Here is a 139,988-nt window from a genome sequence, read left to right as displayed (position 1 = left end):
TGCAGGTGGGTCAGGGCAGCACGGTGCAGAAGGACACCTTCCCAGCCCAGGGCTACCCAGGCCCCCCTCCACAATCCTCATTTTGGGGTAAAAAAGGAGACGCAGATGCATCTTGCATCCTTGGCCTCCGCTCTCGGGTAAAAGATCTCACTCCTCCAGCACCCAAAAAAGGGGTTACAGGAAAACACATTATTTCTCCCACTATTTAAAAGCCACCTCGCTTTCCTTTAGAACCAATTTCAGGGCAGAGCCGGCCCGCACCCATCGCCATCACGCCGCGTCCCCAGCCGTGTCCCTGGCAGCCGCATCCCCGTCCCCACACTGTGCTGCGGCAGCTGCACGGCAGCTTTGAAGTTCGCAGTGCCGGCAGACGTGGTGGATCCCGGGGCGCTGTGCCCCGCCGTGCCCGCCTTCAGCCACCGCGTCCCTGTCAGTCTGTTTCCCTGCTTGGCCGGCTGCGGAAGGACGCAGGGGAGTGTTGTGAGTTGAGATCTTTCTCTCTCCCACCGCTGCACTGCGATGAGCAGAAATTATTTTAAATTATTCTTCTGTTTTAATTAAAAAATATATATCCTTTCCCTTGCTGCTACAAAAGCAAAAGCTTTTCTCACTGCTTCCCAACCCTGCGTGCATGCTGCCTGTATATTCTTAGTACATCATTCTTAGTAAATTTCCTCCAAGCTTACCGCATTCAACCTTTTTCCCCCAAAATTAAGAATTATCTGTTTTAAGCCATCACCCAAAATATTTATCGCTCAGAACAAAGGGATCGGGATCTTCTCTGCGGTTTGATTTCAGTTCTCCCTTTCAGGCTTTTATCTTTTCAATCCAAATTTCAGTGACAATAATCAGGTTTTGATTGACGTAAAAATTATTTATTGTCACGTTGTGGCTGTTTAATAAATTGTGCCTGATTTTTTTTTTGCCTTCTAAATGCTGTATCTTCGCTACCTTGTTGCTTGATCCACAGGAAGGAGTCAGTGCTGAAGGCATCAATACGCCGAGCCCAGACAGCTGCACAAACGCCTTTATACGCGATGGCCCCGACAGCAGAGACACACAGCTCCACCTTGCCACTAATTCATACACATTTTTAAATACCCCCGTTCTACCAAATTTAGCTTGATTTTATAATGGCAAAATATGCTTCTGCATGCAAAAGGGAGAAGGTTTTAATCTCCATTCAGACGCAGAACAATTCATTGGTCGGAAGCGTCTATTTTAAATCAGGGAAACAATTCAGAACCGCTTGTATACGATCCAGATCCAGATCTGGGAGTGAGTTCATCCCAAAAAGAAAGAAATAAATAAAATAAAACAAAGCCCCGAGACATTCATTTCGAGTGCTATTAAAATCTGGGTCGCGTAGCAAATTATTTTTTTTTATTATTAATTTCTATAAATTACTGAAAGTTAAAAGAAGCATCAGCTCATTTTACTGGGGGAAAAAAAAAATAGAAGGAAAAAAAGAGAGATTTTTTTTTAAGCATGGAGAATTGTACCCTTTTTAGAATAAACCAAAAGCAGCAGAGCCGCTCTCTGCACCTCTGCGGGAATATTTTCCCCAGCAGAAATACAGAACAGAGCTTTGGGGCGCACGGGCTCCTTTTGTCGGAGGGTCCCCATGGATTTGCCCCCATCTGAGATGGGGAGCCCCATCCCACCCTAGAGCACAGGGCATGCCAGGAGGTGCCCATAGCGGGGATTTGGGGCACGGCCGTTCCCAGGGATGTGGACCCGAGTGGGACAATGGAAACGGCGCTTCCCACCTCAGTCCCCTCCTCGAGCATCATCGCCGAGCATCGGGCGGCCGCAGCCGCGTTTGTTTACGGGCTGAATTTGTATTAAAACGGTTCATTATTTCCCTGACTGGCAGGTTTCCAGCGTCCGTGCTAGTTAATAATTGCAGCCAATTAAACGTTCGCAAAATATGCATTGCGGGTGGGGGGAGGTTGGGGGGGCACACGAGGAGAATTTCTTGCCAGCCCATGCCTGGTGCGGTGACACCACGGGGGTGGCATGGCTGCGGCACATGGCACGGGGATGGCGGCGGGGTGGGACGACGTTTGCAGCGGGTGCCTCACCCAAAGCCCCGCGCCTGCTGCCTGGGATCGGACGGGCATCGCCCTGCTGCGTGCACCCCGACCGCTGCTTTGTTCCCTTCCCCTTCATTCTCTTCCATCACTTTGACGCGTTCAGGCCCTGCCTGGCAGCGCGTCCCGTGCATCACCCGCTGAAAAAGCATTTCTCACTGGACCCGGATGCCAGATCCCATCCAACCTGGGCTGAAGCCACTCAGCTCGTTGCACATGTGACCTCGGGTGCCTTCAGCGAGCGGCGAGGCCGGGAGCCCCGTTTATCTGTAAGGCAACTTGAAAAGCAGCCAAAGGGAAGGAAGAAAGGAGCGTTCTGCCATCCACATTTGCACCGTTCTTTGAAGCTGCCGAAATGTGGGGTTTTTGGTGGGGGGGGGCTCCGAAATCACCCCGAGAGCATGGGGAGGGCGGCCGGGGGGGAACAGCGCCTTTCAGCAAGGCAAATAATCACAGCCTAGGTTAGGGCTTGTGTCGGGAGAATAATTGTGCTTCTAAAGGCCCTGATATGATGAGCAGCACCGCTTTGAAATAGAAATAAATACATAAATAAATCAGGGATCTTGGACTGATTAAGGCAATTGCTTCCCTTGCTTTTGCAACCCCTTTGGGTCCCGGTTCCCAGAGCCAATTACATATTTAAAAAGTTTCCCTCTGAAAAAAAAAAAAAAAAAAAAAGGGCTGCAACTCTAAAATAAAGTTTCTTTGTGGTTGCCTAATGAAGAGCGAGGGCTGGGGCGGTTTACAGATTGTTAATTGGGTTTAAATGGCTCCGGCTCAGAGCACCTTTAGGACCCCGTCACACTGTGCACATGGGCACCGTGCTCCTCCTGCAGGGCCGTGGCACAGGGACAGGGCCAGCACAGCCTGCTTCCAGCACATGGAAGTTCAGGACATGGATCTGCTCTGGTGTGCGTTCAAAGTGTTTTAGTTGGTCCAAAAATTCCATAAAGCGTTTTAAATGTTCCGTTCCTGTGTTTTCCCATTCCCTGTAATTCTGGTGTTTTTAACCCAGCCGTGCCTGCTGCAAATACCTGTGAGCAGGAGCATGGCACACAGCTACCTTACGCCGCCTTTCTAAGCTAAAAGTCCCCGGGTGCGTGACCATGCACTTCTACACGTGGTATACAAGCATCCCATAAGTATCTGTGGCACGTAAGTGTTCCCCCAGAGGAACGGATGGAACTGGGGCAGAGGAGCCGTGGAAGCACTGAGGATCCTCAGCCACCGCTTTTGCAGAAACATTCCTCATTTCTCCAGCTACTTTTTCTCCTTGTATCGCCAAGGGCTCCCTGATGGAGAGATTGGCTTTGCTGCTCTCTCCCCTTTCTGTCCCCTGCTATGGCACACTGCAAAAACAGTCCCAAAACAGCCAGGGGTTGAGTTGAGAAACAGGTTGAGCATGGGGACCTTTCCCTGGAAACATCACAGATCAAAATGGGATCTCAGCAGTAGGCTATGTGGAGAAACACAGCTTTTCTCTTTAGATCTGCCTCTTCCATTGTCTTCTCTCCATAAATGTGCATTATTATATCAGGTTGGGTTTGGGAGGTGAAGAAATGCCAATGGTTATTGATATTTTCCAGAGTTGCTTCCCAACCTGGGAGTATTCCTGGGCTCAGATGCACTGTGTGTGTCATCACCAATGAACAATTTGGAGCTTTAATTAAAAAATAACAAAAATAGCATAGTGTTTGTTCTACTATATAAGGTCTTATCCCTGGCTGCCTGTGCGTGGCTGCATGTGTGCATGTGTGGGCCTGGTGTGTGCACAGTGATGCAATGAGATGAACACCCAAATCTGGAGCCCCTGGGGAGAACAAGCTGCTCGCTTTGGGTAGTTTGGTTTTGTGTCATGGGTGCATGGTCTGAACCAGCGCATCCCAGTTCCTAAAACTGTGTACAGGCCAAGTGCAGCCGTGCTGTAAGTGCAGTGTGTGGCTGTATGTTAGGTGTGTGAGGATGATGGATAAATCTGGGGTCTCTCTGGTAGCACTTTGCTGGTGATTGCTGATGGCCTCTGCCCAGCTCTCCTGGTTTTATAAAAGGCTCTGGAATAATGCTGGGAATAGCAGTGTGTGGGAAGGAGGAGGAAGGTTCTAGCTGCATGGGGTCTTCCATCTCCAGCTCTGTTTCTATGGATATCTGAAGGGAGTTTATATTTATCCCTCCTGTTTGAGCCATTTGTGCAACTTTGGAGGAGGAGGAGGAGGAGGCGGAGGAGGCAGGGAGGAGGCAGCGACGGCCCCCCACTGCCAGGTGCGGACAGAGCATCACCCCAGGCACCACTCTCCCTCCCACTGCTGCCCTGCTAAGGGCCGAATTTGTAGAGAGAACGGCATCCCCCATCCATCACCTCATCCTCTGCTGTCAGGAGAGGAGCTGGCATGGACCTGCACTGGGGCACCAGGGCTGTGGGAGCCTCAGCCCGGCCCTTGCGCACCAGCTCCCGGAGCACCGCCGCCATGGCTCCATCATTAATTGATCAATCACGGGATGACAGTTAATTAAGTAGAAAATAAAGCTGCTCTGCCCAGCCTGGCATTAAGATTTCTGGATTACAAGTTGGGGGGGAGGGGAGGGGGCATGGAGAACAGAACACAGCTGGGAGAGCAGAGCCATGGCGGTGGCTGGGGGTGGCACTGCCGTCCCTGGCGCTATCCGTGCCCACGGTGCGAGGGAAGCTCTGCGAGGTGGTGGTGACGGCTGTCCCGTGGGTGAGGAAAGACAGACAGACAGAAAGCACGTGTCCCTGTCCCCATCGCTTCGTGTGCCAGGGATTGTCTCGATATGAAAAATTATGGTTTTTGTTAAAAACTATTACTAATGAGGCGTCTTTCCTGCCCTTAATTGTTGCCAAGGCGATGACCCCAGCCAGCCATCTTTAATTAACTTAGACTAGATCTCCTGAAATGAGTTCCTCGGGTAAATTGCTCACCACAGCTTTCAGGCACGGAGCCGTGCTTGCCGAACCCACCACGCCAGCACACCCAACGTCCCCGACAGCACGGGACAACGTCCCCTGCCCGCTCCCTACCACCCAGCCCCGTGTCAGGCAACCCAGAGCAACGGGAACTCTAAGCGATGGGGAAGGAGCGTCGGGTGCCATGGCAGGGAATGGGATGGAGGAGGTTTTCTCCATCAGATGGGAACTCGCACTGGTTCTTGCTCCTCCCGGTGTGCTGGCACCTCTCCCAGCGAGCGGGGAGAAAATCACATTTCCTGCCTGACAGATAACGCCGGTCAAGAGAATGCCAGGACAATTCCTGAAAATGCCATAATTGTTTTAATCTGATCGCGGATAAAAGATAATGATGCTAACAATATTTAAACGTAATTATAGTTTCCTGCGGCTGTTGGTCTCTCTGAATACTCTCCACTCAAGTGGCTTTGTTTACGAGCGGTTTCAATACCACTGGGCCTATTTGCTGTGGGTGCTATTTTCTCTTCTGACGCCTTTACACCTGCACCTCCATCCGGGGGGGGGAGGAGGGGGTGGATGCTGGCCAAGGGCTCTGTGCTCAGAGCTCAGCATCTCCCCCTGGACTGCGATGCTGCCTTGAAATCGGGGCTGTGAGCTCATGGCTTGTACCCTATTGGGACCCAGATCTGGGAGAGACATAGAGAGAGTAAATCCCCCCATAGGGCATCTCATACTGTGGTCCCCAAGATGCATTCTTGGATGCGATGTTGGGATGGGGGCAGTGGCAGCAAGGAAAGCACTGGTAATTCCAGTCGCTGCCCCAAATGTGTGGGGCGCAGCTCTCACACACCCCATTGATTCCCAAACCACTCAGCACCCATCGGGGGGGGGAAGTAGATGAAAATCCAAAGGAGCATCAACAGAGCACCCCCAAGACAGGTGTGAACAAAGAGATTTTCAAGAGCACTTTGCCAATGGCAAACAGAAGCTCCAGTGGTGGACAAGCAGGCAGGGCTGGGTGGAGGAAATCAGATGGATTCCCTGTGCTGGCAATCGTCAACAGGATCCTAGTGAAATACCCCACCAAGGAGCTTTCTGACGGGAGCTGGGTGCCCTCATGGGCTGGATAGTGGTCGGAAAGGTTGTAAAACTGCTCATGTCGAAATAAATAGCGACAAAAGATGAGATTTACACCAGAGTTTTAGGAGGGCTTAAATATGAAATGGGTATTTCAGGAGCTGAAGTTTGCCTCCCGCGTGAATCGGTCTTTGTAAATGGGAATGGAGGATCGCCAACTGCCGAAAAAGGGCTCTATGGGGGGTCCAGAAAATCACAACATCCCGAGTTTAATGGGGAAAACAGATAGAAATTGTAACAAAGAACGAGTAGAAACAGCAATAAACCTGATTGTTTGGTAAATAAGACCAGTCCTGTCGCTGCAAACTGAGGTTTGAAAAGCAGCTCAGGAATGAATAACCGGGTAAAAGTTAGGAGACAAAGTGGCGTAACAAAACCTGGGGCTCCTGTGGCGGAGCTCCGCAGTGCTTGGGGAGATTGGGAGGAGCTGGGAAAGGGACGAGCAGCCCAGTGACAGCGTCCAGCACTGGCACAACGTGGCACTGTGCAGAGGGGCGTAGGAAGGTCTTCCTGTGCCAGAAAAAGGATCTCCCTGTGCCAATGAACTCAGCCTTAAAATGAGAGGGGGATTCGATGTTGAGCACGGGCAGAAAAAAACAATCCTATTGCCTGCCCAGCAATGGAACAGCCACAACAGTGCCATAAACTGGGACTCCTCAGCCTGCAAAAAAAAGTGGCTGAAGAGGGTAAGAGAGTGGACGGTGCAAGCATGAATGGAGGGAGAAGGTGAATGGGCACTTGTTATTCACCGCTTGGCTCAGCGGCAGAGGGCATGGATGCACTGCTGCGTGCCCAGCACGGGGAGAAGCATTCAGCTGGGGATGTGAGGACAGAACGTTCAGGGAGGTTGGGAAAATATTTCAGAAATGAAGAGCAGAGAGATGTCCGGCTGCTGGAAGGGAGCTGGTTGGAGGTTCTGCTCTGTGATGGCAGCAGGAGGGGACATTGCTCTCTGCCACCATCCTGTGCCCTGGGACGCATCTGGGGAGAAAGTGGCTCATCCTTGAGCTGCCACGGGGATGGGGTCCTCTGCTCGACCCCAAACCCCGGCTGCACCTCGGGCTCTAATTCCTAAAGCACCAGGCGATACCGACTCTCCCCTCCCACAATACGCTTCCCTCTTTGCAGGGGAACACTCACACCTCTGTTACAAACCTGCGAATCGCAGCTCGTCCACCTCGCTCGCTCACTAAGGACCGACCCGCGTGTGTGGGCTTAGCGAGGGAAGCCTTGCCTTGCCCTGCCCGGCCCCGCAGCTCCCGGCCCCACCGATGGCCCCGCGGCCGCGGACACGCGTGGCAGGCACGGCGCGGCCCCGACGGGGCGTACTGACATCTGTAACCAACACGCCGGCTTCGGCAAAGGCAGGGCTGCCCGGCCAGGCGGAAAATTAACACTGACATTGAGTTTAATTAAACAAAACAACCGGGCTGCGAGTTGGAAGAGAATTGGCAGCAGCTGGAGGAGCCGGGATGGGCGCGGTTCAGGAGCGACCCCCGCCGTAACCACATCGGGACGGGCCCGGCCTCGGTCTGCCGGGACCACGCTGACGCTGCCGTTTAGGGACGGGTAAAAGGAGTTCTTTCCCTCGTTTTGCAAGTATTTCTCACAAAAACACACGAAGCGAGCTAAATAACGGCAGGCCGCGCGTGTCCGTGCCCCCGCATAGGGCTGTGCGGCGGGCCGGGATGCGGGGGGGAGACGAGGGGTGCTGCGGGGGGCAGATTTCGTTGAGGGGTTCGAAAAGACGCAGCGAACCTCAACGCCGGGAGATACCGACGGCCACGGGCAGCCCCGAAAGGGACACGAGAAAGGGCCGGGGCTGGGCAGAGAGAGCCCGGGAAGAGCCGCAGCCAGAGGGGAAGAGGCAGAGCATTTCCCGCAGAGCCTCACAGCCGCGCACAAGTGACACCAGTATCGCTACTGGTGCTTGCGTTTCTCCTGCCTCGGAGCCGGGGAAGCGGGCAGCGGGGAAAGACCAGCCCGGCTGCACCGCACGGGAAGCTCTCGGCTCCGAAACCCTGTGAAGGAAAGAGAAGCAGGGCTGGAAATAGCGCGCACCGCGGGCGCAAGGCGAGGTGGAGGCAGCCCCGCACAGCCGGGCAGCTGCAGCTCAGTTATCCCGTTTTTGGGGCCGGGAGGTTTCCCTTCTCCTTGCCGCTTCTGTCTCCACCGCCTCCAAGCCTCTCCTCTCTCAGGGGTTCCCTCCAGTCCCCCGATTTTGCTCAGCATCCTCCTCCTCTCCTCCTCCGTGCACAGTCCGTACCTCGGGGGCTCTTCATCTGGTCATTTTCTTTCCTTTTTTTTTTTTTTTTTTTCCCTTTTTTTTTTTTCTCCTTTTTTTGGGAGGTGTGGGGGGGGGCGTGAAATGTCGGCTTTGAAGGATATTTGTAATAACATAACCAGCAAAATGAATGTCATATTTTTGCTCCAATGAATTGGATTTCCTGAAATATTGTCTCCGTAATGATGCCTTTAGGCTCCTCTGGATTAGATAACTCTCCAACCACATCAAGAAGGCTAATTATCCCAAAGCCACTTTCCCCGCATTTTCACATCTATTTTATATACGTATGTATATGTGATATTTTTTTTCCCCCGAAACCTCCAGAGCTGCGTGGGGACACAAAGCAGGTGGGGAAGGAAGGGCTGCACCAGTCATTCCAGCGTCCTCCCCGTCAGGGCAGGCAGAGCCGTGCGCCCCGTCGGGGCAGATATTCCCTCCCTCCCCCCACCTATTCGATCTGGGCCGGGGTAAATCACTTTGGGACCGACCCCCCCCCGCGGCGGGGAGCCCCGTCGAACAATCGTGATGCCACAAAGCAGAGCCAATCGGGAGGGTCTGGGAGCACGTCGTCAGCCCGAGGTGACCAATAAGATCCGAGCAGCGCTGGTGCGATCCCCTCGACGGGGCGGCCGGGGATCTGCGGGATGGGGACGGGGCGGCAGCTCGGAGCCGGGGGGGCGTAGGGAGGGGGGGAGGGTGCCCGGTGCGTTTGGGCTGTGATGGCCGCGAGGTGCTGTGGGGACGGGGCTCTGTGACCGCACCGAGGGTTCCATGGGAGCCCCCGATGGGTGGACAATGGGACACGGGACAGCATGGGGCAGGACGCACCGGGCGCTGCTGCTTTCCCAGCTTCTCGCTTGGGACGGGAGTTTGTCCTTCGGGATTATTCATCTCCTGCAAGTTTTTTGTTAGGCGGTCCTGAAAGGCCTCAAAGGCTGGGAATACCATTCTAATTACAGGGAAGCACAGCTTATTTAGAAGATAAAAAGAGACTTGTAGTCTCATAACAGCTTCTTATATCCGTCAAATAAGGATCTCTAATGACGGGGTGAGAGCCGGTGAATGCCTAAAACAAACTAAAAAAAGGAACGAAAATAAAGCAGCCAGGGGCTTAAGATATATTAAATTACCCTGATTAGGAATTTAGGCCGTGGCTCGAGTCTGCTGGAGAGGCTGACGGGGAGGGGGGGGGGGAGGACGGAAAGTGCTGCTATTCATTTCTGGGGAGAGGGGTCAGTAGGTCGGAGGAGTTCACAGGGCCTGGCTCTATTCTTATGCTAACAGAGAATACAAGCGCTGGCCTGGAAAATAGAAATGAATTTGCAATAATCCGAGCCCCTCTGTTTGCAAGGCGAGCGGCTCTATAGCTAATTGCAGCCCGGCCTCCCCCGCCTCGCTGCGGACAGTTGTAACGATGCATGGGAGATTAGAGCCCGAGGGGGCTTTTTTTTTTTTTTTTTTTTTTAAGCTGTCTCTACCCCCCCCTCCCCTCCCGCTCCCCGACGGTGAAATATTCCGGGGCAGACACCGGTGTTTGGGCTGGCGCACACGCAGGGAGTGGGGCCAACCAACTTCTTGAACTTCCCCGGAGCCGGCGGGGCTGCGGTGATGCGCACGGAACGAACCGCGGGGCAGCGCCGTGTGGCAGGGGGGAGCTGGGGGGGCGGTCGGGCCGACTCTGCGCGGCCCCGGGGCGGGGGGCTGCGGGGAAGGTCCCAAAGAGCGGGGAACGCATTGAGTCGCCGGTGACAAGCAGTAAATCGGGGAAGAATAGCGCATGGAAACGCGCCGTCGGGGCAGCGCTACAGCTGCCGCCCCGTCTCCCCGCCGGTAGAGCCGGCGGCTCCCCCGGTGAACGCGGCGCAGAGGTGCCCGGCTCCGTCCCGACGGGTACCGCCCGCGTCCGCCCCGTCGGAGCTCCGGGCCCGGCCGAGCGGCCGCTTTCAGGACCCTGGACAGGAGGGGGCGGGCGGGGCCGTCCGTCGGGGCGCGGCTCCGCGGGGCTCCGTGGTTCCCGGGCGCGTCCCGCCGCTGCTCGCCGTGCTGCCGCGCTCCGCTCCTTTCCCCTTTCCCGACGGGATGCCCCCGCCGAGCTGCGGGACGCGCTGCGGGCGCCGGAGCCGAGCTCAGAGCAGGGTGAATTCGCCTGAGAGGGGGAAAGGTTTACAGGGGACGGAAAAGCAGCTGGGATCACCCCCGCCCTATCGGGTGCCGGGACGCGCGGCTGCCGGGGAGAGAAGAGCAACCCGGCCCTGCCCCGTGCCAATGCCCTGCCGGGCCCCGACGGCGGAACGGGACGGCAAAGCCTCGGGCTCGCCCTGCCCGGCCCCAGCCGCAGAGAACCGACACAGATACGGCCCCCGTTCGTTAACCGGCGCTGGCCCCAAAGGCGGAGCGGGGGATGCGCTGGGTGCGTTCCGTGCCCAGCACCGCTGTGTGCGCGCCCAGAAGCAGCGCCGGACCCGCACACTGCAAAACGGTTCCGTAGAGCCGGGTCACGTCCCGCACCCCCACCCACGGCACTAATAAACTTTGTTCTGCCCTCCCCCGAGCCCGGCTCTGTCCGTGCGGCGCCGCTCCCGTCTTTCTCTCGGAAAAATCGGGCACGGGGAGAAATCGTCAGCGTAAAAATAAACAAAACCGAAGGGACGGAGAAGGGGTGACCGGGGCGGAGCCGCCCCTCACGTCTCCGGGAATCTCCCTTTTCGACCCCGCGTTGGTTACCGAATTGTCTCGCTCGGAAGCGAAATTAAGAAAGATGAATCCCGTTAAGTGGTGTCCGCCGGACACGTCCAGCCCCGCTCGGCATTGTCCTCCCACAGAGCTTCTCCCGCAAGCTTCGCCTAATGCATAGCTAGCCAGAAATATATACACATATACTTGTCGCTTTAAAAGAGAAATTCTGGCTGTTATCTGGGGGTTATTCCACAGGGCTGCCTAAGCTTAAGAAAATTAGATTTCGTGTACATTAAAAAAATATTATAATAATAATAAACCCACAAACAAAACGGTGTTTCTAAGTTCGGATTGTATATCGAGTCGCTGAGAAAAGAGGCGGCATTATTTGTGACAATAATCTATTAACTCTATTTGGGAGGAATTTTCAGCAGGAAGAATTCGCTCCGGCGCTGCTCCTCGTTCTCCCGAGGAAACACGGGGGGAGACGGGAGATGGATACACGTGAGACGTTACAAATTGTTTTGAAAAACCAATTGCTCGGCGATTTCCTCTGCCGTGCGGGGACGGAGGAGCGGTGCGGTCGCTCCACGCGAAGCCGTTTCAGCCCGGAGCCGCAGCGGAACCGCGGGGTTCTTTCCCTCGGAACGGCCGCAGCCGCGTTGAGCCCACGGGGAGCGGCTGCGGTGGGACGTGCGAAGAGATTAAGGGAAAAGGGATCATCCCGATAGAAGTGAGCTCCGAATGGGGACGGTCCCGGGCTGCGAAGCGCTGCCCCGAGTCGGGCGAGGAACGGGTGCTTCTCGCTGCCCGCTGGGTTCCCCCATAGAGGCGCGGGATTTGGGGGAGAAGCGCGGAGGGCACCTTTGGCATCCACGTTTCTCGGGTTGGATTCGCCCCCCGATGCTTTTCCCTCGCCCCGCGGCCCTCTGCGGGCAGGAAGCTGCGAGCTGATCCCACTTCAACGAAAACCCGCGGGGTTGTGCGCAGGGCATCGCGCAGCCGCTCGCTCCCGCACCGCAGCCGGCCGAGAATGGGGTGCGGGGCCGGGGGGGCCCTCCGAGTGTATGGAGAGCGATACCCCCGCGGTGTGCGGGAACGGCCGCGTGTGCGGTGCTCTCGGTGCCCAAAGGGATGGATGCTCCGCAGGGGGGGCAACCGAGGGATGCACCGCAGTGTTTGTACCCCGAGGTGCGTGTACCCGGAGAGCTGCACCCCGATGTCCCCCAGCCCCGGGGGATCCCAGAACCTTCTGCCTGGCCCTGCACACAGCCCGGGCCGCGCTCTGTCCGCATCTCTGTGGGTTCTTATTTCCTTTCCCAGCTCGATTTGGGGCTGCAGTGGGGCGGCGGTCGAATCGAGCTCCCCAGCCCCTCTGTTCCCGTGTACGGAGGGGAAATTGGGAAATAGCCCCAGAAAGGCGCTGCCTCAGCTCTGCCACATCGCTCTGTTGCCTGTCTCTGTGCCACGCAGGGCCGCACCCGGCCGGGAAGGGGGCACAGAACGTGGGGTGCGGAGGGACCCGGGGAGGCCCAGCTGTACCCGCATCGGGAGATAAGGGGTGATCAGGGGACGAATCGGGGCCCGCAGGTGCCGCTGCCAGGAGCCTTCGGCAATGGCTGTTTGGGTGTTGCATTGCCACACGCTGCAGTGCGCACATACAGGCAGCCCCTCCCCCCCCAATCTGCCTGTATGCTAATGACATGCAAATCGCTTCATTTGCATGTTTATCTCTGTCAATGGGCGAGCGTGGCGGCCGAGGGAATACATTTCCCACCGTGGCACCGAGCTACCCCCAACCCCGAGCCCCACCGAGGGCAGAGCGCGGCGCCGGGTCCCCCCCCACCCCGACCCTGGCACGACGGCAGAGCAATGCCACAAAATGGCTGCCGGGAAGGGGGGCCGGGGGGCGCCCACCTCTGCCCCCCGACATCCCCCGGGCCCCCTCCCCTCAAACCTAGCGCCGGATTTTGTGCTGAAGCAGCCAATCAGGGGCGCGGCACCCTTCCCCCCTCCCGCCCTCCTTCATCCCTCCTTCCCCCTCCATCCCTCCATCCGTCCTTCCCCTCCTCCCCCCCGCCGGGGAAGGGCCGTTTCCATGCGCGGGGGATTTCTGATTTCCGACCGATCCTGTGGGGGTGGGGGAAGCCCCTTTCCATCTCCCCGAGGGGCGCCGACGCCGGCCCGGCCGCTGCTGCCCGGGCACTGCGGGACAGCTGCGGGTGCCCCGAGGGCGCGGGTGGGGCCCGGGAGGTGGTTTGTCCCCCCCGCTTCGTCTGCTGAGGATCGGAGAGGGAAAAATCGCCGTGTGTGTGGACACGGGGGTGGAAACCTATTCCTGTCCAGCAGCAGAGGGGGGAACGCACGGATGGGACGAAATTTGGAGTCACCTTTGCTCTTTCTTTATTTCTTCCTTTCTTTCTTTCTCTCTCTCTCTCTCTCTCTCTTTCTCTCTCTCTCTCTTTCTTTCTTCCTTCCTTTCATATTTTTAATAGCTACAGGAAAAAAAAAATACTAATAAAGCCTCGCCCCACCTTCCTTCAACCCCCCCCCCTCCCAAAGCAGGCGTGTCCACACCCCGATGTGCCACAATGCTGCGATTTTCAAACGTGCGCCCGTTCGGATTGCTGCGCTGTGATTTGGGAGGCGCCCAACGGGGAGCGATGAGGGTGGCTGCGCCCCGCGGCCCCCCAGAAACCCCCCAACCCCCCCCCCTCCCCGCAGCCCACCGGAGTACCGCGGCCGTGGGGAAAGGTGCGCGGGGTCCCCGCTGCCTGCACGGAAACGGGGCGATCCCGGGCGTCAGAGAGGATGGGAATGGGGCACCCCGTCACGGGGGGGGAGGGGGAGCAGCCCCTAGGAGGGGACCGCGTCGGTGAGAGCGCAGCACAGAGCCGTGAGCCGAGCGCTACATCCCTACAACACGGCACAGCGCTATTTACATGTTATGCTGTATTTTATGACACCGAATTGCTACGCGCCGTGATGCTGCGCTATGTGACATTCTACGAATCGCGCAGGGCCGCCCCGCCCCGAGGCTCCGCAGAAGGGCACCGCGGTGCTGTGCCTGAAGTGCGGCAGTGTCCGGGCACCCGGGGACCCCCCTCCCCATGTTCCCCACGCCATATCCCGCAGCCTTTCAACTCCCTTATTTTTTTCCTTCTCCCAAATCCTGTCCCCTTTCCCTAAGTAAGGTATTTTCGTTCTTTCCTTCTCTTTTCTCTGTTTTAATCGCGAGAGGAAAGGCTCATTTCATCTCCTTCATCCAATTTTGCCTTCAAAAAAATTAAATTCAGCCGACAACCAAATCCGGAGGAAGGCACAACCGTGGCCCCGTGGCCCCCGACGGCGCACCACACCATGTGCCGTACTCCCCACGGGCACCCTGACAGCACGGGACGGCCCTACGGGCTGTGCCACCCCGTCCCTCGGGCTGTAGGAACCCGGAGCCGGGGTTTGTCCCCACAGCCCCGCCGGGAGCTCGGTACCCTTCCTTCCCAACGGCAGCGGGCCCGGTGCCCCGACGGCTCCGGCTTACAGGTGCGAGGCCGCCGGGGGTGCCTTCTCGCCGGGGTCCCCCCTGAGCCCAGCGGCCCGCTCCGAGGTGGGTGTTCCCCTCCCGAGGGGGCGGAGAGAGGCCGAGCACGGGAAGTTTGGGGAAGTCTCCGTGGCCTCCCGACCTTCCCCGCCAGGCAGCGCCAAGCAGCCCCGGGCCTGGGTGGGGGCACAACCTCCGTGCGATGTTTTATTCTAGGGGTCGGGTGGGGGTGCAGAAAGATAGCCCATAAACGTGCCCGTGCCAGCGCCCCATCACACCGGTAGGGTGGGGGTCCCTTACCTGAGCGCTGTCCCGGGGCAGCACAGCCTGGGGGCGGTTCCGGGAGGGCCGTGCGGATCCGGTTCGCTCGCGTGCGTCTCAGAGCAGGAAGTTCGCTCCGGCCGCGGCTGTACCCGATGGGCCGGGGCCATTGCGTGGAGCCGGGGGGGGGCCGCACCCGGGGAGAGCTGCGTTTATACAGGGAAAGAGGGGGAATTGGAGTGCTTATACCAAGAACCGGGGTTGTTAAGTTTGCAGGCAGACAGCTAAACGGTGCCAAGTGCGGGAAGGGGGGGGGGGGGGGGGGGGGGTTGTAGGGGGAGGCTGGGGGGTGTGTAAGAAATAAAGAGCAATTGTCAGAGGCGAACAAAAGGCGGAGGATGGGAAGGAGCCGGGAATCCCGGGACAGAGCCCCTCGGCGTGGACTTGAACTTGGGCTTTGACACCGTCTGCGAAGCGGAGAGCGGCTCTGCCCCGGCCGGGCCCCGGCCGACAGCTTCGGGTGGGCATCGCCCCCTCCCAGACACCCCCCGGAGGGGTCCCCCTCGATTCAGGCTGAGCCGGGGGCACTCGGAGGGCTGAACGCTGCTCCCGGTGCGAGGGGGGCGGCGGGGGGATCCCGTCGGGGCGCCGCGCCCGGGGAGGGGCTGCCAGACGGCCGGGGGGGGGCCGCCCGGTTCTCACAGTCTGCTCCCGAGCCTGGATTCTCTGCACGTCCCGGCCGGTCCCCCCTTTGCCGCTATTCAGCACTTAATTGAACATTAATGGCAGCTGGGGATGAGGTCATTGGAGCCGGCTTTTCTCACACATTTTTCATGCAAATCCGCTAAACTCTAAACAAATTTGAATAAAACCCCCTTTGTGCGGGCCCTCCATGGTGTTTTTCCACGGGCCGCTCCGCCTGTCTCCACACACTTCATCCGGGCCGGGGGGAGCCGCGCCGCAACGGGGGAACCGGCGGGGAAAAGGGGGATGCGGGGGGGGGGGGGGGGGCGGGTGAGGCGACTGCCGGGAGGGGCTGAGCCGTGCCCGCATCCCCTGCAGGCAAAGACGCCAAAAGCAGCCCCATCCTGCAGGCACAGCCTGGGCAGTGGTGCACCGTGCCATCCCCTCCCTGTCCCTGTAGCACCGTTTTCTCCCCACGATATCCATTCGCGACCCTCCAGCACCGGTATCCCCACCGATATCCACCTGCAACGCCACTGCTCTCAGTGGTGCGAGCAGCACCACCCCCGCTCATCCCAGCACCCCAAATCCCCTCCAGCAGCATCAGCACCCGTTGCTACAGCAGGCAATCAGCCCCGCTGCTGCCCTGCAAGGTGCTTTTAGGATAACGGCACGCAGAGCCCCCGCTCCCCCCGCTCAGCACAGCCCCATTAGCATCCCCGCACGCCCGGCCCCCTGCCCAGCCTTGAACTTGGCCATGCCGGGCTGCGCTCCTTCTGCCTGCCTGGGCGCACACAATGCGGGCCTTGACCCATTGTTTGCTTTTTTCGGGTTTCAGCTGGGAAAGCAGCCACCTCGCGCGTTCTGCCGAGAGCACGCCGGGAGCCGGGCACAATGGGGAACCCCGCTCTGCAAGCAGAAGGAGCTCCAAATCATTCCGGAGACATATTCATTATGCCCTTTCACAGGGGCTGTTTGCACTGGGTTTAACGGCGACTTCCCAGACGGGGCTCAGACCAAATAGAGATGGAGAGATCGTTCGCTGGGGCGCGGCGCTCGGCTCTGGGCCGCTCCCGTGCTCCCCATGATGCGTCTGCAGGCAGCTCCGTGCCCATCGCCTCCTGTTTCAGTACTGCACCACATCACACAGCTCGCTTTTGCAGAAAGGAGTGTTTATTTGCAACAGTGCATGGGGTGGGGTCGATTTTAATAGGGGAGAATTACAGTGAATTTTTCTTACGGTGCAATGGAACGCTGCCTGGAGCAGGCATGGTCAGCCCACGGTCAGTCCATCACACACACACAGACAGCGTAGGCCAAGCTCTGCTCCATGAGCAGAACCCCTAAACACGGCATCCGTCCCGCTCAGACCTCTCTCCTGCTCCCACCAACATCCCTGCACCCAGCTGGGACAGCGCTCACACCTCTCTGCCCAGGGATATTTGGGTCCTGGAGGTGATTGTACAGCAGTTACGTGGGATTTTTGCCAGGCTTCTCGTCCTCTGGCTCCCTCCCCACAGGTGTGAAGCAATGCAGAACCCCTCCACGTCCAGCAGCCAATGCTGCCTCTTGCTGGGGCCATGGCAGGTTGGGTCCCTTCTGGAGAATCCCGGAGACATCAGGCAGAGCGCAGCCAGGAAGGAGCTGTCAGGCTGGGGACATCCCTTCTCCTCTCGCTGGGATCTGGGAAGGAAAGGAAAAGCACACAGGATGCTCTCTCTTCATCAGCACTCAGAATTACAGAAGCTGAGAACAGAACTGGGAGCACAGATGGACCGTGGCCCCGACCCCATCCCCATTTCCACCCCACCACCCACTGCCATCCCGCCCTGTGTCACCTCACCCCATCCTGACCCACGGAGCTGCGGCCCCACACTTCCCCTGCCCAACCGAGGGGCTGCCGCCTGTCCTTCCCCGTAGGCTTTGGGGCATGGGATTACTCTGCATGTCAGAGCCACTAAAGGAGCAGCCCTCTGATGTTTTAATCTTCACGTTAACTTTCCCTGCCCTCAGCGCCCTTGGCTGCCTGCAGAAAGTGATACCTATGAGGCACGGAGCTGCGGCCAAAGCTGTGACACTGAGCCAAAGCGCCCTCGTCCCCTGCACAGCTCTCCCTGCAGCTTTCACCCCGCGCCCTATAGCAGGCCCTTCCCTCTTTGCCCTGAGTTTTCCTCCATTTTCTCTGCGTTATCCACAAGCACGGGCTCCTAGCATGGAGCCCAGCCCCATCCTTCGCCATCCTCCCTTTGCTTTGCTTATGAACTGCTGTGCTGGGAAGAGCAAAGACAAACACACCTCTAATTCTTCCCCGCGCTTGGATCTAGGGCGCAAAAAGCACCGTCAGCCAGCTCATTTATTCTTTTTAGTGCACCAAATCGTAATTTTATAAAATATTGCAAATTTTATAAAATATTTGCGAGCCCATTTTAGGAGATAAATCTTCGGCGTGGCTCTAATGAGGCGCCCTGGGAGCAGCGCCGTGCGTTCCGCTGTAGGTCGCAGCGCTGCGCTGCCGGGCTGCGGCTGCATGAACCGCCGCCACTCTTTGAACTGTGCAAATACTCCTCACTCTGGGGTCCGGGCTGCCATTTCCATGAGTGGTTGTTTTTTTTTGGGGTTTTTTTTTTTCATCTTTCTTTTTCTCTTAAAAATAGTTATCTCCTGTAACCCTTTGACTGCAATATTCATAGAGCGCTTGGTGGGAATCCAAGGAAAATCCCTTTGCTCTTGCATAACTTCGAAGCGAGCCTATATGTTAGAGGGGCAGAAGAAAAATGGCTTTGGGATGACTCACTGAGGGCAGACCCCACACTGATGTGTGTGTGTGCACAGGAGCACAGAGCCAGGCTGGTAAGCAGACCGATGCTGTGTTGTCCTACATTGCACAAAGTCACCCCAAACATCCTCACCTGATGGGACACAAAGGATGGTGAGCACATCCCCAAGCTCAGGAAGGGAGGGGGGTGCTGAGCCATCATGCTCACCAGGGAAAATCCATGCTGGTGCCCTGGGCAGTGACACATGAGCTTGTCTTCATACTGAGAAACTCAACTATGACGCCAACGAAGAGGACGTTCACTGCAATGGGACACCATCCACTAGCCTGCAGGTCTGCACCTCTCAGCACTGGGTAACTGGGGCTGGAGGAGCCAGCTGTGCAGAACCCAGCACCAATAAAGAAACCCCCAGTAGTGAATCCCCAGCAGCAGCGCGCCCAGTGATGGCACCCCCAGGAACAGCACCCTCAATAGCAGAACCCCCAGTGCCAGCCCACCAACGCAGGCAGCTCTGCCTGACGGGACCACCGCCGTGTGCCAAAGCCCCGTTGTTGGGGCAGGCAGGAAGGAGGGGCTCTGCTCCTCCCCCAGCTCAGCCCCGCTCCGTCCATGCAGAGAAACTTTCTGGACAATTTAATCGTGCTGAGGTGTTACTTTGAAAACCCTTATTCACTACCAATTTTTTTTATCCCGTCCTTCCTTCTCCCCCCTTTTTCCTCCCTTCCATCCCTGATTGCATTTTTCAAGCCCCCCAAATCTTTTGTTTTGCACACACGCACACTTTCATGCCAATAGAGCCTTCATACCTCTTCCCTGGCTCAAAATCTTCAACTCCAAAGTGACCAAAGCCTTGCTCTTCCCTGCAGCTCCTCAGCATTACACCTCCGTTCTGCTCCAGAGGCCTGGGGAAGGAAAAATCATTTGAAACTAAGAATACAGACTGTTTACTTTAGGTAATTACAAGTGAGCTTTGGATTTCTTCAAGCAATGAAACGTTGCATGCAATGGGAGCAGTTCTATCCGGGCGTGGTGGTGACAGGTTGGTGGTTGGACTGGATGACCTTCATGGTCTTTCCAACCTCGACGATCTCCAACACCGCTCCCTCCATCCCACACCCGCCCCGTGCACCTGGTTGCATTTCCTATGGAGAAACTTCATGGCGCTTTGGGCTCGGTGAGAGGAGAATGCAGCTGACATTTTCTTATCTCAAGTTACAATTTCCTGTGAGCATCACAGTGATAAAACACGGGCGACGCGCAGCTCACTGGGAGCGAGTGCATCGCGCACGGCGCCGGGGGGCAGAGGATGCCCGCGGGATGCGGCTCTCGGTGCCGTCATTGTTGTCCCCCCGCCTGTCTGCAGGGAATTTTATGGGGAGGGCTTTTGGCGGGGCGAGGAGGAGGGGAGCTTTCCCCCAAAGCACCCAGGAATCTGTCAAAAGAGGGACAGAAAAGAGAAGAAGAAGAAGAAGGGAGACAGAGAGTGGGAACGTCAAGGACCCCTGACTAATGAATAGCAAGTTTGCCCTTGAACCTCCCTGGGCTTTGCCATTCCCAGGCTCCAAACAAGGGCTGATGCATGCTTGGGCCCAGCTGCAGGGGGACCGGGCTATGGTTCATCTCAGACACTTTGACAGCCCGGGCCTTTTCCCCGCATAGCTCAGACTCGCCTAACTACTCCCCTGGCAACAGCTCAGTGCAGGAACCTGCGCGGAGGCCCTGCCTGCTGCATACAGAAGCGCGAGGAGGAGGGGAGCGCTGGGAGAAATTAGCTGGAGACCAGTTTAACCCGTCAAATGCTGGGCTGGCACCCTCTGCCCAGCTGCACAGCGCCAGTGGGATCCCTGCGGGTGGCAGTGGGGTCTGTACACAGACACTGCCACAGGGCTGCTGGGGACGGGGGCGGTGGGAAAGCCCAGGCTGGGATGGAGAAGATGATGGTGAATGAATGGTGAATGAATGGTGAACGTTGCTTGGTCACGGGACTTGTGCCAGCTGTGCCACTTGTATCACCTGTGCCCCAGGTGGGGCAGCAACAGGAGCAGCGGTACAGCCCGAGCCCAAAGCAGCAGGCACAGAGCATCCCTCAACAGCTGAAAGCAAAGCCTGGGACACGCGGCAGAGGCACCAACTTTCCCCACCACTCTTTGCATTGCAGATGAAAGACGCGGGGAGCGCCAGCCGTAGGGGTCTGTGCTGAATGGATGGAGCAAACAGGCACTGCAGACGGCTGCAAACACCCGACGGCTCCAAAGCACGACCCAGGAACGTTCCCACATCCCGGCCCCTTATAAATCAAGGGGGAGAGGGGGAGGGCTCCTCGCCGGCCTCTGTTTTTACAGAGCATCTTTCATGTGCAGCCCCTGAGAGAGAGGGCTTTGCCGAGCTTGTTAAGGAAGGCTCCTGCACCAGGCAGAGAGGGGGACGCACCATATGGAGAGGAGAAAAAGAAAAGGGGACACTGAAAATGGAAAATTATGCAAATCAGAAGGAGAGAGGCTCCAGTGAAAGGGGGGAGGGAGGCGGAGGGGGATGGGAGGGAGCCCTGACTTGGGGACACCAACAGGAGGGATGGCAGTTTCCCACGATCGGTGTCCAGGCGTGGGACGGCCCTCCATGGCACCTGGGTGATGTCACGGTGTCTCACCAGGGCACGGCCAGGGCTGCCCACTGCAGGGCACCTCTCCAGCCCAGCCATGCTCACAGCACTGGGGATGCCCGGCGCTGGCCATGAGCAGCAGCAAACCGGGGTCTGCTGTGACCTACTTCATGGAGGTGTCCTCAGGACCTCTGTTACTATGGCAATGAGGTGGCAAGGAAAAAAAAAATCTCTCTTTTTTTTTCCAAATCTCTTGGTTTTTAGGTGTCACTAAAAGTGGACTCGTGCACCGATGCGCTGGGGGCTTCCTGGCAAATGGCCCTGAGCAACAGTAACAAAGCAAAACCTGGAATGGCCCCTACACTGTGACAAGGGACACTCAGGTGACATAGCTGCGTGTCACTCCTGTGCCAGCCCCTCCTCCAGCCCTGCAGCAGCTCTCCCACTCCTCATGGCACGACCACACTCCTCCACAGCTCCCCTTGCTCTCTACCAAATCCTGCCCTGGCTGCTGGGCTCAGCTCACCTTTGGAAACCGCCCTCTGCAGCCCCAGCTTGGTTCCCTCCATCCTGCTCCCACCTCCCAAATCTCTCAGCCGCTTCCACTGAGACCCACCTGCCCTTTTGCTCCACGCAGCATCACCCCACCTCACACCCCTCCTCCATCTACCCTCAACCCATAAGAAGCTCTTTATACAGGGCTGCTAGGGTCCTGGTGTGCCTGGGCTTGCTGTCTGCCCCTGGCCATCCCATCCCACTGTCAGGCCAAGACAGAAACCTGCTGTGGATGTGCAAATAGGAGGCAGCTCTTCTGGTAAAGAGCTGGCCCTGGTGGGTTGCAGAACTGAGACGTTCCTGAGTGCCAGGCTGGGGTGAGCTGGGGACATAGTTCTAGTTCTTTATGTCTTGCTTTGACACACCAGTACTTGTCAGTTCCTTCCCACCTTGGCAATTCTGAGCCTGTGCAGCCCAGAAAGCTGGCAGAAACATCCAGCAGATAAATCAACCCTTGCAATCAATTCAACCCTTTCTCTTAGAGATCCAATTCCATTTAAAAGGGATGCCTCCATTCTCCCCATGTACCCCCACAGATTCAGGCAGGTGAGGGGCACGGGGATGGTCTGCCACGCAGGCACACGCGTGACCATGCTGGTGCAGATGGGCACGGCTGGCCCAGCACACGTGTGTTCCTGCCCACACCCGCCAACACCTCCATGCTCCTGCCCACGTTCCCTCTGCTGCTCCCAGGCTGCCAGGAGTGGGGGGAGCTCTGCTTCTCCCCCACCCAGGGCACGTGTGGGATCTGTGCAACACAGGATTTGGACTGCTCAGCCCTGCAGCCAAGGGGAAAACATGCTGTGTCCAGTTTGGAGCTTCTCAAAGAGCTGTGCCCTGGAGGAAGGCTACATATGTTGGCCAGATCCTTGGTAAAGCCACGGAATAAGCTGTAGGCACTGAAGAGGATTCATGTAAGTGGCACGCAGAGAAAAATAACAAAAAAAATCAGGTTCACAGGGGTACAAGGAAAACAGAGCTCCCACCCACAGACCAGCTGTGTGGGGCTCCAGGGACAGCAGACCATGTAGGAGACAGTGCAGAGCTCACGCTCAAGATGTGTTTGTAACCACTTCCCTCCTGCAACTGCTGGAGGTACGTTGAGCTGCCAGCCCCACATCTCCACCCCTGTGTGCATCCTGCCCCACTTCTCAGCTGGGCTGACCGCCCACCATGGCCACACTATGCAAAGAGAAGATGTGCCTTCGTGGAAGAGAGGGGACACCTGATATCTTTCTGTATCATGAGACACAAACAAGGAACTGCTCCCCTCAAACCCAGCAGAAGGGGCTACAGATTCACACCAGCTCTAGCAATGAGTGGCTGCGAGCAGGAGGGATGTTCAGGTGTCCTTTGGATCAGGCTGGCCTGAAGCTGAACCCCTTCCAAGGAGGATACAGCAAGAACAGCAAGTGCTGCCCGAGCAATGGAGCGCTGCTGGCACTCAGTCCTCATTCAGCCTCGACCCAGATTCCAGCCCCTGGCTTAGATCCAGGTTTCTTTCTCCTTGACCCATCTCCATCAAAAGAGAAGCAGTGATGAGTCTCTGCTCTGAGTTTTTAATTCTACAAATAGAAGTAGAGCAGCGCCTGCTTCTTTCCACTAAACCTTATTCTGATGCTTGCCCTGCTGCAGAAACCCTTGGGGACTGCGCCCTTGGTATGGCAAGACACAGCATTATACCACACGATTGCCACATCCCCACATCCCACCAAGACACACCTCCAGCAAGCTTTGATGTGAATGGGGTCCTGGAGACAGCCAGGCACAACATCCCCAGCTGCCACAAGCATTTCATTTCCAAACAGGGCCCTGGAGACCTCTTGTGCAACAGGGATGGGGACTCAGAGCAAGAGACACAACATGCCCGCGCTGCATGGCACTGAAAGCAGCAGTGACTCCTGGCCGTCAAACTGCTCCCCAAAAGCGAGGCCAGTGGGACCCCACTGCCCTCCTGGAAGCAGAGCATCGCTGTAATTCCACCACCGATCGGGAAATGGTGAATTGGGATTTTTTTTTCCCCCCCCTCATTCCCCTCCCCCGGTTCCTTTTCCGCATCATAAGCAAAGTCCTAATAAAGCTCCCATCCCCACTGCCAGCCCCGCGCCATGCTCCCAGCAGCAAAGAGATGCAAAGCCACGCTTGGAATCTGATTCCCCGGCTTTAAACGCTGCTCTGCCAGCAAAGTGCGACTTGAAAGCTCCCCTGTCACAGTTACAAAGCTCCGAACAGCCCTTCTTCGGATAATCACGCTTATCTCCAGATTAAGAAAGAGAGACCTGCAGCTGAGGCTGGTCACATGGGCTGGGATGTGGGCAAATCTCTTTTAAACAATCCCCATATAGCTGTGACCTCCACCGCAGCCCAAACGCACGGCCCCTCACTCCCACTCGGAGCGTGAGGGAGGGGAACACGCCGGATGGAGAGAGCAGGGCACGGGAGGGGCCGGGGGAGGAGTGACAGCGCGATGGAGATGGGAGGAATGAGTGAAGGGTGGAGGTGGAGAGGAAGAGGTGGGCTGCGGCGAGGGGGAGGTGTGGAAGGACAGGTCTGTGCCACCCGTCCTGCTGGGATTAGTTGTCCCCACATTAACTCTTCCTGCTCTGTCCCTGCTGGCAGCTGAGCACGATTACGTGACTCCAGCCGTGCCAAGCAGCCTTGGCAGGACGAGCGCCTCACCTACTTTGCTGCCACAGATTCATTAAGAGGCTTTGCTTGTGTGGGAATAGTCATCCCAATAGGGGGAAAAAAAAAAAAAGCCCTTCTGCAGACTGGGCTGGCACAGAGCTCTGACAAAGAGGTTTCCATGGCCCCGTGCAGGGTTGGGAGCAGAATGAGGGAGCGGTGGGATGCATGGAGCGGTGGGAGATGGATGGGAAGGGTCTGCAGTGGGACTGTGGGCCATTTCCCAATTCTTCCCCACAATGAAAGGCAGGGTCAGCCACGGATAACGCATGCACCCCACAAGCCAACAACGGGTCCAAGCACTTGCATGGTGACCTCTTCCAATGGCACATTCCCCTTTGGTTTACAGGGTACATACTAGTGACTGACAACCCTGCCCATGGCAGGGGCTTGGAACTGGATGATCTTTAAAGTCTCCTCCAACGCAAGCCATTCTATGACTCCGTGATTCCACAACCCCACAGTTCTGTGATGTGGGGTTAACACAAAGGCTCCGCAGCAGAGGAGCCCAGCAGCTCTGAAGGGGGCACAGATGCAGAGGATGGAGCTGGCCCTCTCTGAGGACCCCCACCATGTGCTGGCACTGGGCTCTCCAGACACAGGCTGCAGCCTGTCAAGAGGACAGCAGAGCTGCCTCCCCCACCGCTCATTATTCACCCTGCGCAATTAGGCACTGCTGATAAGCCACACGAAATTGCCTTTGTTCTCTAACCTGCATTTTCGCGGGGGTCCTTTTTTCCTGCGCACTCCCCAGGAGTGCTTTGAGATGCCCACCGTGCCTATTGCTCCATCAGCATGGAGGACTTGATGATCCCTATGGGCCCCTTCCTACTTGGCCTATTCTATGATTCTTAGATTTGAGGTGCTCGCCCTATGCTCTGCTGTTCCAACCAAGCCATCTCACAACCAGAACCAGCCCCGCTGCTCTCCACACCCTCAGCACCCATGCAGGGAACCCAGCATAGAAGAGAAAGCAAAGCCACCAAACCCTGCATGCAGCAAAACTTCCCCAAATGACCTTCGCTTCCGAGCAGCCCTGTGGCAGTCGCTGCTCAGCCATGTAATTCCCTGCTCTTTCAGCACAGCAGCTGCTCAGCAGCAGAGGGGGGCATGGGGAGGGAAGGCCATTCTGGAGCTTCTTGCTCAATAAATGTACACTGGCTCTTGAGTCTTGCTGGTTTCAGTGGAAAGATGAAAAAAAATAATTAATTAGACATGAACTGGTGTTAACATCCCTACATCCTATGGATTCTTATGTGAATCTGAAGAATGCAGGTGGGGGGAATGGACAGATGGATGAATGGACGCACTCAAGGAATGACGCTACGTGCCGGTCCATATGCTGGGGAAGTGGAAAGACTTTTATCTTTGTAATTAATAACTCTGTTCTGAACAAATGTTGATAAATCCTTGGTAGCACTGCTCCCTTTGTCTCTCCAGCTCCTGTTCCCACTGCTCCATGCCCTGCACACCCCAGCTCCGCTCCTTCCCATGCTTTGTAGCTGGCAGTGGATCCGGCTGCCTCGCTGGAGAAGCAGGCTGAGGTTTTGTTGCTGGGGCTTTGTGTGAGTGATTGCATGTGTATGTGTACATACAAAGATGGATACAAACCCATTGGAAATAAACACCTTTTAAGGGACTCGAGAGAGAGACACAGGGCAGAGGAAAAGAAAGAGCCCACAGACCCTCAGCCAGACAATCAGTAAAGGCGAACAGAAAGACCCAGTGAACCAAAAAAAAGCTTCAGTTCTCTTTTAAACTCTCTGCAATTTGCAAAGAAGGCAGCCGACCCATGGCTGGGAAGCCCGGCCCCGCTGATGCACCGGGCTCTCAGCCCTTCTCCTCCAGCCCCGCACAGCTCAATTACCCCGGGCTGCTCTGAGCACACCCCCAGAGCCCCGCATCTCCCCTGCCGCCGAGACAGCTTTCGCCAATGGAAGGACAAATATATTCATTGGCACCTTATCAGACATGCATGCAAAACTAATTAACATGGGGAGACATGCAAGCTGCCACCCAGCCACAAATACACACCCACGAGCATGCACACACACACGCACACACACACAAGGCAACCCTTGTCTAGGGGGGACATTCAAAAGGCTTTGTCACTAATTTAGGCATCTGTCTCAGTCTGGTCCGGTCCTCCTGGCTGGGCTGGAGTTGTGGTTTTTTTCCCACTCTGTTTGACAATGCTGGGAACATGCCCGGAGACCCCTCATTCAAATCACCCCTTGACAATGGTCTCATTGTGTGAGCGTACAGAAAAGGGAAAGGATGGGGGAGAAGATGGGGAGGGGGGCAAGGAATTAAAATGTGAACCCAAGGAAGTGTTTACTAACACAAGCCCCGCAGCTGCCCCGGCTCTCCTCCACCCCCTTCTTCCGATGGCCCAGCCTGTCCCCATGGAGGCTGCAGAGCACGGAGACGAACCTCGGAGCGTTCGAGTTCCTGGAGCAGGTGTGAGTTTGGGAAGAGAAGAGCCTGCAGCACCTTAGAGAGGATTAGGGACTGAACGTGTCCTGTACAGGACGTCTTTGTGGGGGTGAATGGCGGCTGGTGGAGCGAGGGATTTGTCGGTGGGACCGCTCCCAGGCTTTTTGGAGAGGGACAAAAATGGTTTGAACTTGGATTAGACTGGCAGCAGGGTTTGGATGCTTTCTTCAGTGCTCTCAGCATGGAGAGAATGAGGGAGGGAGCAGAGAGGGTCGGGGCTGAGGGAACAGCCCTTCAGGACCTGACCATCTTCCTACGGCAAGTCAGAGAAAATTAAGATGCCCCCGATGTCCTGACCGCCCCCCAGCCGCCCTACTGCCCTCTGGGGAAGGAAGCAGCAGACAGGGCTTAGCCCCCAGCCCCACATGCTTGGCTGGGCTCGGCAGCAGCGTTCAGCTGGAAATGCCCACGAGTCGGCAGAGCAGCGTGAGCCGGGGAAGGGGGAGGAGATGATGACAACGTTTTCCATATATGCAAATGCGCCTGCACAAGGTACTCGGAGGGAGACAAAACAAAGAGACCTCCGAGACCCGCACAAAGGCGAACACCTCCGTACACCTATGATGCTCTCGTGTGGTGCTGCTCACAGGTCCCCCCCCATCCCAGCAGACAGCAGCCCAAAGAGAGCCTCACCGAGCAGCACGGCACAAGCTGCCAACACAAATGCCACAGCCCACGTCCGCCTCCAGAAACAGATGCACCTTAGGAGTAAGAAGCTATTCCTGTCCGTCAGCTTAGTCAGAAAGGAGACAAGCTGTGATGCAAACCCAACAGAGCCCTGCCTCGCTGCGGCAGAGGTCTGGGGGCTGGAGGAAGCCCAGCTCCCATCATGCGGCTCCTGCAGCCAAACCACCGCCTGGAGCTCCTTTGTTTGCTGCAGGAGATTTCTGGACATCGCTACCAACAAGCCATGGCAAAACTGCACACAGAAACCCAAGAGCCTGAGTGGCAGTGCAGCATCCTTCCCATGACCACTGTGACAAAATGAAAGTCGCTGTGCAAATATTTCTGCTAAAAAGGGGAAGCTACTGCCAAGTAAGCAAATCTGTGCTTTTTATCCAAACAAGTAGTCATGAACAGTTTTATTGCCACATCCCTCTGCTCCAATACACATGGATATGCACTTGACATGAACAGAATCGGGAACAGAGCTGTGGTTTTAATAGGGCAATGCAGACACCATATGAAATAAAACTCTACAGAGATTAGCTTGCCAGGACTCAAGGCTGAGAAAAGCTATTTGACGGCACAGAGAAACAAGGACACTTGCAATTCTGCTCTCATTTCTGTGCTGTAAATTTGGGCAGATTTTACTGAATGCAATTAAATCCTCACTTAGGCTTGAACCCATCGTGGCTGAGAGCAGTGCTTGGTACGAGACACCTCTGGGCCCTCCTCCCCACCTTGCTCTGAATGAGTTGGGAAGGAGTTCAGCACAAAATGGGTTGGTAGATCCTGGCCAACACGGCCATTCCAAAGACTGCTCCAGCTCTCTCCTGGCTGTTCCTTCCTTACCCACAGATTTGCCACTCAGCTCACAAAGCTTCGGCTGCAGGGCACCAGCCTCTTAAGCATGGCAATGCAGTGAGATGTGTGTATCTCCTCCCCTTTACCTCAAATGGGGGCTCAAGACCCCACGACCCTTCTACACACGGCTCTGAGGGCTGATCCTTCCTTTCAAAGACCCCCAGGCTCACAGAGTGGATCCCATGCAATAACCTTGCAAGAAGCTACGCAGGACCCTTCATTATTAACATTTAATTGAACATAGTCTACATTCTACCTTTTTCCTAACACAGTGCCTTTCAAAGTGCTGGTGGACCTCCTCCCCTGCCTGCACCACCCAGGTAGGGTCACCTCCACTGCAGGATGGGCTTGGCAGGCTCCAAGTGCTTCTGTGACCTTAAATCTATCCATCCCTGCCTTTAAATCTATCTACCCATGCTCCTTCTCTCAGACATGGAGACATGTAAATCTCAACATCTCATTAAATAGATCCGCCAATCGCTCTGAACGGATTGCCTCCCAACATAACTTTTCAGCTGGTCACTGTCCATGAGCAGATGGTTTTACATGACATTTATTCATGCAAATTGCAGAGGCTGTAGTCTGGTTCCCCACTTAGAGCGTAAAAAATTACAGTTTAGATGCATAAATGCTGGCACCATCAGAGAAGGAGAGATGAGACTGGAAATACATCCCTGGCTTTCAGCGTAGCACAACAAAATTTAGAATGAGTCCTCATCAGATGGGAGCTCAGCAGAAGCAACCCCCCACCCCCCAAAATAGCTGGGGAGACAGAGAAGGCCACGTGCAAAGCTGCACCAATACAGAGAGATGAACTTCTCCTGCTGCATGTGCAGGAACCTGCCACGGGGAGAGCGCACACGACATTTTACGTCACTCACAAAGCCTACTCCATCCAATAAAGTGTGGAAATAAAACAAAGCATGAAATCCAGGCATAAATTAGCATCCCTCCAGTCTAGCTTTATTTGTGCTGCTGCTGCGGATTAGCATCTAGCGAGCTGACAGGCTGATAGGCAGACAGAAATGGGGAGAAATGAAAAAATCAGTGGGTGTCTTTTTTTCCCTACAGTTCCCGGGACGTCTGCCATCAAAGTGCAGGCAGTGCTCATCCCTTCAGGACCAGAGTTTTCCTATCTTCCCCGGAGAGCAATAGGATCCGTAGGGAAGCAAATCCCCTGAAACATTTGAGCCTGCAAAGATGGCACCCGTCATCTGACTGCAAGCCCAGCACATCCACACCGGTATCCCTCCAGCAGCATTTGCAGAGCTGAGAGAGCTCCAGGACAGCACCTTGCTGCAGGCACGCAGTAAACACCCTGAGATTGGCTTCAGATCATGTTCACCAGCACTCAGGGCAGCTGCTGGAGGCCACGGCCAAGCCTGGTACCTGATCCCAGCTGACATGACCAGGATCTCACGCCAGCATCTCCTCTCTGTTCATGTCAGCAATGTGTCACCGCTGGCTCCGCAGGCAGGAGACCTGCCGAGAGCATCCACTGCGCTGTCACGCAGCCTCCCGCTCCCTGGGGCTGTATGGCAAAGCAAGCAGTGGTCAGCAGAGACGCCCCTTCTCCCTGGAGCTTGAGATCCCCTCTGCTACCAAACCTCTCTCCCTGGTACACCTCTGCGGAACCCACATCAGGCAGCAGATAGGAGCTTGGGAAGGATGGCACCACCATGCCCAAAGCAGGGGAACAACAGCAGTGAATGTGACTGCATTCAAAATGACCTGCAAAACCCATTTCCGCCCTTGCTGAGCTGTTCCCAACTTCATCAGGCTCTCAGATCACAGGAGATCTCAAGTCCCTGCCCATCGCTTACAGAACCAACGAGAGAGCTCAGTCTTTAGGCTAAGGAAAGCAAATTTTCAGCCATTTTCAAAAGCAGCCTAGAAAATGCAGAGTAATTCTGCATAGCCATGAAGCTGATTCCTCAGAGGTACAGTGTGCGGTTTGAACAGGCCAGTGTCCCTCTGCCTGCCAGTGTGACACTTACTGGGTCTGATCTGAGGATGCAGGTCTGAAAATTCACTGTTTATGATTCAGGATGAGCAGAGGTGCCAGCAACCCCAATAGCTGGGCTCTGCCTTTGCAGTGGGGCAGTATGGGAAGCCCGCATGCAGCATGCATCTGTAGCCAGCTCCCAATGGCCCATGATCAAATGGGGCAGGAGAATAAGCCCTTGCACAAATGAAGATAAGTAGCCCGAGCCTTTGTTCCCTAAGTCATGTTGCAGGCTGTCGGTTAGGGAGCGGAGTCACCACATACTTAAACTCCTGCAGCAACCACAGGCACTCATTTAACCTCTGGCATTTGGGATGGGAGGAGGCAGAAGTCTGAGAGCCCACCAAACAGAGCATAGAGAAACAGAGAGCTGCAGGTAACATCTTCCTTCTGCAGGGGAAGCCCTAATGGGCTCCCCAGCCAGCACTTACACACGTGAGCCATTTGCTTCCTCCCCAAGCTGCCAGCTGCATCACCCATGAGCCTGATCACAAGCAACACGATGGCTCCCAGCCTAGCACCCGCTCATTAGCACTCTGCATTTCCTCTCTGCTCCTCAGTTCCACCCCATCGGGAAAAGCTCAGCCTGGGGACAGTGCAGGACCAGAACTGCTGCAGATGAACAGTGAGGGCTGCTAGCTGAAAGCCAGACCTGAAAGAACCTCAGAAGCCACAGGACCAGCCCATACAAGTCCCAGCTTGCTCCTGCAGTTTTCCTTCACTTTGGTTAGCTCCAGTACATTTCCACATTAAAATAAATTTAAAACCACAGTGGTTACAGCACATTCAAACACGTGACCACCAGGGTGAGGGTGATGCCTGTCTGTATAATCAATGAATACACAGGTGTTATAATTATGAAATATACCAGAGAGTTTGGCTAAGCAGGTTACCATACCAAAAAGAGAATATATAGAGCACTTACCCTTATCCTAGGCTCACTGTAGAACTCCAAAAGGGGGATCTCAGGAGAGATCCTTCTGCAGTGGTAGTCAGCTCTTAAATGGGTCTAGAAATGGAGCCAGGCTCCACCCCTTCCAGCAGCACCCCTTCCAGGTGAATTCCTTCACCTGTGCTCCCAGGGCTGAGTCATTGCTCGCCTCAGGTGATCAATCAGAGGTTCAGGCTGTGATTCAGTAGTTCCCATACACTGTGCAACACATTGCAATGGGCTGGAGGAGCACGTTACCTTGCGAGGCTGCTCTGAGTGGAAACCCGGAAGGAATGAGCCTACAGCAACCCAGGGAGCTGCTGCACAGGGACAGCATCTCTTCTGGATCTTAAGCAGAGTCTTCCATGGTGCCGAGCATATTGAAGCCAAAGAAAGTTTTTATAATGGCAGTGTGCCTGTGCAGCCTTGTCTCTACCACCTGCACAGACATGTACACACATGAGCATCCCTTACAGAACAGGGCAGCTGAGACCAGCATTACCAATTACTACATTCCAGAGACTGAAACACATGCTACAGACCTTTGCTTCCAAGTTTCCCTGCAACCAGCGGCTTGGACCACTCCTAAGAGTCGTGGGTACATGCAGCAGGATCCAAGCCAGCCCCTTTCCAACCCGTTGTAAATCACAGTGCTTGGATTTGTCAGGCTCTCCTTCACACCCTGTTTGATATTATGAAGTATCCTACACTTCCATCCTCCAGCTTTGAATACCAGGAATATGACCGCCCAAAATTGCTAAGGCTGACTCTGAAAAAAAAAGAAAACCAACAACCAAGGATTTGGAGAATCTTTCTTCAGATTGGTAATTCCAGGCTCAAATATGTCTTTGTCTTGTTTCTACAGTTTTCCCTGTAATAATGGCGCCCATAAACCCATTTCTCATTAGCACCATTCGATTATTTTTAAGTGAGACTGAAGCTTCCAAGCAGCCCTTGATTCCAGGTGCCGTGGTTTTGCAACAAACACCCCACATCCCAAGCCTTGTGATAATGCCCCTGAGAGCCATTCTGGCCAAGCCTTGCCAGCTGCTGTTCTACCCAGAAGGCATCCACCCGAGAGGACAGGATGGCAGAAGAGGGGAGGAAGGATAGAAAACAGCGATTTCTGGGGCCCTGAAGAGAGTGTGGCTTGCTAGGTGTTCAGCCAAGCTCATCTAGAAGGCACACCCAGCCTGTGCAAACCTGCCCTGATGCCTTGCCCCTCGTGTGGCTTCCTGGACATCCTCCCCTACCCTCCCAAAGCACAAAGCCGCCGTGGCCACTCAGCAGCAGCTCGCACGCTCCTAACCCAGGTCTTTCTGCCAAGCCAGCCCCAGCGCAGGGCACGCAGGCAAAAGAGCTGCCTGAGGAATCCACGCCAAGCGGCGCTGAGCACGACCTTTCTTCTTTACAATGGCAACCTGAATCCTAAATACTGGATTTCTAGGCACGCATTAAAGCCATGAGACAATGGGGACCATGAGGCTGGGGCTGGCTGCAAGCCAGCTCCTGCTCTGCCAGCGTCCTACATTTCCCATTTCCTTCTTTTTCACCCTAGCAGATAAGCAAAGTCCCGCTAAGCATGCAGAAGCTCGCTCATGACCCAGGGACTCACCCCCACCGGACGATGGATGCCTGAGAAGATACAGAGAGGTCTTTCCCCCCTCTCTCTCATACAAGCATCGCTTCTCCTTTAATTGGTTTCATTCATGGCGGCCCTCCACTAAATGTAATTATGCCAGGCTCTCTCCATCTGTCTGTGTTCAGTGTTTTTATTTTCAATCTTTATTTCTGCATTAATTCCCACTCTGCAGCTCACATGCACAACAACGTCCAGGACCTCACGAGGACACGCTGGCACCAAATGAAGAGCCAGATTTGACCCCGAGTTTCTCCTGGCTGGACCCGCTGAACATTTTTTCATGGGGTAAGTCTCATACCTCAGCTGCTCTCCACAATACCCACACAAGCGGGTCCTTTTGCGAGCTCAACAGCTGTCTGGCAGCCCAAGAAAAAGGAGATATCTTGATTTTGTCTGCACCCCATTGATACAGAAGTATCTCTGTGCTGTCTTCCCAAGACTGGTGCATACAGCTAGCAAGGGGAGACGTCTGCTCAAGCAGGCACGAACCTATTTTTTATTCTTTTCTTTTTTCTTTTCTTTTTTTTTTTTTTTTGCATGAGGACAGCATTTAGTCCTACAAAAGTAAAAACGCTAATTTTCCTTCCTGTGAATGCAGACAGGGTGAGCACAGCTGAGCACGGGAATTAACAGATCTCAGCTTTGCAAGGGCAGCTTGTATCTGCAAAGAGCCGAACGCTCCAGAAGCATCTCCTCTCTGGGGTATGTCACCCAATGTCCCTACACCATCTCTAACTAGAGTGGGTAGATCTTGGGGTGATACAACTCTATGGGGCTTGTTGGCTTACAGAGAGCCCAAACCCAGTGACACACAGACCCTGGGCAACCAAGCACCATCTGGTGACCGCCGGCTCCCGACACAATAGCCCATGTTGGCATGTTTATGATAGAGACCAGAGGCGGATTCCCATTATCCCCATCGGATCCTGTGATGTGGTTTCAGGAGAAGGACCACGAGAAGCAGATGGGATAGCAGAAGAGAAAAGAACACGGCGAGACAGACAGACAGGAGAGATTTATATGAAGCTAAAGTGCATACCCATAAACATAGGATAAGCAAATAGCATGTAAGTATGAAATTAAATGTGGGGAATCCACGGTACCCAATGATCAGTCAAATATCTCCTTCACCTCTTTTTTTTTCAGTTTGTCATCAGCATTTTAAAATGAGTTATTTATGCCAATAAGTAACCCAGTAGCATACTGTAACCCCGCAAATATTGCCTGGGATCTGAGAGATTCATCCTGACAGACAATTCATTTTTACAGTTATTTTTGGACTCCCGGCTTTCGTGGAACACCGGCTCTGCGTGTTGGATTTTATGCCCCTGAAATGTATTTACAATGCATGGCATCTGTATTGTGCATCACACACTTAAATCATCGCTTTTCATTCGTCGCTTATAAAAAAAAATATTGCAATATCCTGAAGCCCCAAATACTCAAATTTCAAAATATTATTGGTATGTTTTTGGAGTAATGCTGTAAAATCACATTGTGTTTTTAGATAAAGGAGGGAAAAGCGATCACGAGGAACATGGATTCCCAAGATCTGGGAAGAGGAGGAGCCTGGATTTCACGCCAAGATAAATGCAAAATAAAAATAAAAGCTGGGGAGGAAAAAAAAAAATCAACCCACTAAGGTTTATTTTCTAAACAAAAACATTGAAACATTTTGTCATTTAAACAAAGGGAGGAAGGCGGGGGAGGCTCCGCATCCTTCGCTCGCGCTCTGCAATGGACAAATACTATCAGAAACAAAAAGCGTGGCATAGTTAGCAGGAGCAGAGCTTAGTGCTTTAGATTTAATGATATGTATTTAAGTTCCTTTTAGGGGAAGCCTTCTGCAATCGTTGGGGGGGGGGGGTGAAAATCATGGTTTTAAAGGCTTCTGTCATTGTTGCCTACAAGCCGAGCAGAAAGGCGCTTTCTTTGTCATCCAGGGGTTTGTGGAAACACCTTAACGTGTCCTTTTCATAGGTGAAGCAAGGCACACAAAGCAGCGGCGTGCCAACGTGTCCCCCCCGCCACCGGGAAAATAAATAAATGGAGGAACGCGGGGAAAACGGCCATCGTAATCCACCAACAAAACGACAGCAAGGATGGTCTATCTCGGTAAATATTGCACGTCTCCTGCCAAATCCCTCATGGGCTATTGTCCCGCCATCCCCACCCCCACGCCACCCTTTTTATATGTCATTAAGGATTTTTCGCATACAACCAAACGAGCGGAGGGGGAAGAATGCGTCCGCTCCTTCCCCACCAGTTGGATAAGCCATGACGAGGCGGCTGGGAGACGGAGCGCGGAAAACACAGGGCAAATTAGGAAGTATGTTAATTCAATTAATATCACAGAGGGGCTGGCGGGCGGGGGTGTGCATGTGTGTGTGTGTGCGTGTGCAGATTTTCCGCCCGAGGAAGGAGGTGGCAGAGAAAGAACTGGGGCATGCCAGCTCCCGTTATTGTTCTGCCTTCATTGGTAATTAGCAAGATAAGGAGGGGACGGCGTGAGGGAGGCAGCGTGGCGAAGACGAGGCAGCGCTGCACCCCACCTCATGCCCATGCGGCCATCTTACAAGCAGCGCTCGCCTCCCTCAAAATGGCCGCCAGGGCCCACGCTACCTCGGGGCCTGTCCCGGCGGGCTGCCCTCCAGCCGGCAGCTGGCACCTGGGACCTGGAAGCACGGGCGGCCACGCTGCCGCCCTGAAGACAAAGGGAGACAAGGAGGCGCCATCGCAGGCCCGAGCGTGCCCGCAGGCAGGGCGGGCGGCCATCTTAGTCAGGCCGTTCATCTGCAGCGCCAAGTGCGGAGCTGGCGGGGAGAATCACCATGGCACAGCCCTCCTGCACAAGGCAGCGCACACTGGTGCGTGTGCAGGTAGTGGCTGTGCTCTCGCCATGCCTGTCCCACCAGGCAGGTCCAACGTCTGGAGCCACTAGGGCAGCCAAGGCCTGCCCAGACATCAGAGAGTGAACCACAGTTGGAAGGGACCCTTCAAGGCCATCTGGTCCGACTCCCCCGCACTGAACAGGAACACCTACAGCTATCAGGTGCTCAGAGCCCCGTCCAGCCTGACTGCAGTGTCTGCAGGGATGGGGAACCCAGCACCTCTCTGGGCAACCTGTGCCAGTGCCTCACCGCCCCTATTGTAAAAAACCTCCTTTTTGTATCCATAAATCTTCTCTCTTTTAGTTTAAAACCGTTTCCCCCTGTCCTATCACGAGAGATCCTGCTAAAGAGTCTGCCTCCTTCTTTCTCACAGCCCCTTTAGAGGTACTGAAAGGATCTGCCTTTCTCCTCTCTGAAACAGAACAAACCCTGAACTGAAACTGCAGAGGCACGACTAAAGCACGCACAACCTTCCTAAATCTCAATTTAAGACAAACTTAAAACAAAATCAATTATGAAAGGAAAAGGTAAAGTCATACAGACAGCATAGACAAAGCTACACCTGGTGTTTCCCATTTAATGGGGACTTCACAACAGAAATATTGCTGTTGTTCAGTTGTCCAAGCGAGCAATATCAGACACCGAGTGAGGAACTCTCACCCACGGTCATGGGCTGTCCTCAGCATGGCTATAGCGATTACTGACATAAAAGCAGTGTTTGGGAACACTTCATGTGTCTTTAGCCAATACGGGGCTATCTGCATGGTAAAATAGGCACATGACACACACTGAAAATTTGGCATCTGCTCCTTGACTCTGCTGAGAACCAGTGCACGCGTTGCCCGGGCAAGAGGGTGATTACAGCCGCACTCAGGCAAGCTGTGTTGTACATCTCGGTTAGACAGCGAAACATAAGGGATGGCAGGCTGGCTGCTCCACTCTGGCGTTGTCTACACGGAAAGCCCCACCATTATCATGACAGCACTATAGGTCAACCGCTTCTGCTGCTCATTGCTCCTTTTGTATTCCAGGCCAAGACTGGCTTTCTCCAGTTGGGTTTAAACTGCTTCTAGCATGACGTAGCCATACACAGGACAGTCCTGCTTCTGCTAAAGGAAACATCCATGGAGGTTGTACGCATGCAGCTCCTTGCTTTAAAATCCACCCCCCAACCATGCATCTGTAGCTAGACCTGCCCTTCGGCTAACCTTTCTGTACTCCGTGCACTTCTGGGCCGTTCACAGTGCCCGTGAAACACTATTACACCCTGCTTCCCTTGGGTGCTAATCCTGCTTGTCAACCCAAAGGCAGAAACAGACGGTGGCTTGGCATTTTGATTACATTGTGATCTGTTTGAACCTTCCAGACTCTTTTGATGTCTGTGCAAATTTGAAAGGGGGAGTCGCAATCCTCTACAATGAAACTCCGCTATCGTATGGCAAAACTTCTCGGGACTCCTGTGTCCGTAGGCAGCCCTGGATTGGGAGTGAGGAGGGGAGTTACAGCTCCTCCAGGAAGAGCCTGAATTTCAGACTAACCAATTCTGGCCCTAAGCGGAGAACACTACGGGGACAGCGTGCTGCTCTTCAAACAAATGCATGCACAGGGGGGTGTGCGCATGCACAGAGACACCATATTTATACAAATAGATGCATTCATAGGAAAATGCAAATAGCATACTCTTCTGTCCCAGGCTCCCTTTGAGCTCCTGACATCCCAAGGTTTCAGAGGAGTACAGCCAAGCCTCAGATCAAACATTAGCCCTGCGGGGGTTCCCTCAGGGAAGCAGCCATGCATCGGGGTCTCTTCCCCGCTTCCGTGCGAGGTTTCCCGACCTGGCCTTCCTTGGGTGCTCTGTTCTGACACACGTACAACGCACGCGTGCGCATGCAGAGCCTTTCTAAAAGGAGCTCTGGGAATTGAGCTCCGCTTCCTCCTTCTTCCGAATCAATTGTCATAAAACAGCTTTTGTTTTATTTTTAACAAAGCGACAGAAATAACCTCTGCTCGCAGCCCTTCCCCCTCGCACAACCTTTGGCACAACAAGCTGCCCAGTGCCCCCAAGGAAGCAGGCACCAATGCTTTCTGGAGCATGGAAGCAGCTCCTCTGCCCTTTCTCTAGAGACCATTCCTTGGCAGGAGAGCGAGGCAGTTGAACGGGAAGGGGGCATTCCAAACGTCCCCAACCCAACTCTAGTTGTCCCCTTCATCCCTACCCACTGAGATGCCCACTTTTGACCTGCATTTTCCCTTGTGCTCTGCAAACCATGGTGTCTCTCAATCTTGGATGTCACTGAGAGGTGACTGTGCAGCAAGTGATAGGCTGGCATACAACCTGTGAGAGCTTTGCTGTCTATGGCACATCCCTTTCTTCAGGCTGACTAAGCCAAAGACCCGTCCCTCCTCCTGCGTGGCCTTGCTCACCCAGGCCCAGGACTCAGACATGCAGAGACACTTCTTGATGAAACCCATCAGTGGGTGAGTGGCAGCTGAGCAGGTACTGAGCAAGACGCGGGGCCAGACAGCAGCCAGGGGGGAAGGCAGCGGGTGGAGGGAACGTGCCTCAGGAGGAATACTCACAAAGGGCTGCTTTCATTAATAAAACATTCCCCCCTCGGTTGCCTTTTGATTTGGGTGTAAGAATTAACCCCATCTGCCCAACAGCACGCTACCTACCAAGTCATCTCTGCTGAGGAAGACCGTCTGACATGTGTCCGCTCAATTGCTACGCCTCCCCCTGCCCGTGCTCCTCAGCTCTCCAGACCCCCTCCAAACAGCTCATGAGCCTCACTGGGTCTGCCCTATTGAAGAGATCCTCTTCCCACAAGATAGATTAGACCCAGTGAAAATAGGCTTAGTGAAAATACCATTTCACTATTAATGTCCCCCCCCCCCCCCCGCCTTCACACTCTCACACACCCAGAAAGATTATAACAAATCCCAGTCACCTTTTGCCCCTGCTAACTACTGCTCCAGTCTTTGCTCTGCATGCCGTCTACTGCAAGCTGGAGAGTCAGGCACAGGGTAGTACTTACATATAGAGACACACATGTAGCTAGCCAGCATTGGACACACTCAGCCACAGTGCACAGCTCTCCCTGGCATCAGCTTGCTTTGCTGCAAAGCCCAACCTCTCCCTCTCCTCTGTAATTGCTGTGCCTGGTCCTTGGGCATCAGCAGAAAGTTGCAGCAAAACCTGCACTGGTTTAATCTCTCTGTTCCAAATTGGTGGGGGGTTGCTTTTACGTCACCAAGACATTTCTATTCTCTCTTCTTCTGTTTTAAATAAAGCCGAGATGAAGAGATGCCTTCGAACAGACAGCCCCTTCATTTTCCAGAGGTGTGTTTTAATGAGTGACTCGCCTTCCAAAAAGGGGCCGGCAGAGGGGAAGGGCAGCAGATCCTCCACACAAATTCAATAGCGGGTAGGTTGCCATGGGCTAAAGCATTTCTTTGCACACATGAAGGGAAGGGACTCCGGAGCACTAAGGGTTTTGCCTCCCATGAGTTATAGCTCTACCCTTCAAGAGCGGAATAAATGCTTTATCCCATTGCAGCCTGCGATGTATTCTACATAGATGGATTGATTTCCCCTATTGTTCTTAATAAATCCTGGCGCATGAAGAAGCTCACTGCACAGCCATTTTTCCTGCCTTGTTCTACCTTGCAGAAGTAATAAGGGTCAGATGTGACTGCGGTGGGAAGCAAAGGCCGTACACAAGGCGGTACTGTGCTGTATGCACTGGCTGTGCTTGGAGGGTGCAGGCAAGCAACACCCTTTTCTCTGCTTATTCTTCCTGCCTGCATCTAAACCGAGGAACAACAAACAAAAGCAAAATGCCAAACCACCTGCCCACCCCAATGACTCCCAGCTACACTTCTCATACCACCTCACAACTGCACCATTCAAATCTTCTGTTCTTTGCTGTAAGGCTTTCTTCCTCCCTACTGCTTTTCCTGCTCGCATAGGTTCGCACCCACCCGCTCTCCCAGCTCCAGGAGGGTGTTTGCTGGCCACAGCCTTGTTGGTGTGTAGCAAAGAGCAGGTAGGCTTTGCACAGTCCACCTTGGCTGCTGGCCTCCAGCCCCATACGGGCTCGCTGGGTTATCACCGCTGGCCTTCTCTAGCAGCAGTTAACAACTGGCCCTGGTTCAATAGCCTCGCTGGGAAATTTGGCTGTGGGAGGGAGCTGGTAAAAGAGCCGCTCTCCCATTGCACAGAGGGACTCAGTCCCGCCGTACGACTCCAGGGACTCACCTCTCCTGGCTCAGGTGGAGATGTCCCATCCCTTCCCAAGGCATCCCGCTCCGTGAACTCGCAGTCAGCTCTGATTAAGGAAAAGAGAATTTGTCTCAATTAGAAAGCGGCTCCTACGTGTATGGACGGGTGTCAAGTAATTACCAAACATCGCTCATGAATAAGGGCTGGAAAAGAGACCTTAAATTTGGGAACCTGCAGACTTGTGCACACAATTGCGAGTGAGTTACGGACCTTGGCGTGCTTCAGAGCATACCTTGTGCAGATGCTTTCGAGCCCATCCCCTCAGCTGAAATACACACAGCCACATAAAATACAGCCAGACACGACCATGTCCTCTAATAAGGAAATAAAGCCGAGCGGACCTGCGCTGCCAGAGCCCAGAGAGCAACACTGTCTCTTTAATTTTCTCTCTGGCTATCTCATCCTTTGCACAAACTCTTTCCTCCCCGTGGCTTCTTCCAGCCTGGTGGGCAAAGTGGGAAAACATCATTAGGGAGGAAAAATAATTTAGTTTGTTAATCAGTATCCAGTGGTGGGAAACAAGAAAGACAGAGAGCAGGGCTGGCGGTTAGGGCTTAGGAAGGGCCAGCACAAAGCCCACCATTCATGACATCTGGGGCTGGGATTCTCATTGAATTAAACAGACACAAAGAGCAGAGGCATTTCATGCTCTCTTCACAAGAATTATCATATCTCCCTGGCACTAGGAAACCTTCAGCATGGGAGAGGGGGAGAGAAAGAGAAAGGGAGAGAGAGGGGAAAGCGGGCAGGCTGGGTAGAAATATGGGGCAGGGTAGAGGAGGCTTTGTTCCAGGCTTGGATTTATGGATGGGATGCAGCGCGGTGCTTTGCTGGGAGAGACGGGGCCCTCGCGCACTGGGTCTAATAAGAATCAGCAAATGTGAAACAGGGGGCCCCTGTGTACCATGAAGCTGGGAAACCCGCGTTTGACAAGCCAACAGAATAACCACTCACATCTCAAGGCTGCGGGAGGATGCTGACGTTCGGAGGAGATGTGTCGTCTCGTGTGTGTGTCAGCAAGGAGAGGGAGAGGGGAGCGGCAAAGAGCATAAACAGGAGACCAGGCAGCATCGTTTGGTCATGAAAATTAATTAGCTAATATGCAAACCATAGCTGCCCTGTGAGCATTCCCCACAAAGCTACGGTGTGTGCTGAGCCTGTGACTGGGAATGAGAGGGACAGATTAGGCAGCTCTGTGGGATGTGCCTGGCAGCAGGAAAAGCACAGCCCATGTGAAAACAGCGAGGAGGGAATAGTCAGATCCTCGAGGAAGCCAGAGAGCCTAGGAGACAGGAGAGAGGTGTGGGAGAGAGTGGGCACCAAGCTGAGGCCAGACATCACACTGCTGCAGCAGCAGTGACTGGGGTGTAGATGGAAAAAAGAGCCCCTTCTGGGCCTGGTGGCAAGTGAGAGCACTTAGGGTTTTGCAGAACCTGTCATTTCCTACAGGTTCATGCAGCAGAGAGCCATCCTGATCTGTCTCTGGGCATCATCACTGGATCTGCTTTAACACTAATTGCTCTGTGACCAGGACCTGGGAGCTGCTGGGAGACTCCCACTAGCGTTACCTGTGGGAAGAGGGGACAGATCTCTGACCTCATGTCCCCAGGGTGCTGTGACCCCATGCACTGGTGCCACAAGCAGATATCACAGCCCGGTGATGAAGATGAGAAACTCACGACCAACTTTGTATGGCCCAGTCCCCAAGGTCTCAGACCCCACCACAATATCATGCTCATTCTTTTGGAGAAAGGAGGTACGTTCAGCAATTACCAAGGGAAGAAAAAAAAAAAAAAGCTGCAAAAAGATCATGAAGAGATGCAGCAAGCAATTTGTTGGAAAAAACAGAGAAGCCCCTTCGAGATGGGATGTGTGCAGTGAACGAGGAACGTGCTGGAAACAAAGAGATGCAAGGAGAAAGGAGAGGCTGGGATGGGCATCGCAGAGACATGGAGGTAAAAGTTGAAAAGGAAGCACTAATTAGCACCCAGACCATCACTTTCCATTAATAGCTTGTCACCGTTTCCTTGATGTTGCTGAGAGCAGGAAAGTTGGTATGTGTGATGCTTACCTGTCTCTATCTCATTAACAGAAGTCAGGGTGAGAACAGACGTTTATTGCCTGCATCCAGATAGACAGGCCCTTTGCTGAACTGAGATGTGGGAGAGAGGGGGAAAGTTGTGAAGAAGATGCTCATGGAAGGCCAGGCAGCACCCACAGAATGGAAACCCCAACATGGCGCACGTAGATAGACACTGTGCCAACACAGGAACAGTCCCTGTAGGGCACCAGGCTGCAGGAACCCATGAGGCAAAAATGGCTGGAGTTCTCTGCTATAAAACAGAGAGAACCAAACGTGTCCTCACGGATACTGCAGGGCAGAACGGAGAGAATTCCCAGGAAACAAAGAAAAGGAAAAAGAAAGCCATCTCCTGCAAAGATGAATCTGCATTGCATGCCGTCAGTTCCCAAGGAAAGTGGTGGAAATTCTTCCAGCATTAAAAAAAAGGGATTCAGTCTCCAATATAATGCACAAAGGCCTCCCCTTTCCCTTCGACGCGTGCTCCATGGGAGGAAGGAGCATGCGAGGCGAGGACCCAGGCAGCGCACGTCGGGAGGTGCGACGCCGAGAGCACGCGCGTGTGCATCTCCTAAGGCCACGCCAGCTTTCCCAAGTGCAGTTTCAGCGAACACAATGAAGATTCCTCAAGAGGAGCCCAAACCTCCCTAGGAGTGAACGAGACAAAACCAAAGGCAAAGAAAACATCGTGGCTGGTGCTGGCTGAACAAAAGCTTCCCCCTTTCAGCTTGGAGACATCTTCTTGGCCATTGAGCTCAGATCAAGTGTAGGCTCTGTTGACTCCCCCACCTATTCAAAGAGCACTTTCAATAGTCCGATCGGGCTGTGCTGTTCTATGGCTTCTCTACGCCTGCATTTTTCTTCCCCTACCAACGCCGTTAATGCCACATGCAGAAACCCAGCCCTGAAAAGGCCTCGTTTGAACTCCGTGGTCAAGCACTTCACAAGTTAGGAAAGGCTCAATTTACGGCTGTCCACGCAACCTCAATTCCACCTCTCCGTGCGTCTCCTCCAACCAGGGGAAGAGGGAGCAAGCTATAAATAGGCTGTGACCGAGTCACTGCAGCCCAAGGTGGGCACGGCCAGCAGAGGCTGAATTACATCCCACGGCCAAAGCGCAGCCGCGCACCCCGACCTGCGAGCGCCTGGTTCGCTGCCTTACACCCTGTACATTTTTAATCCGCAGAAATCACGTGCATTCTAAACATACAGAAAATGTATTATTTATGCCTGATAAATAATACATTGTTTATATAAGCAAAAAGAAAAACAAAACAAAACAAAAAAAAAACAACCCAATTGTACGCAAGTGTAGCAAATTCCCCTCCCTCCGCCCCATGCTCATTGCGGGGAGAGGGATTTCGAGCCCGGAGCCTCGGCACAGATTTCTGCCACTATGAAATACAGAGCTAATGTTATCTGGCAGCGGCAGAAGGCTGCTCTCCCGGGGTCGGCGGTGCAGGAAGGCGAACCGCTGGGGCTGGCAGGACCCATGCACACAAATGCAATTTTTTCCTCCCAGCACCGAGTTTGGTGCCGGGAGATCGGGGCACAGATCGGTTGGATGTGGAGGGGGCTCACAGAGGCGGTCGTGACGGTTCTTCCATCCAACCCAGCCGTGCCAGGACACCGCGCTTCTGGTTTGTTGTGATTATTATTCCGGAGAAACAGCACATTTATTTTTCTTCCCCCCCCCCCCCCCCCGCCTCAAAGAAGCAACCAAAGGGAAATTGCGATTCTGAATGATTCATAATTCAGCTAAACCTGAAAGGAATTTAGGGGACAAAGAATAGGCATCGCTCTCGCCGAACAGCTTCCCCCCACCGAATTTCAAGGGCCCGCAGCAAACAATGGGAGTGTCAGAGGGTCTCAGAAAGAGAAAAAAAAAGTTCAAGAATCTTTACAATAAAAAGTGTTAGGCAACACAGAGGTCAGAGCCGACCCCTCCTATAATAAATAGCAGCACGATTACATTAACTATAGGAGACATTTTAATGCAGTGCCTCAGCTTCGCGCTAATTATACTTTTTCACCATATTTTGAACCTTAGAAAAAATGTCATCAGTTAATTATAACAGATGAGGGAGTGTGAAGACTTCCTCAATAAATAATGCCTTGATATCTCATATCCAACACGCTGCGTGCATGGCTCTGAAGGTGCCCAGAAATATGTCCTCGCAGGAAATACATCAAGAAATGATGGTCCCACAAGCTGGCTTTGTTTCCAAGCCTTGATTTTCGGCCCAATAATTAAGTGATTTTTATGGATCTGGGAGAGTAAAGGTCATGGGACTGCTGGAATGGTGCCAGAGAGATTCAGTGTAAGGGGAAAAAAATAAAATCCCAAACCAAAACGAGACATAAAAGACATGCACGCATGTGATTTGGTGCTGCAAGCTTTCCCCTGGTCCCATCCTTCTGCTCCTCCCAGCATCTCCGTGGCAGCCTTGAAGCCAAGGTTAAATGAAATCAGGATGGTGCTACGGAGCAGGGACCCACAGCAGGGATCCCTTCCTGTGCTACCACGGGGTGCCCATCCCTGCAGGGGCCGGTGGGTGTCGAGGCAGAGATGGAGCTCCGAGCACATCACCCTTCTTCCAGCCCCTTCCCCACCTGGCACCCCACACTTCCCCCTCTGAAGGGCCGGGATTTGGCGTGGGAAAGATGGCTTTGGGCTTTTCACAAATCCAGTATCCCCTTGAACCAAAACCAATTAGCCTGGCCCAAGGTCCTGCCATTGAGGGACTGTCCCTTCTTTTCAAACCCCCGCGGGCTCAATTGCTCTAAGGAGCCTGGATGTGAATGAGCAAAGCCCACTTAAAGTGGTACTTAAGGCCAGACCAGGGTGAAGGAAAAGAGAAAGCCTCTATAGGAACAGCAAACCGAGTTTCCAAGAGACAGCTAACTGACGGAGATTGTGTGCTTTCCTCCCCAGCCCATTTTCTTTTTTTACCCCCACTCCTGAGCTGTGCAGGCAAAAGCCCCTAAACCCAACCTGAGCTGCTGAACAAACACGGATGTGTTTAGAGCTCTGTCCTCACCCTGCACACCTTGCTTCTGCCAACGTTTTTGAGGCAAGAGACACCAAAAAGCAGCAAACCACCCTGGACTGGGTGGCAGAGGGAAGCTGGCACAGGCGGCAATGTCCCCATTTCACACCACCAACCCCAACAGCTCGTGAGAATTTGGGGTGACAAAGCACCCAGATGACACGTGGCACCTGCACCACGTGTGAGACGCAAACACCTTCGTGCTCACAGCTCTGAAAAGCTCTCAGTGTCAAAGTTGCACCTGGTATTCATGGAGCGCCCTGCCCTGAGGGGATGGGAGCCTATGCTGCAGACCTGGGTAGGGCCTTGAGTGCAGCCCCATGGCACAGACAGAGCCAGGGACACAGGGGCAGGTGGGTGAAGGCAGCACGCGATGAATCACGGAGACAAAAGGACCGATGGAGCCAGGCCTCCAGCTCCACACCAGCCATCGCCAGGCAATTCCACAAAAATGCCCATTGATGGGATCTCATCCATAACCGAGCGGCCCTGCCTCCATTCAGTGCAGCTTGTTGGAGCAGCAGGCACCGGGCAGCCCCATCCCCACCCACTCAGAGCCACACGGGTTGGGCAGTGGGTACAAATCCATGAGCCCATCCTGCTGCGCGGGGAGAAGTTTTGGAGCAGAGAAATAAATAAAAGAGTTTGAGCACGCGATGCCCTATGGCACTGATCCCCTAATGGCATTTTCCACTTATCCCTGAGGATCCTTACATCCCCGTCTCCATCTGCCCACCCCCAGCACAGCTGAAGAACAAAGACATCGCACCCGGCCTCGGAGACGTCACCCCACCCTCACCGCACCCTTGCCTCTGCAAAGGGGACCTGGGAGCCACGCTCTGCTCCCTGCCTGCAGCGTCACACCGCCCCACAGGTGATGGGGCACCAGCAGGCGCCGTCCTTCTGGATTTGGGAGGAAGGAAAGAAGGACACCGGCACCAGCAGGGCACAGGGCCAAGCAGCAGCATGCTGCTGAGATGCTCCAGGTGTGGTCCCACTCACCAAAACCCGTTCCATGCCCAAAGGAGGTGGGTCAGAGGCCCATCAGAAGGCAGAAAGCGGAGAAGTGGCACTGGGCTGCAAGGCGGGCGCTGCAGTGAAGACAGGCGCACCCTCACTGCCAACTCCCAGGGTGAAAATGAAGAATGAAACCCCAGCAAAAACGTGACCGCAGCCCCTCTTGCCCAGAACATGAAGGGCAAAGTGCTCCATCCCTGCCTGAAGCCGGCTTTGGGGGAACGGCTCTGGGATATGTGGACCAGCACTACAACCTGCAAAACACCCAAACAGTCAGCTGAGAGCAGACGGCTTCGGAGAGGGAAAACTGGGGAGCTGTCTGAGCACCTGGTCCGACAGCAAGGCGACAGAGCTTGCCTTGTCCTTTGCAGGAGCTCATGTGCACACCCTGATCGCCACACTTCCATTTTATCTCACAAATTGTATCTATATTTATATACACACACACAAATGCATTTATTGTATGTGTGTATTTATATATATATACATACACACTTTTTTTTCCTTGGATTTTCTTTTTAAATGTCCACCTTTTGCCACTACGAAAGCCGAGGACAGAACTCCCTCCTGGGCTGTGCCATGAGCAGCACTCCAGCACGCAGCTCTCCTCCACCACCGCTCCAACGCTTCCCCCTGAATTACATTCATTAGGAATTTGAATGTTTCTTTCTTCCATCCCCCATCAAATCATTACTCCGGAATAAATGCATTCATCAAGCACCTTGCTCGCTTTGTTTGCTCCAGTTTTAAGCATCTCCACCGCACCTGACTCGGTGCTATCACACGGGAGGGAAAATAAATAAATAGAGGAACAGAGCACCAAACACAACATTGCGCCAAATAATTGGAAAATTATTTCTGATAAATAACCAACGTAATGGAGGAGCGAAAGGGCTGCGTTCCCTCCTCCCACCTCCGATCCCTTCCACAATTTTCTGGGCTAGCACGGAGCACACATATTCCAGATGGAGAGAAGGAGGTCGGCTCCTAATGACACGTCTTTCGCCGCCTTTGGAATGAATGATTCATTCGGCGCTCGCCGAGCCGCGGAGCCGCCGTTGAGCTACATTTCTCCAAAATCCGTATCTTTAATTCTGGCGCTGCGTGTGGGACCCAGCAAATCACGGAATTACCGCTGTAACTTCAGATTAGTAACGCTCTCTAAATGATAGTCTAATTCCAGGCCTTCGTGCTTCCCAGCGCTCCCGCCCGCGCTGCCTTTCCCTGGGAGGTTTCCTGCGGAATTAGCGCTGCCGCCGTCTCTCTCTGCCCCTTTTTAATTTCTCCAATGACTCCTCATTAGAATCTCTATTAACAGCGCTCCTCGGAACTTTGCTTTCCCACGGTACAGCCGAATTCAGGCTGAGATCCTTCCTCCTGATGGGGTTACGGCGGTGCTTTGGCCCTGGAAAGGGTCTCTGCGGCAGCCGGTGCCGGCCCTGTGCTGGGGATGGTGCAGAGCCCCCGGGGCGCACGGAGCTTCCACTTTTCACACTCTTGCACCCAGATGGGTGCGGGCTCAGGCCCCGATGCTGCCCGCTCTCCTCTGCCAAAAGGACGGGGCCGGGCACCTGCACCCATACGTGCAAGCAGAGGGAGTGCGGCAGCATCCTGTCATCTCACTCCTCTCCCGCACCACGGGGGCAGCGAATAGCCCCGGGAAGGCGGTGAGAACGGCTCCTTCTGCATCCACCCCGCCCCGGGGCTCTCACGGCCCCCGAGGGCTCAGGGATCGTCCCCGCAGGCACCGGGCGAGGGGCTGCGGCCGTAGCCTAAGAGGGGTACTCAGGGACCTCAACCCCAACCGGGGTGCTCACCTCACCCCGTACCGGCTGCAGAAACGTGCCGGGGCGGCTCGGCGGAGAGCGCGGTGCTTTGTGTCGCCATGGGAACGGAATGCAGATTTGCCAATTGCTTTTTTTTTTTCCTTTCTTTCGTTCCTTCTTTTTTTTTTTTTTTTTTTTCCTCCCTATTATTTGCCAGACATTGTAACACATATTACGTTCCAACTTCTGGGGCTCGCGGCGGAGGTGCGGGAGGCTCTGTGCCTGCGCTGCCGGAGGGGAGCACCGGGCTGCGGGACCCGTCCTGGGGATCCCCTCCCTGTAGTCCTCCCCAGCAACAGCGAACTCACAAGGAAAGTGCAGGCATGATCGCCAAGTTGGCCTTCAAGGGGAGGCCGGGGTCAAGCCCAAAGCCGAAAAAAAAAAAAAAAAAAAAGAAAAAAGAGAGAAAAAAGAGAGAGAGAGAGAAGAAATAGGGAGGAGGAGAGGATAAAATATCACTAAGCAGGTTTTTATCGAGGTCTGACCGCAGCCTGCGCCGGGGGGGGCTTTGTTAGCAGAGCAGCCCGGGGGGCTCGTCTCTTGCAGCCCGCTTCCTTCTACCTGGAGCTGAGCGCGTGTGCACGGGGCTCCCCGTCCCTCCCGCCCGGTGCCGCGAAGCCGAGGGTACCGCTGCCCGGAGCGCGGCAGAGCGGCCCGACGGGGCGGGCGCTTACCTGGAGCCCCGAGGTGGCGGGCGGAGGGCGGCGGGCGGGGCTGCTGCGGGCTGCGGGGCCGCCGGTGTTGCTGCAGCCGCTTCCCCCGGGCGTGCAGGTCTGGAAGTCATTTCTACTTTCGGTTATCTAGCTTTATGATGGCTCCACAACACTCATACAGCTAGATAACCAAAGACAGAAACATCCCTCCGTCGGGGGCTGCTGTCCGTCGGGCGCGGGGAGAAGGCGCACGGCCGGGGCAGAGCGGCCGGGATCTGCCACCGGGGAACCACGGAGACAAAAAAAAAAAAAAAAAAAGAGAAAAAAAAAGATGAATATGCGGAGCAGAGACGGAGAAGCGCTGCAAGAAGGAGGCAGAAGGCATCGAGCCGAGCCGAGCCGAGCCGAGCCGAGCCGAGCCGAGCCGAGCCGAGCCCGGCGCGGTACCGACCCGGCAGCAGCACTCGCGCTCCCGCCCCGCTGCCCAACTTCTACTCCCCTCGCATGGTAATCGCCCCCTTTGGGAAGTGACGTCACGCCGCGCTCAGCCAATCCTCGGCCCGCATTTAAATCAGCGCCCCCTTTCCCGCGCTTTCGCACCCCGGCCCGGCCGATCCCCGCTGGACGGGGCGGGCAGGACGGGGCGGGCTCTCGCGGACCCGCACGACTCGGCTCGGCTCGGGACGCCCCTTTCCCCCCCCCCTCGCATCTCCCCTGGTCCGGCCTCCCTCCGCCCGCCGTGCCGCCCCTCCGCTCTTGTTCTGGGGGCTGCGCCGCGCTCCCCCCTCCCCGCAGTGTCCCCTCGGCGGAGGCGGGCGGCGGCACCCCCAGCACGGCCCTGCGGCCAACTTCGCCTTTCTCCTCGCCCTTCGCCCTCCCTTCTTCCTTTCCCCGACCTTTTCCTCTTCCTTTCCCCTTTCCCTACATTTTCCTTCCCCTTTCCCATCCTTTTCCTTCTGTCCCACAACGCCGCTGCTCTCAGCCTCGCGGCGCCCGCCCCGTCCATACTCTGCCCCCGAGGGCAGAGTCCCGATGAGCTCCGGGCCGGGGAAGCGCTGCGATCCCGCACGGGTCCCCTCGACATCCCTTTCTCCCCCATTTTAATTATTTTCCCTCCGCGTTTCGCTGTTTCCCTCGCGGGTTGTCAGCGCCGTACTCGTGTAGTGACAAATCCGGCACATACAAATAATAACAACGGTGAGAATAATAACCAAATGCCAGGAGGGAAATACGCTTATCTGAGATGCTGATCTGACCTACACACCGCGAAATAAATAAATAATGCTATCAAAAGAAAGAAATAAAAATTCATAGAATAATCCGTCGCCGCTCCTAAACCTCCCCTTCCCTTCAATCCGGGGCTCAACTAAAACGTGACCTTCCACAAAACGGGGGAGATGGGGACGGATCGAACGCTGCGGGAGCTGCCGCGGCTCCCAGCGCCGCCCGCGTTCCCGGAGGCTCCGCTCGGGTTCTTTATTCCTTCCTCTCCCCTCTTCCTTCTCCTCCTTCAAAATAAAATCATAAAATCAAAAGGAAAGGAATAAAATAGGCGAGCTCAATTAAGCTAAAAGCTGTAGAAGCGGCGCTGCCAGCTCGGCTCACAGCGCAGAGCTCCCGGCTCCCGACCACAGCTCCCTAACGAGAACCGGGTCCGGGGGTGCCCGGCTGCCCCGACGGCCCCGCGGCGGCCGGAGGGAAATCTCCGCTCCGTCCTGAGTCCCTCGGAGCCATTCCCGCGGCCCCGAGCCGCTCGGGAAGGGTTTGGCTGTGGATATTTTAATCAGCCCTGGAGAAAGAGGGGAAGAGGAAAAAAAAAAAAAAAAAAAAATGCTACAAATCGGATCTGCTTAATTTTCCGGCTCCGGATTTTCCTCTCATTTCTTGCGGCCGCCGTGACGGTGGTCGCCGCCGGTGCGTTCTCCGCGTGGGGCTGGGGAAGGCGAACCCCCCGGGGCGAAGGGGCCGAACGCTGCCGCAATCCGTGGGCCGCGGCCCGGCCTCAGTTTCCCCCGCGGGCGGCCCCGTCTTCCCCGCGGGTCCCCTCCGGTCGCCTCCCCCCTCTGCCGGCCCCGTCGACCCCGCGGCTCCGCTCCGCTCCCCGGCCCCGTTCGTCCCCGCCGTCCCCGCTCCGAGGCCGCGGCAGCGCTCGGCTGAAGGCACCGCACCGAGGCCGGGGAGTGCAGCGCGGCCCCCTCTCCGCCGGGTGAAGGACGCGATTTATCCTCCCAGAAGCACGAATATCTCCATATATTTATTCCCGCTTCATTCAGCAACGCCTCGCTCGGCTGCGAGCGCCCGCCTCGGCCCGCTCCGTGCAGCCAGAGGCCCAGGAGAAAAATCTCTGTCAGCGTTTGCGAGGTTTTCGGCGTTGCTTAAACGTCGGGTTGATATTTATTATTATTATCACTGTTATTATTATTTTCTTATTGTTTTTATTTATTTATCTCGGGCGCGATTTAAGCGCACAAAATGGCTCCTTGGCACCGAGAAAGGCACAGCGGGCAGTGCCCGGAGACGGCCCGCAGCCCCCGCACCTGCAGGCACGGCGGGACCGGGAGACACGGGGACATGGGGACACGGGGACACGGGGACATGGGGACATGGGGACATGGGGACATGGGGACAACGCTTCCCCGGCATGCACATGTAAAAAAATAATAATAATAAAAAAAAGCCATCACACTTCCTCGGCTACAGCCCGGTATCTCCGAGAAAAAGCGGGGACGTCTCCCCATCTCCAGGCGGAGGCTCAGAGGGCTCGCTCCCAGCCGTCCCCCGGCGCTGCGCGGAGCCCCTTGCACCCCTCTCCGGCCCGACCTCAGCCCCGACGGGGCGGGCGCGGCTCTGGCCATGGTGCTGCACTGCCTTCGCTCCGCGCCCGCGGGGCCTCCGCGCCCCGGGCCCTGCCTGCAGCACGGAGCTCCGCACCGTGGCTCGGCTTTGCTCCGCTCCCTTCCCCGGGGAAGCGAGGGCGGCCCTCCTCAGCCGTCCCGCAGCCGGAGTCGGACACGGGGAGCCGCTCGCTGCCCGCACCTCGGAGCGGCCCCGGTGCCCGTTCCCCTGAATTATTGAAAGTGATCGCCCCGCGTCGAGTCCGCTGCCTTCCCCTCTTCTACGTCCTGCACGTCTGACGTCACTTTTCTTTAATTAGGAGAAGTTATTTTTAGCCAACCTAGAGTAACCCCCGCGCCTCGCCGCCCCGAGCCGCATCGTGTCTTAATTGTTTTTCGCTTTTACTCCCACAATCGGGGCTTCGCCAACTCACAGGAGCGGCGGCTCCCGACGGGCGTTCAGGAAACGCGTTGCTTTGTTTTGCAATTTAAAGCCTCGTCTCAACGCGCCACGGCGCTGAAAAGGCTCAGCCGAAGGGTCCCACAGCCCGGCTGCTCCTTACTGCGGCCGTCGGGGGCCGGGACTGAGGGTGGGACGGCCCCGGACCCTCCTCGCTTTGTGGGGCGGGCTCACGTCGAGGGGCTGCGGGGGAGGTCCGGGCGGTGCGTGCTGCCAATGCACCTGCACTGCTACGGATCGGGTTTCCGCGAGGCTGAGGCCTAAAATGCGTTCTACTTCCAGGGAGACACGAGGGAGGATGGAAAAAAAAGGGGGGAAAAGAAAGAAAAAATGGAGAAAAAAACAAACAACAAAAAAAAAAAAACCAAGGAAATAAACGTTTACAGGAAGGGGAGAGCAGAAAATGAATGGGAGAAAAATATCGAAGTGAATAAAAAAAAGAAATAAAATAAATTATAAATAAAGATTAAAAAAAAAAAAGGAAAAAAAAAGGGAAGAAAAGGGGGGGTGAAAATGGAGCAAAGGTGCAGAGAGAAGCAAATGTGAAATAAAAAATCCTCCCTCAGCAGAGGCTGCCGGCAGATCGCAGTAGGGGCAGCGGCGGCCCCGGCGCCAAGCTCTGAGCTGAACCCCAGAGGGGTCGCGGTGTCCCCCACCCACGGAGCAATGCCCCGCAGCAGCCCTCGCTGCGTCCGAAGGCAAAATCCCAGAGCTCCGCATCTCACTCGGGGCCTAACGCCGGGATGCGCCGCGAGGCTCGGCCTCGGTAAGGCGTTCCGCTCGCCGCTTCGTCCGGCCAGCGGGGACATTCGGGAGCCAGCCGGCAGCAGCGCGCGGCTCCGCTCAGCCCCGGCTCCCCGCCGCCCCGTCGGGGCACCGCTCGCCCCTTCGGGCTGCCCCGTCCCGGACACTCGGGGAGCACTGCCTGGAGCAGAGCGGCCCCGGCAGCCAAAGGACCCTGGGGCACCCGCTGCCCCCCCTCCCGCTGCTGTGCTGTGCTCCGGAGCCGCCGTGGCCGCGGGCTGCCCGCCCCGACGGGCGGTGGAGCCGGGAGCGGCGCGGGTCAGCGGGGTCCCGCAGCCGGAGGGACACAACTTCCCGGCGGGGAGATGCTCGATTTCTCCTCCCCTTCACTCTTCTCTCCCTTCACTGCTCCTCCTCCCCCATTGGAGCAGAGCCCCCGCGCCCCGCAGCCTCCCCGGGGACCCCCGGTGCCGCCACACTCACGCTTGCAGCCGAGGCGAGGGCAGCGACGGGGCCGTCCGTGGGCGAAGCGGGCGGCGGGGGCCGCCCTTCCCGGAGGGAGAGCGGCGGGGCGGTCAGGGCTCTGCTCCCGGCGCCCCCGGTACCCCCGGTGCGGGGGGCGGCGGTGCCCGGGCTCTTCGCATCCTGCCGGCTGCTGCCGGTGCCGGTTCTGGTCGGTGTCCAGGAGCTGCCGCCGGCGGCAGGCTCTGCCCGCACTGACGTCAGCCCGGCAGCCTCCGATTCACTCCAACCATGGCGGAGAGGAGGAGGAGGGAGAGGGGGAGGGGAGAAGGCGGGGGGAGGGAAGGAGGGAGGGGGAGAGGAGGAGGACGGGAGGAAGGCGGAGGCGGCGGGGGTTGGTCGCCGGCACTCCACCGAGCAGAAAACGCAGCCCCTCCATGTCACCCCTAATTACCCCCCGAGGATGGGGGAAAGGGGTCTCTCCCCCCACACGCCATTGAGCCGCCCGCTGCCGCCCCCTCGGAGCCCCGTGCCCTCTGCGGGGCTGCATCGCACCGCCGGGGCACGGCCGTGCCACCCGGACCTCTCTTCTAGTTGGGGGGGTGGAGGGGGGAGGTCGGGGCGAGGTTCCCCGCCAGGGGTGCTCCTCGGAGCATCGGACCGCATCCCGGACTCCGGAGTTCAGGAAGGGTTGCCGCCTCCCCACCGCCTCCGCCGCACGGAGCACCGCTGAGCGGGCCGCCCCCGAGCCCCCGGCACGGCACGGCTCCAGCACCGCTGTCCAAGTGCTGAAAGTCCGCGAGGCTCCCCGGAGCGGCACGGCACGGCACAGCTCAGCCCAGCACGGCACGGCACAGCACTGCACTGCACAGCACGGCACAGCACAGCACAGCCCAACACGGCACGGCACAGAACAGCACAGCACAGCACAGCACAGCACTGCACAGCTCAGCCCAACACGGCGCAGCATGGCACAGCACTGCACAGAGCTGCACAGCACAGCACAGCCCAACACGGCACGGCACAGCACTGCACAGCTCAGCCCAACACGGTGCAGCACAGCACAGTATGGCACAGCACTGCACAGCACAGCCCAACACGGCACGGCACAGCACAGCTCAGCCCAACACGGCACAGCACAGCACTGCACAGCACAGCACAGCACTGCACAGCCCAACACGGCACGGCACAGCACTGCACAGCACAGCACAGCACTGCACAGCACAACACAGCACAGCACAGCACTGCACAATACAGCACTGCACAGCACTGCACAATACAGCACTGCACAGCACTGCACAGCACAGTACAGCACAACACAGCACAGCACAGCACTGCACAGCATTGCACAGCACAGCACTGCGTGGCACAGCCCAACACGGCACAGCACAGCACAGCTCAGCCCAACACGGCATGGCACAGCACGGCACGGCACGGCACAGCACAACACAGCACAGCACAGCACTGCACAGCCCAGCACGGCACGGCATAGCACTGCACAGCACAGCACTGCACAGCACAGCACAGCACTGCATAACACAGCACAGCACAGCCCAACACGGCACGGCACTGCCCGGCACGGCGTGGTGTGGCACCGCAGCCGTCGGGCGGAGCAGGACCACGAGCTTTCCTCGGGGGGCGGCGGCAGAAAGGAAGAAAGAGGCAAAGCGTCTCTCCAGCCGGCCGTGCCGGGCCCTGCCGTGCTATACCGGGCCGTGCCGTTCCGTCCGTGCCGCCCCGACGGTCAGGCCGTGCCGAGCCGTGCTGTGCCCGCCGGTGAGCTCTGGCCGAACGCAGGATATGGGCACGGCGGTGCCGCGTGCCTTTCTCTGCTTCCCTCTCTTCCTTCTTCCGCTCCCCCTCCATTTTTCTCATCCTTACATCCCCTTTTACACAATTATACATTTAGCGTTTCGCCCGCAGCCTTTGCAGAGCGAGGAAAGAAAAAATTGATGATATACATATATATCTATTTCACAAATCCCCCTTTGCTGTCACAGCCTCACTTCGCTCCCGACCTTTTCTCGCCTCCTCTCTCGCATTTCTCCCAGTTTTATTTCCGAGTCACCCGAGCGGTGCCCGCGGCTCCGGGAGCTGAAGGCGCTGCGGTCCCCGGGCGCGTTCCTATGGAGCAGAAACGCACCGATCGCGGCCGGGAGCTCCGCACACCGAGCGCACCGCATCGCCTCAACATCCGCGATTTCAAATTTCCCCGTTGTTTGCCTCTTGGATCTGCGAGTTGCCACGAAAGGAACTACGGCCCCAAACGCCGCTGGCAGAGAAAGAGGAGCCCGGTGCCAAATTCGGCAGTATTTTATTTTAAAAGCAATTAAGGAACGCCACAAAAAGCGTCTTCTCCTCTTCCCGGGGAGTGTAAGAAATCCTTTCTCTCTCCCAGAGTCGAAACCCAATGGCATTGTCGTTAAACACGAAAAGGAGAATATGAAGAAATTGCAACACTCCCTCCCGAGCGCTCCCCCTCTCCTTCCCCCCCCCCCCCCCCCCCCCCCAGTTTATTTGCCCTAATAATTAATTCACAAGAGCTTAACTTCGGTGTAACCCTGGCGGTCTTTTCATTAAAAAATCCCCGCGTTTCCTATTGAATTAGCTCTGCTCCATTGTCGCTGAAATGAAGACGCCAAACCAACTTTTACCCCGAGCATTTTCTCACCAGCCCAAAGAAAAGTCCCTCTCCTTTTTCTTTTCTCCGATTTTTTTTCCTCCCTTTTTCTTTAATTCAAGCACCCAGGCGATGGACGTGTCCTGCAATTTAACTACTTTCAAATTCTTTGTTCGGGTCCCACTGGGGCTCTATTGTCACCTTATTGAGAGAGCTTATTGCCAAGTCAAGCCTGAGTGAATTGAGACACGCACGGGAGGAGCCCGGGGCCGGGAGAGGGCTGCTCTGCCCGGGGGACCCCGGCCCACGTCCGAGGGATGGCGACGGGCGCGGGGTAGAAGCTGCCCGCACTGCCGGGACCGCCGCGTTCTTCCGGCGTCCGCCGAACCCTCCTCGGCCCCGGGAGACGGAGCGCGGAGCGGCGCAGGGCCCGGCCCGGAGATGGGGATGAAAACGTGGATGGAAGTGGGGCGACGCTCCCCAGGATGGCCCCGCAAAGCCCCGCAGCGCCGGCACCGCCCGTGCCAGCCGCCCCCTTACCTGCGCTGCCCGCCTCCCCCGCCGCTTCGCTCCGCTCTCAGAGCACCGGGACGGGTCCCGGCCCGCTCCCCGCCGCCCGCCCTCGCCCTCCGCTCACTTTCGGAGCTCCGGGGCTCGTCTCCCGTGCGGGATAAGAAAGGGCCGCTTTTCTTTTCCCTTTTGCTGTCCCCTCCCGTTCCCCTCCCTCCTTTCCCCCAGCCTGGAAAAGGGGGGTGCGCGCTGCGGAAGGTGCCGTGTTGGTAGAAACGGCGCTGGGAGAGCAGTGCTGGGCACGAGCTCCCACGTAAGCCCGTACGTCACCTATAAAATGCCCATTTCTCCGATGCCTCGGCACCCGGGGCGGCGGCAGGAATGCCTCTGCCCCGCTCCGCAGCTCCCTCCTCCCGCAGCCCTCCCCGAACCGAGAGGCGAAGGAAGAGCTACGGGGTACCGCTTCTCCTCCTCCATACCCCCGCAGCCGCCTCCAAAAACCAACCCCGGCCTTCCCCGGGTCCTCGATTCCGCGGCTCCGAAGGGCTCCGCGACGTGACGCTCCCCGTGCCGCGGCGGACGGCGAAGCCCTTGACCCCTGCCCCCGGCCGGATGCGGGGCACCGGGGTTAAGCAAAGTCCCGCCGCCGCCCCATTGTCCGCCCGCAGCGCTCGGCCCCGAGGTCTCCTTCGGCCGCTCCGTGCCCGGCCCCGACGGGGCGCGCCGGACTGCGGCACACGGACAAAGGGCCCGAGGTGTGTGTGTGGGGGGAACGGAGAAATAGCCCTCCCGGCCCTGCCCCGAGTCGTGCATTAATACCCTGACCCCGGTCCCAGCCCTGCTACAATTCCAGCGGGCTGTTTGCTTCGGTTGGTGTTGAGTTTCTTCTTTTCCCGCTGCTTGGGGACAGCGGGTGGCTGCCATCGGCCCGAGCGGAGGTGACAACGCTTCATCGGGATTTATTTTTATTCTTTCCCTTCAGTGGGGATTTGTGAGAGGAGCGCTTTAAGAAATGATAATAAAACAGTAAAAAATAAAGCAAAGATCACACAGAAGAGGAAATCGGCGATAAGAGCACGGAGCGGCGGAAGGCAGCCCCGACCCGAAGTCCTTCCCGGAGCCGCTCGCGGTGGAGACCCCCGACCCACCCCGGCCCCCAGCCGCCCCCCCCCGGCCCATCCCTTTTCTCTCCACGAAGTCACTAAGGGGCGGATTCCAGGCACATGGCGGTGCGGCAGCGGCGCCGTTCGGCACACAATGAGGGGCACAAAATACGGCCTCGCCCCGTTCCCGTGGTCCCGCGTCCCCACGCACCCCCACGAGCCGAGGGCCCCCCGGTGACGTGCGGCACCGTGCGGCACCGTGCCCCCGCGCTGCCGTCGGGTTGGTGCTCGGAGCTTCGTCCCCGCTTCGCCCCGGCTCACGGAACGCTCCGCGGGCTCCGGAGGGTGGGAGCGGCCGCACGGTGCCCCCCGCCCCCCGTAGGAGCGCGGAACGGGGCGGGAACGGAGGAACCCGCGCCCCGACGGCAGCTGCCCGGCCCTGCCCCGGGTGAGCGGCCCTGAGCGGGCGGCAGCGGCGGGCCCGCAGCGACACCTGGCGGCGCGGCGCGATACTGCGACACGGGGCACAGCGCGGCGCCCTGCGAGCCCTGCCGCGTCCGGCCGAGCCCCGCGCGCTCACGGCCCCAGCACGGCCCCGCCGCCGCTCCGACCCGGACAGCGCAGCGCTCGCCGCCGTCACCCGCTGACGGCCAAAAGGAAGGGCGGAACAAACAAAAACAGGCGCTTCGCTCCTGTGCTTTCACCACCGACCGCGGCAGGACTCGAACCTGCAATCTTCTGATCCGAAGTCAGACGCCTTATCCATTAGGCCACGCGGCCGCCTGCAGAAAGCCTTTTTCGCGCGCCCTACTGGCTCAGCTGCCGGCGGGCAGTGCGGCTGCGCGTGGGGCGGGTGGCGGGGCGGGGCGTCCGCGCGGCCGGAAGTTGCCCTGGAGCTCCGTGTTGCAGCGCGCTGTGAGCTGGACTGGGGGCGGGTGGGCGCGTGGGGGAAGTGTGGGGCTGCACGGCTCGGGGAACGGGAGATGCGGAGTTTTGGGGGCGCGTGCTGAGCCGTAGAGCGCGCTTGTGGGGGTGTTGCATGCCTCGCAGGAGTGTTGCACGCGTGCAGAGGTGTAGAATGCTTTGCGTGTCCTTCAGGGGTATTGCATGCTTTGCAGGGGTGTTGCATACATGCAGATGCGGTGCGTGCCTTGCAGGAGTGTTGCATTCTTTGAGAGCGTGGTGCAGCTCAGCTGCGCATCCCGGCACGCCGCACACCTGCAAGGTGTTGCTTTTAGCAGCGCCGGTTGAGGCTCTCTCCACAAACCCTTCCCCTCACTGCCGCTCTCCCTTTACAGGAGGACCCCCCCCGTCCAGCAGCACCGCGATGCTCCGCGCTCTCCGCCGAGGCTCAGCGCCGTGCCGCGCCTCTTCCCGGCCGTGCTCCGGTCCCTCCGCCCACCGCCCGCAGCCACGCGGCGACGAGGCCGAGCCCTCGGAGCGCGGCGAGCGCCGCGTGAACCCGCTGCACATCCAGATGCTGTCCCGTAACCTCCACGAGCAGATCTTCCGCGGGGCGAGCGTGCGGCACTCAGAGGAGGCCGTGCGGCGCAGCATCGAACACCTGCGGCGGCACGGCTTGTGGGGTCGGCACGGCCCGTCGCTGCCCGACGTGAGTTTGCGTTTGCCCCGCATGTACGGCGCCGACATCGACGAGCATTTCCGCCGCCTGGCGCAGAAGCAGAGCCTGCCCTACCTGGAGGCGGCCGAGGAGCTGCTGCGCTGCCGCCTGCCCCCCGTTCCCCAAAGCTGGGCCGAGCAGCAGGGCTGGACGCGTTACGGCCCCGACGGGCGGCCCCAGGCGGTGGAGTGCCCGCGGGAGCGCGCGTTGGTGCTGGACGTGGAGGTGTGCGTGGCCGCCGGGCAGTGCCCGACCATGGCCGTGGCGGTGTCCCCGCACGCGTGGTGAGCGAGCCGCGCGTTCCCCCCCCCTCCCTCCCGCCGCCGGTGCGGTGCAGGGCGCTGACCGCGTGCCCCGTGCCGCAGGTACTCGTGGTGCAGCCGGCGCCTGCTGGAGCAGCGTTATTCGTGGGGCCCCCGCCTGGCGCTGCACGACCTCGTGCCCCTGGAGGGGACCGGCAGGCAGCAGGAGGGCGGTGAGAGGGTGGTGGTGGGGCACAACGTGGCTTTCGACCGCGCCTTCATCAGGGAGCAGTACCTCGTCCAGGTGAGTGCACGTGGCCGTGCTGCTTCGGCTGCTTTGCTGCCGCGTGGTGCTGGGGCTGTGCAGAAGCTGGCGCCAGGTGAGCTGCATGGCGATGCTTCGTGCTGCGCCTCGCTGCCTGTATCACGGAGCAATAAAATGGTGTGGGTTGGAAGGGACCTTAAAGCCCACCCTCCTGCCACGGGCTGGGTGTCCCCACCAGTTCAGGCTGCCCGGGGTCCCATCCGACCTGGTCTGGGGTACCCGCAGCTCAGGGCAGCCTGTGTCCAGCACATTTGTCCCTCAGCACATCCTGGGTTATGACTGCTGTCTCCCTGCAGGGCTCCCGGGTGCGTTTCCTGGACACCATGAGCATGCACATGGCCATCTCGGGGCTGACGGGTTTCCAGCGCAGCCTCTGGATGGCTGCCAAGCATGGCAAGAGGAAGGGGCTGCAACAGGTCAGGCAGCACATGAAGAAAACACGCAACAAAGCTGAGGGGCCGGCGGTGAGTATGAAGCTGAGCCCCAGCTGCTCCCTGCAGCTTAGGAGTGGCTCTGCTGCATGAATCGCTCCCAGTGGCTTCCAGAGAAAGTGGGCAGGGGATGGAATGGGTCAGAATGAGGTGAAATGGAGTGAGAAGAAATGAAATAAGATAAGATGGAATGGGATGGGGTGGGGTGGAAGAGAACCGAATGGAGTGGAGTGGAGTGGGATGGAGAAGGATAGAATGGAAAGGAGTAGGAAAGGATGCAATGGAATGGAAGAGAATAGGATGGAATAGAAAAGAGCTTGTTGGAGTGGGATGGAATTGGTGGGATGCAGTGGAATGAGATGAGGTGGAATGGAATTGAACTGGATGGGATGGAATGGAATATGGTAGAACAAAGTGGGATGGAATAGGATGGAATGGATGAAAGTAGGATTGAATAGGATGGGATGGGATGACCATCCCTTAATCCTTTACTCGCTGCTCCCTTGGCTGTGGGGCTGGGCTCTGCCTCCACTGTTGCCTGCTGCAGGTCTCTTCGTGGGACTGGGTGCACGTCAGCAGCATCAACAACCTGGCAGATGTGCATGCCCTGTATGTGGGAGGGGAACCGCTGCAGAAGGAGGCACGAGAGCTGTTTGTTAAGGGGACCATGGCTGATGTCAGGAATAACTTCCAGGTATGGGCAGCGGTGCTTGGGATGGCAATGGAGCAGGAAACAGCTTTTGTTGGTGTTTTTTTTTTTTTTTCCCTTTGGTGCATGGCTGGTACCTATTGCAAAGGATTTGTGTGTATGGGTGAAGCTGTGCTGGGCTCTGTGGCTTCTCTCTGTGCTGGTGACATGCTGTGTTCCCAGGAGCTGATGTCGTACTGTGCCAGCGATGTCCGGGCCACCCATGAGGTGTTTCAAGAGCAGCTGCCACTCTTCATGGAGAGGTGAAAGGGGCTAGAGGGGGCTGGGTGAAGTCATGAATGCAAGGCACACTCACATTGGGTGTGGGCTGGTGCTTGGAGGGCAGCTCCCCTCCAGGAGGTGCCCAATTCCCAACCTCTGGCTTTGGACTCCAGGTGCCCCCACCCTGTGACGTTTGCTGGGATGCTGGAGATGGGGGTGGCCTACCTGCCAGTCAACGGCAACTGGAGGAGGTACCTGGATGATGCTCAGGGCACCTATGAAGAGCTCCAGAAGGAGATGAAAAAGTCCTTGATGAACCTGGCCAACGATGCCTGCCAGCTGCTGCACGAGGACAGGTATGGGGAGAGGCACGGGACCAGGCTGAGCACTGATTGCAGGGGGAGAGCAATAGTGTGCCCACAGGTACAAGGAGGACCCCTGGCTCTGGGATCTGGAGTGGGACACGCAGGAGTTTAAACAGAAGAAACCCCCAAAGAGGAGGAAAGATCAGAAAATAAACAGCGAAGCCTCAGAGACGGGATCTGCTCAGGAGTGGCAGGAAGGTGAGCATGGAGGGATGCTGCAGTGCTTGCAAGGCGATGGGCTGGGGGGATGCTCAGCCCCCTGTGCTGTCAGACCCCGGTCCCCCCAGTGAGGAGGAGGAGCTGAGAGCCCCCGAGAGCCACACCTGCCTGGAACGCCTGAAGGAGACGGTCACACTGCAGCCCAAGAGGCTGCAGCACCTCCCGGGCCACCCGGGGTGAGTTGAGGACAGCGGGGCACCCAGTGGCTGCTCCCTGCTCCCTGACCCGCGGCCCTGCCCCACAGCTGGTACCGCAAGTTGTGCCCGCGCCTGGAGGAGGAGGGCTGGGTGCCGGGGCCCAGCCTCATCAGCCTGCAGATGCGGGTGACCCCAAAGCTGATGCGCCTGGCCTGGGATGGCTTCCCCCTGCACTACTCGGAGAAGCATGGCTGGGGCTACTTGGTGCCAGGGCGGCAGGACAACCTGCCTGTAGCCTCCGCAGAGCCGGAGGGGCCTGTCTGCCCACACAGGTGAGGGAGCGTGGGGGATGGAGAGTCCATAGCTGGGACACGGAGCTCTGTAAGGGGCTCAGCTGCAGCATTTGGTTGAGCTCTGTGCCCTGGCAGGGCGATCGAGCGACTGTATCGGCAGCACTGCCTGCAGAGGGGCCAGGAGCAACCCCCAGAAGAGGTCGGCGTGGAGGATGAGCTGATGGTGCTGGAGGGTAGCAGCATGTGGCAGAAGGTGTGTGGTATGGGGTCTGGGATAAGGAAATACCCCATAATCAAGGCTGGAAATGGTTATGTGAGCTGCCCCGCTCTGTGCCGCAGGTGGAGGAGCTGAGCCAGCTGGAGCTGGACATGGAGCGGCCGGGCAGGGCAGAGCAGGGCCAGATGCAGGCAAGCAGAGTTCCCTGTGGGATGCAGTGGTGAATCTGATCCCATTTCCGTGATCCCTCTGTGCTGGGGGTTCCCAGCAGAGCACAGGGACACCGTGCCCGGCATCACCTCACGCTGCCACTTGCAGGATGAGGATGGGCTGCCAGAACTCATGGAGGAGAGCAGCCAGCCCTCGTTCCACTACGGCAACGGCCCCTACAATGATGTCAATGTTCCTGGATGCTGGTTCTTCAAGCTGCCCCACAAGGCAAGTTGGAGCTGTCCCTCTCCCTCGCCCCACGGGGTGATGGCAGAGGTGTTCCCAGCTGAGGTTGGACAGTGTGTGGGGCTGCGTTGCGTTGAACCCTGGCATCTCCTTGCTGCTGAAGGACGGCAATGAGAACAACGTGGGGAGCCCCTTCGCCAAGGACTTCCTGCCCCGCATGGAGGACGGCACGCTGCGGGCTGCTGTGGGCCGCACCCACGGGACCAGAGCTCTGGAGATCAACAAGATGGTGTCCTTCTGGAGGAACGCTCACAAACGGGTCAGGTCAGCCTGGTGCCTTGAATCCCTGTGGCTGGGGCTGCGTTGTGCCCTGTGGGCTGCGCAGACAGCGTGCTGTGTTGTTGTGTATCCCTCAGTTCCCAGGTGGTCGTTTGGCTGAAGAAGGGGGAGCTGCCCCGCGTGGTGACCAGGTACAGAGCGAGACGGCCGGGCTGGGGGAGCCCGTAGGGCCCGTGCTCACCCTGTGCCCATGCAACAGGCACCCGGCCTACAACGAGGAGGAGGATTACGGGGCCATCCTGCCGCAGGTGGTGACCGCGGGCACCATCACCCGTCGGGCCGTGGAGCCCACGTGGCTGACAGCCAGCAACGCCCGGGTAGGGCTACGTGCAGGCAGCGGGGCTGGGGCCGTGGGCTGTGGTGCAGCACGTGGGGTGTGCTGAGCCAGGCGCCGTGTGCTGCAGGCTGACCGTGTGGGCAGCGAGCTGAAGGCCATGGTCCAGGTGCCGCCTGGCTACTCTCTGGTGGGTGCAGATGTGGACTCCCAGGAGCTGTGGATAGCGGCGGTCCTGGGCGAGGCTCACTTTGCCGGCATGCATGGTGAGCAAGGCTGTGTCTTTGGGCACTGCAACGCCATCCCTGTGCTGTGCTTGACCCCTTCCTCCCCGCTGCAGGGTGCACGGCCTTTGGCTGGATGACCCTGCAAGGGAAGAAGAGCGACGGGACCGACTTGCATAGCAAGACGGCCGCCACAGTGGGCATCAGCCGGGAGCACGCCAAGGTCTTCAACTATGGGCGCATCTACGGGGCCGGGCAGCCCTTTGCCGAGCGGCTGCTGATGCAGTTCAACCACCGGCTGACGCAGCAGCAGGCGCGTGAGAAGGCACAGCAGATGTACGCTGTCACGAAGGGCATCCGGAGGTGGGTGCTGCCTGTGGGGTGAGTCCTGGCTGCCTCCTGGGCATGCGTTACCCTGAGCCGGGTGCTGTTCTCCTCCAGGTTTCATCTCAGCGAGGAGGGCGAGTGGCTGGTGAAAGAGCTGGAGCTGGCTGTGGATAGAGCAGAAGATGGTACGGTGTCGGCCCAGGATGTGCAGAAGATCCAGAGAGAAGCCATGAGAAAGTGAGATGTTCTGACCCCAGTGGGTGCTTGTGGCACGGCTTCCCCTGCAGCCCCGCTCTAAGACCCCAGTTTGGTGTGGGGGCTCCTCCAGTCTCTCCCCGCAGAACTCTGCAGGGATCATCTGACTGCCCCAGTCCCAAAGAGAATGTTGAGGACTTGTCCCACACTTTTCAGCAACCTTCCCTCTGCTCCCATAGGTCCCGAAGAAAGAAGAAGTGGGACGTGGTGGCTCACCGAATGTGGGCTGGAGGCACCGAGTCCGAAATGTTCAACAAGCTGGAGAGCATCGCCCTGTCTGCCTCGCCGCAGACCCCGGTGCTGGGCTGCCATATCAGCAGGGCTCTGGAGCCTGCAGTGGCCAAAGGGGAGGTAAGAATGTGGCTCTGTGGTGCTGAGCTCCTCGCACTGCTTGTCTGAAATAGCAACCTCAAATCGAGCCCTTCTCAGGGCGGGGAACCACGCAGGCACATGGAGCTGCAGACAAAACCCGTTGGTGTTGGGTCCCATGCTCCTTTTCTTTGTGTACCATCAAGGAAACCCAGCAACACTGCTTCACCAGCCCCTTCCCTTGTAACAGGAATACTCCTTGGACACTCTCCTAGCATTTCTCTGTGTTTCCTTCCCCAGTTTCTAACCAGCAGGGTGAACTGGGTGGTGCAGAGCTCAGCCGTTGACTACCTGCACCTCATGCTGGTCTCCATGAAGTGGCTCTTCGAGGAGTACGACATAAACGGGCGCTTCTGCATCAGCATCCACGACGAGGTGCGCTACCTGGTGCAGGAGCAGGACCGCTACCGGGCAGCACTGGCCCTGCAGATCACCAACCTGCTCACACGGTGAGAGGTGGGGATGGGCATCTCCTGTGTGAGACAGTGTGACGGCAAAGGGAGGGTGGGCAGGGTGGCACAGGGCAGGTTTTCTCTGCTTAGAGGAGGCACGGCAGCCCTAGAGAGCACCTCTTTTGTTTGCAGCTCTGATGGCTGTGCGTGGAGCTTTGGCTTCCAGGGATAATCTGTTGGCAAGAGGTGCAGGTCAGCAGCTCCATCCTTGCTGTGGAGGGGCTGTGAGCGCATCTCCTGCCTACATGGCCATCGTGTGGCAGCAGCTGCCACATGTTTAAGTGAGCTGTTGGGAATCAGGCTGGCTTCCCCTCTTCTCTCCCTGCTTTTGGGGCCGGCAGTGAGAGGCACAGCTCTGTGCCCCTTTAGCAGCAGCCCTGCTGCCTTCCTGGCCCGTGCCTGCTGGGTTAAGCTCAGCCTGGAGCTCTCCTGCCCTCACACCCCCGGGGATCCTTTTGCTCTGGCTCCAGCTCAGGCAGCTTTGTGAAATCCCCTTCCCAGTGCTTTACGGTATTTGGTTTATACAGGAGTTGGCCAAAGCAGAGCTATTTTCTCGCGGGCTGAGGTAAGGATACAGCAAACAGCCTTTCTGTGCCCAGGCAGCGTGCGCAGCAGGAGAAGACGCCCTGATGTTTGTGCCTTTATACCAGCTATTGCAGGCACAGGGCTTCCTGCTGGGAAAATCCAACATCTGCTCTGCGTGGGAGGATTAGCCAGAAGTAAAGGGCTGGGTTGGTCCTTTCTTCCTAGGAGGCTGAACGTACTGTTACTCTGTTCCTCCCACATCCACTTTGGCAATCCTTGACCCTTCTGCTACCCAGTAGTTACAAAGCACTTTGTCTTGCAGCCGCTGATTGACATGGGTGCAAAGTAATCTGCAACAGCGGCTGCCCAATGTTTTGTGAAGCTGCCTTTGTTCCAGCCCAACCTGCGGCGGATCAAAGCCCCTGCGTGCAGGAACGGCAGGACTGGCTGAGCGTGAGAGAAGTGAAAGTTAGCGGGTTTGCTGTAACTTTTCAGCAGTAGCTGGTTTCTTCCTTTCAAAAAAAGGGCACACGGTTCTCTCCTGGCAGAAAGTTTGCAGTGAAAGGAAGGTCGTGGCAAGGAGTTTTCAGTCTAAGGCACTGCCTCTGGTTTGCTTTCCAGTGGGGCGCTGCCTTTGGGGTTCTGCTCCTCGGGCTGTGATGTGACATTTCGGTTGTTCCCTGCAGGCGTGTGATATCTTGTGTGCTGCAGTGCAGGTGACAGAGCTGGGTGTGATGTGTAGCACTGCCCCACGTGCTCTCTTGTGCTTCCAGGTGCATGTTTGCCTACAAGCTGGGCCTTCAGGATCTGCCGCAGTCCGTGGCTTTCTTCAGCGCTGTGGACATTGACCGGTGCTTAAGGAAGGAGGTGACCATGAACTGTGTGACTCCATCAAACCCGACTGGCATGGAGAAGAAATATGGCATTCCTCGAGGTGAGCAGTGGCTGTTGGAGCTGCATCCCCTGTAACAGCGAGCCCCTCCTCTGATGGAAGTGGAGCTGTTCCCCAGGGGCTCATCCACTATTGGAGGTATCTCACAAACCCCGTAGCTGCCCTGCCTCAGCAGCCTCACACCACTGCAAGGCACCCATTCACCCTGGTGCCAGCTTCTCAGTCCTCTCCTTTCTCACTGCTTGAACAGTTTGTGCTGCCACCACCAGTATTTCTGCTAAAGAAATCAGGGCCTGGCTCGGTCACCCCCCACAAGTTGGCTTTGTGTTGCTCAGAGGAGGGATGAGCCTTCCTGTAGGCTTTTAAATACAGCCCAAGATTGAATTGTTTGTTTTCTCTGAAATGAGGTGCTTCTATAGGCTCCTATGTTTTGCCCTCCAGGCCCAGCCATTCCCAGCCTTCAGTGCTTTTCCTCCTCCCCCCCTCAGCTCAGCACAGCTGTGTTCAGGGAGCTGCCCCTGCTGCAGGTTTCAGCCTTAGCACTGCTGTGTTCTCCCCCACCAATCCCAAGGCTTACACTAGTTCCTATCTCTACTCAGCATAACCTTCTAACTGCTGCAAACGAGCATTTAATTGTTGGCTGGGGGCTGCTTTAAATAGCACCTTGTCAATACACTGCAATGTTTTGGCAGCTAAGAACCTCGCTGAACAACATCAGACACTTCACCCTTAGGCAACCTTTATTAAGAGTTTTACAGGCAAAGCGTGCCTGTGGAAAAAATACCTGTTGGGTCAGTAGCAAAGCAAATTAAACAAGTGCAAGGCATCAGGGTCAGCAGAAGCTTAACGCAGCCCCTGCTGCTGGCTCTCCAGAGGAAGCTGTCACCTGTCTCCTTAGGAGCTATGCACAGCAGCAAGCTTCAAGGGAGAACAGTCCTTGTTTCCAGCTTCCTCCTGGTGCTGTTTTTGCACTGCCAGCACTGCACAAAACAGAAGTTTGAATAAAATTAAGGCTTCTTGCCCCATACTTGCTACATGCTCCATCCCAAAAGCAAAGAGGGGCTGTTAGTCTCTTACTCTGAAGCTGTACAGTCTTTAAGTATACTGCAGAACACAAGGAACCGATTGTCCCATTGTCTTCCAGGAGAAGCACTGGATATATATCAGATAATTGAAATAACCAAAGGGTCACTGGAGAAGAAGTGATAATGTGAGAGTGTCAGAATGTGCAAGTTGTCCAGAGAGCACCCAGGAGCCTGGCTGTCCTTGCAGAAGCACACACATGGCAGGGACCGATCCTGCTTGTGCCACTTCCTTCTCTCGGTAAGAAAAGGATGTTCCTGAGGAAGATTTTCATAGCAGCACATTTGAATGGCAGAACTTGCATATTTGAATGGGCAGCAGCCAGCTTTAAAACCTGAGACACCTGACAGAGTCACTGCTTGCACACCCAGGGGGATGAAGAAAGAAGTCTTGAGTACTTGGCAGGAGAGACAATCCATTCTCTCTGTACATGCAGTTCTCCAAGACCAAGGTGAGGCTGCCACAGCACACACACTGTAGAAGGAGGTGGCAGCAATTGGCAACCACAGGTTTTATTTTTTTCGCCTTCTTTTCTTTTGGGGTTCCTGGTTTTCATCTGGCTGCTCTGCTGTGCTGGACTGGAGAGAAATAGAGTTAAGAGTACTGAGTGTGAATGTTTGTGTGAGTAGTCCAGTGAAGGCTTACTTCGAGAAACTAGATGTACAGAACAGGATTTAGCACTCTCTTCTCCTGAGCAAAAATGACGTGAAATCTGGGCCTCCTCTCCCCCCCTGAAGCTTTCCCCAAGCACCCTGTTAATTTCTGCTGCAACTCAGAGCCCAGGTTACGAATGGCACAAGACAGGGAGTGGTTGTGCAGTGCTGCATTTCAGCTTGGTGAATACACTCAGGGAAATACGGACAGAAGCACCAATAAACACTTGGACAATCAGCAAAGAAGAGCGGTCTGTTTTTTGTCCAGCACAGGTTGTGCTGCCTTCTCCAGCACTGTCTGCTAAAGGATAGCAGCAGTGGGTCCTCAGAGGTAATGGTGACAGTCCTCTGCTTACTGACTCAAACACCAGGGCCTTAAACTGTCTCAGTCCTCTAAGACCAAGACAGAGGCAACTGGTACACAGACATAAAGATCATTAAAGGTGAAGAGCTGAACCATAGGGGACTTCAGTCCTGTTCACTCACTCCTGTCAGCTTAGCATTCAAGGATTAACCCAGGTGAGACAAACTCTCCTGAAATTACTCTTAGCTAAATAGCAGACCCACGTACCTGGCAGCACAAGAGGGGAAACCCATCCTGTAAAGGAGTTCTCACCTGGTTGTTGTCTGGCTCATTTTCAGCATCCTCTGTGTTGTGCTCTTGCAGCACGCTGTCCAGCATGGACGCGTTGATGCGGAAGTCCCGGGAGGTGCTGAGCTTCATGTATTGCATCAAGTTCACCTGCAGCACCAAAGCGAAAGCGGGGGCAGAGCATCATGGCATAAGAAAAGAGCTTGGAGAAGAGACCTTATTGCAGCCTTTCAGCACTGAAAGGGAGCTTACAGGCAGTGGGAGGAATGAGTTTGTACACAGCCCAGTAGTGATAGAACAAGGGCAGATAGCTTTGAGCTAAAAGGGGAGACTGAGGTTAGATGGTAGGAAGAATTTTTTTTACTCAGATGGTGAGGCACTGGGACTGGGTTTCTCAGAGAGGTTGTGGGGACCCCCATCCTTAGAGACATTCAAAGCCAGGTTGGGGCCCTGGTCAGCCTGATTGGGTGGTGGCAATCCTGCCCAGGGCAGGGGTTTGGAGCTACATGATCTTCAAAGTCCCCTACAACCTAAGCCATTCTATAACCTTAATTTCCTATTCTGTCTAGTCCTCTGCACTGCACTAGGACAAAGTCATCACAATAATGATGTAAGAACGAAGCAAGAAGTAGGTGAAAAAAGCACCTATCCCTATGAAATGCAGTAGCCCATTGTCTTCACAAGAGCCAAATGTTACCAGCTGGATTCTGACTCATATAATGCCTCATGGTACATCTATGAATGTACATCTCTCTCCCATTTAAGAGCTGTGCTGGGGAGAGCAGGGGGAGGAAAGCTGGAATTAGGAGCTTAAATTTATGCTCACTCAGTATTACCAATGCCACCTGCTGTCACCCTGATAGCAGCAATCTGGTAGTGGTGGGTGAGGAGAAAAGGCTGAAAGAGAGGTGAGGCCCCTACATTTTCCTAATCTGAGCAGCAATCTGATCTTGTTTTTTCAAGGTGAAACGGCAGTAGCTCTGCACTATGCCATGATAATACCATTCCACTGAGTTCAGGTCACAGAAAACCTCTGCTTTATATTACCTTTGATTTCTTGGAAAGATGGATAAGGAACTTCTCATATTGCTCTATAGCAAAAATCAGGTTTGGGATTGGCTTGGTCTCCCGAAGCACTTTAGCCTGAAATGTGGAAAAGAAGGCAAGAGCCAGATTTGAAGTGAACAGCCTTAAGATTCCCTTGTACAGTCATCAGCAACAAGTGTCCCAGCAATGGCACAGTGCAGCCCCTATGTTTGTATCAGCAGCTTAGATTCCCCCACAGTCCTATGATGGCGTAGCGCGACACAGAAACCACAGTCATTCCCCAGTTTAGAAACCTACCTTCAGTAGCCTGCCTCAGTGAGCCTTGCCAGCCCACTTTGTTTCTGGGTTTAAAAGGCCTCCTGGAATGGTTCTGCAGCAAGGCTCTTCCAAGTATTGTAGTTACACATTCCACAGCCCTGATGTGTCTGACAGCCCGAGAAAAACCTGTCTGCAAAGGCCCTCCAAGTCTGTGTTTGACAGCGATGAGCTGTCATTTCATAGCTTACTCCAAATATAAAACAACCAGCTGATACAAACAAATCAGACTTTACACCTTTGTTTCATCCCTGTGAGCTTTAGCTTGAGTTTAGTACAGCTTTTTATTTCCATTGTTCTGAAACTTCTCTCTGAAGTTCAGATTGAAAAAAATCAGATTTTTACTTAGAGTCCCAAATGCCAGTGTGTCACTGGTGATGTCTGAGAAGCCACCAGGTAAAATGAGCCTTGAGGTATGGATCTCAAGCTTTCAAGCCTAGCCCATGTCCTACTAGACTTCAGTCAATCTCACCATGACTGTGGAGACTGCAGCAGTTTCATCTTCTTTCTTCTTCTTTTTCTTCTCTTCTGCAAAGCTTAAGCTCTCACTATGGATGTTCTGAAGAAGGAAACCAAGAGATAGGGTAAGCAGGGAAGAAAGACCAGCTAAATAAAGGCACAGAAGTCTTTGTGAACTTCATCCAAAAAACCCACATGAACATAAAAGGGGGTGGGATTTAAAAAAAAAAAAAAAAAAAAAAAAAAGAAAAAAAAAAGGAGTTCCCCAAATATTCTTCCTCCCCTGCTCTAACAGAAATCAACATGCTTGGTCCCAATGGTACTGAAAGATCTTCAGCTATAGTCATGTCAAGAAGATCAGTAATCTCAAAAGGTGCCCAAGCACCTGATTCACCACTCAGCATCAGACTTCAGTGCGATTTTGCCACGGTTAATTTATGTCTTACCTGTACGTAAGTAATGAATGAGTAACACTGTGGGGTCAAGTGGGAACCTGAGAGCTTCACCTGCAAAGAAGCAGAGAGGCTGGGATTACTCCCAGCTGAAGGCAATGAGCCATGTCCTGCAGTGATTTGCTCACACTCACCAGCTTTTCCAGCCTCCCCGGAACTGCATTTGAGGTGCTGCGGCAAGCTTGGATGTACTGCAAAGAAAACAGGAGTGAGTCTCTTCTAGATGCACTGTTCCCATCCTGTAACCTGTGTTTCCAGGCAAGGGCTCAAAGCAGCTCACAGAATTACCAGTGACCAATTAAGGGAGGAGTGCTGAGAAAGCATGAGGAGACCCCCTGTGCAGAGGCACTAGCTCCCATGTCCTGATCTCCTGTCCCCATGGCCCAGAACCAACGCTTCAAGCCTTGGGTGGGAGTGAGTGGGAAGGGCAGGAGTGCTGAGCACCACGAGAACACTGCTGACACTGTTCACTGTGGAACATAGATGCACACTGAAGAACCTAAAAGAGGCACTGGAACCACTCAAAGCCAAGCAGAGCCAAAGTCAGCTTGAGAAGAGCTTTTCTTTATCTCCTCTGGTATAGCTGCAGCTACTGTAGGAAGGTCACAAAAATGAGCACATGAAAGGCAGCAGAAAAAAGACTCATCTTATACAAGAGATCAACAGCCCAGTCCTAAGTGTAGCTGCTGCCAGGGGTCACTGTGAGCTTGCTGTAGCAGATGTGGAAAAAGTTATTAGATCCCAGCCATTCCACTGCCAGCAGAGCTTCACTCACATGCTTGATGAGGGAGGTGAGGATTGTGTATGTCTTGCTGAGGCTTCTCAGCAGTGAGTCTACACAGCTCCCTGCAGGAAGTGCTGTCTGCACCAGCTCATGAAAAACTGTCAGCAGAGTTCCCAGCTGCAGAATCACACCTTTCTCCAGAGCCTGGGTTTGGTTTGATGCCTGAGTCGAGTCTTCTAGAAGAAAGAGATGAATACCACATGAATGTACGTCTAATGAGCTCAGTTACACAGGTGGGAGACACAAAAGACCATCTTTTGTCAGGTGTGCATAGCAACAGCATGGCACAGGGAAAATAGTCACTGGAGGAGTCCTGTGACAACTCACTGCCTTACACTGCTGATGTGGAACCAGTTCAAGGGAGGGCTTCACCTACCCTCAAATGACACCACCTTAAAATCCCAAAATATCATTTTGCTCGTTATCTTTAGGTGTCTTTGACAAAGGTGTAACAGTAAGAGTGGGCCACTTCTATTACCTGATGTGTCTGATCCCAGAATGGTAAGCCTCTTGATAAGCCAGTCCACCTCTTCAAGGACCTTATCTGCCTGCCCCAGAACCAGCAGCTGAAACAGAAACAGCAGTAACAAAACAAGTTGTTGGAGGAGTTTGGCACAACGGGAATCTCTAAGCCACTTGTGCACGAGCAGCTGCTTGTTTCATGCACAGTTTTGACTCACACAGACAGTAGGGGCTGCAGTCTTCACGTTGACTATGGCAAAATGGGAGCGACTCTCTATTTCTACATCCTGGTGGAGGGAGAGAAAAATTCTGGTGAGCAAAACGTCAGCTGCTGTCACACGTTTTGCTTCAGAGATGAAATCAATTCTGTGATAGCACTAAGTGATGCGAGTTAAGCTGCTGCGGACTCTGCATCTTACCTGATCTATGTCTCCCAGGCAAGCATGGATATCTTGTGCAAGTTCACGCAGCAGACTGACAGGACTCTTGTACAGAACGTGGAGACTAAAAAGCAAAGTCAGCAAACCCTTACAGCAAGAGAGATCCTCTGTGGGGCAGAGAAAACAAAGCAGGGTGTTACTAGGTGCAGAATTCCCTTAGCTATTCAGGAACATCAGACACCCAGTGAGGTAAAGCCTCAGATTCAGTATGGGTTTAACAGTCTACGCTCTCAGAAGTGATACATGGTAGATGAAAATTCTAATCAAAATCCTTCAGTTACAACAATGGGCATTGCATATAATATTACAAGGGGGAATGCAGCACACTGGAGCCCCCAGCTCATAGCAAAATGGTGACCAGAAGCAATAACAGTATGAACAAGATGCATCAAGAGTAATGTTTTTGCAGTGTATAAATACCAAATTGAGCAAGAGATCTGAATAACAAGAGTAAAAAGCCAAGTGGCCTCTCTTTTGTTAATATTTATAGAGATGGAGTTTCTTTCCTAATAGCCATGCTAATAACTGCAGTCATGGCAATCTGCCACCAAATGGGACCTGAATGTACCCGAATGTATCTGCAACAAAGAGGTGAGAACAGGACAGACGCAACAGCAGAGCATTTAAGAGCCCACTATCCCGTGTGACACATCACATCTGCACGTACCCCTCAAAGCTTACATACCTAGAGCATTTTCTTTGCAAATTTTGACTGTCCAAGTAAGGAACTGAAGGAACTGTATAAGGGGAGAAAAAGATACGGCTTGGAAACTGAATTCAAAGCTCAGGATTAATCAAAAACAAACCCAAATCATTCAAAATAATGAATCACACACAGCAAAGGCAGACCTGCAGGGTCCCCTTCAGGCAGAAGGGTGTTCAGCCATACTCTGGTATGTTTGCAAAGAACACTTAAGCTACAAACAACTGAAAAGCTGGGATCCAGTCCACAGCAATGCTCCGTGTTCCCTTGGACGGAGAAACAGCCCCATTTAATCTAAGTGATGGCACCAGACTTCTGGCACACTTTTAGCGCAGTCTCTAGTCTGTAAAACTGGGGCACCTTTAGTCTTTACTTTCACCAATTCCTCCTGCATGCAGTGAGCTAGGCACTGAGCCAGTCCTTTCTGAAGAGCTGTATTTGGACTGGTCACAGATCTGCTGGCCTATTTTGGCTTTATTCCCACGTGGAAACAACACGGCATCCAGGCTCTACTAGGAGTCCCTGCTCAGGAGAACGAATGGTTCAGACTCCAGGTGCCCAAAAGTAACATCAGAATATGCAGGAGGGGGTGTGGGAAGGCAACTTGTTCTTCACTGTTCTTGCAGGCATTTGACAAGATAATGCTTGACAACTTATCAAAACTGTAATTTTAACATGGTCTAGTCTGCAAGAGAAGGCAGCACACACACGTCAAAGCTCTCAGATATCACTCCATTCTGCTAATGCTCTTTCCACACCTCTGGTTACTACACACCCCCCCACACCCTGAGAAGGCTGTGAATTACCTGCTGAGAGCCTGGGTCCAGGAGTTTGGACAAAGTGGAGAGAATTGTGATGAGTAACTGTGTTTCCTTGGAGTTGAAGTCATCTTCAGAGCTACTGAGCTGGTTCACCAGAGACCTCTGATCATGGAAAGGAGGGATAGAGTCCATAAGTATGCATGCTTCTTGCAGGGCCATATTAAGATGTAAAAAGCCAGAAGCTTCAGCAAATAAAGGAATTGGAAACATTCAAGAATGATGGAATATTAAAAAAAGAGGACACTTCTAAAGAACATGTGCTGTTCTTTGTTATGAGTGCTTACACAGAGGACCACATTCAATTCAGTCAAGTATGTTTCATGCAGCATTACGGGACCCTACAGCTCTCTAACTACATACATTTCAATCCTGCTCTGCAAACTGCCCCAAATAAGCTTTCCCTAAGGATCAAAAACTTCTCTGAACAGCCAGTGAGTCAGAGCATCAGAGTTGCTACTGCACACTATATTCTGTGGTCAAGAAATAGAGAACTAACAGCATTTGCTGCCAGAATTACCAGTGCTTTGGAACATTTGCAGCACACAGTGGTACTTACCTGAAACTGTCGGATCTGGAAGGCAGCTTTCTCTGTGACATTAATATCCGCTTCTTCTGCGTCACCATCAGTAATATCTGGCACAGACAGAGAGGTGCAGAAAAGAGCTAAATGCCAAGAGCAGAACACAGGATTTATTTCCAAAACTGGGAAGAACTGCAACTGCTCACAGCTAGGGAAGGAGCACAGGCTGCAAAACCTTAGTGAGCACAAAAACATGTCAGAGGCAAATCTTGAATGGAAGAGGGCTACAGTTGACCTACATCTGACTCCAACTGTCCTTCTGCTGACAGACTAAGAACAGGTAAACATATATCTCCAGAACTAGCTTCTGGGATGAAAATGCATGGCTGCTGAGCCCCTCTTGCTACTGAGGGACAAAGGCTGGACCCCTCTAGCTATTTATGAATAAAGAACACGCATGGGCTAGAACACAAAGGCTAGAGACCAGAACAGAATGATACCATGTGCCTACCCAGGGCCTGTAGAAACTGGGGGATCCTAGCAGTGTACAGCTGCTGCATGGTGTTGAAGATCCTCAGCAAGCCTTCCAAGCACAGCAGGGAAATGCTTTTGCCCTTCTTCTTCCCTGACTCTTCAACAGCAGTGGGAATTGAAGTGTACCTCCAAAGCAGAACCCTGCAGGACGGGAGGAGTCAAAATCACGATGCACAGTGCAAGAGCAAGAAAGGGCTGATCACACACTCTACTCTTAGGTTCATATTTTTAATATAACTAAATGGAAGTTCTTTTTCCTTTAAGAAAGAAGAGGAAAAAGATTCGCTTGTAAGAAGAATGGGGTTTGATGTGAGCAAAATATCTATTGCTTTCTTCCTGCACAGCTAAATAACTTCATCCTTCCCACATGCCAAAGTGAACTTCCAATTCCATTTCAACTCCATCTTTATGGACTCATTTCTTTCACAGTTTTCTTTCTATCTCAGAGACTACCCAGACACTGACCACTGGCATCAAATCTGTCAAAAAAAAAAGAGCTCATCTCTTGGCAGCTTGAATTTGTGAAATGTCAGCAGTTTCTATACAGTTCTATATAAATAAAATCAGAAAGGCAAAGTCAGGCAAAGCAAAGTGAGCAGCTTTGAAGAAAGTAAAATTGGTTGGTTCAAAGACGACACTTTTATTTGTAGGTAAACATCTCCTTCCTGCTCCCCTGTGCATGTTTCTTCCCTTTTTTGTTCCTTCTCCTTTCTTCTCGTTAGCTCTCTGCTGCATAGGTGATCTTGTTCTATTTCCACGTCCAAACATGCAAACATGTACCTCGCATATGGTCCTAATGACTGCAACAAAAATAGTTTCTGATCCCCCAAACGTGTTGCTCCTTTTAGGTCTGATACCTTCATGTGCCACAGTGACTCACCGTGTGATTTTGCAGAGGTTCTGAAACATCTTGTCAGGGTTTTGTCCATCCGGGCCGTCAGTCTGTCCCGTCTCCTCCAGCTGCTGCACCTTCTGTAGAGCCACACTGACAGCATAGCGCAAGAACTCCGTGCTGGAGCGCAGAACTGCCAGGCTCTCCTCGTGGCTTTGGGCATTGTCCCTGAAGGACCAAAAGCACTGTCAGGGACTTGAGGATGCACTGATAAAGCACACGGATGGCTCATCAGCACTTCATCTCTTCACACCAGGCTTCAAATCAAGTGCAACACGCTACCAGAGCAACTCCGCACATCTAGTGCTTGCTTTCAGTTTGCCAATTCAAAATCTAAATATGCATTTGCATAAGAAATCACCAGCTAAAACCAAGGTGGAAAAGACCCTTTGAGGACAGAGAAAAGACCCTTTGAGGACAGTTCCAGAGACACCAACAGGCATGATTCAAATTGATATCCGTCCCTGTTTTGTCGAAGACTGGAGCTCAAACACTGCTAAGAAGCCCCACAACTTCCAGCCCCACGACTGGAAGAACAGAAATTCTCCAAACTATTACAAGTCATAAGCAAGGTCTGGGAAAGCTTTGTCAGGACCACAGTTTCACAGCCTGGACTATGATGCTGCTCATGCAGTACCTGCTGTTCTCAGGCATGCACTGTACAAAAATTAAAACATCTGTACTGTGCATACAGTGCAGAAGACAGTCAGCATGCAGACAGCACAAAAGCAGCTCACGAGTAGGCCTTAAAGCTACTCCAGCTGTGACAGCTCCTCTCACCTGAACAGAGCTGTGAGCAGAGTAGACACAAAAGCCATAGAGAGGAAGCTCCGTGCAATTTTGTTGCCCAAGGTAGATTTGTTCTTTCCAGCTTTCTCCTTCAAGATTTCTGAGAGTTTGTTGTAACATGTGAACAGGCCTAGGACATCTTCAAATTTGTTCTTACTGCAGTAAAGTAGAAAGCATTAGTAGAGAAACTCCAGTCTTTGAGTTTCTAATTTGAAGTTTCAGTTGCTAAAATATACACTGACACTTTTTTATAGGATGAAACCGTGACATGACACCTCCCTACCTCCCCCATCATTCCTCCTTGACCTGCCCTTCTACAAGACATCATCTCACACCTCCCACAGCACATGGCATTCAAAAGAAAGACGCTCCCAAGGTTCTGTCCATGTCTGTGTCACAAGGCACATACGTTCAGAAAGCATCATTCTAACTCTGTACTGGGACTGTTATAGCTTGCAAGGAACCTGTGTCTTGCACTCTGAACAGCAAGTCACAGCACAGAAGCACTCCTAGTGCTAGAGGGTAAGATTAGATACCTGAAATTCCCCGTGTTGAAATTGTACTCAATCAAGACCTCGCAAATTCCCATCACCTGGATGGCATAGATGTTATTCTTTACACCAACACCAGAAGATGGAGAAAAATCTGCTGATTTATCCTAAGAGGTGAAGGAAATAAGTGAACAAAATCTTTTCAAAACCTGATGAGAATTCAGTGTCTTCTTCCACTGAGTCAAACTGAAAATCTGATTTACCAGTTCAAAGTCTTCCAGCTCACTCTTGATCATCCGTCGTGTGACAGATTCTAGCATCTCTTCAAAGTTTTGCTCAAATCCCACCTCCTCCTCCTCCTCCTCGTCATCTTCAGCTCCTTTGCATAGATGCACAGTGCTCTTATACCAGGCTAAACAGTGCTGGATGCAGCAGAGCAGATGGGCCTGAAAGAAGCAGCCACATTCAGCCTTCTAAACAGAGGTCACTGGCAGATGAGGACAGGCTGTTCAACGTCACAGGACAGAGTGCCACAGTGATGTGAAGAGCCATCGATGCCTTCAAAGGTTCACATCTGTGTTGACAATATGCCTAATTCCCCAGAGAAGCTTTCTGTAATCCTACACACAGCTACCTGTTTCTAGCTTCAGAAATGCTGTCTGCAGGAGCTGGCCTACATGGGATGCACAGGTTTATCTTCCACTGCCCCTGCAACCCAGCTGCTCTAACTGCTGAAGGAGACAGAAAGGGAATTTCCAAAAGGGCCCTCACTCTAGATGAAGTGCATGCTCCCTTCTCTGGATGTGGAACTGGACCACTGCATGGAAGCTTCCTTAGGGAAACACAAAAGAGTGAATTGGATTTTGTTCCCTTGGAAATGCTGTGAATTGAGATCTCATCTGCAACATTATCGAAAGAGCAAGATCAAGGTCAGACTCTTCCCTCCACTTACACACAGTGCACAATTATTTCATGTGGAATTATGTTCAAAGAGGAAAAGCAACAGTAGCTCAGAGGATAACAAAACTACGGTATCAGTGCTTTTTCCACACAGGAACTCCAAACCACTTTGATATGGAGCTCTAATATATAGCCTCAGACAAGTAACATGCCCAGCTCTATGTCATTAAAAGAATTGCTCCAAGCTAGAAGAGCATGAAGGCACAAGATATTCAGCTCATGTAGCAGCACAACTAAATTCCTATGAAACAGAAGATGTTGCGATTGTGGCCACCCAATATTGCTCTTACCAGAGGTTCTTGCAAAAAGATTTGATCTCCTTGAGCCATTATACATCCCTCAAGTTTCAGTGGAGGCAGGAGGTCTGGCTGGGGCAAGTAGTATTGCTTTATCTGACACGAAAAACAAGGAATAAAAATAACCAGTTCCTTAGTAACTGAGCCTCTTGAGTTGTTTGAATACAGAACACAATCATCTTTGTGCTCAATCCTACAAAAGGAAAACTAGCACCATGATAATGGGACCACATACGTAACTGGGCCACATCATCTGCTCTACTAGTAATTAAAATTCTTTCTTCAGGTGCTCATGTGCCTCTCAGCCAGAAGGCCAGGTCACTGCACTGAAATAAACCTATCTGATCACTTGTGCTGTTTCAACGTGCAGCATCACTTGTTTCACCTGCAGTGTTATCCATCCTTTATACAGTGGAGAAAGTTAATAGTTCCTGTTGCCCAGCCCCCATACTGAATGCTTGGTATGATGCAGCCTCCTGGCCTAAGGACTCAGGCAGCAAGGGAGGCTACACTTGGAGCTAAAACAAACCTGTGAAGGATCATGCTGGCCATCTGGCTCAGCACGTAAAGGAGACATGCTCCAACTATACTGATATAGGATTCAAATCAAACAGGGGAAGTTTTACATAATGATGATGTAATATGTTTGCACCAAATTCCCATTAACAGCCCCTTCCTACTCCAAAGCTGCCTAGGCCCTGTTCTTGTTCCCTTCCCAGACCCTATACTGACGTGGGAAAGTTAGAATTAGCCAGCAAGAACTTCGGATGATTAAAGTGAAGAAAATTACTTGTTGCAAAGAAAGCACAGCCTGTCCAATGGATTGAGAAAATGTGATTGTGTCGTTGCCATGAGCAACGCTGTTGGTAGATGAGTTAATCCTTCCAGATCCTACAAGGATTTGGGTGCTCTCCCTACGGGAAGACAGCGATAATAATTACACATCCTTGGGGATGTATGGGAGGCTAACTGTTGTGGACTGCTAAAGAACAAGGAACACATAAAGCACTTCTCTAGGCACTGGTTCTGAGATGCAGCAAGAAGTGTCAAGGCTTGGAAAAGGTTCCAAGAGATCTTTTCTCTGCCATCAGTTTCTAGACGTTTACCTAGTCAGCACTCCCAACAAAGCAGGGACTCAAACAGCTCCCTGTATAGGTACCACAGCATTTACTCATCTTTCAAGCGTGTGGCAGAACTATTTTCCTAATATTTAACCTAAATGCTTGCTATACTGGTCTCTGTGTTTAATTCTTAGTGTTTCTGCAGCCATGTCACGGGGTAGTACCTTACCTGGGACAGAAGAGTTTCCATTATAGAGCTGGCCAGCTGGGAGTTCCTGCGTAGGACATCATAAAAACCCTGAAGACAGGAAGGAAGGACAACTTGGCTTACATGAGAAAGAAAATGAACCATATGCATAATAAGTTTGCATCACAAGACAGTAACGACCCTTTGGCACTGCAAGTAGCTATGAGCAAGAAACAATGTGCTCAGTGTAAAACCCCATACCTGGCAAAGCATAGGCTTCACAGAAAGAAGGTATGAATCAGAATAAGCGTGAATTTCCTTGCAGGAGCTCTCTCACAAGCTGTATCTCCCTAGCAGCAGTGGCATCGAGCCCAGAGCGACTTTCACTGCTATTTAACACCAGCACTAGATCCAACTTCAAACTGTGAAATCCTGCTTCAAAGGCCAAACAAGTCAGTGGGGAAACTGCAGGAGGCAAAAATCCTTTCGAATGAAAAATCTCAGTGGATGGATAAGGCAAGTTAAAGTCCTGCGCCGTACCCAGAACTGGCAGCTCACAAAAGGTCAGTCCAACCAAGCCAAGAAGGAAACAAAATTTCTCTGGTCTAAACAGTGTTTCTTTCCTCAGACTAGTATCCCACAGGTAGCTCTGGAGCTTAGACATGCACCCACAAATCACTCTTTATATTAGGCCCTTCTAAGAATCCAGAATCTAAGAGGCATTAGTAGAAAGCTATGAAAGGAGGGGAGAGAGGATAGATCCCTGATCAAAGTTCAAGCAACTTTCCCCATACTCTGCAGTCAAGACTTTATTTGGAGCCCATTCACATTCAGCAACGCTGTTTCTAGCCAGCACCTGTAATATTGCTCCCCACTGAGCAACAAACACCTTTCCCATTTCCTAGACCACACCACAGGAAGAGTCACTGACACATTTTAACTCTTAAGCAATGCACCAAAGAAAACATGCTGGCACGTCTTAGGGCCTGTAATGATCCAAAAGAAAGCAAAGCAGAAGGGCTGCAAGAAACATTATAGTTCCTGGGACAAGCATGTATCCCACAAAGAACATAAGTGAGACAATGCATGGCTTTCCACAGCCATGAGATCATTATTTACCTGGGACTACAGCAGAACCAGACTACAAAACTGCTGCTAGCTGTGTAAAAGGAGGCTGAACAACCATGTTTACCTCATACAACATGAGTCGGACATCTGCTTGCTGGCTCAGACATCGCCTCAGGCTGCCCAGGATTTCAAGGCAGAAGGCCTCATTAGCTGCAGAATTATAGCAGGCATGAACATCTGCCTGGACCTGAGAGGGAATATTAGTCACATTACACTGGTTGCAGTTCTCAAGTATCACAGAACAGAAGCAAGGTGATAAGGGGCCTGACCTCTAAACAACCACTGAAAAAGTCCTCAGCATGCTGCCAGGCTCTGTATCACCGCCACAGAGCAGTGTGAATGCTCCACAGAACACTGGCACTATGAGATATAATGACTATTTTCAATTTGCATGTTGCATTTCCAAAAGCTCTGCTTCCAGGATTAACCCTTTCCCAAGACAGATCTCCATTCTGGGGAAACACCACTCTGAGTTGTTTCAAACTGTATCCTCAAAGGAGACTGTTTCACATGCCTGCACTGGAGAACTGCAGAACAGCACTTACCTGAGTGGCACCAATGGCCTGGCTGCACTGGGAAGAAGTCAAGCTGCCCAGAATCTTAAAATTTCTTAGCAGAAGCAAAAAACCAGCAACTGCAGCTTTACGAGCATCGAGCTGCCTGTGAGTCAGTGAGAGAAAAGAGAAACATGAGGAAAAAAGGAAGCAAGAAGTTCAAAAGGAAATACAAGAACAACTCAGTAATGAAAAACCGTTCACAAAAGCAGTGTGATTGGGCCCAGTGGCACTCCCCCAGAGAGCAACTCAGCCCCAAGCAGTGAAGAGTTTGGTAGTTTGCTGGGAACTCCTTTGCTCTACAGTCACAGCATTCCTTTTCTTTTTCTGCCCTGACAGTGCTCAAACTGAAGGAGAGCCCCAGATCAAGACTCAAGCATTAAACACCCCTTGAAAACCTAAATGGGAGCATCTCCCAGGGCTCTTCCCAGAACTGCAAGGTTCCTTACAGAAAGCTGGCATTTCGCTTTGCTCACTGAAATCCCAGATCTTTCCCAAAGACCAACTTCCTTGCCTTAAATAACAGTGCTCAATTATGAATTCTGTTTTCATAATCAGACAGCCATCGCCCCACAGAACTCAGCCTGTGATCACAGCATTATGAAGACAGCAGGACGTGTTGCTCAAAGCATTACCAAGACAACAAGCCTGTTTCTCTGCCGTTTTGTAAGAGATCAGAATGCTGAGATGCCACCTTCCCTCTGAGTCAGCGGCCCCATCTAAACTCTCTGCAGCATCTGGAGGCACTCAGTTGAGTATTAGAAGTGGTTTTAATTCTGCATTCTTATTTGGAGTTCCCAACAGCTTTCTGAATTTCCAAACATTGCTCATCCGGGGGTTGGGATCTGTGTCTCATGGGTAGAGCTGTGACTGTACCACAGTCCCAGGCTGAAGGGACAGGTGCCACTATCAAGTTACAGGAAGAGTACAGGAAGAAGACACTCAGCCAAAGCACACAGAAAGTATTTCTGCTCCGAAAAAATGCAAATTCAAAGAATCCCCTCTCTCCATCTTACCTGGAAAAGATAGCTTTCTGGAGAACAAGTATCAGGGAGTCCCTCACCGACATGCTGACTTTGAGCAGGGGCTGGAAAGGAACACATACTTTGGAGAGAAAAACACTGTGGCATGCCAAACCCTGGGGGCCTATGAGCTCATCTTCCTCAGGTCCATCTGGCCCTTCATTTTTAATACTGTCGTCAGTACAGCAGGGAAACCAAAATATTTTAAAATAACATAAAAATTAAACCTGGAGAGATGCAGCAGCAGGATACCTTGGCAGCTAGTGAGAACAAAGGGCAAGGGTTTGGGAAAGAACTGTCATCCCCAGAGTGGACGAAGCAGGTAGAAGTTGAACTCCAGGGCGATACCTCAGCTCAGGTAGAGAGAAATACTGACATGGAGCTTAGGCAGAAAAATCAACACTGACAGCTAAAGCTGTTCAGCTGAACACCATATACCGAGTTTTCCACAGTGTAGCATCTGGGCATCTTCCAGCTGAAAGGTCAGCACAGAGCAGATCCAGCACCATTCCAGACCACACCATATGGTTTGCTTTTTTCTTTTTTGCTTGAGGGCATATGCAAACCCAAGCTTGAAGAACAGTTCTACGCCACACTGAACAACATACAGCAGAGTATTAAGGCTTATTTTGCAAGAAGGATTATTAGATCATGCATATAATTGTGGCCTAGAGCTACCACTGGAACTAAGCTAACAAGGATACTTAGGAAGAAATGCAAAGCCTTACCTGTACTGCCCGGAGGAGCCCTTGCACTGTGTCAATGGGCAGAAAGGACAAATTGTCAAAGGTCTCTGTGACTCTGGAGGATGAGTTCTGAAGCACAAGAGGAGCAGACACAACAATATTGGACAGCAAGTCTGAAAAAAATAAAATAAAAGTAGCAGCTTCTGTCAAGCAGCTAGAACAGCCTTTATTAGGGAACAGAGCAAAGTATTTCTGTAGGGTTATAACAGGATGAGCATCGACAAGCTGAGTTCTACTGCAGGCATGAAGCACAGCATGCATACTCACAGCCCAGCTGCAGGGCCTCGCCCCACCAGAGGGCACTGAGGTATAAGAGAAGAGGATTCAGCATAGGCATCCCTGCAGCCCCAGGGACTCCCAAGCACCCACCCAAGGATGACGAGGAAGGTAAGGCCAGGAACTGACGGCCGCCGATTGCTGTGCGTCAGTTATTCCATGGCAACTGCCTGGAAACACATTTTTCACCTGCGACAAATGCAAGGTGATTTGAGACAGCTGACAGCTCAATAAAAAGAAGGAACAACTGGTTGTCTTGGCTTTGAGTCACTTCTGTGGGAGCTGAGGTTCCGAGAAGTCACACACAGAAGTGTCAACAGAGCTGCACGCGTTTCTCTCTTTACTTTTACCTATGAAGTGGCTGACAGGAGATGCTGCTTTTGTGAGGACTCTGTTCAGGACTTGCTCAAGAATATCACTTCTGATGGGCTCATGGACCTGAAATGAGAAAGAACAATAAAATCAAAACCTATGTAAGTTTAAGATATTCCTGTATATCGGAGCACAGGTCCTGTCCAGGGCAATGCAAAGCCAAACCTAAATTTACCCCTTCAGTGAAGATTCTAGTTTCAATCCCACCTCTACCACATTTTCTTTGTACCTCTGAACTTCTCTACCTCATATGCAGTTCCCCTTGTATAATATGGATTACACAAGTATCATAGCAGATGGAATAGATTAGGGTTGGGTCCTTATGAAGATGATTTCTTCCTGCTGGACAAAGGCAAAACAGAGACTAAATCTTGTACTGTTTGTACAGAACTCATGTGGATACCTCTGGCAAGGGTTTGGTACCATTTACAAAGAGAAAATGAGAATAGCCTTGCCCAGAAAAAAAGCTCTCTAAACCATACACTACCTTAAATGTTTCCAGCAGGATACTCGCTCCCAGTTTGCAAGCCTGCTGTGCTGGCAGTTTTGAAAGGCCCAAGTTGGTCTCAGCAGTTTTCCCTCCAAAGGATTTTTTTGGTTCATATGATTCCATTAGGCTGAAGCCGAGATCTACCAGTCCCTGAGTAACATGGTCCCAGCCAAACGCACTGAGGAAAACATTAAACAGACCAGGAAAGCAGCAGCTTAGTCACAGGAAACGTTTAGATTAGACCAGTCTATAGTAAAATCTTCCACAGTCGTTCCAGATCCAAAACAGCACTGAGAGACGTTTGATTGCACCAGGGAAAATGCCATCCCTCTCAAATTCATGGTTGTCTTCATGCTGAGGGGCAGGTGCTCAGCCCTCGTGTTTTGCATTCCTGGTTCTCCAACCATCAGACTTCCAACCCAGTCCACACGTCTGCTTCTTATGGGGAGTGGTTTGCACTCAGATCTCACCCAAAAGTGACCCTGAGTTGCTGTCTGAAGGTATGGATTCCACAGATCCTGGGTGATGGCGTCAGAACAGGAATAGCTGACATCAAACTAAAGGAGAACTGATGACAGATCACAGAGCTGTCCTGCAGGACGTTTAAAGGACTAACCACACGGGGAAAGCAAACAGCGAGTGAACCTATCACTCATGCCTTGATCAGAACACAAACTACAGCAAGCAGCATGACTCATACCTTCATCTTCTCTCCTGCTAGGAAGCAGACATGGTTCTGATCAGTTCAGTCCTCTGTAACATCATAAGCCAAGATTTGGGGTGGAGGGGCAGATTTAGATATCTATCTTTTCACTTGTTTAAATTCACCAGCACAAAACTGTAGTAGAAACTTTGGATTTTAACACTGTTCACTGCTGGCAACAGGTCAGCAGTGATTTTGTGATCCCAGAGAACTCTAGCAAGGCTGAAACACTCCCTCCCCTGTTTCAGCCTTGCTGAAACACTCCCCCTTCCAAAGTTCACTGAGCACTCTGCAGCACGTGGCAACAACTCACCTATTTTTCACCACCTCCAGAATTACAGCTGTTACATCATATTGCTGAGGACACAAATCCTGCAGAAACTTGGAGGCCTGTAGGAACTGCAAGTCCTTGCAGCTTCTTGTGATTGATGTTTTCAAGAAATCAAATATCTGGAACATAAAATCACAGAGTGTGAGGAAATGATCTTTGAAACGGGATCTGTGAAGTCTTGGGTATGTTCCAGGAAGAACTGATCTGCCAGAAGTCTTAGCTCTACTTCTTTCACAGAACAAATACACCAACCTCAGTAAGTGCCTCAAGGAGGGTAACTTGCTGCCAGATGTACTTTGGGGTAGCTACCACAGAGCCAAAACATTAGAAAAGGAAGGCACTGCTTCCCTTCCCACAGTACAGCACTAGCACAGGAACCATGATTCTGGAAAACTGATATTGCTCCAGGGTCTTTTATAGTGTTAAGCAAACCATAATGTACCTCTAACATAACTGCCTCCCCTGAGCATCCTGAAGCCACTTTTACCCTGATATGGCTATAACTTAATCATTCTTCCTTTCTGTTACAAGAAAGTGCAGGGTACAATCCACTGGAGTTCTCTGTGTATTTATCTCATACGTACCTGCTCTTGCAGTCTGTGTTTCACTGCAATCGAAAGCAAAAGGGCCACGCTGAAGGGACACAGGGCTTTACCAGGGTCCTTCTGTTGCTCTGTCTAGAAAACAGTAAGCTACTTCAACTGCAAGACCTCACAAGCTGAAGAAAGCTACCAGGCTCATCTCACACTGCTGCTGTGGTACAGAAAGGAACACAGCTCTTCACACTTAACGCTTCGTGATGTCATAAAACGATCGTAACACAATTCAATGCCTTCTAAAGACAACCAGCACTGACTGTACAAGCCTTGCTTCAACGCCTTCAAAAACAGTGCCTGTTCAATCTTTGCCATACCCTTAGATGTTTGATTAGTTCCTCGCCAATGTCCTGGTCCAGGTTGATAGCAGAAACGATGTGGAGGATAACAGTACCTTCCACGTGACGGAGCTGGTCGAGGGGCAGCGTGGCTACCTCAAGGTCTGCTGATCTGTAAGGTTTATCAGAACACAAACAAACAAGCCTTGAGAAAACCACCAAGCCATCCAATGCCATAAACTACTTCATAGGTGTCAAGAAGTATGTACTTGTTTAAGATTTGACAGCTCACGTACAAGGAATACTGAGAGGACAAAGGTTTCTGCTCGGGTATTTGCAGTCAAGAAAGGGAATGACAGAGAAGAACTTACTGTGGAACCCTCTGTTCTTCCTTTTGTTTCTTGTCCAGCTGATTGAAAAAACTGATGATTCCTTCTAAAACAGTTTTCTTACTGCCCTGTAAGGTAGAACAATTAATTATATCAAGCAACTGGATGGTCTGCAGGATCCCAGAGAGGTACTCTCTGTTCTTACACCAATTACAAACGTCCTGTGTTTCACTGCCTCCTACAACAGTCCTGGCATTCTTTGTCACCCTTCCTAAATTGCTGAGGCAGGGGAATGCTCTTGTATACCTCACTTCTAGGTGAAGTTACTTGGTTCAGTCTGTCAACTTCTTTTGACTGCAATTATTGAAGAGTTGCAAGAAACTGAATATCTCAGGTGCTTTTGTTTGTTGGTTGGTGAAAGATCCTTTCCAATTGATAAATTAGGAAGGCTTTCAAACTCCTAACCTTCTTTCTGTCATTACATTGCGACTAATGGATACAAAGGACATCCTGTAACAGACAGATAATTTGTCATCGTCTCAACCACGTACTTTGGCATGCATGTGGTCACAAACAAAGCAAGAGAGCCAGAGCACCAAAGAAGGGCAGGCATGTACCTGGCAGCCTGTGCCTGCTGGACAAGAACAGGAGGTGAGACATTTCTAGTACAAGCCAAACTACAATCCAGAGGAGTCACACTGCACAAGCCACTGTTTTAATAGAAGCAAGCAGATCACAAACAGTGAGCAAAGCCACGCTTAAAAATACTGAAGACAATCCACTCTGCTACCTCCTGCTCTGAGGTCATCCCTTATTTCCCAAAGGTTTGCTCTTACAGTTTCCCACAAGCAAGAACAAACCGTATCTTCCTCTCAGCTCCTCCAGGCTAAAGATAGAGGACAAAAAGCAACAAAACCAAAAAACCTGATGATGTCCCAGCACAAAGTGGGAGGAATTGGAATCCCCTAGAATTCAGCCCCTGTCTCAGCCTGGTGTACTTTTCCTCACATGCTCAGGGGGAGCAGCTCCCACAAGCTCCTACCTTTGCAGAAAGCAGCAGCAGCTGATAGACCAGGGGGGGTATTTCCTGCAGGTCTAATTTGGAGAACATCCTAAGGACCTTTTCCACCACAAACTGCAGCTCCTCTCCTGAGAGTGGAATATCCCTGTTGAATCAAAGATGCAGTCTAGTCGTTTTTATTCATTTCTTTCAGAATCCTGCAGCAGATTCAATCCATAAGAGCTCCCAAAGTCCTCGTCAGAACATACTCTTAATTTGTCAAGGCTCACAAATGAAAAACCACACATGGAAAAATCACAATCCCACTCAAAAGGCATCTACAAGCAAGCAGCAAAACTCATACAACCATATACCCACACAGCCACTGGTTGGTCTGTAACTCAGGGCATTAACAACATTCCCTATAGATTGGGCTTACAAAGGAAAATACAACAGAAGTCTCTGCTCTTAAGCTGCCAACAGCCACTAAATATTGGGCTGTGAAAAGCTGGGAAGCACGCTAGGCTCACAGCAGTATTTGGAGCATGCTTGCCCAGCTGTGTTTTGTATCCACACGGATCTGATGTGGATGTTCACTGACCAAAGCATTCATGGAGCTGTGTCTGGTGTGTCCAAACTGTGCCTTCCCCAAACTACACGAGGAATGGGACACAGACATAACTGCAGCACAAAGCACTGATGCTTGCTAAAGGGAAACAATTACCTGAACATGTTGGCAAGATGTATTACACACTGAGGATCCCACCTGGTAAAATAAGCACTTGTCAGAAAACTGAGAGGAAGTAGAATTCTTTTTTATTCCTTTATCCACTTTTCCTGTCTCCCATATCAAGATTAGAAGCCAAATTCCCAACCAGAATCAACCACTGTCACCCTAATTATCCAGATTTAGAATGGTTCCAAACTGTCCTGGTCCCCACAATAACAAATGTCAAGAAAGGAATAAAACCTAGCACTTCCTGCAATTTGTTCATGAGACACTACTCCAAAATCTGGAAATAGGGCATTCTCTCACCCTCCCAGCTAGAAAAGACACTGTCATGGTGGCACAGCTTCAGTGCTGTTAGAACAGGAAACAGGCAGTGCCACTGAACTCCTTCTCAAGGCATAACATGAAACACATAACATCATATGCCACACAGTTAAGAGGAGACGATAGCAATGTGGACACATCCAGTGACTGCAGATTTAACTCGCTTCATAACTGTAGGGTGTCAAAGGAAATTCTGTAAAAAGCCCAGATAGAAAAAGGCACCGAGAGATTTTTAAACAAACTGAAGCCCAGTGGAGCTGGCAGATGCACATACTTGCTGGAGCAGAGGGTATTTATCAGCTGTTTCTTAAATTCTTCCCCATTCAGTTCACCTGAAAAAACACGAGGCTTTCAGGAACCCACTCCAGAGGGGGGTGAGGACAGACTGGGGAGAAGGAGATGAGAAAGGTTACCTTTCCCATAAGCCAGGCTCTCCTTAGAGTTGGACAACGCGGTAAGAACAGTGGACAACAACTCCAGAGATTTCCCATTAGACAGGCTGCCTCCCTTAATAACTTCAACAAACGAGGTGGCAAGTTCAGCCAACGCGTGGCCTGGCAGCTGGCGAGCCTGGGAGGAGGTGGAATAACACTGAAGATGGGCACAGGAGAATTCCTTGCATGTGTCCTCACCAAATACCAGAAAAGGACAACATTTCCCACAGTGCAACATTCCTAAAAAATGAGTTAACCCCCAAGGCCTCTATCTCATGCTGTCCTTCATAGAATGGAGCAGTGAATCAAATAAATACAATTACGATTTTGGAGTTCAGATCTAAATATCCAGAGATCATATTACATGCAAGGCAAATTCCAAGACCAAAGCAGATCTGCAGATAGGGCATAACTCATTTTCCTCAGAGGTCTGGTGAAGTGCCTCAGTTTGCTCACTGAAGGACCAGAGGAAAGCCAGCACAAATAAGCTCCTACCTCCAGCATCAGCAGCCCTATGATTTCGGACACTTTGCCCACATGCAGATCGCCTGATTCCACAAGTGGGACACAGTGCTTGTAAACCTGCAGCCTCCTGAGAACACCGCTTGGCTGGGAACATGGGGAGCCTTATCATGAGAAAATAAAGAACAGGAAAAGAGTTATACAAGCAACAACATGTCACTAAACAGTAAATTAGTAGGGCTGAACTGTCACCCAACCGCAGCTCCCTTTTTTATATATTTGACAGAACAGATAAAAAAGCAAAGTAGAGGAAATGAGAATCTCTAGGATAAAACAGCTGAAACACTCAGCACCGTTATCACACTCCTTGGTTCTCTCAACTTGCTGTCCAGTCAGGAAGCACCAACGTTTTGAGGAGAATTTGCTTGGTAACTCAGCTTCAGCTGGCCAGTTCCGTTCTACTAAAAGACACCTAAAGGCTCCCAGAAGAAAATCCCATATGGAGTCACAGAATGGCTCGGGTTGGAAGGGACATTAAAACCTACCCAGCTCCAACCCCTGCCATGGGCTGGGGGCAGCTCAGACTGCCCAGGGCCCCATTCTACCTGGCCTTGGCACCTCCAGGGATGGGATAGCTCTGTGGGCAGCTGTGCCAGTGCCTCACCACCCTCTTAATGAAAAAAAACCCTAACATCTAACCTAGACCTCCCCTCTTTTAGTTTAAAGCCTCACCTCCCCTCTTCCCCATCAGGCCCTGTCCCCACCAGCCCCCAGACGCATCACCCACCTCTGAAGATCCCCCTGAGCAGCGCTGCCGTCTCCCTGCCCCTCAGGGCTTGCCTCGTCACCATGTCACCCAGCTGAAAGAGAAGGCCGCGCCGTGAGCCTGACTTGAGAGCAGGAGAAGCCGCTCCCCGCCCCCCCGACAGAGCCGGCGGAGCACCCTCTCCCCCAGGCACCTCGCCTTCCGCCAGGCCCTGAAGAGCCTCCTGGAGCCGCTCCGGGCTCTCCTCGGCCGCCAGCTGCAGGATGCGCTGCGCCATGGCGCGGCTGCTGTCATCCGCCGCAGCGCCGAAATTCCCGCCCGGAAGCGCCTATCATCGCCATAGCAACAAGTCCCGCCCCCCCGCCCCCCGTACGTCACTTCCGTTCTCCGCTAGCCCCCGTCCCCCCGTCCCTACCTCATCAGCGGGTTCGAATCCCGCGTGCGGCGCGGGGATGCGAGCTGGTGGGGGCGATCCCCGGGCACAAAGCGCCTATTGAGGTCCACCTCGCGGAGCCGTCCCGGCCACTGCGAAGGGTTTCACGTGGGCACGATGTGCTGGCGCCAGGCCGGGCACGGGGCACGAGGGGCCCTGTGCAGCGTTAGCAATCCCTAAATCCGCATGTTACAAAACATGCCTTGTGTAAGCCCCTTCCTCCGCTCCCCCAAATCCCCAGAGCAGCGGGAGAGCGGCCAAGGCCCGGCCTCAATGGGCTCCTGTTCTCACTTCCCATCGCAGCTTTACCCACAGGTCTGGGGGAGCGCACACTGTGGCACCAACCCCACAAAGCCACCCCAAAGGCCCCATTTGGACGCCGTCTCCACGACTCTCCCCCATCTTGTGCCCACATCCCAAAGGCTGACTGCTCTCCAGCACGAGGATCACTGGAAGCTCCACCTGTGCTCTGCGTCCCACCATCATCCCTGCACCCTCACCCGGCTCCTGGGGCCGGTGCAGGGGGTGGCACGCTGCCCACCCCCAGCCCCGCACTAATAAGCACAGTTACACAATGGGAAGCTTTTATACACCCTTAATCGGGCCCAGCATCCCGCCCCTCCGCGCGCCCTCTGGGCCTCCAGCTCCCTCCTTCCCTCTCCCCATCAGCCTTTTGGAAGGCTTTAGTGGGGTTTCCTGCCTGGTTTACGAGGACTTAATGATAAAGCTGCGGTGAGTTGATGCCTTGTGACGGCCTAATCCCAACCCGGTGACTCTACAAAGCTTTCGCTGGGATTTCGTGCTGCTCCACTCTGCTCCTGCTGCCCAGCCCTGCTCCAGCAGCCCCCAGGCCCTCAACCTCCACGGTCGGTTTGGCATTCCCTGATCCTGGTGAGTATGGGGACAATGCACACCTCAAACATTGGCACTGGATGCCATAACCTGGACTACCTTGACCTCCAGAGATGGCTTTGATTTTGGGGTCTCAAATAATGGGGTGCTTGTGGGGGAAACCCTGGGAGGCATTGGGACACATGGCAGAGACATCTCTGACATGGGCTGAGCAGCAGGAAGGGTGCTGGGCCGGTGACGAGGAGGGCAGCCTTCATCCTCATTTGTCTGCATTAAGAGGAAGATGAAAGGATTGCCTGAAGGTTTTCTGCACTGCCCTCAAGCAAAGGTGCAGACAGCAAGCCTTGGAGTGGTGAGGGAAGAGTCCAAGGACCAAGGGAAGCATTTGAGACCCCATTTGCTCAGTAGGACTATGGCAGTGCCAGGGTTCCCTGTGTTGGCACGAGGTCCATTGGCAACCATGGGACAGCCCAGCAAGCCAGGTCCTTGCTATCTTGTCCTGTGCTGCTCTGGATGCAGACAGAGGTGAGTTCATGAGGAAACCCAGGGATGCCTCTGCCCACAGCTTCCCATCAAGACAAAAAATGCTGAAGACATCAGATGATCAATGCTCACTTATTTATGCTGCGAAGAGTCCTGGTGTTTCTCAAGCACTTTCACTGTCCATCAGGCTTCTAGCACATCCTCTATGGGGACTGGGCAAGAGGGATGGGGCACCAAGATTGCAAAGTCTTCAGATACCCGCAGGTAATCCCTCCTTCTCTCTTCCAGCATACTGCAGCTGATCAAGTCCAAAAGAAGACATGTCTGCTGTTGTGAGTACTGCCCCATCCCTATCCCACTGCACCACTCGGGTGCAACTCTGTCCTTCCCTAGAGTAACCTGCAAGGCACTGGGGCTGTCCCCAGCCTTGTGGGGCAGGGGGGCAGGGAGATTGGGAGCTGTCAGCAGAGGATGCCTGATGCCCCTCATCCTTTCGCCCCAGACGGGGACCTTCCGCATTGTCTCAGAAGAGGAGCAGGCACTGCGCACCAAACTGGAGCGCCTCACCACCAAGGACCACGGCCCTGTTTTTGGGAGGTGCCAGCAGATCCCCCCTCACACCCTGCAAAAGGTGAGACGTGGCCCTACTGTGAGTGGGGCACAATGGGGGAGATACGCTCTGACCACGCTGCTTTTTGGTGCCAAAATGCACCCTGGGCTGCTGGGTCCGGTGGCCCTGTGGGGTGCCCAGGTCCCAGGGCATCGTGTGAGTGCTGAGGACCCCATCCTGACTCTCCCCCAGGCAAAAGATGAGCTGAATGAGACGGAGGAGCAGAGAGAGGCAGCAGTCAGAGCGCTGCGGGAGCTGGTGCAGGAGCGGGCCGGCAGTGAGGATGTCTGCAAGGCAGTGGCTGAGAAGGTGCAGGGGAAGGATGATTCCTTCTTCCTCCGCTTCATCCGTGCCCGCAAGTTTGATGTGCACAGGGCCTACGACCTGCTGAAAGGTGGGGGTCCTTTGGCATCCCCTTGCCTCTTTCCAGTACCTCCCAGCACCCTCAGTCCTTGGGCTGGGCTGGCAGGGACAGGGAGCAAGGAGGACATTGGCTGGGACCCGCTCTACTCCTGTTTGCTTCTGCCAGGCAGATAATGAGTTGCAATTATCAGTGCTGGCTCCCAGATGAGCTGTTTTGTTCACCCAGATTTTCCCAGGACGTTTCCATATTTCGTGCCCACGCGGTGCCAAGTGGGGGGGAGCAGGGGCAGGGAGCTCCCCAGCACTCCCCTGGCTTCCTGATGGGCAAGCAGCTGCTGTCCTACCCGGCTCCTATCTCTCCCCAGGCTATGTGAACTTCCGCCAGCAATACCCCGAACTCTTTGACAACCTGACCCCCGAGGCCGTGCGCAGCACCATTGAGGCGGGCTACCCCGGCATCCTGGCCAGCAGGGACAAATATGGGCGGGTAGTGATGCTCTTCAACATCGAGAACTGGGACTATGAGGAGATCACCTTCGATGAGGTCAGCCCAGCCATTGCCCCCTGAACAGTTCTGCTCCTGGGGCTTCCTGCTGAGCAGAGCATCCCTTTCACACATTTGTATGGGCACACATAACTCCCATCCATCCGGGTTTATGCAGAACTTTGAATTTATCCTTCCAGGGGAATCTGGTCCATCTCAAAGATTTCCCCTTCTTCCTTTCTGATGCGCAGGATGCAGGGCACAGTTGGGGCGTGTATCTCCCATCCTAGATGACACAGAGCGAAGGGAGGCATCACACCATTAGATCAGGGTGCTTTAAAAAGGAAAGACCTGCAGGGCAGAGAAGGAAGCTGGCACACAGCATGGAAAAGGCTTCTTGGCAAAGAGACCTTCAAGCATGAGATCACAAGTTCTTCCAGCTCTGTTTTCTGCTCAGCCCTGAATTTGCTGGCACTGTATCAGAGCACTGACCCAGATGCGCGATACCTTGAGAGGGTTGTTGAGCATCCTCTGCAGTGCCCCCCTGCTCTGAAGCTCTGGGTCTGGTTGGGACAACCAGCTGAAGTTGAGCAGACCCAGACCCAGGTCCAGGGAACCTCCTGAACTTTAAGGGAGGTGAGACCTTGCAGTCACACTAATAACAGACCCTGCTGTCTCTCCTCTCAACCAGATCCTTCGTGCCTACTGCGTTATCTTGGAGAAACTGCTGGAAAATGAAGAGACCCAGATCAATGGGTTCTGCATCATTGAGAACTTCAAAGGCTTCACCATGCAGCAGGCATCAGGGATCAAACCTTCTGAGCTCAAGAAGATGGTGGACATGCTACAGGTGAGGTGGAGAAGACTGTGCCTGGGGCTAGCAGGGGTTTTGGATTGCCACTGCACTGTCACCACTGCCCTGTCACCATGAGAAAACACCACGGAGAGGCCATTTTCCATGTGATCTTGTGAAAAGGGAGCAATGAGTCATCTGGGAGGCTCTGCAGCTTCCCTGGTGCTCTGAGGACTGGGACAGCTGCTCCTCTGGGATCCTGCTGTTCATCAGAATAAGAAAGGGATGATGGAAGGGAAAATGGGAGGCTGGGGAAGGGGAGCGGAGGCAGTGCCAGTTGCAGTTCTTTTGCAGCTGTGCTCCTCTCCTGTTTTCTTGTGGCCAGCACAGTCTGTAACCAGCCATGTCTGGGTTTGGCATCCTAGGACTCCTTCCCAGCACGGTTCAAGGCTGTCCACTTCATCCACCAGCCCTGGTACTTCACCACTACCTACAACGTGGTCAAACCGTTCCTGAAGAGCAAACTGCTGGAGAGGGTGAGCGTGGGGAAGGGGCCTAGTGGCAGAAGCCGGGTAAAGCAGTGTGGCTGGGGGGAGATGTCACAGCTTTTGGAGACATGGGGACAAGCCTGGGCTGAGAGCAGCTGGTGGATGAGCTGGGCACGTCCCATGGGAAGGGGAGCCTGCTGCTAGGCAATGAGAAAGGCAGGCAGCTCATCAGATCGGCTCTAGGGTCCCTGGGCCATTTCTTTGTTGTGAGCAGAGTCACCCATCTCTGCTGAGGGTTCCTCTTGTGCCAGGTGTTTGTGCACGGCGAGGAGCTGGAGTCCTTCTACCAGGAGATCGATGCTGACATACTGCCAGCAGACTTCGGTGGCAACCTGCCCAAGTACGACGGCAAAGCAACTGCAGAGCAGCTCTTTGGGCCCCGCATCGAAGCTGAAGACACGGCGCTTTAAGTCAGGAGCTGCTCCCCTTCCCCTGTAAAATAAGATCAGAGGTGGTCCCCTAACCCCAACCACTTCCATACTGTAGCAATGGATGAGTGACTGCTCTGGGTGTGTTGCTCCGTGTCTGTTCCTGTCCCCAAAGCTGGCAGCAGGCTGCCTGGCAGCGGCTGGGATGCAGCGAGCACGTGCCTTGCTCTGCTCCAGCCTTAGCCTTTACTTCTGTGGGGCAATACAGCCAGAGAACACTGTCTCCACAGCCAGCTCTATGCGCCCACAGTTGATCACTGGGGAGCAACACAACCAGAGGATGCCACTGCAGAAGCCCTGCCAGGGGCTGGCTGAAATATGTATGCAGAGAAATAAAGAAGAATTTAACAACAGTGTGTCTCAGACCTGGGTCAGTGGTTCTGTTACAGTGCTACCAAGACCAAGCAGTGGCACAGGCAGAGCTGAGCGCCCAATTCTTGCTATGCAGGGCAGCCAGGGAGGAAGAACAGCAGCCACTGAGGGCAGGAGGTGAAATCTAACCACAGAACAGTGGAAGACACGCAGAATGTGGCCTCCTAAATCCTCTAAAAGCCTTAACTAAGCTGCCTCTCCAAGCACTGCACCTGGCAGCGAGCTCAGATCTTAGCAGTTCAGGTCAGAAAAGCTCCATGAAAAGTAACCAAGGAGGGGCACAAGGGATCAGTGAGGAGTGGCAGCACCTGTAGCTTTGAGTCAGCAGGAGGCAGATAATGGCATAAAGAGGAGGTGGAAGTATCTCCCTGCCAGGGAAAGCAAAGTGTTCTGGGTTATAAACCAGAAGCTCTGAGGTGGTGAAGTAAAAAGCGGCTCGTGAAGGAGCTGATCAGATGCTGGACTTCTCACTTGGCCATCAGCCACGAGAGCAGCAGGGCTTGGAGAAAAGCAAGGGGCTGCTGCCTGCCCAGGACTTGGTGGTTGCCTTCCCTGTCAGCACAGTAAGCCCCTTCTTCCCTCCCCCAGCTCTGCAGTTGCACACGACTGCCTTTCATTAGCAGAGCAAGGACCAGAGTCCATCCGCAGCCAGCGGAGTTGCAGGGTGCTGACAAGAGCTGCATTCATCAGGGCACTGGCTCAGGCTCAACCCAAACAGGATGTCTGCTCTGAAGCTGCTGGGAGGATGGGGCCTGTCTGGGCAGCCAACTGGGGTTAAATCCATTTTCACCAGCCCCACTTGATTCACTGAGCATTATGGGACACACAGCAGTTCCCAGCCCAGGGGCTGCGCCAGGTTTGTGCTGCAAGGTCTCAGAAAAGTATTGAAAGGCACCTCTGGCTGTGCTGAGCTCTCCACAGGCCAGCAGTCCCAGGGAAACAAAGTGTGACAACCATCCAGCCAGCGCAAACACAAGAGCTTGCTTGAGAGGCAAAGCAATCGCACCTCCTTTGCAAGACAAGCAACCAAGAAGTGCCATAGCAGCACTGCTCTTCATGCTGCAGTCCTTGTTCTGCTTCCTAGGACACAGAAAGCAGAGGAAGGCTCCAGGAGGATCCAGCAGGGGTAGTGAGGGCTGGCACACCTGCCCTGTGCTGTAACACAGCGCTCCTGGGCACTACTCCCACCTTCCTACTGCACACTTTGGCTGCCCTCCCCCCTGGAGGCAGGGAGAAGAGCAAGATGATCATCTTGGCTCAATACATTCCCATGCCAGACAATCTTTTGCAGAGGAAATCTTTTCCCAGAGGAAGAAATGGCTGCTTTATCTGTTGAGACTTTCCCACCACCAAAAACACTGTACACAGCTACTCCACGTAGCACTGGCTTCAATAAGTCCTTTATTTTTAAATAAAGAAATCCCACTGAATCAAAGATAACAAAATTACATTTTGTTTTGCAACGACTTCCATTTTACATCACACAGAAGAACAAGAATTAACGAAAAAAAATCAAAGACTGTTTTATATATATTTATATATATAATTTTAAAGGTAAACATCAGCAGAAATAGAAAAAATTGCATTGCTAGTTGCAAATCATCTCCCCTGCAGCTGTCAGCTTCAGAGAATCTGACTCAGAACATGGCAGCAGGAGGGTATCTCGGTATACAAGCTTTTTCAGGGCAGCATTTAGAGATTGTTCCAAAGTATGATTTTGCCAAATTGAGAACATTTTCACAGTAAACTGCGCTGCTCACCGAGAACATCAGAAGTCACTCAGTCTGTTCTAACATGGCTGCATGGGCAACACGAGAAGAGCTCAGGCCTGCCGTTCTGAGGGCTCCATGCACCCTCCTGTTTGGCATTTCAGAGAAAGGGCTCCTCTTGCAGTGAGTTTTTTCAAGAATTTCTAGCAATCTGTCATTGGGAAATAGGACGAGCTGTCAGAAACCACGCTCCTTTGGAAAGCTGCTGACTTGGGCTGAGCAGTCAGGTTTGGTTTTATCAAATACAAGTTGTATTGTTGCATTTTTTTGTTTTAAAAGACTTGCCATCAGAAGGGTCAGCATCTCAGCAGAGGTGTAATGGAGATCCTAGATAGAAATTCTGCATCTAATCAAAGCTCTTGCATGCCTGGTGACAGACGATGCAAGCTCGTCATTCAGACAGCAGCAGAAAGGCTTTGTGTAGAGCCACCTAGTGGGACTGCTCCTCAACGGCATCAAAGTCACCTGGGTTAGGCAAGGCCATAGGGTGAGGAGAATCATGGTCTTTACCCACAGGGCACACAGGGCCAGAGTTTTTTGAGAGTGTTATCAGACAGGCATGGAAAAGGTTGTTAGACACCAACAGATGCAACCTGATAAATGCTGCCCTGGACTGCAGTGTTTTTGTCCGTTGATTAACCAGCAAAATCAAGTGTTCAAAACAAGGTGTTCAAAATGGAATCGTTCAGAATAATCCCAGAAACCCTTTTGCTGCAGCGTGGAAAGCTGGCAACTGCTTGGACTCATCGACAGCAGTTGTGTCTGAGCTTCCCCAAGAGCAGAGAGAAGTCCAGGCCACTGTAAGAGACGCTCCCAGTAACGAAAGGGGCACAGATGCAAGGCAGCCCTTCCTTGGGTCTGTGTTGCTCTGAACCATTCTAAGCTTGGATAAAGCTCAGGAAGCCCTCACACCAAGACAAGCTGTTTGCTTTTTGCCTGGGATTAGAAGTCCCAGAGGAAACACTGCTCGAGTCACTGCAGCTCTGGGACCTGCCCAACCAGCAGGCCTGCCAGAATAAGGACATGGAGCAGGGCTTGACAAGACACCCTTCACAACACATGCCTTACACATGCAGCACAAGACTGGGGCCTTTTCTGATCTCCTTGGAAAGGGCTGTGAAGAATTTCAATGAGCTCCAGACAGATATTATATCACTTAAGAAAAAACGACTTGGAAGCAATCCAGGTGACTGAACTGTTTGGCAATTAATTCCTGAAGTTACTGCTCTGCTCTTTCGAGCTGTAGCCATCTTCAGCTATGCTGCTGAAGAGTTGATAGACACGAGAATTTTGGAGCTGTATGGTAGAAAGTCACTTATTAAGCTAACCCTCCTTCTATGACTTAATCTCTATGGCCAGAGGCAAATTTGAGGAGCAGAGCTGAAAGATGATCCACTGCTTTTTTAAGCACTAGAATAGACTGCAGCGAGCTGTAGGCTGCCCACAAAAGTCCTTTAGGTCAGCACACACTGGTGCAGCGTGCATCGCCAGAGGTGTCTCACTGCCTCTGTCTGAGAAATCCTTACTAGAAAGCAAAGCCCCAGAGCTCTGACACAGCTGTTGCTGAAGTCTCCAGATACGCTGATGTCAAGGGAAAAGAAAAAGGGCAAGGCACCATGTGTCCAAGGGCTGCAGTCTAGGAACTTGTGACAGATCCAGGACAAATGACACACAAGCAGCTTGGCTAAATTCAGTACTGGAGATAACAGTTGTTAATGTCCTTGCTTAATGCCCTGTCTTTGTAACCTGTATCTTCATGAACAAAGACCTGCAGAAGAACGACCAGGAAATGGCTGCAGGGAGGTTCAAGTGTGTCTTTACAGTACAGCCACAGCACTGCTGACCTACCTGAAAACATCTTCCATTTAGGTTCCAACAAAAGGATCATCAGATATGCTGGCAGATCGCGTGTAACAGAAGCTGCAAGTTCCTTGTATTCAGTATGAGCAGGTCCCAGCTGCTCACCAAGAAGCTTCAGATCTCTCCACACACTAAGATGGTGGTTGGACCAGCCTAACCACCAACAACAGCTCTGCAACTTGCTATCTGATTGAGAGAGTCCTTATTCAAGTGCTACTTACAAAGATGGGAAGAGAGAAAACTGCTAATGTGTTTTCTACTGTCACTTTGGAACTAAACAGTGCTCAGGACAGATTCACCATGCTGGAGGCTTCAACTGCACTGCAATGATCCAGAAGTACATGCTTTGACAATCTCATTTGTTTTGACATGAGATGAAAAAGAATTTAATCTCAAAGATGAAAAATTCATATTGCATTTAGGGTTCACTGGGCAAGTGAAGACCATTTGCTGACATCACAAAAACACTACTGCCTTGTTTCAGGAGAGAAAAGCAATTCAGGTTAGGATTGGACAAAATCCCATCCTATCTGTTCTACTGGCACTAGATAACACTGCCAGTAGGAAAGCTTAGCACTGGATTTCTTTTTTTGAACGTCTTTAGATAACAAGCACTGCAGTTTACCTTTCTCTTCTTCTACTGCTTCCTTGAGATCTCCAAATTACTGCTGAAAGTTTGACAAAATGAATATTGCTTTGAAAAGGCAGCATCAAATGGGGTGGGATGGGAAGAACAGATTTTTACTGTTTCCACCTACATCAAGTTAGTGAGTTTCAGGAACCTTTGCAACTACGCCCAAGTTCTTCCTTCTCAAACAAGCTCCATTAGCTGTCCAACCACAAGTGGTGTGAGCAGCTGTGGATGCAGGTAGAAAGTGCAAAAACCATCAACTGAGCAGGACAGGCCTATATCACTTCTCTAGTTGAAAGTTTCAAAAATTTCACAGCCCTTCTGAAATATGAAGGGATGGATTGCAGGGCAGAAAGCAAGAGCATTTCTTGAAAAAAGTCCTAAAGCAAAATCTCGGTTCCACAGAGCTACAGCTCCTGCTGCATTAAGAACTGCCCAGATGTTTACCTCATTTTTGGAAATATGTGCTTAAAAAGGTTTATGATTGACTGGCCATCTGCAATAGCAGCTGGATCAAAATAAAGGTGCATTTGAGGAAGTAATTTCTTCCATCTCGGAAACAAGAAAACCCTGTTACAAAACCTGGTTTGTCAAGGATGATCTCCATTACAAAAAGGAAGGTGGAAAAGCTCTTCAGGAAAACCTTTCCATAACAAAGCTCTGCTTTCAGATGAACTGGCATGACTTGGTGGAAAAGCACTCTGTTACCTCAACACAGAAGCAAGCAAACAATTCTCTCTCACTGGTACCTTTCCTGTTCTGGATCAGTCAACACCTGAACTGTTCCTTCAAGTCTGGGGTCCTGTGAAGGAAGGCAGAATTTCAGCCAAAGCTGCCTGGAGTTGATATTCATCTCACAGCACAGTAAAGCTGGACTGAGGCAGGACGTGAAGCGTTTCAGAGATGGTACCTTTTGCCATGGGAAGAGCAGCTTTGCCTCCTCAGGGCAGACTGCTGTGACCTGTGTAAGCTACAGATGTAGTATGTTACGAAAGCTGAAACATTTCTGAAGTTGTAACCCACTGGACAGAAAAAAATATATATACCCTACACACCTAGATTGATGCTGTATCTATTTGATGTCTACAAATGTTATTTATACCCTACTTCAGCTGAAGTGAGAACATATTTACGTCACATCCCGTGAGAATGACAGGAACAAACAGTCACTTGAGCAAAAATCTGCATTTCCTGTGTGACAGATTTTACTGATATACACAGATGCAGTATGAATACGAGGATAACAACACACACAAGATATCCATCAGCTAAGAATACCCTTTCTAACTCATGCCCTAAAATAGCTCTGAAGGAACACCCACAAGCATGACCAAGTACTGCAGTAGCTTTACTTGGCTGCATCTTTCCTTTAAGGAAGAAAAAAAAAAAACCTGGATTTAGTAACAAGGAGATAGCCACAGTTCATTGCAGCAGGCCAAGGTGTCTGGCCTAAGGCAAACTGAAAGGAATTTCCTGATATGATAATGCACCTTTGCTACAATAGTTAGTTATTGCTTTATTAAAATAAAAACCTACCTCTGCAACCTACTGAATGAAGTTCAGGGACAAGGCAGTCCAGAAGGCTTGTTCCCCCATATCACCACACTGAAGTCTTGCAGCTTGTTTCACTCAAACTATACACTAAAGTGCCTGAAACACAAACCAAGGCTAAAGCAATAAAGTGCTAACTGATGCAGGAAGCATGACAGGAAAAGAGTTTCACTGCCACTGTGATAAAGAAGTCCCGAGCATGGATTAATGAGACAAGAATATTGACAAAACAAACAGTAAAAAAAAAAAAAAGATTTCCACCACAAATTTTCAGTCTCCAGCTTGTCACAGGGCAACCTTCCTACCAGGGGATAAATGAGAGTCCTCAGTATTGGTCCTGGCACAGACCATAAAGCCACCTGAGGGATAAGCACAAGTAAGCGTGTATCTTTCCTGCAAACAGCTATCACACTTCACTTTGCATGTGCAAACTAGAAGAGAATGTCTGGGTGTGTGAAAGGAATTCAAGTGAAGAGCCAGTAAAATCCTGCAGCATTGACATAGATATGGAAGTAGTTAGACAAAGATATCATTTTATTTAGACAGGGCTAGACCCATCAGCTTCCCATCAACTGTAAGGCAAGTCATGTGTCTGAAAACCATTAAATGCTTTGAATGCTAAGGGCAAGAATTTTGGTATGATCTACCCTGATACAAGGGGAGTAAATCTAAATAGATACGTTCTTCCCCCACAGTTCAATCCCTAACAGAGTACCTACTACAAAATATTCTTAAAAGACACTGAGCTCACAAAAAGGTCCTGTAGATTCTTAACCAGAATCTTCCATTAGGAAGCCAGAGCCAGCTTTAAAAAGTCCTGTATCAAACAAGAAATCCATTACTAAAAATATGACTAGATTTAAAAAGAAGCAAATGTGACAAGATGATTGGTCTGGTCTTGGTGTGAATATAAGTTTACACTGAAACATTAACTGGCATTACCAGTCTGCAGCTTTCCTCTTCCTGGAATCCCAGTATGAAGATGCCCCAACCCACAGATATCTGAAGCATGGACAAGTTAAGCGTTTCTCACCTGACAGACTTGCGTATCTGCACTCTTAGGAAGTAAAACATTCCCTTGAGATGGTGCAAGGCTGGTGCTCTACTTGCAGTCAAGCACCTGTTTTTTTTCAAGCCACAATTTAGTGGCACACAGTCTGGACCACTGACTGGCCTGCAGCGTGGTAGAGGGTTTTTCTAGCACTGGGACAGAAGAATCGTAGGTACCCTGCCATCTACATCTAACTAAATGCTGCAGATCAAGTTCTTGATCAGCTGGTGAAGTGATTTTGACATCTGAAACTTCTGTTACATCAAAGCAAGTTGTCTTCGACTCAATAACCCTGTAACAAGTCACAGTAAGCAATCCAATTCTTCAAGCAGAGCAGTAAATTACAAACCCAAGTGACAACATAAGCGAAGATTCTCTGACCAGATATTAACCTCTGTTTTAACTCCAATTCATAAGGAAACTTTGTGATCAAACCCCAGCCATAGGATATCAAAAGGAATGGAAACCTGAAGCAGCAGGTGAGGGAACAAAGAGTTCCCAAAGGGGGAGATATACTGAAGTGATCCAGAGTCTTTGGGTCAATTACTCCTGGCCAGATACCGCCTGCTCTGTGTCTGAGCAGTGAGACTTTGTCTTCTCCCACTGGCAGATGGCATTGGCATACTGCACCACAAGCTTATCCATCCAGGTAAGAGGCTCTGGGAATAGCACAGACCCCTCGAAAAAGCCCAGATGGCCTCCATGAAGGGGCAACACATGCATGACATTTTCTCTTTTCTCTGTAAAAACAAACAAACAAAAAAGCACATAGGTCTTGAATGTTAGCATTTTTGAGCTGAGAACTAAACCATTTTGAGCTGTGATAATGAACTCAATTCTTGGTATAGGATCTGAAGCAACAGGAGCAATATTATGAAGCAGAAACAATGACCAAGGCCATGGCTAATCTGAAGTCAAAAGCACGTAAGCTTACAATTCCACAGAACAAGACAGTCCACAGGAACCAATTCCAGCTGCCCAAGAAATGCTGCTGGCTAGGCCATTATGGCAATACAGGTCACATCCTTCCATCTTTCATTCATACACTGGAGCTAGGACCATCAGCATCATGTCAAGCTACTCTAAAGCTCTGGCATATTAGCCACCTTGGTCCATGTACAGTGAGAAAATCCCTGTGCTTGGATCCATCTGGAAGCAGCTGAAGATTAATTCATCCGCCACAGCTTTTAAAAAGAAAGGATGAATCCTGTTTTCCTCCCCGTGCACCCACTGCCTGTGCAAAAAAACCCAGCAACCAGCTCCTTCTCTTGAGCTTCAAAAGGTTACTTGCCTTTTTCTTGGCTGAGGACTGCTGACAAAACTTCTTTTCCAAGGAGACATCTTAGTGGATTATCAAACAACACAACTATGAACGCGCTCCCCTTATCAGCAGCAACCCCCCTTCTACTAAACCTCAGTGAGTAATGAAGACACGAGGAAGCGTTTTTTTCCACTCCAGGAATGTAACCTGAATATAAACTGCTGGCAATCAACATAAGCTGAAACAGCAGAAGATGCCAGAAAGAAGGACTGAAGTTCTTCCTGCTCGTGGTTGGCCTCATTAGTTCTAGCAACCGGTGTTTTAAAGAGGCTTAGCACACCTCCCACAGGATTACAAGCGTAAGAAGGCAAGTGGAGCTGCTTTGTAATCATGGATCATGAAGAGGTAAAAGAGATGCAGGTACACAAATATGCTCTCCCAAAGCAGACTGCTTCAACATACCTGAAAGAGCTCTTGGAATTGACAGAAGGCTCTCATGCACAAGAGGGTCATCAGCAGCATTAACAAGCAGAAGAGGAACGTAGATCTATATCCAGAAACACAACAGAAGAGACAAAACAGTAAGGGGGTGGTATTTGAATTTCTATTAATTGTTAAGGCATCTTATCTTGGCTCAATTCAGATATCTTATTTCAGAGTAATCCTGTAGCTGAAAAACCACCAGGAAAGCAAAGTTGAAAGTGAAGAGTGGTGGCTTTTTACTTGTGGATTTTTTCCAAATTCAACTGTATGAAAAAAGAGAAAGGAGTGTAACAGAGCAGATGCAGACTGAGTCACAGATTTTTCCCATTCTCAGAATTCAAGTAGTCACACCCTTTCTGCTCTGCACTGTTTTGCACACCAGGCATCTAATGCCAGCTTTGTTATGGACACCTTGGTTAAAGTCCAGGAAACTCCCTTGGAGTGTTTCCATCCACTGCTTCAGCAGATTAAGGAATTACTATCCCAGTTTCATTTCTGCAGGATTTGCTAAGCATCTCCCTTCCAGAGAGTGCCCTATACCTCTTCCAGGGTATCTAGTACCTTTTTGCTTAAAGCTGCATGCTGTATGCCACCACGTGTTTCCCACCTTATGCACCTACTCACAGAGGGGTTCAGCTGATTGCGTGGCTTTATCTTCATCACTTGGATGCTACTACCTAGAGTTATATGCACTTAAGAGCTGAGAGCATTTAGCACCAGCATTAGAGGTAAGAACTGAAATCTTACTCCAGAATCCTGTATCTGATTACTTCTAAAAATCACTGCTAAGACAGCTGTGTCCAGGTATCAGCAACAGAAACCAGCAAACACATTCATCTATGGCAGAAAAAGGAAGGCACAAAAGTAGCTTCAATTGCAAGAGCTTACCCTGTGCAAGTAATGCAGGCAGCTTTCTTCTTCATAGTACTCCTTCAGGGAACTGTAGCCATGAAATTTCCTGAAAAGGACAGTGTCATTGCCATCATCTGCTTCCAGTACACGTGACTCCCATTTGCAAGTAAGGACATGGGTGCAGAGACAGGAATGATGCCTGGATTTTTATGGACAGTGCCTTTTTTCTACTCACTGCTTCTGCAAAAATCACGTTTGGCAGCACCTACTTTTATGCTTTCTGTGCTTACTCAAACACTGCCAGCAGGATGCTTTTTTATTTTTAATACATAGCAAGGTAATCACACGAGTTGAAATACAGCAGCCTAGGAGGCATTTTGTTTTTAAACTTGTTTTTTTCCACATGTATGAATTACTTAATGGCCTTCTTCTTCACCGGAAAGTCTTTTCAAATGTAAAACCATTACAGCTTATAAACCTCAAACTTACTGGACCCGAAAGGGTCTGCCAACAAGATTCACGGAATTCACTGTAGATGCAGTTCTTTGCTGCATCCTTAGCTCTTCATCCTAAACCCATGATTCAGTGAGTCTCTATTCAAGTGCCCTTTTTTTTTTTTTCTCTTGGAGAGTAAGAGACAATGATGCAGCTGTAGGCAGAAACTACACAGGTCTCAGGGATGAGGGACGAGTAGGAAGATTTCCCCTAGAAATCACTTTCAGACATACAACAGACAACAATGCTCCTAGTCCTCCAAAAGCCCTTAAAGCTGTATAGCTGACAGTGTACAGCTTCAGCATTTTGTAAAGGTGTCAGTGCTTGATACAGAACATGTCATGGCATGAATTCAGACACTGAACAAAGTGCTGCATTGTTTTCAAGGATACAAACAGCAACATACTACAGATTATTAAAGCAGAGAGCTTAATTTAGCTGTTAGCATTACAAATTAAAAGTTCATGTTATCTCAGCCAACCCTAATGTTTATGGAGATGGTGGCAGTATTCTGCAGGAGGGTTTGTTTCAAAATGCAAGCTGGACTAAGAACACTTGTGAGCAGTTCTGAGATGCTTTCTGCATTCTGCACTATCTTTTTCTTGACCTCTTGGCAAGACAGGCTTCTTCCTAGTGTATTCTAGGCTGCAGGTTCAGACATCACTTAAAAAATGCCTCCTGGATGACTATACAGAAGCTCTGACTGTCAAGACTAAAGATCGTGGGGCGTTCTTGTGGTATGTTTTATTCAGTGCAATGGCAAAGAAGGATTTCTGAGGGTCCATTTCACTGCATTTCAGCAGATTCCTACAGGCGTACCAGGAGGTATGCAAGAGCAACACTTGAAACAGGAGAAACAGAGTCCCCTTTCATACCTCATAACATTGTCATCAATCTGCATAAGGGATGTGGCTGTATAGAGTTTGCTCAGATCAGCATCTGACAGGCTTTGTGGCTTCTTCACGTTATCTCCAAAAAGAACTTGCCTGAAAGAAAAATAGCAAGAAAAATCTTTCAAACACCACAACAATGGCAGCAAAGCCATGACCCGCTCAAGGATCAATCTGACAAGAATAGAAGTGAGCTACATACGCATGAGGCTTTCTTGAGAGTAAGCACAGCTTACCCATCCACCTCCCATCATAATGAGGCATAATAAACTAACAGCCACTTCAGAGAAAAATGCTCTCCTTTCATACTGAAAAACTGCACTAAGGAGCCTCTGTGAAGAATGTTCCCAGAACAGGCAGCACTAAGGATATTCAGAACAGAGGCTTCATGTGTTTTTATAGGTAGGGTCCTCTGGTTTCAGCCCAAACCCACAGGCGACTCACGCAAGAGCACAGCAGTCCTGGGCACAGCACCTCCTTCACCATATGGTCCTGAAGCCTCCCCCAGCACAGACATCAGGTTAGCTCATCCAACAGAAATTACTTGGGGGCATTACCTTAGCAGAAAGCTATTTACTATGGACACTTGTCATAATTAGTTATTGCCCTCAGGAGAGGATGTGTTTCTTCACCAGAACAAACCGCTCCCTTAACAAACAGAACAAAGGCCACAAGTTGGAAAGGTTTTTGTTGGTTTTTTTCTTTCTTTCTTCCCCTTTTAGAGGCAGCTGCAGGGTAGAGCAGGAGGGAGACTAGGTTTGTCTTGGGAGAGCTGTGTTAGAACACAAACAGTTGTGGAAAAAAGATTACTTAACTGATTCTCCTCCAAGCCAGCTGTGCCTTCATCTGGCTTATGAATCTATGCACATTTAATGGGTGTTTATTATATACCATGACATGTTAAACTCGATCAAGTTGTATAAATATTTGTCAATCTGGAGTGAATTACATGGATCATCCTGCACGTCAGTTGACCCAACTCCTTCTGCAAGTATTTCATACTGCATCGGAGTGTAAGCAATGAACCAAAAGTTTATAAGTGACACAAACTTCTAACTGGAATGACTCTTAACTATTCTCCTCTTTTTCCCTCAACTCAGGGATCTCCAAATGCAACAGATGAGGTACTTACACATCCATTGCCTTAGAAGCACTCAATTTTTCATAGAGGCCACACAAACAATGAGCATCTCACCTGTTTAACAAACACAGTCCTTTCATATGTGAGAGCCACAGATCACAGCAGTAGCACAGGGATACTACAACTACATCTGCACTCCAGGAAGAGCAACACTAAGTATTCTGCTGGCTACATGCTCTCTGCTGAAGAACAGCTAGAAGCCAGATCTACAGAGCGACTGTTTGCTTATCAAATAAGCAGCAGCCCCATGCAGCAGATCTTGCAGATTAATCCTACCTCTGGCAGGTGGCAGAAAGAACAAGAGGCTCCTTGAATAGGGGATTCTTTGGCTAGAAGTGAAACAGATGCTGAATACTCCACTTTGAAGTTCAATTACAATGTCTTCCAGTGCTCTTGTTTATTCATTAAGCAAGTCTCCTCAGAAGGAAAACAAAGAAATCCCCTAGCATCCCACAACAAAGCTTGCTTTCTTCTGTCAGGATCATCAGGGTTTCTATATTTTATAGTATATGAGACTGACACAGGTTCCCCTTCTTTTCCTTGCTTTATTTACACGCCACTGAGCAAGGAACCTGTAATCTTTCAGGAGTCTGAATTTAAAGGGCTGAGAAAACAAATCCAATATAGCAACTGATCCAATCAGCACCATCAGTGTAAGTGATGTGCTACACTACCTGTGAGAAAGGATGATCTTCTTCATGTTATCTGCCATGAGGAAGTTATAAAATCTTCTACATTGATCCCATTGCATGAAGGTTTCCTGTGCCCTAGAAATAAACATAGTGCATAACAATCAAAGCTGTTTATGGAGATCTTTAATGATCAGAGTAATACACCGTAACATAAGATGGCAGCCTACAGGCTATGCAAACACATCTCTGGGCTTTACCTGCCACAGCTTAACCTTTCCCAGGAAATGACTTTCACTTTGATGAAGTTTGATGGTATCAGAAAACGGATCTGCAGTCTCATTTTGCACAATGCAATTAGCTGCTCTGATCAGAGAGCATTTAAGAGCCATCAGTCAAGATCTGCAACACTGACAGGAGGATTCTGTATCCCTTATCATAAGTTGAGTGCAATTTACCTAATGGAACTAACAAGGAAAAAACTCCAATCTTCTGCTGGAAAAAAAAAAATTGTTTATTCTGTGTAACAGCTTTGCAGAGAAAATCATTTGTGCAGATGTTTCCAGTATTCACATACACTGTCACCATTTCAGCTTCATTGGCAATAACTGTAGGAATAAATACCAGTTGCAGCTGCAAGAAGCACAGTTGAGGTCTCTACCTACACTCAAAGCAGAACAGCACTTCACAGCTTATCTGTTGTTAAAACAGAACTAAAGTTGTCCAGACTTCAGCGAGCTCTGCCAGATACAGGGCACTCCTTTGCTATGCAGGGTCATGGGCAGGTTATAGCTTTACTCTTAAAAGGGTTTGCTGTTACTGAGGAAACACACTATCATCTACTGAGCAACCTAAGAATGCTGGGAGCAAGCAGTTTCAGCTACTGAAATACTCCCATTTAAACATTAACATACCATGAGAAATTGTGGTAGATTTGTCATGAATTCCCAACCCACAAGTTCCCCAGCAGAGCATAAGCAATGTCAGCCTGCAGTAAGCCACGCTGCAGCACAGACCTTCAGGCTACAGCCAGCCTTTACCTACCATGTTTATGTCCAGCCACAGGAATAAGGACAGGAAAAGATTTTCCCAACAAACCTTCAAAGCCATTTCAAGACAACTAGAGCTCAAACTACTTTCCCCCAGTTACTGTGGCAGACAGTATGGCTGTTAATATGCTGCGAGCACTGATAAAATGCAGTTTCCAACATTTGGAGGACTGCACAGGTCTGAAAGGTGGGGACTCTCCCCACAGCCCACAGCTATGGTGAAAGTGCATTCCACAAGATCAAGTAGTAGAATCAAGTCTGTGCAGGCAGAGATTAAGGAATAAGAAGACATGTCCCTGCTTGGCCCCAGGGAACAAGTTCCCCAAACTTTGTGTCAATTCATTAAACCAAGAGACCCATTTTCTGCTGGTAGAGCATTTTGTTGTTGCTACTTTGTCAGACCTGTCTATGGGACACTTGCTTAATGCCTTGGAAAGGCTTTTGTATTTCGGATACCTGCTTCATCTTATTCATCATCACTTCTTCCCAATTTTTCTCCTTTTACTTCCTAACGATGTTTGGGGACAAAGGCTGTACAAGCTAAGAAAAAAAAAACCAAACAACCACCCTATAAGCTAACTGGTAATCTACCAGAGTAATCCACCTTCACACAGCACAGAGGAAAGAGACCAGTTATTTTCACCTATCAGAATATGACCAGGAAGGCCAAGGCTTACCCATTCTACCTGGAGATGCTTTGTATCTCCTCCTTCTACAGGAAGGAAAGAAGGCCCACGTTATCCTGTTTTTTTCTTTGTGGATATTTACTGACCTTGCTTTCCCCTAGCTCTCTCTAATTACCATTTAAAAGCAGCACTAGATATTAGGTAGGCAGACAGGAGACCTAAACAGCCTTCCTGCTGGGCGCACTGTAACACACAGCAGATGTTTTGTGACTGGAGATTTGCTAGTAGATGTTTACCCAGCAGGTGGAGTCAAGAGCTCAATAATCCGCAAGAACCCACAGAGGGCTTGCATTAAACTCAGGCAAGCAGCTGTTATTTTTCCATATGGATATCCAAGTGCAGTAGTGTTAACGAGGCTGCCCCTCCGCTGCTGTTCCACAAGCACATTGTGACACAGTAATAAGAAACCAGCTTAGAGAACAGTATTACTCACAGCATTTTGGAGACCAGAAATACAATGTTGCATAACTGCGGAAGATAAATCAAACAGGCCAAGGCCAGATGTGATCCTTGCAAGCCCTGTTTGATGGCTGCAGAAACAGTTCCAGGAGCTGCCTTCAAAAGAATGCATTGAGAGGATTCTTGCTACATTCACCATTCTGGGAGGCCAGATTGCACAGCAAGTCCCTCACAGTGCTGTCATAGTTTCATCTTTATCTGTCCAAAGGACTTTGACACAAATAGCCTGGGGGTATCAATAGCTTCCTTTGCTTTTCAAATATTCTCATGGCTCAGTGATGCAGTTAAGTCACTGTACAGTCAGCAACACATCAGTAGCTGTTTGTATGTGCAGATAGAAAAAAGTGGAAGCATTAGTTTAGCCAGTTGCACTGTTTTAATTTTCATTAGCTGTGCATACACGGAAAGTTACTTCACATCAGGTGAGCTACCAGTTTCCAAGCAGCAGCGCTGTACGCTTGCCCTCCATCAGTGAATACACGTGTTAGCGCTAGATGGAGCCCTTACAGCTCTTGTGAAGGCTACAGCCTCGGCTTCCAAGCAGGGAACGACAGGTTAATGGGTCGGCAGGCCATCTAAAAGCCTTAGCTTCTCCACCTTCCAAATTTCAGGCCAGTAGTACAATTGCAAGCGCCTCTCCATGCCCTCAGCATCCTAGTGCACTATTTTATGGACACACAAAAAGGAAGGAGCATGAACAGACAGTTTGAGCTTCGTGTTTTTTCAGTCTCTGCAGATAAGAGACAGTCTTATGAGCAGACCTTACGGAACTCCACAGTGAAGCCAGAAGAGCTATTATGAACCAAGTGATACTTTCCAGAGTGATGAGAAAGCGTAAACTATTGCTTTAATCCTGGCATCAGCTCAGAAGTTTGTCATGCTGCCCAGCCAGGACTGGATGAAGAATGCCTCCTCTTACCACACTGCAGCATTTCTGCCGTGCCAAAGTTAGGCAACTCACACGTGTAGAATGGAAGCTGCCAGTATTCGTACCTGGTGAGGTACAGAAAGCTTGTTTGCACTGTTGACAAAGTCTATTTTGTTTGTGCTGCCAAATCAACAAAGTTGTGGCTGCTCCTTCGGCTCCTGCGTTTGTAAAGACTAAATAAGTGCAAGAGAAATAGTGCCCTCTTCCCCCCACCCTGCAGAAGAAACCAGGACAAAACTGCAGACTCACCTGAGCGCGCTGTACCCCTGGCACACGCTGACACAGCACAGAACCCTCTCCTGGTTGGCCTGGTTCTCTCCCAGGTACTTGCACACGATGTTTCCACCCAGGCTGAAGCCTACCACAGCCAACTGGGTCTGAGGGTAGGTCTTCTTGATGTAATTCACCATGGCTCCAAATTCCCAGGTGCAACCTGAAAATAAGGACAGTGTCAAAGGCATCTTCCAACAGTCCCAGACTTCCACTTCGAACTCCAGTTGTATCCTTTAAGTTCAGCTTCTTACTCCTTCTGATTTTTCAATAACCTCAAGGTTTAAGATCTCTGATTCACATGCTCAGGCATCTGTTTTATGAGTCCTGTGGACCTTAGCTTATGCCTCATTTTGGACCAACTGCCAAATTAAGATGAACTGAAAAAAAAAAATCATGAGAGCAGCAGATCTGACAATCCAGTCTTCCTTTCCAAAGCAGCTTAAAATTAACAGCAATTCATTGTCTTCCTGAGGCAGTTTGCCACTTCTGAACAGAAGTGAGCTATGTGGAAAGCAGCCTGCTCACTGCTCACAGCAAGACAGCCATAGGTTCTTAAATCCATGTTGAAACCATAGAGCAAGCTTGTCAGGACAGAATGCTCAATGGACTGAAGAGCCCAAGCAGGTGCTCTCTGGAACTAGAGGGAATGGTTTAAGCAAAAGCAGCTAGACTTCTTTCAGCCACTTGAGGTAAAATACTGCAGTTTCTTACAAGAGGAATGGGCCTCCCCACATCAAGGGAAGAGGCAGGTACCTCTACACAGGTGCATGCTGCTCTCAGTTCATGCTCACTTGCATCCCACAGGCTGCAACACTGAGGGATCAAACTTCTGGCAGCACTGAGGTCCTCAGACTGTCTGAGAAATGAAGACAGTGGTATCAACTGACTGTGCACTTTGTTAATCTTCCAATTGGATTCAAGACTGCAAACTGAGCAAACCACACAAAATACGCAAAACCCTTGCTAGACATCAGCCTCTGATTTAAGCTAGCTCTGGAGCAGATGCTGAGCAAAGTTTGTGTTAACTTCAGTGAAAGAAAAAGCATCTGGATGAGCATCTCATCTGGGCTCAGGCACTTCCTTGTGAGCATTCTCACTTAGCAATTTTCCACAAGATGACAAATGCTGCATTGCTCTAGCTTCCTCTGGAAGAAGCTAGCAGTCAAAACACTACAGCGTTTGACTGTCACAATTCGAAAGCATTTCAGAAACTTGGAGCTAAAATAACAACAGGTCAAGCCTGAAGTAAAGGCTCAAGCAAATCAAGTTTATGATACTCGTTCCCCCAAAACACACCAGGAATCCAGCAAAAGTTGAAAGGACAAAGGGTATTTGGATTAGAGACAGAGTAAAGTTTGCTCAAGGTCTTACTGGCACTATTCTTGGCAGAGTCACTTGTTAGTGATTTACTGACGTGCTCAAAGGAAGTGCTAGGCATTCCTTGCCCTCCCCAAGGCTTCAGAAGATTTAGAAAGGCATGTCTCCAGAGCTACACTGCAGAACAGCTCCTTAAAGTCTAAAGGAAAACTACACAAAGTGAAGAAAGTCTACCATCAGCTCCAGCAAACTGAGACGAGGGCTCAGAATTCCAGACCAGCATTTGACATTAGACAGAGATAAGTTACATCACCATCTTACTCCAGGCAGAGCTGTAGCAGATCTATACCCTGGTGGTGATGTTAATCTCCCCTCCTCCCCTGACCCTTATTAACCATTTTAGTTAATTATTCAAGAATTCAGGCTCTAGCATTATAATTAGGTATCTGCTAGCACGATACTGCTGAAGGTTTCAGAGAACAGTCAGTAAATTTTGGAAATTACTCTGTCCTGGGAAGATCATATTTTTGGAAGGAAGCTCTCAACTTTTATCAAAAAACCAAACAGCTGAATGAGATCAGGCTTGATTTTGGTAGACTCAAAGCAACTGCTAGCCTAGGACCTCATAACAAATCAAGGCTATTGGTACTTGTGAAATGTTTTATAGCTGTTTAATCCACTCCTGATTGGGAAAACAAGCAACAAGGCATTAATCAAAGGCATTAAATAATCTACCTGCTACAGAGTTCCAAAGCACAAGATATCTTTAACAAATAAATAAAGAACCTAATGCCAGTCTACTATTCTCACAATTGAGTCCTGCCATAAGGTACCTATAGATGTCCGCAGTACAGAGGGCACGAGGGCTCAAAAGAACTCAGGAACAAGCAGATCAGGTCTCTGGCAAGCAGACCACATTTTACCAAGATCATGTTGCATGCTGCAGGGCAGTTATGAATAGCTGGAGTCACTGCTAGGCCATCTCAAAATATTTCATTCCTTAAAATTTACTGGCTAAGAAAGATTTCCTTATATGCAAAGTGAAAGTCCAAAATCATAGTAGCTAAGCACTACCACTTCTGTAGCTTTACTGTCAAGCTGCAGATCTGTTGCATTCCTTGATATTTGTGTTACATTCAGGGAATAATCTGACCATGGCCTTCCTATGATAGAAATGTACTTTCTGGATAGGCTGGTACACAGTCCTCATTAGTTTTCAAAGCCTCACAAATAACTTCTGTCCTCCAAGTCAAGTTTGTTCATATTCCACTAAACTGACATTTAAACATCCCCCAAATCATTTGAGCAGGCTGTCAGTAGCCACGAGAGCTTCTTAAGAAAGCTTTTCTTTCAAAAAACTGCCTCCTTGATTAGGAGTACGTGCTTAAGACCTAGGATGAGAAAGAAGGAAAAGTGAATCCCAGTACTAGTCTCCCTTCTTCCTCATAAGTTACATTCATTTCCTAAGAAACAGTACAAAATGATTAGCCTAATTTAGCTACGGTAGTCGTGTTATGCTGAAGGAGCCTGATTAAGACCTAGAAATTGCACAAGCTTGAAAGTCACCAGCTGTGATGAAGAACTTACCATATGTGAACATTCGTGGAGAAGTGAGCTCAATATTTGGTAAGGCCCCCAAGTGATTCAGGACAGCACATCTGTACCCATTTTTTTGTGCATAGTCAACAAAAGTGCGGATATACTGCTTCTCACTGTGGTTAGCAATCCCAGGGCAGATCACCATCGTGACATCCTCTGTGCACAGAAAGAGAGAAAAAGAGAAAAGTTAAGTAAATGTCACTGCATGCAAATTAAGAGGTTCAGAAGCTTTCCATTTCACAGCCATGGGAAACCACGTACCAGAAGAAAGCCAAAAATCCTATTATTCTGCCAAAAAAGCCCACTATGGGAAAGAACAGTAGCAGCCCTAACGCTAAAGATGTGGAAAGAGTAATTCATGTTATAAGAGATGAGCATTTTGCTAACTCTGGGGAAGGCTGCACAAACAGTTCTACAGAAACTTCCCGGAGACTGAGTGAAAATCCTTCCCTTTGAAGAAAGCTGTTTTGGACATCACACACGCTCTGCCTTCTGGCAGCCCGCTGCAACTGTTAAGTGCACAGAAGCTCGAGAGCCTGCTGCTTGTCCACACTTCCAGAGTTCAGTGCAACTCTGACACTCAAAAGGAAGCTCTGCTAGGCACAGAAATTCTGACTGTCCGACATCAGGCATCCTCTGCTTCATTGCTACACGATCCCTGATCTGCCAACACCGTTCATCCCTTTAACAAGAGATCATTTCATCAGCTAAGAAAGTCTCTACTGTAATTCAAGTGAGCACAGCAAATTACAGGATTAGCATATGCACTTCCAATTAGCTATCATACTCTGCACTGCTGTACAAAGCTCTAACTTGTAGTTCTACCCACTGTGGATTTTTGCCTCATTAGGAATGCACTGTTCGGATTGTCTTTAGTGATAAGGATAACAGAAACTGTTACAGTGTAACATTATATATCACAAAGACCTCAACTCTGACCATGCTAAGAACTTGACCTGAAGGCAAACTGGGAATCTTGGGCTTCTCATAAAATCAGCTACTGCAGAAATTTAGTTTGCACTACTGAAGTCACAGCAATTCAATTTTAAGTGTTGGTCTTACCACTGAGTTTCAACTCTGACATTCACTCTGAATATACATGCATAACACAGAGGAAAACACCAGGATTCTCTTCTTTTTCTGTAATTCTCTTAAGGCTCCTCCATACCGTACATGGTTTGTTTTCATACAGATCCTGAAACACCTACTGTCAACAAAAACTAACCAGAATCTGCTTGTAAGGGGGAGATAAAAGCCTAATTTCTTTTCAATACACACCAAGCTATGAAGAATGCTATGCTGCTATTCTCTGTTGTATGATCCTACAGTCTTTCAGGCAAAGGACACTCTGAACAAAAAAGTTACCACCAGCTCACTGGCAGCATCACTCGTGCGAGAGAGGTTATGGAGCATTTATTCTGCCCCTTAACCCCCAGCCCTTGTCACACAAAGTCAATTTAATCTAGCAGGTTCTCCCCTGCTGTGTGAGACACAGATACACAGCAAGGCAGCCTCAGTCTCTGCACATTGGCTAGCACTGCTCAGCAGCCCCTTCCCATCACCAAGATGAACACCTAACCTTCCTGAAAATCACATAGCAGTGCTCTCATCTGCTTCCTCCCCACTCCCAGAGCACAGAATTGAGGTTAGCAGCTAAAGGCAGCCAGCAGCTGTGTGACTGACCTCCAATGCAGTGCTCAGACTGCGGCTCAAAGAGATCAAAGGTTGCTGTTGCTCCATCTGGCATCGTGAGGTACTTGCGATGTCCGTACGGATGCGGTGATCTCACTCTCCCCATTTTTCCATAAAGGGCTGTCTGGATATGCCCACTCTTCCCCCAGATCAAGGGTGGAATGTACCTGAAAGAGGCAACAATTTAATTGCATATCCTGCTGTGCTAACGAGCCTTCCAGAACAGATAAACAATCCCATAACAAAACTCCCCCTCAGTACCAAATATAGTAACAAACTGTGTTTTTGCTATGGCTGAACTGGCAGCACTGATCTTTGCAGCCCTACCAGTGACGAGACTGATAGGCTTCTAATGCTGAGCTATCAGCACCAGAAGAAGAGGCCAAAAACCCAGACATTCCTCCACATGGAAACATTACATGCACCAATGCTCCTTGCAGACTACACAGCGGCCTTGCGTCCTTGTGAGGCTGGAACAGCATGTTGCCAGCCAACCAAACTGACCTTCAAAACTTGTCAAGTGTCATAAATCTGCTTTAATTGAAACACTGAGGCCTGCTGGGTTGAGCCACACTGACTTGTGTAAGCACTTCAACACATAAAGCTGGTGGCAGAAACACAGGATTCATTGCAAGGTCTAGAAGACTAAAACCACAAGACTCGCTCCAGTTGCAACAATTTTGCACTGCGATGCTTTTCTCAGTTAGGTAAGAAGCAAGGTACAAGGAAATTGTGCCTCAAGTAGGGTTTCGTAATAAAGCAGGAACAGTTTCAAAAGGACCTCTAAGAGAATTTGCTAACCCAGCTCCCCTGGATAAATCTCTCTTTCAACGTAAGGGGGGCATTCTACCAACCGTGTTTATCAAAGACACATTAAAGCTCCGTGATGAAGCAGAATGCCTTCTTCCTTCTGGCTTAGTGGCCCTTCAAAAAGACCTGGGTATAAACTGCTGTTAGCTGAAAGGGGTTAAAGGGGTAAAATGTGTTTAACCCAAGCAGAGCTGCCAGTGGTTTAACCAGAGGTACTGCTAACCAAGTGTTGGTGATGCAGTCACCTGGCCACTCTGCAAAGGAGAGACTGAGCAAATGCCTTGAAAAAGGGATTTACATCAGCTCTTGAGAGCAAAGCATGAATGATTCATTGTTTAGAAGAACAGCAGCCCCAGGGAGCATGCTCCAATTAAGGAGTCTCTGCTGCACAGAGCAGAGGATCCAGAACAAGCTTGAGAGCTGCCTGCACCACTGTGGATACCAAGAGATCAGTAACTCCCTTCCTCTTTTTAAGCAAAGGCTTCTTCACGTTCTCCCTCCTATTGCTTGAGATCATATGAAGCAAAGATCCTGTTCTTTCGTGCTTTGCCCTGCTCTCATAAAACTAGGCAGCTTTTAGGCTCATCCGATTTACTGCTTAAGCCCATAACCCATTAGAGTGTGACTGGACAGAAGCTCTGCTTTATGCTCTGACACTGCTCACAGCTGGACCTGCTTTCTCACGGCAGCTCTTACACCTCATATCTGCAATCCCGTGTCCCTCTTACATACCTCTTAAATAAGAAAACAACACTCTGTATAAAAGCTCTCGCAGCTTGTTTAGCAAAACAAGAATTGAGTTCTAGCAGAAGGATGCTCATTCTATCCCATCATCCAGGAAGGACATTTTTTATAGCCAAAGTAACACAGTATGGCTCATTGCAGTTTCACTTTTTGCAAGTGCAATTCCCAAATAGACCCAAAACAGATTTCCACAGAAGTAGATAAAACTTCAAAAAGTAAAAAACAAAACAAAACAAAACAAAAAAAAGCTACAAGAGCCTATAGCTTTGTAAATTGCTCCCCCCTCCATTGCATTCCATCACTCACCTATAAAGCTTTGCAAATAATCTACACAAGAGCAGCATTATCCATCTTTATCAGCCAAGCATATCCATACTGAGAGTACACACTGCAGCTGGGTGCTTGCCAGGAACAGCCTGTAGTGCAGATTCCAGCAACAGAGTGAACTGTACAACTTATTCTCCTTAACTGCTGCTAGAGATGGAGAGAAATCAGTGGATTGTCTCACGATGCAGAGGGTTATGATAGACATGCATAGGGTTGGTGTGGTGGGACAGTCAGTATAAACAAGGCTGAACAAGAAGGGCTACAGATGGCTCTGCCCAAGGCACACATTGCTCGCTGCAGAGGTTTGGAACAGATTCTGCAGCCATTCTGAAAGGTGGAGGAAACACAGTTCTTCCAGTGCAACAGAATTCAGCTGCCCTCAGTCATTCACTCACAACCAGTTCAGAAGCCATATCCCATCTTAGATGGTGCTTGACTGACTTCTTTAAGAAGTCCTTTGTGAACAGATTTTGTTGGCAGCATATATATATTTTTTTTGTGGATGAGAGAGGAGAGTTGTCAAATACAGCCCATAATAAGATATTGCAGCTCTTCCACAAGAGACTCAGACATCAGTGTAGTTTCATGGGTCACATCCTAGCACTGGAAAGCTTTGGTGACTTTCTGCAGAGCTGCTAGAAGGGAAATTAGAAGTGTTCAAGACATCAACACAACTACTGGAACTTAAATCTAGACAAATGACTTCAAAAGAATTGTTTTTCAACAGCATGCTACCTACCACAGCCTGCTTCCTCAGGTCACAGCTTGTCACACAGGGGGAAAAAGCAATAAGGCTGTCTTCTTATAACCTGACTATAAGATTTCTGAAGCTCTGATATTCAATAAGTCAATCCTCTGTGCCCTTTTTACACAAACAGCACAGGCAGTTTCACTCGTCTACCCTCAAGGGAAGGTCTGAAAACAAGGCAGGAATACCACTGGCTCCACTTATAATGATGAACAGAGGCTGCCTATGGGTTGCACATTTCCATCCAACAGCATGCAGCCCTATGGAAAGGGTGCATTCACTGCTTGGTGCTTTCGGAGCACACATCAGTGTTTCTAAGCATCCTATGGACAAGGAAGAAAAACACTCAGCTTATCTTTTAAGTTAACTCCCGTGTAGTTGTTTCAGTGCCACACTGCCTGCAGCAAAGATGTGTGAGCGTTAGTCACTGCACATGTAACTACACTCTTCTAGGTGAATATTCAAAGGCAAAATCCAGTATGAGCAATGTGCATAGACAGTGCTCTGATGCAGAGATTTGTTACTCCCACTTAGTCTTACTTAAGGACGTTAAGTATGTTTATGCTGATTGCACTTAAGAGAAAGCAGTTAAAACAGAAACATGTGCAAGTGGTAGGGCAACAGCCTGTTATTTCACTTGTCTTTTCTTTTACTCTTGCCCACTGACCTTCATGCTATAGACTTGCAGCAAGATAAGTAATCTAAAAGTCCCTGCAGGAGGGCTCCAGGAGACTGAAGACCACAAGACCTCAATGGGGAGGGGGGTGAAGGGGAAGGAAGAGGAGGGAAAAATTTGCCCAGATTGCATTAATCCTGATAAATCCTGTGTAGCCAGTGAAAACTAACCCATGTTAAAGCTCACCTGAACAGACTGCTGCAAAAGCTGACAGCGAGTACCATGACTAAAAATATTGGACTTATTACCAAGACGAGCTGCTAATCTGACCTAGTACAGAACCCATGAAGTGTAGATAGTGGCAGAGGGATGTCTGTATCAGTGTGTTCCAGTAAAAGCTGTTCTCAGCTGGTGGACAAGTTGGCAAGGCACCCTTAAAATCTGTAGCAGCACCAGGCATATGATCTGTCTGAGACTATTTTTGTTGACCATCTATTTTGGCAGTAGATAAATCTGCTTTTTCAAGTCCCTGTGTGAGTGGCTTTCTGTCTGCAGCTTTCAATGAATGCAAACCTACAAGAATTTCTAAAACCAAGTACTGAGCCCTGCAGTGCAAGACTGCATGGGACCAAAGGACAAGATACAGCTTTTATCCACAGTTTATGCAGACTCTCAGCTTGCTTTTCTAAGTCCATACACAGAAGAGAACAGAAAAAACTCTTCAATCACAGCAGCTCACAACACCACACTGGTAGGAAAGAAAACACTAGTTAGAAATTATTCAAGCAACTCTACCCTTTGAAAGTACAGGTTAGATAAGCTAATGTTTATTTCAGTCGTTATACAAAAACCAGTTCCATATTCAGTCCAGCTGAAACCACTTAACTATCTAATGCTGATAGCCACAGCTAGCACAGATTGTTTTGCAACGAGGCCAATACTCCTCATGGCAAACAGCTGAAAAAAAGATGCTCCTATGAAACAATCACCCTGCAGGCAGAAGAGCATGTGCTCAGGCTTTTTCCTATGGCTTACCTTAAGCAAACAAGCTCAACAGCATGTGACACATGGAAACTTGAGCTAGATACCATGCTGACTGAACTGTTAAAGGCAAGTGACTCAAGGAGCATCCAAGCCTCATCCTTTAGATTTTAATGCAAATGCTATCATGACTGCTAAATTTAACCATGTATTTCAAACAAGGGCCTCTCACTCAAAAGCAGGTGGCTCCCCTCAATCACTGGTAATTAGCAGGAAAAGTGTTCAAGGACATGACAGACTTCCTCAGCTTCTCTCTAATGCGTGCTACAAGCCAAAGTGGCTTTGATAAAACACCATGCTTGTAGAGATTATCCCAGAACAGCAAGTTTCACTGTGTGATTCACTGTGCATTCCCCAGCATGCTGTGTTCCAGCAAAGCTGTTCACAAACGTGAGGATCCAGGCTCAGGCTGTGTGTCCACAGGCAGCTGATCTGAGTGATCTTCCTACTTTGATTTGGTGAGCTGCAACAGGTATCAGGTACTCTAAGAAAAGACAAACATTTAATGCAATTCATTGAGGTTCTCAATAGCTATGAATTTTAGGAAGGGGATTTCAGTAACTGGAATCTGTAGCAGAATGTAGATGGGAGAACAGGTCTGGGGTTGCCAGTTGCTTGTTATGGAAACTGATTTTAGCAAACTCTGTATTCATCATGTCACGTGCCTTAGCTGGCCAAATGAATTCAGACCCAGTTACATAAACACGCTTCACAAATGCCAGCTTTTTTAGCTCCAAGTGCTTCATTTTAGCTGTAAAACCCACCCCCACATCTTGATAGGTGACAGCCCACAACAGTCTCCGAGAGCAAGAGAAGACCTTAGGTGTTTCAAGAATCTCCACCTAGCATTTTAAGATTAAAACCAATTCCAATATGTGCATCTAGATTAAGTTTTAGTGACCATCAGAGCAGATTATGATTTTAGAGCATGTACATTTCCCAGTATACAGAATTTAGGAAAGCAGCAGCTGCATAAGCAGCTCAAACAAAGCACAAAACCAGAGCTATTTTTATTAGCAAGCATCAGCATTCAGATCCTCAAAGAACTGAAGCAGAAGTTCAGCAACAAGCTTATTTCTGGAGTATTACTTCATTTCAATTGTGGAGATTAACACTTTAAACATCAACTCTTGCATCAGCTTTGATGTACACTGGATACCAAGGGCAAGAAAGTCTGTGATCTGTGCACATCAGGAGAACTGCCTCCTGCATTACAACAGGGGTTTGGCTGTTGTTTTTTTTTTCCTCTTGGCAGTCCTGTCTGGAAGAATTTAAAGGATGCTTTACAAACCACACCTTGCTTGAACCTTGTCTCCAACATTAGGGAAAGCAATTAATTTACAATCAAGAAATCTAATTGAAGAGTCTGGAGGGTTCTGGACAGTCTTCTCCCTCAATATGTAGAAAGCAACTTTTTCTGCACCAGCTCAGCTAGACTCTTCAGTGTGATGGAACACACAGCAAATACCTGCAAGCCTGATTCTAAAATGGTGTTGGGAATTCCATGTCCCCATAGTCTCCAAAAAAGAAATTAACATAAGTGGAGTAGAACTGTTTGCATCATACAGTAACTGTATAAAGCCTACCTAAAGGTACAGCTGTCCTCAGTTAAGCTACCTCCCCCCCAGTTTAGAGAGCTTTTATTTAGGAAGGAGCACAACATGCTCCTCCTTTGGTGACTACAAGATGCACTTTAGTCAAAACAGGGAATGGGTATTACAGCACATCATCCTTGCTGATGAGAGCTACAGAATGCCAGATTGCTTCCACAGCAGAACACTCAGCAAGGACTCAGTCCCCACAAGGCTACTTTTCTCCCTAAGGAGAATGCTTCAATTAACCTGCAGGGAGCTGCTGCCCTTCTCTGCCTCTCAGCATGTTCACCTGTGAGAGCTCCAGCAGGAACACTGTTCTCAGTTTATTACTCTCCAGGAAGTGCTTCACCCCGGGTAGAGCACTAAGGAGCTGACAGGAATCAAATATAGTTGGCTATAGGATGGAGGAACAGAACAAAGTCCAAAGCCAGCTTTTCTAACTGCTTCCCTCCTTGCACCTACAGAAGAGCAAGGACAGTCCAAAAGAATATTCTGGTATCAAGTTGCCTGCTTATCTAGTACAGATTACTGTGCAAACAATGGGCAAGAAAACCCTGCCGTGGATCTTTAACAGCATTTACTAACAGGCCTGACAGTCCTTTGCTCCAGACTCTGAGGAGCTTGCCTGCATTAAGGATGTGTGCAGGAAGCAATTCTCTTCCATAAGGATGATACCTGTGCCGTAACTCTACAGGAATAGTGTACACAAACAGTGTACACAAAACACGATAGAAGAACTGGGTGCAGCAAAAAAACCCTCTATCACAGCACAGAAGACACAGGCCAAATTTGTCTTCACAAGTCAGAGGAGCCCATGCTACATTTCTACAGGACTAAGAGATGCCAGACTTTCTGTAGTGATTTGAAAGGCAGGAACAGGAGACAGCCAGTGGACAGGCCTGAATGCTTGAGGGTACAAATAACTGAACCAATATCAAAGAGGTTGCAAGCAAGAAGCAGAACAAGTCTGATTATGCTACTTCACTATGCTATTTCACTGGGCAGGGGTTGAGAAAGCAAAACAGAGAGATGAAACTTCCTTCCGATGTGGGCAGAAACAGCCCTCCGTTCACAAGATATGTAGAAAGCTTCTAGCAGTTTAGAGAATTGTAAGAAGCAGTATTAGCATCTGCAAATGCAAGGTACCTGGCTCACAGCCATCCCAGGCAGTTTTACTATCCAAAGCTCTTAAATTATTCACCCACCACCACTTGGCTTACTGAATGATGCTGTTTACAGTTTATTCAGCAAGTCCAGAGGTAAGGATAGTGCCATACAGGAAAAATAAAATCAAGGAGAAAAGTGTTTTTCAATTATTCTTCAACACCTGCACGTACAGAACAGCCTTGCCTGTCTCTGCTTTCTCCATGCCACCCAGTTTTAAATACCCTTTGAGCATAAGGGCAGTGAACAGACCACGTCTAAAAGCCAGTTTGCAGCTGTACAGAAGAATCAGTGGGGGATCTTACAGCAAACCAAGCACTGATGTAACAGGAGGGATTGCTGGGCTACTTACTTTGCTTTCATGGTAGAATTTGAAAAGAGCTGCTTAATCAGCTTTCCTAACACTCTGGATAATTAGCAAGTAATCAAAGTCTTGCAAGATTTTTCAGTGGAGTACAGCACAAGCTGCTTCCACATAGTTTTCCTAATTAGCCCTACAAACTATTTCATGCATAATTGCAGGAATTTAAATACATTTGTTCCCCACTAGTTTCCAGGTGACTTTCATGCATATAAACAGGCCTTCTTTGATATTTTTAATCTTTGCATTAAAAAAAAAAGGCAGTGACCTCAACGGAACAGCAAATCACAAACAACCTTACAGCTGAGTTGTCCCTTTCAAGCACCAACAGCACGATATTCCCCTCTATCTGAACACAGCTATGCAGATAAGACTGAACAACTACTTTATTGACTTTTTTTTTCCTCCCCAAAGGGTTTTTCTGTGGTGCAAATCCTTCTGGCAATATTCTGCCCAAGAATGAGGTACTGGAAATCACGGCTGCAGCTTTCAGAGAAGTCAGCAAGTGTGAGCTCTGAGTTTATCCACTGAAAACAGACTGAGATTGCACACTGTTAACACAACGCTGGGGTTCTGCAAGAACCTTTTCTTGCCTGTAACTAATACACACCAGATGTACCACAAGTTTTAGACATGTTCTGCATTTTCACTCCCTCAGGAGCACTTTGTTCTCCAACTGTGTGGAAATCCAAAGCATGTTTCTAATATTATATTGCTTAGCTTGTGCAGTGAGGACAGTGCTGAAACTGAAGTGATAAAGGCTCTGAATTACTTTAAAATAAGCACATTCCCCTAAGTTTCCAAGATTACCCTGATATTAATATACCTTCAAGATTGGTAATCAGCACAGCTTCATGCCTGTGCTTTCAGTGACTAAAGACATGCCAGCTTGGAGTGTCAACATCTAGATGACAAGTGTCTAAAATACACGTAAGAAGGTTCTGGTAACTTGATCTTTTCTAGGGAAGTAACTACTTTACAGTTAGGGCACTAGAAATAATCGATATTCAATTTCAATGCTCAGCTTCAACAGACATATGTTGCTTCCAAATTCAGAGTGCATTAGGGAAACCCCCTTGGGCTCATATTTAAGAGATAATGATTTGCTCTAAGAGTTTACAAACCCTATGGCCTAAGATCTTATGCCTTATGCTACCAAGGCACCTAACAGCACTGCTAAAAGCCTCTCAGCTCTCCTACAATGACTGGCATTAAGTCAACTTGACTTTGGAGATCTAAAAGGAAGGTCCATCAGGCAGCACTCAGCGCTTATTGCGTGTTTAAGGCTTTTAAATAGGACTGGAAAGACTGACTGTAGAAAAGATACTGTAACCAAAGTACTTGACCCTCCCCTCCAGAGCCTCATGGAGTTGTAGCAAATGCTTGATATTTTGGTGAAGGAGGGCCAGCTGCACTGATTCTGGAGGCCCCAGAACTGGAGGTCAAGGATCAGTCTGCTCAAATACACAGTTGATACAAGCTCTCATTAACAGTGATTTTCTTAGAGCAGTCCATTATGTCATCACTTTACTAAACTGGTTATGATGATGAGCTTTACTCAGTAATAGATTTCAATAGTCTTCAATCAACTTAATACACTTCACATAAAAGTGGGCACTTTAAAACTAAGAGCCATCCCTGCGTTCATTGTAAGTGCATGGACACACAGTGAAAATGTTTCCTGCCCACGAGCTGTGACAGACATCCTTCCTATGGAGAGGAGTGGAGAGGAATGGAGAGTGAGTGAACAGGAGCAAGAGATGACTGCAACCAGCCCTCACCTGCTTCCACAGGCAGTGCGTGCTGTACAGTGCAGTACCAGCATGCAGACCCCATACAGAAGGCACAGATGCTTTTCCACACATCCACAGAAAGCCCTTGTGCAGCAAAGCTTGGTCTTACCCCAGCTACCTGGTGTGCTAACAACAATGAAGTGTTGAACTTACGACGTGCATTTCCTCCAGATAATTCCTTAGCCAGGTTATTAGCCACTCATTGGCACCAGGTTTACGAAATACAGTAGGCAAAAGGATGGTGCAGTGCAGCTCTTCACAACACAAGTCAATGTGGACAAAAGATCCTACTTACTCTTTGGTCAACAGCGGGCAGGATTTGAGCAGAAAGCGGGACAAAGCAGAGTCCTGGTAGATGAGTTCAGGGGGGGCAGTGGGGCTTTTTAAATTCAAGCAGCGAACGATAACATAGAGAACAGCAGCGACTGCAGCAAGCTTCACCCCATCAAACACTGCCGGCAGCTCAGGGGTTTCCAACATCACACTCATGTTGAACCTGGAGATAAAATGCCATATTAAAGCCTTCTACCATGGATATGAATATCAATTGCCACAGTGCATACAAAACTGTACTAGATACCTTCATGAGTCACTTAACAGTACTGCTGAAATCCTCGTGTATCAGCTCGGACTGCTTCTAAGATGAAAGGAAGACTGTTTTGTACTGCTCCAAACACCCTGACCACAAGGAACAGATATTGGACGACGAGTTGGGAAGGAGATTTGTTCCTATCAGGGCTGCACTAGAACTGTAACAGCATCTCAGGTGTCAAACCTTGCAGCCAGTCCGTGCTTTTGGGTTCTCAGCCAAGACTACCTAACTCAAACAGAAGCTGAGTGAAAAGTCAGGTTATAAAGGAATATCAGCAGTGTGGATATTTCTTCTAAGACGTTCAAGTCTTGACAAGGAGAACTTGAGAGAACTACTGTGGTCAGTTCCTTAGCCTGAACTCTGCAGCCCTATGCAAATATTGCTGCTAACTCCTGGGTGTGTTTAGAGTGTTAGAATGATTACTTCATGTGCCACTGAGTTCAGAGTCTCTTTTAATTCGCTGTTGTTTCACAGCTAAAGGAGGACTAGGTTAAAGTCTGTCCCTTTGAGAGCTTCAGAGTAAAGGAAGTGGGGGAAAGGACGGGAGGGAGAATTAAAAATAAAAAAAGCAATACAACAATACCCTTCCAGTTTGAAAACAAGTTCATCTAGCTGCTTTTGAACACCTGGTTCAAATAACTGGATGAAGTTATTACAGAGAGATTTCATCCATACTCTTCCATTGGTCTTCCCTCAGCCACACAGGTAACCCCAGAAAGATACTGGTAAGTGAAGCCTTACTAATGTCACTTCTCTTCAAACCAGGAGCAATAGCCAGTCCTCAGCAGAATCTTCTCTTCTGGATCCACGTGCCAAGCAACCCTACAAAAGGGGGGAAAACAAGCTGATCAGGAGCAGAAAGGCTTCATCTCTCTGTTACAAGGGAAAACCACAAAAGTTTCGAGCAGTCCCTTCACAGACATATCAACTGATTTCACTCTGAGCCACTTCAACCCTGACCCCCTTGCACTGCAAACCTCTCTTACCTTTGGAGCTGCCAGTCTCTGCCTATAGCACACTAATCCATCTGCAGCACAGGAATGTCTTCATGAGAAGGGACAGACAAAACAGTAATGAAAACTAATGCAGCTCCAGAAGAAAGCTGGACTGCGACCTTCCAGACAGAGGTGACATTCCTCCCAGTTACAACAGCTACCCAAACTTCTCCACACTCACTAGAACTAACAAGGTACTGAAGTGCAAAGCCAAACTGAAAAGCTTCCTTCTTCTTTTACACAGCCTCTTACGGACTGAAGTTTGTAAACAGTTTCTGCCTGCTCACACACTGCATTCTGAGAAGTTCTCCATACAACACTTCAACAAGAAGGTGAGAAGCACCAGCAGGCTGAGATACAGCCACCTAATTAACACTGCAGCACACACACCAAGGCTTGTCACAGCAGTGTGATAGTGCTAATAGAAGAGAGAGCTTTCAGCCTCTAAGAGCACAAGCAGTACGTACAATTAGAGCTGGATTCCTTACAGGCACAATAAGCTGATATGGAAATGGAGCTTCCAAGAAACAGCTCCAGCACTGTCTGCTCCTTCTGATTTGGAAGATATGCCAACAAGACAGGCCGTACTGAAGCCTTGCTCGTCTTCCTCTCAGGAGGACAAAGCTTCAGAAGTACTTTCTGTACTCAGTGCAGCTACACCAAAATCAGTGGAGGAAATTGGAATTGGAGGAAAAACAAGTCTGATATGAGCTTTGATCATCAGCAGCTTGGAGAGCCACAAGTGTCTGGTATCCGTGCTGAAAGAGGACAGAAGGTGAAGAAAATGAAGATATTTAATACTGGACAACTTTAAAGCTTTGGTTTCCCAGTCCCAAGCTTTGTAGGAGAGGATGGAGAAGAGTAGGCTAGTAAGAATCACATTTCTGATAACTGGAATATTACACTGGTATCATTTGTTGCAATGAGGAGTCCAAGTGCAGTGCTCAGCTGTTGCACATTACCTGGCTTCCACGCTCAGGCCTTCACCAACACTACAGCCAAGTGAGCAGGAAACTACAGCAAACCGCAGCGATGATGATGGCTTCATGGCCAACAGCAGGAGAGAACTGTGCTCCTGAGCAGCGCCTGCCAGGGGGCGAGCACAGCTTCCTCAGCTACAGCTGAGGGAAATTCTGCTGGCGTCTTCACTGCTTCCTTTAGAGAAGTAACAGAGGAATGTTACCTATGACCTTCCTGCCACCTGGACCTTCAGCCAGTTTGCTGTTTACAGCTCTTACATCACCAGTGAATTTGTTAAAAATAAAACTGGGCATGATTAGTCATCAGCATTTTGTACCAGTGACTCAATGCAACTCACCCAACTAGCCTGCACCGTTCTGAGAGCCCTCTCTCCCACAGTCTTTGGATTACAAACACATCTTACGTAGTACAGCTATAACCAGTTTTTGCCTGTTGCTACCTTAAAAAGTGTACTGGCTTGGAGTTGCCTAGAGGAAAATTAGCAAGTTGTTTGTAAGAGGACAGTGCTGCCTACCAAGAGTCTATAATCAAAATCACTGATTATTTCTCAGGTAGATGCAAGACACCTCAAATACGGGCTTAAGGTTCATGTGTTCAGGACCTTTACCTGCAGGCTCAGACCTGAGTATTTGTGCAAGCAACTGAGATGGCATTGCTGCTGCTGCACAGCAGTCTGCAGCAACCAACTTACACAACAAATCTACTCTAAGAAGGCAACATTGCTAAGCCCAGTGCCCAGGGCCAGGCCGCAGCACTTCCAGCATCTCTCTGGGTCTAAGCCCTGGGCAGATCCATCTCTCAGGGCAGATGTGCAGGAGCTGAGCCAGAGCACTCAGCTCTAAAATCGCAAGGGTTTAGCTTACCAAAATGGATTTGAGAGCTCTCTGCCTCTAATCACACACATCAAACGTCTCTATTTATGAGCAGAGATGAGGTCACCTTGCTTCTCTTTCGTTAAACCCTTTTTGCGTTGACCCAATGAACTTGTCAGGTTATGAAAAACTATGGATAAGCACAGCGTTGAGCGAGGCAAATTTTGATCCTGCATCTCCTCAAAACGGGCCAGCACTAACATGAACAAACAGACATTTGGCCTTTCTATATACAGAACACAGGACTCGCTTTTAGCAAGCCAGTCAAAATTATCAAAGCACAATGAGTGCATCGCTAGAAGCAATCAAACCTGCCTCCTCATCCATCACGGGGCTTGAGATCAACACGGAGAAGTACCAGGGAGCTGAAGCTCTTGGGGCCAAGGACGTCATTTTTGAAGAAACTGAAGTGCACAATTCCTTTTCTTTTTTTTTATAAATCACTTCCATGACAGCCCTAATGAGCTACAGTTTCTCCAATCAATATTCTGAAGTCCTGTTTGCGACTGCAGACTAACTGTAAAAATCAATCACTGCAAAGCAAGCGCTGGGTTGGTGAAGCCTTGTCATTTGCCCTTTCAGCATAGAATGAAAAGCTGGAAATCTATCAGGAGATAATTATTTCAGCACTTCTGTTAACAGAATGCATCTCCTGTGCATATATAATGAGGAAAAAATTAGCCACGTATGTCTTAGCAGGTAGGGACGAAAGCACCCCAAAAGGCAGTAGAGCTGCAGCCAATTCCTCACGTATGAATGGTGCCACGTATTGGGAAAGCCATCACCAGCATATTTCATCGTGCAGTAAGCGATGACTGACAGCAAATCAGACTTACACCCCATTGTGTACCTAGTGTGAGCAGACTTTAGGCACAGAAGTCGCTTCCTCCCCATGACTCAAGGAGGCACAGGCAGGATTTGGGTGCTGCCAACCATTACAGCTCCTCCACCCATGCCAAAGCTGCATCAGCCCTGCTTCTGCAAAGCCAACAAGGGCACTGATGGAAGCCGCTCCCATAGGGACCTTTCCTCACGCCTTCTTATGAGTACCTGAAAAGCTGGAGGACTCATTTCAACAAAGCATTGGTAACACTTGGGGCTGAAGTGAAGGCGCAGCTGTATGGAAGCCTCTGCAGACCCAAGAATGGGCAGCCTCTGCAAAAGGGCTATACAGGAAGTTCTTTTATGCTCAGATACAGTTACTGAAAAATCTTGAAGGAATTCAGTTTCCAGGAAGGAAGTTTGATACAAAATCTTCCCAAATACCCTCTTAGCCATTTGTGCTCAAGCTCGCTAGTGCTTTCAGAGCTCAGCTGACAGCAAATACTGAAGAATTCCCAGAAAAGATTAAGAGCATTGAAAAACTCCCTTTCCCACCCCTTCAAAATTTCTACAAAGAACTGCAATGCCCTCTTTTTTTTCCACTACAATTCAGAAGTTTCAGACTAATTTCACTTGGTTTCAGCACTTGCACATGGAAGAAGATTCTGAAAGCAAGTCTACGAGACAAGAGAAATGAAACCCAGTTGTGCCTAGGTCAGGTCAGAAGTAAGGGTTGTTTTTTCTTCCTTTTTTGAAGAGAGAAGGGGAAGGCTGTGTTGCTGAAGTGAGTTCTTGAGGGAACGTTTCCAGGAAAGTCTTTAATAGCAGTCAAAGCCAGTGCCTCTCCCAAAAGATTCACCATAAAACCAGAAGTTATGGGCCTGCTGCTACCACACAGGGTATTTAGACCTGTAATATGGGGAATATTAATAAGGAAAGGGTGGGAACTTGAGGCACTGCAGCGTTCTGGAATAATGCTAAGCTTGATGGCAGTGTTTCATTAAAAACTCATTCCAAAAAGCATAGAGGAGTGTGTCACAGCGTGCCTTCCTTTCAGCCAATGGTTTAAAGCAGAGAAAGATGGTTAGAAACCAACCTGATGAAAATGGAATATATAAGTAAGGAATATATGCCTCTATACATCTGGGAAAGCCCCTGAAGCAGTGCCTCTTGACAGGAAGAGGTGCCAGAGTAAGCTTTGGTAAAGTGCTGGAAGACAGCTGGAGGAAGACCTGTGTACCTGAGTACACAGGGATTTAAGAGGAACTATGAAAAAGCTTCCAGCTTCATTGACAACCCAGTATCCTGTCTTCTACCAAACACTTTTGATATATCTATTTTCCAGTAAAAAGTGTTAAGCCTAGACTGCTACTTCCAGATCTCCAAAGGAATACATGGATACAAATACATTAGGGCCACAGTACCAGCCTCATCATTTCAGGAACACCACAGAACCTATTATCTTCAGTGGTAGCTTTAATGAGAGCATATCAGGAACACGCTGAGATCATCTGGACGCGCTCCTCAGCACTTCTGGCCATTTAAAAGAGGCAATTGAATTCCAGACCTCCGAGCACAGAGGGATTAATTAAGAGTCAGCCGAGCACTTTGAGCACTTAGACTTTCAGGAGATGTGACCAAGAAAGGCAAAGTGCAGTCCTCACCAGAGACATCACGCACCTATGAAAGCCCAATGCAGTTTTGACATCAGACATGTGACAGATTTGTTATCTCCAAACAAACAGGCCATGCTGACATGTACTTTTGCAGGGACGCTTACTAGAACAGTATCTGGACAGCACACAAGTGCTCAGTGCAAATCCCTCTGCCTTGTGCCAAAGGCAGCACCCAGGCCAGGATTTGGCTGGCTGGTGAGCACACAAAGCAGCAGGTAGTGTTTACAGCACCATCTGACAACAATTTGTTGGCTGGCGTCTTCACTGGAAATTGACCTTTCCACCAGATACAATTCTTGGCTCATGCACAGTAGCTGGAGGTGCTGTGAGGCCACAGGGACAAAGTTCATTACACGAGGCAGCATTGGCACAGCCAGAAAGACAGGTGTCTAACTGCAGCTTTTTTTTTGCCCTTTTGACTTGGAGAAGTCAAACACATTCAGAGCAGAAGCCAAGCACCTCAGAAGGCAGGGCATACATGCCAAGGCAGCTAGCTTGAGAAAATACCTGAAAATAATTCCATAGCCCACGGGGCTAAAGACTCCTCATGTCTTTCACTTCCCCACAAAGGTTAATCTACAGTCAAATGAGCCTCAAATTTCACTTCCTACCAAATGACAGAACTGCTTTTGTTTCTTCACAACATCATTTCAACGTATCAGAATGGTTCTGCTGTATAACAGGCAGCTCTTGCATCTTAAGTAAAGAGAAAGATGGCATATACTGGAGTCTACACAGCAAACTAGTTGGGATCTTGTCTGTCATGCATCGAAAAACACCATATTAGCTTTTGTTACACACACCTGGTATACAAGGTTACACTAACACAAGACCATTAAAGCTCTGATGACTCCATAGAAATCAATTAATTGCATCTTATCTTATCAGAAAGGCTTATGTTCTTTAAGCAAACATAATTCATCAGTTACTGAAGAGACTTAGGACTCTGACACACCCTAACTGCTGCGTCATGGAACTACGAAGCAGAGCTCTTTGTAGAAGCTTTGAGGGGAAAAAATACTGGTTAACATCTTCCTGCAGTCTTAGAGCACGAGCAAGTGCCAATAACCTAGCACACAGCCTTGTGTCAGGGGGCAGCATTAAGCTGGGGTGAAGGCCAAGTTGCAGAGAACCTCAAAATCCCCACTCAGAGTGGAATACTATGAGTACCAAGCCACAAACAGTTAAGTGAGCTAAAATGAACTGTATTACAGATTGAAAAGCACCAGAAGAATCTGCTTTATTCCTTCCCTGCGTTTTGAAAGACAGCATCACACTGTCAAAGCCTCATTTGTCCTCAGGCTTGATCCCTCCACCCCCATGCTGTCAGAGCTCAGAAGAGCAGCCTGAAATCCAAGCAGAACTCAGCTGCTGCACGCACAGCAGTCTGGATGCACAGCAGGGAAGCACCATCCATCGAGCGAAGAGGAACCAGACCAACCCTGAATTAAATGGCCAGAAAACACCAATACCTGAACATTAACAGAAGCTGAGGTGCCACTTCACAATGAAGTCTTCAAAAACTTATTTTCCCCCAGCTGAGCAGCTCTGCTCCACTGCTGTACAGAAGATGTGCCATTCACCCTGAAACTGCCCATTGCAGAAAGAAGGCTGATGCTCAATAAGTTTGATTCACATAATTGCATTCAAAAACAAAACAGTGGGTTGGGATAGCACAGAACACAGGGAGACAGCAGCTGAAAAGGCATACCTGGAAGATGTAAATAAGTTCAAAAGCTAGGACAGAAGTAGGGTAAGTTGTGAACAGTGAAGCCTGCAGTAGCATCCAGTCACTCATTACTGCTGACCTTTTCTACAAGGAGCCCAGATTACACTACGCACTCAGCACTCAATTTTAATACCAAATACCCACACAGCAGAAGTTTCAGAAGGGGTTGGTAGCAGAGCAGCTCAGCCTGTACTGACAGAGGAAGCTGTCATTACTACTTATCCTGGACAGAACGAAGCTATGAGAATGAGAAACTCAAGTATTTGTCAGCAGCAAAGCAAATTTCCAGCGCTAGGTGCTTCCTGCAGAATCTGGAAATGCAGGTGAAAAATGTGCTCTGTGTTGCAAAGTATGACACTTCTTCCACTGCTGTTACTGCTAACAGAGCACAGGCACAAAGATGCTTCAAGCACTTGGGTCATACAAAACGCTTTGTAAAGCACCTTGCTGCCCAATGCTGGCTGAGGAAGCTGCTACAGAGATTTTTTTTTTATTATCAAGTCAGTTGATACAGATGGAGAAAAGACAAGCCTTTGGGCAAACAAGCCTTCCTAGAGATGAAAGAGCCTATGATCACTGCCTGACTAGGTTAGCGTCATTCCCACCCACGTATTTTGGACAAGTGAGGCTTTGTCTTCTCTAGAAGGACAGATTGCCCTTGCACATTGAAATGAACTGTTTGGTACTGAAGTCAATCAGCTGAGTTTGATTGGTTTGTTATTTAAACTGCTTATAAGCATAAGCTTCCAGAGCCAGTTAGGCTGAAGTGCAAACATTTGTTCGGAAGTTCATTTTCCATATATAGAAACAGCTGATCTACAGCACGCACCACTAATAGCTGCTAGGAGCTGTACTCCAATGCATCATAAACAAGACCTTCCACAGAAGCTCAACAAAAGTGAATGACTCCGACACTGCAGCAAAACTTCAAAGATTTCAGCTTTTGCTGGGAAGTTCACAGAATCAGCAGCAGAGCACCAGGAGCCACCAGCCATTTCCAGCACCAACGAGAAACCCTCGCTTGCCTTTCCCATGGTATTAGGCTACCTGGCCATTTCTAACATTCTAATGACAACATCAGCCTAGATTTGTTGCAAACAAGTGCATCAGGAAGGTGAAGCAGATCATTAAATGCTAAACTTCTAACTTACAACACAATCATAAGAAGGCAGAAATAGTCTGAACTTTCAACAATGCCAGCTAAGCTATGAGTCTGTTTTGTACCTGCTAATTTTACCATGCTTTCGTGCAGCTCTCCTGTACACTCAGCTAACATACACCACATGACAGTGCTTCTCTGATGCTTGATGTGCTTCCAAAGCCTGAACCAATATGATCTGCAGGCCCTAGGTAACATTGGCTGAAGCTGATGTCTGCTTCACTCAATTGGAACCACAAGCACTAACGACCCCAGTCTTGCACACCCCTACTGCAGACTTCACTGAATCCTGTTATTTGTCAACTTAACCCAAGTTCTGGCACTGCCAGAGCTAGCAGCATGAAGGAAGAAGAGACAGGAGGAGGACAGCAAGAAAGGTGAGTAACAGCACCACATCAGCTCCCAAAATAAGTTAATTATCCAGCGAGGTTAAGCTACAGAGAGGCAGAATCACTGCTGTTAAGCCACCATTTTCTACAGAACATAAAATCATATCTGTAAGCAGAGTTGTAACTTGGAAGATTTGGATAAACTCTCCATTTGCCTGTCACAGACAAATGATGTTATTTTGTCACCTTTCCCTGCCTACATCACAGAACAGTGTCCATTTCAGTGTTTCCAGTGACATTTAATAACGCAGCTTTATGAAACACTAAAAACTTAACCTGCTGTGAAGTGAAAACACAGCTTTTGCAAGATGAACAGAACAGATCCATTCTCAGCTTAACTTCTTCAAAAAGAGTTCTACAAGATGGAAAGTGTTACACTCAACCTCTGGAGGTCAGAAAGGGAAGAGATTTCACCCCTCAAAAAGGCAGAACGTGGCAATCCTCCATCAGCCTCATCTGCTATCTAGGTAATTCACTGAGGAACACTGAGGAGCTGCCAGAGCAAAAGCTTAAAAAATGACTGTTCTTAAGGATGAGACAGGAGAGCAGAAGGACCCAAACATTACCTTTTAGCTCCTCGAAATCCCTCCTGTTCTTGCTGCTGTCTCTGGGTCTAAAATAAAGGATGGATGGATGAGGAAAGGCTGCATGCACTGCTATAAGAAGGGCACAGATCACTTATTCAGGCTGCTCTCGTGAGCATCCAAGAAAGAGGCTGAAGGAGATGAGCCGAGAAGAGTGACCAACAACCACCCAACACGACGTCAAGCACAGAACGGCCCACCTGGGCACAGGAAGCAATAATAAATAGATAGCCACCGCAGGAGGAAATGATACCTCCAAAAGTCAGACGTGAGGAACGCAAATGGCCCGAGGCTGCGATCGATGGGCAGCACATCAGCAGCGATCACCGCGCGCCAACGCGAACAGCGCCAGCAGCGCGATAGCCACCGATAAACGGCACCGCAGCGCTGCGCTGGCTGCTACGAGGCACGCTGCCCGCTACCGCAGGAGGTGGCGGCGATGCGGGAGCACGATGCGATCTGTAGGGAGCAGACGGGAATCGCTGGAAATTACCGCCTGAGCGACCGCGCAGCGACAATAAGAGGAAGCTGTTCGAGGAGGGGAACTCAAACACAGAATGAAACCCATCCCCCACAGCCTCTCCGAACGCGAACGGGCGAGCGCGCCGCAGGGCGAATAAAGCAAAGCACCGCGGGAGCCGAGCCGACCCGGCCGCCTTCGCCCGAGGACGGGACCCCGCCGCCAACCCCTCACCTGCAGGCCCGGCCGCCGCCACCGCTCCCGCCCGTCTGCGGCGGCCCGCTACCCGCGGCCCCTTAGCAACCTCCCTCACCCTCCGATTGGCCCCATCGTCACGCCGCTCGCGCTCCACCCCGCGCGGCGACTGGCTTGAGGGGAAGGGAGAGGGCACGGCTGCTCCTGTGCCATTGGGTGGTGGCGGCGCGGCTGTGTGGGGACGCGCGGTTTCATTGACTGAACGGCCTGTCAGTCGGGAGGCGGGCGGTGATTGGCGTGTGCGGAGGGGTGGGGCGGGGCTGTCGGTGGCTGCGGGGAGCCGCGGCTGCGGGCGCCATTACGGAGCGGGGCGGGGCTGAGGCAGGGTGGGATGGGGCGGTGCGGATGAGGCGTGAGTCTTTTCTCCGCTCGTTTCCTGCCGTTGGGGCTGCGCCCCTGCCGCAGGGAGGGCGGCCCCAGGAACCGACCCGGCTGTCAGTATCACGAGGCTGGGCTGTCCTGAGGGAGCAAAACGGGGTGCCGGCCGCTGGCATCGCGTCAAAGCGCGTTCAGGTGCGACACAGCGGTAGTAGAGGGCTACCGTGTGACCGACCAAAGGTGATCGTGTAGCAGCGACGTGGCCCATTTAGGACTTCCAAAATGGCTACGTGTCGTCACCGGGCTGTGGGCTCACCTCAGGACACAGAGCTGGCTCTGGCCTGAGCAGAGCCCCGGGTCCAGCAATAATAATAGAAGAAATGTCTGCAATGCGATGTTTACACGCTTAGTTCTCTTGGTAGTGTCCCAGAAGAGCTGTGTGTTCTGGTCCCAGTAACATCAACATCCTAGACGTGTTTTCAGTCACTTTATATAAGCAGATGGAAAAATCCTTTCCCTGATGTCAGTCATTTCATTACCTCTGTTTACCGGGAATTGGAGCTCCCTGAAAGCTCTCAGTCACATTTTCCAGAGTTGTGTATCTGGAGAGATGAGTAACTGCTGTGCACTGAGTCACGGTGAGGGAGGGAGCGGTGGGAAAGGCAGCCAGGGCGCTGCTGGGTGATGCCGTGCTCATCCCCACATCCAGATGCCATCTGCACCTTGCAGTTGAGCTCAGCTCCTCATTGACGGCTTTTAATTAACCTTACGGCGATGTCTGGGGTGTACGGTGGCTGTTAGACCTGATGGTGACCCAGCCAGGCTGAAGTTTGCTGTGACAGAATGCAGTTGAGTTATGCTTGTGATTAAGCTGGAAGATAGGCTTATTAGATAAACTTCCGGTATCAGCCTGCTACCCAAGTATGTGAGGCATGTTTGAGTTTGATTACACGCAATTGCAGTCCAGCTGATTCAACTGTACCTTGCTTCTCACCATAGGACTGCAGGAAAACACAGAGCAAAGCAGTGCTGAGCCTCCAGGCAGGGCTTTTACTTTGAACCCCTGAGGTTGTTGGGCATTTTTCAGACCTGAGAAAAGCTAGGCTATTAGAAGAGAGCTTTCAACACACAAAACAAAACAAACTCTTATCTGCCCGCTTCATGCTGAGGGAGAGAAGTAAACCGTAAGGCAGCCTTTTATATCAGAGGTGCTCAGGCATGGTGAGGAGTGAGATCTGAGAACCAGGAGAGGAAAACACTGAATAGGTGGCAGCAGAAATTCACACATGGATGTGACGGTGGGCCCAACTGCTGAGCTGTCTGGTTATTGCAAGAAGAAGGGATGTGGTGAAAAGCTGTTGAATCTCCAGATAGGGAAGGAGGAACCCAGGAGAAAATCAGGCTGTTTCAGCTGCGTTTTCTAGTGTGGGAGCTGAGATGGATGGAAGGAAGCAAGCGTGTTAATGAATGCACTCCCTGCTGTGGGCTGTTAAAACTGCCTCTGAATCGTGTCCTGCAGAGGAAGCTGCCCTCCCTCTGAGTGCGTGGGGAGCTGATGTTGCTGCAGCCAAACCCATGTGATGATTAGCATGGCATGGCACGGCTTGCTGGTGTGGGAGCAGTGCTATGCACAGGAGGTGGCTCACAGCCAGGAAGGAGCTGTGCCACTCGTAGCACACAGCTCTTGCTTGGGAAAAGCCATCCAAACAGTTGCATAAACCATCCTGGAAAGAGGGGGTGCAGGGAAGAGCCAGCTCCATTTCCAGACTGCCTACCTCAAAGGGAGTGATTTGACACGTCCAGGCCAGCAGGTCCTTGTCTGATGTTCCTGCACCAAAGTGGGGTGGGGATGTCCAGCAGCACCATGATGCTTAAGGTCCTTCTCTGATTAGCCTGGATACTGCAAAGGAGGCCGAATGTATTGCTTTGCCAAATGGCATTGTGCACTTAGCCTATACAGAGTGAGGTCAAGAAAAGGTTGACTGTAATTTTGCTTTTAAAAACCCAGCAACTGGGGAGGTACCAGGCAGAGAGAACTTGGTGCAGTGCGGGGCCAGGCTGACACTCACCTGTGCAGTGACCTTTTATTCTTCACATCTCTCTCTTTTGGCCGCTGCTGCCGCAAGGATTTCAGACTTTTCTACTTCATTTCACTGGCCCAGCTTTTCTCCTACTCAGCAACTCACGATGCACTGATGAACTTAAGGAGAGTTTGAACCTCTCAGGAAACCTTTTTGCTGGAGGAAACTTTGGGGCGTTGATCTCTGCCAACGCAGCAGCAGCAGCAAAGAGGGAATACAGGGTTCGATTGCCAGCTGAAAGGAAGTGAAGTGTCTGTCAGGGACATGTGAGCACAGAAAAGCTTTTCAGATGGAAACAAAGGCAATGATTTTTCCTTTCTGCCTTCCCTGCCATTCCTATGAAATACTGACTTGCCGGCTGCAGCACTCTGCTGTTGGAGAGCCCGTTGGATCTGGATGCACGGCGCTCTTTGGACTCTTACGTGTTTTCTGAAAGCGGTGTCTAAAAGCATAATGAGCACTTTGCAGATCTCTAAATAGACCAGCCTTCTGTCCTGGGGAGCTGACAACGTAAGGAGTCAAATGCCAGGGATGGGGGAATGGCTGCATCATACAAACCATCCGTGGAGGTGGCACGTGGCCCACCTGCTCAGTATTTTTCCATCACATTCTCATTCGGTTGCTCATTGCCAACTTTCAGCTCTGTCGCTCTCTTCAGAAGTTTCAGCTCTGGGTTTATTTAGCACACTATTTATTTCCTAATTATAGAACTCACTGACTAACTTCAGCCTCACCGGGTTACTGCTATGCACCCCTTCATCCCCTTATAAACCAGAGTTTCCTGATCTCGTCTTGAATGTCTTCTACCCCATTGCTAGAGACATTCTGACTCTTTTTTTTCTTCTGTTGTTTTTTTGTTTGTTTGTTTTTTTCCCTGCCAAACCAAGAGGGCTCTGCTCGCCAGCACGAGGACCTTCACTAATCGTTTCAGAGCAGATTGGCTGTTGCATTCTTTAAGCCAGAAGAGAAATACCACCCAGCTGAGCATTTTACCAGGCTGCGCTCAGCTGCTTCTGTCCACAGATTCCTGACTACCAGCTCACTCCTCTCACCCCATGTCCAGCCACAGCTGCTGGCTGGAGGGAGAGGCTTTGGAAACCATTCTCCCGCACCAGCAATGCCCCTGGTTCCTGCTGCTGGGTGCCCCGTGGCACTTGGACACTGCTGCCTCCCCAGGAAGTCCCAGCCTTGCAGAGGAGGGGTCCCTCTCTGTATCTCTGAGATGAATCCATGCCAAAACGCTCCTGGGATTTCTGTGGAGGTGAGATCCCAGACCTCTGCACCAAAAGCTGCCGGGCTGAGCAGGCCTGTTCCCAACAGGAGCCACCTATGATACCGCCTCTTGTTGGTTCAGAGCCATTCCTCCCCTTTTGTCCAAATTTCGATACATTAAGACACAGCTGCAGGTGCCAGGAGGTGTTTTGGTGTTCTGGGGAGGTGGAGTGCAAGCAGCAGGTAGCTAACAGGCAGTGAGCAGGGAGGGGAGATGTTGGTAGAAGGCAAGATGGAACAAATGAATGTAGCAAAGCCAGAGAGATGTATGAGCTTCTCCTGGAGTACTTCCAAGATGTCATACTGAATAAAGGAAACTGTTTGCCTTCCATTTAATTCCAAGTGGTCTGTCTGACATTTGCCGTTATGCTGTGTTCTT

At 51.1% G+C, this 139,988-nt stretch overlaps 4 protein-coding genes and 1 non-coding gene across 9 annotated transcripts; 2 read left to right on the top strand and 3 right to left on the bottom strand.

The window, feature by feature from the left end:
- Window positions 1–58,055: 58,055 nt before the first annotated feature.
- Window positions 58,056–58,128, bottom strand: TRNAR-UCG (transfer RNA arginine (anticodon UCG)). The gene has a single exon. It is a non-coding gene; the product is annotated as a tRNA-Arg (tRNA).
- An 88-nt stretch (window positions 58,129–58,216) lies between these two features.
- POLG (DNA polymerase gamma, catalytic subunit) lies at window positions 58,217–68,143 on the top strand. The gene is made up of 23 exons (XM_052671819.1): window positions 58,217–58,283; window positions 58,647–59,253; window positions 59,335–59,515; window positions 59,833–60,000; window positions 60,515–60,661; window positions 60,839–60,918; window positions 61,051–61,233; window positions 61,301–61,440; window positions 61,514–61,637; window positions 61,706–61,930; window positions 62,027–62,144; window positions 62,231–62,299; window positions 62,427–62,546; window positions 62,668–62,828; window positions 62,921–62,974; window positions 63,043–63,160; window positions 63,248–63,383; window positions 63,458–63,704; window positions 63,783–63,905; window positions 64,103–64,274; window positions 64,533–64,741; window positions 66,043–66,203; window positions 67,306–68,143. Exons 2-23 carry the CDS (start codon window positions 58,676–58,678, stop codon window positions 67,365–67,367), a joined length of 3,576 nt encoding a protein of 1,191 aa, XP_052527779.1. The 5' UTR covers window positions 58,217–58,283; window positions 58,647–58,675; the 3' UTR covers window positions 67,368–68,143.
- On the bottom strand, window positions 66,879–90,574 carry FANCI (FA complementation group I). Of its 2 annotated transcripts, none has more exons than XM_052671817.1 (37): window positions 90,437–90,574; window positions 90,265–90,337; window positions 89,511–89,641; window positions 88,995–89,151; window positions 88,856–88,913; window positions 88,252–88,293; window positions 87,570–87,693; window positions 86,570–86,655; window positions 86,238–86,370; window positions 85,909–86,001; window positions 85,307–85,443; window positions 84,288–84,468; window positions 83,779–83,866; window positions 83,135–83,265; window positions 82,401–82,471; window positions 81,376–81,490; window positions 80,895–81,017; window positions 79,745–79,813; window positions 78,449–78,550; window positions 77,462–77,644; window positions 77,244–77,365; window positions 76,699–76,863; window positions 75,907–76,086; window positions 75,004–75,167; window positions 74,529–74,605; window positions 73,958–74,074; window positions 73,134–73,185; window positions 72,428–72,555; window positions 72,227–72,295; window positions 72,025–72,112; window positions 71,538–71,722; window positions 70,897–70,953; window positions 70,757–70,816; window positions 70,324–70,410; window positions 69,537–69,632; window positions 68,514–68,639; window positions 66,879–67,822 (listed from the first exon to the last, which is right to left on the bottom strand). In XM_052671817.1, the coding sequence occupies exons 1-37, from the start codon at window positions 90,518–90,520 to the stop codon at window positions 67,757–67,759; spliced, it is 4,020 nt and encodes a 1,339-aa protein (XP_052527777.1). In that variant the 5' UTR covers window positions 90,521–90,574; the 3' UTR covers window positions 66,879–67,756. The 2 variants fall into 2 exon arrangements, with proteins under 2 accessions (XP_052527777.1, XP_052527778.1); XM_052671818.1 differs by having other exon boundaries at window positions 71,538–71,719.
- A 599-nt stretch (window positions 90,575–91,173) lies between these two features.
- Window positions 91,174–95,580, top strand: RLBP1 (retinaldehyde binding protein 1). 2 transcript variants are annotated; one of them, XM_052672376.1, is made up of 8 exons: window positions 91,174–91,567; window positions 92,300–92,343; window positions 92,514–92,642; window positions 92,814–93,015; window positions 93,350–93,528; window positions 94,160–94,318; window positions 94,687–94,797; window positions 95,061–95,580. In XM_052672376.1, the coding sequence occupies exons 2-8, from the start codon at window positions 92,332–92,334 to the stop codon at window positions 95,217–95,219; spliced, it is 951 nt and encodes a 316-aa protein (XP_052528336.1). In that variant the 5' UTR covers window positions 91,174–91,567; window positions 92,300–92,331; the 3' UTR covers window positions 95,220–95,580. The 2 variants fall into 2 exon arrangements, with proteins under 2 accessions (XP_052528336.1, XP_052528335.1); XM_052672375.1 differs by lacking the exons at window positions 91,174–91,567; window positions 92,300–92,343 and having other exon boundaries at window positions 92,359–92,642.
- A 1,413-nt stretch (window positions 95,581–96,993) lies between these two features.
- Window positions 96,994–136,049, bottom strand: ABHD2 (abhydrolase domain containing 2, acylglycerol lipase). 3 transcript variants are annotated; one of them, XM_052671740.1, is made up of 12 exons: window positions 135,477–135,494; window positions 135,206–135,252; window positions 126,758–126,838; window positions 125,720–125,920; window positions 116,217–116,392; window positions 114,522–114,689; window positions 111,594–111,777; window positions 108,268–108,360; window positions 106,438–106,548; window positions 105,104–105,173; window positions 104,195–104,279; window positions 96,994–103,211 (listed from the first exon to the last, which is right to left on the bottom strand). In XM_052671740.1, the coding sequence occupies exons 4-12, from the start codon at window positions 125,911–125,913 to the stop codon at window positions 103,015–103,017; spliced, it is 1,278 nt and encodes a 425-aa protein (XP_052527700.1). In that variant the 5' UTR covers window positions 125,914–125,920; window positions 126,758–126,838; window positions 135,206–135,252; window positions 135,477–135,494; the 3' UTR covers window positions 96,994–103,014. The 3 variants fall into 3 exon arrangements, with proteins under 3 accessions (XP_052527700.1, XP_052527699.1, XP_052527701.1); XM_052671739.1 differs by lacking the exons at window positions 135,206–135,252; window positions 135,477–135,494 and adding an exon at window positions 135,918–136,049; XM_052671741.1 differs by lacking the exons at window positions 135,206–135,252; window positions 135,477–135,494 and adding an exon at window positions 127,974–127,996.
- Window positions 136,050–139,988: the final 3,939 nt, after the last annotated feature.

This window comes from Tympanuchus pallidicinctus, unplaced genomic scaffold (assembly GCF_026119805.1).
Source record: "Tympanuchus pallidicinctus isolate F22 unplaced genomic scaffold, pur_lepc_1.0 scaffold12, whole genome shotgun sequence".
Lineage (NCBI taxonomy): Eukaryota > Metazoa > Chordata > Aves > Galliformes > Phasianidae > Tympanuchus > Tympanuchus pallidicinctus.
This window is presented reverse-complemented; position numbering and strand designations above follow the sequence as displayed.

Excerpts from the sequence above, each read along its gene's own strand:
- ABHD2 (XM_052671739.1), bottom strand. The coding sequence starts at position 125,913 with ATGAGTGTGATGTTGGAAACCCCTGAGCTGCCGGCAGTGTTTGATGGG. Across the intron at positions 111,778-114,521 it reads TCCACGAATGTTCACATATG|GTTGCACCTGGGAATTTGGA; the intron begins GTAAGTTCTTCA and ends CCTTATTTTCAG. Across the intron at positions 103,212-104,194 it reads AATTCCAAGAGCTCTTTCAG|AGAAAAGAGAAAATGTCATG; the intron begins GTATGTTGAAGC and ends TTGTTTTTACAG.
- FANCI (XM_052671817.1), bottom strand. The coding sequence starts at position 90,520 with ATGGCGCAGCGCATCCTGCAGCTGGCGGCCGAGGAGAGCCCGGAGCGG. Across the intron at positions 86,656-87,569 it reads TGCTGCTGCTTTCTGCAAAG|GGCAGTAAGAAAACTGTTTT; the intron begins GTAGGAGCTTGT and ends TCTACCTTACAG. Across the intron at positions 86,371-86,569 it reads GAAGAACAGAGGGTTCCACA|ATCAGCAGACCTTGAGGTAG; the intron begins GTAAGTTCTTCT and ends TAAACCTTACAG.
- RLBP1 (XM_052672375.1), top strand. The coding sequence starts at position 92,490 with ATGCCCCTCATCCTTTCGCCCCAGACGGGGACCTTCCGCATTGTCTCA. Across the intron at positions 93,529-94,159 it reads AGGAGATCACCTTCGATGAG|ATCCTTCGTGCCTACTGCGT; the intron begins GTCAGCCCAGCC and ends CCTCTCAACCAG. Across the intron at positions 94,319-94,686 it reads AGATGGTGGACATGCTACAG|GACTCCTTCCCAGCACGGTT; the intron begins GTGAGGTGGAGA and ends TTGGCATCCTAG.
- POLG (XM_052671819.1), top strand. The coding sequence starts at position 58,676 with ATGCTCCGCGCTCTCCGCCGAGGCTCAGCGCCGTGCCGCGCCTCTTCC. Across the intron at positions 61,234-61,300 it reads CAGCTGCTGCACGAGGACAG|GTACAAGGAGGACCCCTGGC; the intron begins GTATGGGGAGAG and ends GTGTGCCCACAG. Across the intron at positions 62,300-62,426 it reads CAGAGCAGGGCCAGATGCAG|GATGAGGATGGGCTGCCAGA; the intron begins GCAAGCAGAGTT and ends TGCCACTTGCAG.